The sequence below is a fragment of the Panthera onca genome, chromosome E3, assembly GCF_046562875.1.
Source record: "Panthera onca isolate mPanOnc1 chromosome E3, mPanOnc1 haplotype 2, whole genome shotgun sequence".
NCBI classification, from domain to species: Eukaryota; Metazoa; Chordata; class Mammalia; order Carnivora; family Felidae; genus Panthera; species Panthera onca.
This window is the reverse complement of record NC_138354.1, coordinates 20371977-20511821: the sequence shown is the minus strand read 5'-3', so window position 1 is coordinate 20511821 and position 139845 is coordinate 20371977. Positions and strand designations below refer to the sequence as shown.

The 139845-nt window shown below is 51.5% G+C and overlaps 2 protein-coding genes and 2 long non-coding RNA genes across 7 annotated transcripts; 2 read left to right on the top strand and 2 right to left on the bottom strand.

Annotated features, from left to right (window-relative positions):
- Window positions 1–37204: 37204 nt before the first annotated feature.
- Window positions 37205–39987, bottom strand: LOC132689255 (uncharacterized). Its single transcript, XR_009614936.3, has 3 exons — window positions 39802–39987; window positions 39055–39164; window positions 37205–38652 (listed from the first exon to the last, which is right to left on the bottom strand). It is a non-coding gene; the product is annotated as an uncharacterized LOC132689255 (long non-coding RNA).
- Window positions 39988–40062: 75 nt separating this feature from the next.
- On the top strand, window positions 40063–65172 carry KDM8 (lysine demethylase 8). Of its 3 annotated transcripts, none has more exons than XM_078439801.2 (8): window positions 40063–40177; window positions 49732–50233; window positions 52494–52660; window positions 53742–53874; window positions 56488–56532; window positions 61301–61450; window positions 62381–62473; window positions 62557–65172. In XM_078439801.2, exons 2-8 carry the CDS (start codon window positions 49766–49768, stop codon window positions 62719–62721), a joined length of 1221 nt encoding a protein of 406 aa, XP_078295927.1. In that variant the 5' UTR covers window positions 40063–40177; window positions 49732–49765; the 3' UTR covers window positions 62722–65172. The 3 variants fall into 3 exon arrangements, with proteins under 3 accessions (XP_078295927.1, XP_078295926.1, XP_078295928.1); XM_078439800.2 differs by lacking the exon at window positions 40063–40177 and adding an exon at window positions 40599–40825; XM_078439802.2 differs by lacking the exons at window positions 40063–40177; window positions 56488–56532 and adding an exon at window positions 40599–40825.
- A 440-nt stretch (window positions 65173–65612) lies between these two features.
- NSMCE1 (NSE1 component of SMC5/6 complex) lies at window positions 65613–97467 on the bottom strand. Of its 2 annotated transcripts, none has more exons than XM_078439803.2 (8): window positions 97360–97467; window positions 91733–91879; window positions 72325–72446; window positions 71353–71430; window positions 69976–70122; window positions 67271–67387; window positions 66191–66311; window positions 65613–65800 (listed from the first exon to the last, which is right to left on the bottom strand). In XM_078439803.2, exons 1-8 carry the CDS (start codon window positions 97457–97459, stop codon window positions 65721–65723), a joined length of 912 nt encoding a protein of 303 aa, XP_078295929.1. In that variant the 5' UTR covers window positions 97460–97467; the 3' UTR covers window positions 65613–65720. The 2 variants fall into 2 exon arrangements, with proteins under 2 accessions (XP_078295929.1, XP_078295930.1); XM_078439804.2 differs by having other exon boundaries at window positions 97282–97431.
- A 25890-nt stretch (window positions 97468–123357) lies between these two features.
- LOC144614731 (uncharacterized) lies at window positions 123358–128836 on the top strand. The gene is made up of 4 exons (XR_013552766.1): window positions 123358–124157; window positions 124572–124644; window positions 127772–127862; window positions 128764–128836. It is a non-coding gene; the product is annotated as an uncharacterized LOC144614731 (long non-coding RNA).
- Window positions 128837–139845: the final 11009 nt, after the last annotated feature.

Sequence of the window (139845 nt, the reverse complement as noted above, 5' to 3'; positions counted from 1 at the left end):
AGAATGAACCTGGACCACTTTCTTACACGATACACAAAAATAAACTCAAAATGGATGAAAGACCTCAATGTAAGACAGGAAGCCATCAAAATCCTCGAGGAGAAAGCAGGCAAAAAACCTCTTTGAAATTGCCCACAGCAACTTCTTACTCAACAAGCCTCCAGAGGCAAGGGAAACAAAGGCAAAAATGAACTACTGGGACCTCATCAAAATAAAAAGCTTCTGCACAGCCAAGGAAACAATCAGCAAAACTAAAAGGCAACTGACAGAATGGGAGAAGACATATGCAAACGACATATCAGATACAGGATTAGTATCCAAAATCTATAAAGAGCTCACCAAACTCCACACCCGAAAAACAAATAACCCAGTGAAGAAATGCCCCTCAGAGCTTCTGGTCCCAGCAGCCCCCTCCCTGGCCTTGGCCGCTGTAGCCTGTGTAAGGACTGGCCAGTCTTTGTTTTTATTTTGTATTAAGGTTCCTATTTCGGCCGGAGACTGCTGCCTCCAGGCTGCTTCTCAGGACACTAATCTTTATGGCCCTCATCTGCTGGGGCGAGGTAGGCGGGGTAGCATTTGACCTAGGGACACAGTCGTTGCAGCAATAGTAACTGGGCAGTTAACCCCGCAGGATCTCTGTGGGGCTGCCCCTCCCAGCTGGGACTGGTGGCTTTGGGTTCAGTCCCTTAGATTGGGATTTTGAGCTGGACACACATGAAGAGAAAGACACCTAGAGGGGCAGAGAGAATGGGGACGGAAAATCGGGAGAGGCAGAGAGGCAGAGGGCTGTGTCCTCACCCACGGCTCTACAAAGGTGACTCAAAGAGGAACTGGTTCAAGGGCATTTTCAAACAGATAAGTTAATAAATAAATCACTTAAGGGGCGCCTGGGTGGCTCAGTCGGTTAAGCACCCAACTTCAGCTCAGGTCATGATCTCGCAGTTCGAGAGTTCAAGCCCTGCATCGGGCTCTGTGCCGACAGCTCAGAGCCTGGAGCCTGCCTTGGATTTTGTGTCTCCCTCTCTCTCTGCCCCTCCCCTGCTCATGCTCTGTCTCTCTCTCTCTCTTTCAGAAATAAACTTGAAAATAAATTAAAATAAGTAACGAATGAATCATTTAAGACGGCTAGCAATAAAAAGCGTTACTAGTTTTGAGTGCCTCCCGGATGCCAGCGGTAACATAGACATCATATCTAACCCTCTCCGAAGTCCTACAGAGGGAGGTTTTATTATGAAGAAACCACAGCCCGGAGAATACACTTTGCCCAAGTGTATGAGTCAGTATAAGCTGACTCCACATCGGAGTCTTTGCGGACAGCACAGGGTCTGTTTTGGATCCTCTGTCCCCCTCTCTCTCTGCCCCTCCCCCACTCATGCTCTCTCTCAAAAATAAATCAACATTACCCACAAAATGTTAATTAATAAAAAAATAATTGTTCTCTGAGGGAAAAAAATACATGTGCATATACGTGTCCATACATATACACATATTTATCCACACACACATATATGCATATATACACATTCATTATAAATTTTGCCGATAGAAAGGTTGTGCAGTATAGTTTATCTATAATGATAAAACACACAGTACTCTTTATTGTAAATTCCATATAGCCAAATAATGCTCATAGAATGCTTTTGCTGGTTTCTCCTGATCCCTTACATCTCTAGCCTTCCTAAAGCTGCATTTCAGCTATGACTTGACAATTCTTTTCCTATTCACAATGTAACGGCTACTGATAACGACGCTTTTTGGTTTAACCTGCCTTTTTCCCATCACTTCCTCAACTCAACAATGAATAAGGCCCTGAGTTGTAGCATTTGCCTATGTCTGTGGGACAAATACCTCCACTGTGACCGATTTCAAGTCACCACGGTCCCTGGAAGGCAGGGCTGGAGATGTGTGATAGTATGGCATGTAGGAGTCCCCCCCCTACAGAGACCACGGATGTGAATCAATTCAAGGCTTAGGTAAAAGTAAAATGTAGTAAAGCAATTCAGAAGCAACGTGCTCTGAGTATTCATTACCTTTGTTTTTAACAAAACGTATTTAATTATAGGTTTACACAATTTTTCAACGATGGCTGTATTTAATAACTGGCTCACAGCATTTCTGAACATTTAACGACCAGCCCTTGTTGGCCGAAGGAAGCTAGCTCCAGCTGGTCACTGCTATTCCCCAGTGGCTGGGAGGGCTGCCCTCAGCCCTCGGCCGTCATCCCTCTCCAGGAATCATTCACAGCTGCAGAGATCCATTTCTCGCCAGCTCACATCTCCTTTATGGGGGTAACTCACATCCAATGAGTGGTTGACGTGCAGATACAAGAGCTCAGACCATTGCCCCAGCTTGAGACATCTGTAACGGACCATCCCAGCTCCTTAGCTCTACTGTGGATCCCGACGTCCCAATCTCTGCCGCATCCCGATTCCTTCTGTTCCCCTAGGAGAATGGATCTTGAGATCCCGGTAAACTTTATGCATGTGGCTCTCCCTCTCAGAATCTGCTTCCCAGAGGGCCCAATCTTCACTCTGGGGTCCAGGTGGATGGAGAGGTCCCACCTGGAACATTTCTGCTGGTTTTCATGGAGGAAGGATAGAGCGATCCCTCAAGGGTCTCACTTCTGCTCACAACCCACTGGTCCAAGCTAAACCCACGATCCTACCTGGCCATCCTACCTCACTCCCTAAAAATGAGAGATCCGGAATATTTGGCCACCAGCACACTAGAGATTGCCACTGCACAGTCACAAAGCTGGGAAACAGCCGCTCTGGGATGTGACTCCGGGTACCTTCTACTTTTACTCTATGCTCTTTCCTCCAGGCCATTTGAGGATGGAGACTCCTTGCTAGGTCCTGAGAATATGAAGATGAATAATACGAGCTCCGCTCTGAGGCACCCACAACTCTAAAGGTGATATACAGTCTTGTCAGGTCAGAAATGCACACACAGACTGAATCTTGGTATCCCGAGGAGACTCCTGAGAGATCAGCTGTCTGGGGCGGCAAATACACTCCATCCTTGCCTCTCACATCCACTGCAGACATCACTAATCGATCGTGGCACTCCCTCCGCCCAGCCCGGGTGGGCAAGACCTCCATTCCTGACTCTGGGCAGGCATTACCAATCGATCAGAGAAGTGCATAACTTGAAACTAGTTGCCATTCTGAAACCATCCATTTTCAATCCGAGGAAACTGAAGCCAGAGAAGAAAAGTTCATAAACCGCACACAGGGCAAGTGTGGGTGGTCACAGGGACACTGAAGCAAAAACCTATGTGCAGGAAGGACGGGGACGGTCTGCCTGAAGCCTCCCCCTGAGTGCTCAGCGCAAGGAGGCGGAAGGCCAGCCTCAGCCCAGAGCTTCCCCCAGTAACCCTCCTTGATAACAACACTGATAGCAAAGCCAGTATTTGCTGTGTACGGAGCCCGTTCCACGCATGAGGTCCAGCAGTAAGTCATTTCAACACACTTATCTCTTCTCCTCCTTCTACCATCCCGAGGCGGTTGTCGGCCATTGGCGGCATGATGTCAGTCCATTTCAAAGACAGAGAAACTGAGACTCGGGGGCTGATGATACTAAGTCTCGTACTGAGCGAGTATTTATCATGTGGCAGGCGATCCTCAGAATAGCCCGGCGAATGGGCTGCTATCACCCCCATTTTACAGATAGGAAACTTGGGGCTTAGTGAGGTTGTGTCCATTGGCCTCAGGGGACCGAGGTGGGACCGGAATCCAGACAGTCTCACGATGCTGATGACAGTAAATGGTGAGAAATAGAGAAGTAGGATTTGAAACCCTCCCCCATTTGCCTGTTGCCCTCAACCACTAAGCTGCCCCGGCAGTGCCCACTGCCCATCTCAGGGTGGTGCTAAGGAGGGGCTTCGAGCTAAATCTGGGACCCGGAGGCCACGCGGTCTGCAGAACGGGGCAGGACAATGGACTGGAATGCGGCACCCCAGGCAAGAGGTGACCAGCTGGCCAGAAGCCGTGATCAGGGGCACTCTACCTCCCCACGGCCAAGTGCAATGCCTAGCATAGGTTAGGCACCATGAGATACTTGGATGGTGGTTGTTTCAGTTTCACATTTACTACAGAGCAAACCATCCCAAAAGACGGTGGCTCAAAACAACCATTATTTGATTTCGCTCACGACTCGGTAGATTTGCTGGGCCGGCTCACCGCAGCCGGATGGTCTCAGGCGGTTCCTCGCAGGCTAGCAGGCGGCTTCCGGGCCCATCAGCTGGGCCGGCCCAACCGTGTTCTACAGGGTCTCTCGTCATCCAGCAGCCTGGTCTGGGCTTCTTCACCCAGAGGTCTCAGGACAGCAAGAGGGCACTAATGTCAGCATGCCAGCTCTGGGGGCATCGCGTGACCAAGCTCAGCTCCAAGAGTTAGAGAACTAGACTTCACTTCTTAACAGGAGAAGCACGTTACAAAGCAACCACATGAAGGGATAGGAAGATTCCGTGCCTGCTTTTCTGGCAATGACTTGTGATTAAGGGAATAGATGAATCAGTGCGAAAGCAGAGAGGTGTGCCCAGGTTAAGCCCCCGAACAGTGTCTGGCCTCAGAACTTCGTATATTTCTCTGTCCGTCGCAAGGAGCAGGGGCCAGGGCAAAGCCTCTCAGATGAGATTACGTGGCTGGCAGGAGACAGCAGGTGCCTGGAAGCTGAGCAGATCCACGCGCTCGGCTGGACCTGGGCCCCTGGCAAACTGGTCCCCACACAAGCCCCGGGAGGACAGACAGACTTGTGTGGCAGGCAGGTCTCTGCGTCCCCATCCCCCAGCGCCCGCTCCCCCAGAGCCACAGGCCTGCCTCTTGCCCAAGCCATCCCTCTGCCCACCTGAGCATTCTTCCAAATCCCTACCTCGCCCCTTGTGATGCACCGTGCCGGGGAGCGTAATTGCTATAGTGATTACTTACAGCCATTACATTAAGTTTTAAAATGCTCCCTTCAAATTGAACAATGTTTTTTCAAAGTCAACAGCTGGTTCACAGCTTGAATGCAACCGTTAGGATAAATTAAATAAAAAGGGTAATAAAATCACAGTCTAAATTTAATTTCTGAAGAGTGCATCGCCTCCAAAAAAAAAAAGGCTTTAAAAAAAGTGCCTTTAAAATACGGCCAGAAAAGCGGAAGTTAATTCACTCCCTGATTATGTCAGCTAATGGGCACACTGCAACAGTCAACCACCTAGCTGCCCTGGTGTTGACACAGCCCCGGGCTCACCCCCAAGGGCCGGGCTGTACAGCCTCTGGGGTCTACGTGCAGAGGGGGTTGTCACACAGGGCACTTGCACAGGCAGACGTCCCCACGAAAGTGCTGATAAAGCGTCCCTGTCCCCTGAAGCAAAACAACAATGAAGATGATGTCCCAGACAAGCCTCCATGCGCCCTCTCATTCCCTGCAGCTACCTGGAGACACCTGGCAGGACGCTGGAAACTTCTTTGTCTTCGCTGGTGCACAGAGGGCGAGATTCAGCCACTGAGACCCTTCATCTCTGGAGGGTAGCAAGATAGGCCACCTGAAAATACTCTACTCTGGCATAAGGATCATTTTGAGCCCAAGGCGATGGAGGAAAACAAACAGGTAGCAGAAAAGCTCTCAGTCTCTGCCCCCTCCCCGGTCACTGAAAAGCTAAACACAAATTTGTAAGGGCGCCCCCCTCCCCTCTCTACCAGAAAGGACAGAAGTCAATCGGTGGAGGCAACTCTGGACTCGTATCAGCCCAGCTAATCAACCAACCTCAGTAACTACCCTCCCTGTAGTGACCTTCGCACATTTGTTGCCCTGGAAACTCAAAGTCCTTTCCCTTTTGCCCTGTCACCCGTCTACGAATATCTTGTTCTTTGTTAAGACACCATGGACGCCCAAGTTCTAACCAAGCTTTGAGTGACTCAGCACCGCACACATTAATACACTTTTTCCTCTTCTTAATCCAGCTTTTTTTGGTCTAATTCAAGGGCTCCATCCATGAAACTAAGATGGATAGGGGAGAAGAATAACTTGTTTCCTCCCCTACACCTGAAGGCAACTGACCTAAAAAGACTGGTCCAGGGGCGCCTGGGTGGCTCAGTTCGACTTCGGCTCAGGTCGTGATCTCATAGTTCGTGGGTTTGAGCCCCACATCAGGCTCTGTGCTGACAGCTGGGAGCCTGGAGCCTGCTTCGGATTCTGTGTCTCCCTCTCTCTCTGCCCCTCCCCTGCTCGCGCTCTGTCTCAAAAATAAATAAACATTAAAAAAAAAAAAAAAAAAAGACTGGTCTGGCTCCCCGCCTCGGGATCAAAACCTACCTTCCAAGCTTTGGACTCAGCCTGGACTTGAATCCCACCTCTGCCACTTATTTGCCATATGACCTTGGACAGTGATCTGCTCCTTTCTCAGAGCCGTGGTTTCTTCCTCTGTGAAAAGAGAACGCATTCATTCTTTCATACAATGAGTAAATATCTACTGAGCACCTAGTCTGAGCCAGGCCGGGTCACAGGACCCCAGAGGACAGCAGTGAGCCAGCAGACAGACATCCTGGCCTGAAGGAGCATATATCCTAGTGGGCAAGACAGACAATGAACACAGTCAGCAAGCAGTGCATATAGAATGTGAGTAAGCACCTGGGGGAGATTAAATAGGGGAAGGAGGGAGAGGGTACTGTAATTTTAAGGTGTTTAGGAAAGGCCCCAGAGAGAAGGGGCCATTGGAGTACAGGCCCGAGGGAGAGGTGGGAGCCAGCCACATGATGTTGGGTGAAAAGCATTCAGGCAGAGGGAACAGCACGCAAAGGTCCTGAGGCAGGTGTGCCTAGAGTGCTCAGGGGAAGCAAGGAACACAGTGGGCACAGAGAGTGGCAGGAGATGATGTCAAAGCTAACAGGGCAATAATACCCAATTCAAACGGCTTGTTTGTTCATTCAAGTAGTACCTACTGAGGATTTAGTCCACTCGGACAGAAGGGCTATTGTAAAGATTAAAACCCGATGAAGTGAGGGCAGCTCCTGGCACATAATACATTCTCAATAAGTGTTAGCTGCTCTCAACTGCAGAAGCGTGGACCCCCTGCCTCCTGGCCAGGTGGAGGTGGACGCACTGTTGAGGAGAGCCTGGGTTCGGCTCTGCTTCCCAGCCCCCACTCCCCCGGGGTGGGGGGGGGTGCTCCCACTCTAGAGAACCACCTGGTACAGCCTCAGCTAACGAGATCGGTCACTTATAGCAGGGTGTGCACATGCGTGTGCGTGCATGAGAACAGTCTCCTTCCTCCAAAGCTGCAGCCCACCCGCAACATCATCATCATTTCCTTTCCCCCTTGTTACCACCCGGCCTGGGCACCCGTTCCAGTCACTACCCAGGTCGGCCAGCAGGGGGCGCCCAATGTTTCCCCTTTCTCCTCCCTCCTCCCATCAGTGTTCCCAGGCCACACACGCGAGCTCACGCACACTGGCGCCCTCTCCGTCTTCTCTCGGCTCTCACTCTTGAAAGCCCTGGTCCCAAGACTGGTGCGGTTAAGAGGTAACCTGGGTTTCCTGCTTTTTAAGGACGTTCCTCGCTGGGGGCGGCCTGGCGGGGGGGGCGGGGGGGGGGCGTCACACTGACCATTTCTACAGAAACACTGGGGTAAACGCTTGTTTTCCACCACTGTGCCCTTAAGGGGTCTTTTCTCACCAGAGGGTAAGTCCTTGCACAAAGAGCAGCAAAGGCTTCCCACGCGTAAGATCGAGAAGGAGTGGGTGATACTCCCGGGTGCTCCGGGCCCCGCCTTAGAAACATTGCCAACGGGGGCGCCTGGGTGGCTCAGTCGGTTGAGCGTGGGACTTCAGCTCAGGCCGTTGATCTCACGGTTTGTGGGTTCGAGCCCCGCACCGGGTTCACTGCTGTCATTGCAGAGCCGGCCCCAGATCTTCTGTCCCCACCCCCCGCCCCCCAACTCTCTCTGCTCTTCCCCTGCTCACGCTCCATCTCAAAACTAAATAAACATGAAAAAAGGAAAGAAAGATGATTGAGGGAACCTTGTCAGGTGCCTGGGGGCACCTGGACCACAGGGGCACCTTCAAATGCAGACCCTGCCTGACTCGGTAGTTCTGGGGTGGGGCCTGGGAATGGGCATCTCTAATAAGCCCTTGGATACGCTGGTCCAAGGCCACACTGAGCCTTGGGTAAGGGTAGGGGCTGTGTGCGGTCTCCACCCCTCCGACCCCCTTTCTCTCCCTCTGGAGGCAGGCGACAGGTACTCACTGAAGCACCATTTATGAAAAACAGAATATTTGAAACGTCTCACGGCTCCGTGGATGGGAGGTTGGTCAGCTAAACCTTAGGGCCCCCACACAAGGGGTGCAGGGCTGTAAATGCCCCCCGGGCTGTCTGAGCAGGAAGCCCTGGGCCTTGGAGTCGACCCACTTCTGCCAAGCAAATAATTCCACCCTGGCCACTGCAAGCTACGAGCATGCCACCAACCCGCTCTCGAGATTTCTGACAGCTTGAGGATCGGCTCTTCAGGGGCTCCTGGGCGGCTCAGCGGGTTGAGCAGCCGAATTTGGCTCGGGTCATGATCTCACCGTTCGTGGGTTCGAGGTCCACGTCAGGCTCTGTGCTGACAGCTCGGAGCCTGGAGCCTGCTTCGGATTCTGCCTCTCTCTCTCTCTCTCTCTCTCTCTCTGCCCCTCCCCTGCGTGTGCTCTCCCTGTCTCTCAAAAATACATAAATGTTAAAAATTTTTTTTAAAAAATCAGCTCTCCAGAACCAGAACGGCAGATCCCAGCATACCCTCCTATGCAGCCGTAAAATAATATAAATCACGATTAAGAAGCTCTCTGTGTACGAATGTGGAAGGAGCTCCAGAACGTACTGGCAAGTGGAAAAAACAAGACACAGGACAGTAAGTACAGTTTGCTACCTTTTGTGTAATAAAGGAAGGAGCATACAAACACACGTGCTTGCATTCGCCTAAAGAGCCACTGGTAAAGGACAAAGGAAATAAATGTCATCTAAGAGACCGCAATGGGTAAGAAGAGGATTGATTTTTTTTTTTATAAATCTCTTTTTAGATTATACAGCATGGCGTTTATTCCAAAAATTAAATTAAGAAAGAAAGCATCTCAAAAATGCAAGCAGGGTGCCTGGGTCATTCAGTTGGTTGATTCTGTCAAGCACAGAGCCTGACTCGGGGCTCGAACCCACTAACGGTGAGATCAAGACCTGAGCCGAAGTCGGACGCTCAACCCGCTGAGCCGCCCAGGTGTCCCTGGAGATTCCAAGGCCCAGGTCGCTCTTGCCTTTGGCTCAGGTCATAATCCCAGGGTCGTTGGATCGAGCCCTGCATTGGGCTCCATGCTGAGGCATGAAGCCTGCTTAGGAGTCTCTCTCTTTCCCTCTGTCCCTCTCCCCGGCTCTCATTCTCTCTTTCTCACTCTGAAATAAAAAATAAAATGCAAGTGAGCGACTTTGACATTCTTTTTTTTAATGTTTATTTATTTTGAGAGAGAGAGAGCATGCACGAGCAGGGGAGAGGCAGAGAGAGAGGGAGAGAGAGAGAGAGAGAGAGAGAGAGAGAGAGAGAATCCCAAGCAGGCTCTGTGTTGTTGGCACAGAGCCTGACACGGGGCTCGGGCTCACAATCCCTGAGACCATGACCTGAGCCAAAATCAAGAGCCAGAAGCTCAACTGACTGAGCCACCCCGGCACCCCGACATTCATTCTTACTGGGGCCATGGGTATGAATTGTTCTGTAACTCCTCAAGTGCAAGATATGTCCCGTTTCGTTGCATTTCCAAATCAAATCGTATCTCCATTATCAATATGGGTGGTAGGTCCAAGAGTGCTCAATTTCTGGATACTTCTCCTTCCCGTGGATCTTACAAACCCCACAGGGTTTGGTCCAAAATAAGCAGAAAGGATTCAGTCTCCAGTTTGTGTGGTCACATCCTCACAGTTACTGCTTGTGGCTGAGGAACACAGGGACCAAGAGCAGACTGTAGCCTACCGCTAAAATGTGGACGCCAGCTCTGCCTTTCACTGGCTGTGTGACTTTGGGCAAGTCGCTAAACCTCTCTGTGCCTCAGTGGCCTCATCTGTAAAATGAAGGGTAATAACAAGACCTGTGACTTGGCGGATTTAACAAAGTGAGACCGGTGCCTGGCACCGAGGAACGTTTGCTATTGAAATCGTCACCATCGTGCCCAACACCCCTGTCCTCAGTGTCCATCTGCCCTTGGGGATGGGGGACAGACACCCCGCGAGGCACTGCGGACAACACCCTAGGGCTGCAGAGCTGCGTCCAGCCCTTACAGACCCCACGGAGCCACTCCCACCTAGGAACCGCCACCTGGAGGTCCACTGCAACGTCTCCCCACCTAGTTCCTGAGGCCGAAAGGTCCCCTTCCCCGCCAATACCAGCCTCCTTCACCTCTGCCCCCCCGGGTGAGCCAGCTAAATTCCTCTCCAGGGAGCCTCAAACATCCAGGGTTCTTCCCACCATATTAGAGTCTCTCTGAAGCGCCTGTTAAAAATGCAGAGTTCTGGGCCCACCTTAGACCAGGTGGGCAGAACCCAAGGGTCCGCATCTTTAGCCTTCCTGCACTGGGCAGGGGCGGGGCGGGGCGGGGGTGAAACCCTCTGCACTTGGTGGCAAGGTCCCAGGAAAATGGGAGAAAAGATTCCTTTACGCCCTTCCGGTGAGTCTAAAGCAGTGAGAAAAAAGGACAGCAATTAATTTTTCAATAACTCACCCTGCTCCGTAGGAATAACTTTGAATCAGCTGTGATTTTTGTTAAAGGAAACTATCCCTTGATGTTGGTGTTTCAACTACTTTGAATATCAAATGATTATGACCGAACCTCACCCCTGATTACAGACCCCGGCCACAAATTCAGGAGGCCAGGGCACGAACTTTGTTAACCCTCGGGAAACTTTCTGCCCACCAAATCCTGCCCAGAACCCTGAAACGGCGTGTCACATTTCATGCAAATTTGCATTATGTGACTTGGAAATCAGGCGATTTAAAAATATTAATAAAGACTCGCCGTATGCTCAGATTTTGAAATAATGCAGATCTGGCTTTACATTTATCCCTCTGGGAAATTTAGTCTTGAATAATGCATAGCTTCAGGAATGAATCTCTTGCATAAATCGGATAAAAGCCGATCTGCTCTGATGGGGGGGGGGGGCGCGGGAGACCCACCATTTAACACTTTCCTCCCCTCCCTCGCCCTCCCCATGTCTCCCACAGGAACCTGGCACTGGTCTGGGCCCTACTTGGGTATTCATTGAGCTTGTCAGCTGAGATTTCATGGCCCCGTCACGGTCCTGAGATCTGCACACTCATCCACTCAATGCGAATCTGTCATGCACCCACCGTGCGCCCATAGCATAATGTGGGTATACGGTGGTGACTGAGACAGCAAGGTTCCCACCCTCGTGGGGTTTACACTCGGGTCCAGCCCTGCCCACAGCCTGAGAGGCCAGCATTATTAACATTCCCCTCTCAAGATGAGGAAACTGAGGACCAGGCTGAGGCCACACGATGTGTGCAGAAGCCACATTGGAATGTGGGTCGTTTGATTCCCAAAGGTCTCCACTGTTTGCTTGAAGAGGAGGATGTTTGGGAGTCTCATATCTTGGCCAGACACCAAGTCGTCTCAACCATGAGTCTGCTGGTGAAGTCACCGTGACTTTGGTCGCACTCGGAGGGCACATGCTTACGTCACTGCAAGGGAGGTGGGGAAAGCGTCTGGTGTCTTTGGAGACCCAGAGACAGAAGAGGGGCTGATGGCGGTGGAGAACGGGACAGAGGGCTGTGGGAAGCTGCTGTGAGCTCTCCCATTCCCAGCGGCCAAGGACAAGGGACGTGTGCTCCCATGCACACGCACGTGGACTTTGCATGTGGACGGCCAGCCCCGTGGGGCTGTGTTTTGCTCTCCCAGTGAGTTAAGCCTTTTATTCGTAAAAGCAGGGGATTTTCGCCCTCGGGAGAAGTCTAGATTCTAGGAAACATTCCATTTCACGTTGCTTCTGTAAAACCGACCCAAAGGCTTTCTTCTCAGTTTCAGTTTTGCATATACATAGAGCCCAGGACGCTACAGAAAAGCAGCAAGGTGCACCGGGGTCCTGGCGCTTGGGAGGGTGGGTGCGTCCCTTCAGTGCCAGGCACACGGCAGGTGCAGAGGAGGCCAGCATGTAACCTGCAGCTCCCTGGGTGCACTTGCTTGATTTGCCGCGGTGGCTGGGATTTACCTGTGCCTACGAGATCCTTTGGCCTCAAGAGTCCCATGTTTCCCTCCGCGGATGTCACTGCTGTGTGCTCTGTTGGGGGGGAGGGAGAAGAGGGGGAGGAAAATGCATATTTTTTTAATTCACTGTTGTATCAGAGCCATATCTCCAGCCCTGGACAGAGACAGACACCCACAGGGTGGGGCCTCCATAAAGACCAGAGTGGCCTCTTTGGTTTCAGCCGCAGAAATGTTCTTGATCCTTGGGGACATCTGTCCAGCTCACAACAAATTCTCTTTCCCGGGAACTGCCAAAGGGAGGGGACGCTGCAAGAATGTTTGTGTAACGTAACTCTACTCCGGGCCACGGTAACCGGGCCAATCAGATATATTTCTTGCAAGAATTTGGTGCTGGGGCCAAGGGACATGGGGTCTGTTTCAAGGCTAGAACTCGTAACCATGGCCCCCCATGCAAACAAACAAAAAAAAATCCGAGAGACCATATGCGTGGGCATGGATGGAGAGAAACCAAGATGAGAGTTGGAAGGAAAGAGCATGTTGAGGTTTTCCACGTCCCTGCTCTGGGCCTGTCCTGGCCCGGACTTCCATGAGGCGCCTCCACATCCCCTAGGCCAGTCGGGGTTCTCGGTTCCCGTCAACGGGCTGCACTGCGGCTGGCGTAGGGGACGAAGGCATTCACCAGCCTCCCTTCACCGAGTCTTCAGAGGAGCCAGAGAATCAGGCTGGGAGGCCGCAGAGCCAGGAATGACACAGCAAGGATAGTGCCGTAAAGCCCCCACGGCTACCACGCACGCCTCCAGGGCTGGACCCCGAGCGCTCCTGCCAGAACCTTCCTCCCGCTGCCCTGAGAGTAGGGCCTGCACCCCGGCTGCAAGGGAGGCCGCCAAATGGCCCTCTTGGCTTCTCTCTCGGGGAGGCAAGGCCGCTAAGGAGGACGACTTCCCAAAGGCGTTCAAAAGAAACCACGGGCACGACAGATGTCCACGACATCCCCCTAGTAATGTTTCTTTTTATTGCCGTTGGTGGTGTCGCAAGGGTCTTAGGAGGAAAGCCGCTCAGCGTGCTGGCCCTGCTCTGACCACTGGGAGGCAGCATCATGGGTCTGGCTTCTCACCCGGGTTGGAACACAGGGGAGACTAAGCTCTCGAGGACGCAAAATTTAAGGAGGCACTCACTCTCAGGCTCGTGGGAGCACAGGGCAGGCACCTAAGGGCGGGGGCTTCCTTAAATCCTGGGTCCTAGGGGGCCTCTTTGGCCTCAGCCAGAAACCAGTCCTGCTTCTCTCCAGCTCCAGAGAGGTTGGCTCTCTGGAAGTTTCTCTGTCCTCATGCAAACGTGGATGGATGCCACACCCACCAACACACCAGTGTTCCTGGTATATTTCGACACGTCTGAATCTGCTGGAACCCGATACGATTGTTTGACTGACTGGTTAGTTAATAACCCAACAGGACACATCTATTGCACACTGACCTTGCACCATGCACTTCAGTATTTAATCAGTTCCACAGCTGGATGAGGCTGTCACTATGATTATCCCCACTTTTTAAATTTTTTTTTCATGTTTACTCATTTTTGAGAGAGAGAGAGGGAGCATGAGCAGGGGAGAGGCAGACAGAGAGGGAGACACGGAATCACAAGCAGGCTCCAGGCTCCGGGCTGTCAGCACAGAGCTCAACGTGGGGCTCGAACTCGCCAATGAGTGAGATCGTGACCTGAGCCGAAGTCGGACGCTTAACCGACTGAGCCACCCAGGCACCCCTGATTACCCCCATTTTACAATGTCTAAGGCACAGAGAGGTGAGGGGACTTGCTGAAGGTCACACAGCTCTGAAATAGCAGCACGAGGATCCGAACCCAAATCTCTACACTGAGTCCGGCAAGGCCCTTCTCGGAGAGTGGCTGCCTGACTGAGAACACAGGAACGGTGGGGTGACAATCTCTTAACTCACTCAAGTGCAAGGTGTGTTAGAATGGACCTGGGGCTATCGAACCCTCGGCCCCTGAGTCCGACAGCTATTGTAATCAGTAGCATCTGTGTTAGTGCTGGTCCTCTTACTGTCACCATGACCTTGACTATGGAGCAATGACTCCGCGCTGGCTTTGGTGGGGGGATCTCATGTACGCTCAGTATAAGCAGGAGTACGAGCAGAAGAGGTGTTACTATCCTATCTTACAGTTGGGGAAACCAAGGCACCAAAAGTCAAGGACGTTGCCCGTGAGCACACAGCTAGGGGATAGTAGACTACCTCACACTACAACATGGGTAGAGTCGCAGGGGGTGAGACACGGCGTGACCTCTCCCAGCCCTCGGCCTCTGCAGGGCTCCTTGAGGCCATGTCAGGGCAGGAAGGAGGAAGGTACAGAGAGCCAAGAAGAACCCACCAAGCATATCCAACCCCGCAACCACAGGCTCTTGAGAGAAATTGAAATTAGCTTCCTTCTGACTGGTCATTTGGGGCCAGCCCCATCATTTCAGCGCCTCTTTCCTCTCTGTGACCTGGTTCAAAGGAAAGAGTGTTTTCCTCAGAATCCCCATGCAGTCCCCAAAGCCTTCCAGAGACCTCATAAATCTTGGTAACAGGAAGCAGATTCCTCCCATCTTCTGCTCTCGGCCAAGTGACAATTAATTACGATTTATAAAACCCTCCTAACACGTGATAATAATTATGACACTGTATTGGGGCCAGGAAGCCTTGAAGTCCAGCACCAGGTTGGCCAGATGGGCATGGAGAAGCCCAGGTAAGGATGGGGGGGGCGTGTCCCTCCGGTGATCCCTCCAGTGTCCCTCCAGTGTCCCTCCGGTGACCTCCAGGCAGAGCCAACACGAAGTCTGCATTTAGACCGGGCAGGGGGAGGCGGGGAAGGGGAGGAGCTGGGTTTTGGGGCATGGTTTGCTATTGGATGAACTCACAAGTTTTGCAAGATGCTATTCTGTTCAAAACAATTGTTTGGGCAAGGATAGCAATTCATACGGCATTAATGAGTTTCCACGAACAGCTGATGATGGTAATGATGGTGAACATGAATCACCATCATGAATCACCATGATTAAGCCCTTTTCTTAATCATGTTCGTATCTTGGCATTTAACACAAGCTTAAAATACAGAAGAGACTCACAAAATATCTGTGACTTATACGGAATTATATTGGTGGTGGTGAAAATACTGGTGATGGTGGCGGTGAAGGCGGTGGTGATGGTGGTAATGGTGGTGGTGATGGTTATGGTGGTGATAACAGTGGTTACGGTGTTGGTGATGATGGTGGTGATGGTTATGGTGTTGGTGATGGTGGTGGTGATGGTTATGGTGATGGTGGTGGTGATGGTGATAGTTATGGTGATGGTGATGGTGATGGTGATGGTGATGGTGGTGGTGATGGTGGTGATGGTGGTGGTTATGGTGATGGTGGTGGTTATCGTGGTGGTGATGGTGATGCTGGTGGTGATGGTGATGTTCAAGAATGGTGATGGTGGTGGTGGTGGTGGTGATGGTTATGGTGGTGATAACAGTGGTGATGGTGGTGGTGATGATGGTGGTGATGGTGATGGTGGTGGTGATGGTGATAGTTATGGTGGTGGTGATGGTGATGGTGGTGGTAATGGTTATGGTGATGGTGATGGTTATGGTGTTGGTGATGGTGGTGGTGATGGTGATGCTGGTGGTGATGGTGATGGTCAAGAATGGTGGTGGTGGTGGTGGTGGTGGTGGTGGTGGTGATGGTTATGGTGGTGATAACAGTGGTGATGGTGGCGGTGATGGTGATCGTGGTGATGGTGATGGTTATGGTGGTGGTGATGGTGGTGATAGTTATGGTGATGGTGATGGTGGTGGTTGTGGTGATGGTGATGGTTATGGTGATGGTGATGGTGGTGATACTTATGGTGATGGTGATGGTGGTGGTGGTGGTGGTGATGGTGGTCGTGGCGGTGATGGTGGTGGTGGTGGTGATGGTGATGGTTATGGTGGTGGTGATGGTGGTGATAGTTATAGTGATGGTGATGGTGGTGGTGGTGGTGATGGTGATGGTGGTGGTAACAGTGGTTATGGTGGTGGTGATGGTTATGGTGATGGTGATGGTGATGGTGGTGGTGATGGTGGTGATGGTTATGGTGATGGTTGTGGTTATGGTGGTGGTGATGGTGATGGTGGTAGTGGTGACGGTTATGGTAATGGTGATGGTGGTGATTATGGTGATGGTTATGGTGATGGTGGTGTTGGTGGTGGTGGTAGTGGTAATGGTTATAGTGATAGTGGTGGTGATGGTGGTGGTGGTGGTGGTGGTAGTGATGGTGATGGTGATGGTGGTGGTTGTGGTGATGGTGATGGTTATGGTGATGGTGAGATGGTGGTGATACTTATGGTGATGGTGATGGTGGTGGTGGTGGTGATGGTGGTGGTGATGGTGGTGATAGTTATGGTGATGGTGATGGTGGTGGTGGTGGTGATGGTGATGGTGGTCGTGGCGGTGATGGTGGTGGTGGTGGTGATGGTGATGGTTATGGTGGTGGTGATGGTGGTGATAGTTATAGTGATGGTGATGGTGGTGGTGGTGGTGATGGTGATGGTGGTGGTAACAGTGGTGATGGTGGTGGTGATGGTGATGGTGATGGTGGTGGTGATGGTTATGGTGATGGTTGTGGTTATGGTGCTGGTGATGGTGATGGTGGTAGTGGTGACGGTTATGGTAATGGTGATGGTGGTGATTATGGTGATGGTTATGGTGATGGTGGTGTTGGTGGTGGTGGTGGTGGTAATGGTTATGGTGATAGTGGTGGTGATGGTGGTGGTGGTGGTGGTGGTGGTGGTCAAGAATGGTGATGGTGGTGGTGGCCAGGCAGTGACAGGGACAGTTCGGTAGTAACGACAATGAGGACTGTGGTGAACGATGATGATGAACAGGCTCACAGAATAGGGGCGGCGATGACAGTACTGGTAGGACTGAAAATGGTGACAGTAGTGGTGATAACGATGTCACCGTGATGGCAGAAATGGCAGCACTGAGAGTTCAGTGATGGTGTCAGCACCTTGGTGACAGCCGTGCATGGAGATGATGGTAGGGCCTTGGGTGATGGTCACAATGTGATGATGTAATCAGGCCAGCGAGCTGGTGTTGATAACGGTGGAGTGTAGTGAACAGGGATGGCGATCGGCGGAGGGCATTGGAGAAGGAGGCTGTGACAATGGTAAGTGAAGGAAGATAAAGAGGGATGGAGAAGCGAGGGGAGGAAAGAAGAATCCCAGAGCATTAATGTCATCAGCCTTGGCGACAGGAACTTAGTTCCATTTCTTACCCTTTGGTCACTGGAGCTCATTGTCCCCCACTCCGGGCACCCCTCCACCTACCACCACTTCAGCGGGAATGTGCACCCTTGACATCTGCCCAGTCAAATACCCTTCCCCGGGGGCATATTGGCCCGGACCAGGTTTCATGGATGCACAGATGCCCTCCTCCCCTCCATTGTCCGAACCACCAAGCAGGTTCCCAGCAGAGTAAAGACAGCCGTATGATGTGGTGGCTAAGAATCCGGGCTTTCAGTAAGACATGGAAACAACCCAAGTGCCCATCGATAGACCAATGGATAAAGAAGATGTGAGCACACAGTGGAATATTAGTAAGAGTGGGAGATACAGGCTTCCTGTTCTGGAATGAATAAGTCACCGGGCTGAGAGTCACAGCACAGGGAGTAGAGTCAACGGTATTGTCATAGTTTCCTAGTGACAGGTGGTAGCTATGCTTCTATAATATATTTGTCAAATCACTACACTGTACCCCTGAGATTAGTATAACACTGTGTCAACTATACTTCCATTTAAAAAAAAAAAAAAAAAGCACATAGCAAGATAAAAAAACATATTATCAAAAATATTCCATTGGCCAAAAAAAAAAAAAAAAAAAAGGATGTGGGCCCTGGAGTTCACTTGAATTTGAATCCTCGAGTGTGCTGTGTGGCTTCAGATAAGTCACTTAACCTCTCTGAGCCCTGAGCCGTTCATATGTATGGTGAAGTTCAGAAGAGCACGTACCTCCCAGGATCGTCGTGAGGATGATCGAGTTGATGCTGTAAAACGCACGGCCCGGCGCTCAGTGCCCCTGGGGATTCGGCAACGTTGGTTGGCATCGTTATGACTCACCGTGCTGTTCGACGAGCGGCAGGGCCTGGTCCCCACAATTCTCAGCGGGTAGGGACCGGCAGCTGGAGCCGGTCTCCACGGGACAGGAGAGGCGTCCTGCTTTCAGAACTGGGCTGGGGGTGGCTGGGGAGGTAGGCTCTCTGCCAGAGCGGTCGGGGGTGGGGGGGGGGGGGTGGTAAGGATTTTTTCTTGCATGCACGGCTTCCACGTCTTCTGCTAGTGGCCCGGAAACGTGGTGATCTGTTGAATCGCTTTTTATTCTACTTAAGCTTGGAGTGGCTTCGGTGATTTGCGACAAAAAGCTTTGTCTGATACCGCTGGGCTCCAGGGCTTCCAGCCCAGCTCTTCTGAGCAGACACTGCCCTCGCTCAATACATGGCGTTACCTTAGTCCCTAATATTCTCTAAGGCATGGCCTGGGCAGCTCTGTCTGGAGATCCCCGCCCCCCCCCCCCCCTACAAGCCCCGGAGGACTGAGCCCCAGCCACCACGTCACTCATGTGCCTAACCACATGTATCGAGAGCCTCCTGTGTATGGAGTATCTCACAGCCCACTGGGAAATCACTGGGTTATCACTGGGGAGCGTGGGATCCACGCTAGGGTAGGACCAGCAACAAAGAGGGTGGTCGTGACATCACCTAGCACTCGTTCCGCTCTTCCCAGGCAACAGAGGTTATTTTTTTTTTTCAAAGTAGGCTTCATGCCCGGTGCAGAGCCCAACGCAGGGCCTGAACTCACAACCCTGAGATCAAGACCTGAGCTGAGACCAAAAGTCGGGCACTCAACCAGAGTGAGCCACCCAGGCGCCTCCTGCAGATGTCATTCTAAGCACTTGAGTTCACCCGCTTCCTACAACGACATTACCAGATAGATGATATTCCCATTTTACAGATGGGGAAATGGAAACACGGACAGGTGAAGCCACTTGCCCAAAGTCTTAGGCTTTGTAAGTGGCAGGCCAGGACTTGAAGTCAGGGCGGCCGAGCCTGAGCACGTTACAGAGGTACCTAACCCAGTCCTGCAGCACGGAGGAGGACGGGAAGGTCGCCTGAAAGCAGTGTCCGTGACCTTGAGGCCTGGGAGATCAGCGGGAGACAGATGGGCGAAGAGACGGGGGATGAATGTTCTTGGAAGAATAGTTAGGAGCAACTCGCACAAAGGCTTGAGGGCGAGAGAGAGCCTACCTCAAGCCCAGTTCATTTTTCTGAGCTAATCCAAACACGGTAGTTTATGGAGAGTGTAAAAATATGCAGAATGGGAGGAAGTTATCATCTGTGGTTTGCTTACAGGGTAGCCGGCCTCGTGTTAGTCAGGATAAGCAATGCCAACTGTTACAACAAACGAACCACAAGCTTACGCAATAAGCTTTTATTTCTTGTTCAGGGAGAGTCCCCCATGGAGGTTCCTGGCAACCAGGTGCCTCCTTCTATGTGGTTACTCGGGGCTCCAAGCTCTCCCCATCTCGTGGCTTGGCCATCTTCTAGGGCAGTGGTCGGCAAACGTTCCCGTAAAGGCACGACTGTAAAAGGTTTTGGCTTTGCGCCTCATATAGCCCGTCACAATGACTTAACTCTGCCGTTACAGCACAAGCGTCCAGCAACAGATGATACAGAAATGGATCGATGTGGCTGCGTGCCAGTAAAACTCGACTTGCAAAAACAAGCAGTGGGCAGGATGTGGTTCCCAGGCTGTAGTTTGCCAACCCCCGTCCTAAGGTATCAGAGCCATCGGCTGGAGCCTCCCAGCCAGCCAGCAGACAGGGGCAGGGAAAGAAGGATCTCCCGGGAGAGGTCGTAACAGCCGGGTTTGGAAGTGATGACGTCACATACAGCCACGTCCCACTAGCCCCAACCGAGTCCCGCGGCCACACTCCACGGCCAGCAGGGCTGGGAAAGGCAGGCCATGTGCCCAGGGGGCAAAGCACAGGGGTTTTCGTGAATGCCCAGCTGTCTCTGCCACGCGCACTTCACATGCGTTCATCATTCACTAAGTGGCGGGGAGGTGGGAAGCAGGTTATCGGTGGTCCCAATACACAGCTCCGTATACTGAGCCGGGGTCACAGCATCAGCAGCAAAGACCTATCTGCGTTAAACCTGCAAACCCAGAGTCTTGAGGGAGAAGAGGAAAAGACAAGGAACTCAGTCTTGCGAGGGGGGAAACATTGAAAAAAAAAAAAGTTTCCCAATGGAGGATGGGGTCTGGGCTCAGACGTGCTCCATCCAAAAACCCAGGCGTCAGCCCTGATTTCTCCCTTTCCCGAACCCAGGACAGCTCCTAGATGCAGCCAGGGGGGGCCTCACACCACGGAGGACACTGCCCCAGTCTCTCCTGGCCACCACATTCTGCCGTAGAGCCCCTAATGCGACCTTGGCCTCCCAGGTCCCTACAAAGAAATAGCTCCCAGGACGGGAGGGCAGAATGTATTTCATGTGGTAGAGTAGTGTTGACTTGCCTTCTAAATATCAGACACACGGTATGTAGATCTCTGGGCTGTTGCCCCTGGCCAGCCGACAGTAGGGGGCCTGTCCTCCCCTACCCCCCCACCCCCCACCCCCACCCCTGCACAACACTTCTTAGCCTCAGCAGATTCCATCACTCTCTGCCTGAAATATTTCCCAAACCCACCCGCTTCTCCCGGACTCAACTGCCCCCCACTAGTCCATACCCTCTTCACCTCTGCCTGGTCTGGGGCAAGGAGTGTCCTGCCGACGAGCCTCTGCAGCCCCTCACCCTCCTTTGTCCACACAGCAGCCTGAGCCATTACCGCAAAGTGCAACCCAAACCCAGTTACTCCTCCACTCGACATCCTTGGGGGGTGGCTGCCTTGTTCTTACCGTATCATCCAGGTTCATTGCCACGGCTGCATCCCGGATTCATCTCCTGTTCACCTCCTGCTCATCCCCTACTGTTCCTCAAGCTCTGGCTACTCCTTCACTTAGCCAAACCCGTTCCTACCTCAGGGCCTTTGCACTTGCTATCCCATCTGCCTGGACCCTTCTTCCCCTGATGTCCACATCTTGCTATTTCCAATGCTGCTTACCCAGGAATGCCCTCCCTAACCCCCCATCTGAAGACCCCTGTCACCTCATGCCCTTCAAAGCATGGTCACAATCTGAAGGGATCCAGTATATTCTTTGTCTAATTGCTTACTGTCATTCTCCCCTCAGGGGCATGTCACCTCCAAGAATGCAAGGGCCATCTTTAACCTTTTAATTTTTTTTTTTTTTTTACATTCATTTATTTTTGAGACACAGAGCACAAGTGGGGGAGGGGCAGAGAGACAAGGAGACACAGAATCGGAGGCAGGGTCCAGGCTCCGAGCTGTCAGCACAGAGCCCGACGCGGGGCTCGAACTCACCAACCGCGAGATCACGACCTCAGCTGAAGTTGGATGCTTAACCGACTGAGCCACCCAGGTGCCCCAAACTTTTTAAGGAGAGTAATGGTGCCAACCTTAGAGGGTTGTGGTGGGGATTTAATTAACACTTGTAAAGCGCCATGTGAAGCGATATGTGAAGTAGGTACAGTGTGCCTGCTACGTAGTGAGTGTTCTGATAAATAGACACCCCGTGGGCCCCAACCTCTCCCCTCATCTCCAGGGAAACACCAAGTGAATAAGCAAAGCCACAAGCATGTAGCTATTCTCCTCCTGCTGAGAGTAATAGCCCCAAGGTGGCACTTAACTGTCTCTTGCCCGTCCTGCAAAACGACCTGTTCAAATGCCAACGGCCACATGTCACCTTAGCTGGCAGAAAGTTGTTCCACCTGGTAAAAGCCTAGAAATAATGACACTTTGCTGTTCTACATGGAAGCACAGGCCAGGGCGATTTGTAAGTGTTGGCACCTGCCAGTCTCGGCAGAGCCGATGACGGAGAGAAAATCCTAGGGAAGGGGGAGCAGGACTTCGTTCCACGGGGACTTTTCTGTGCTGCTCCTCAGCGGAAATATGAACGAAATACATCCTGCTCCAGGCCCACCCACCCACTCATTTGACACAAGCGCCCCCCCCAAGAGAGCGTGTCAAGGTCAACCCCAGCCCAACCCTTTAGGCTTTCTCCCAGTTAGAGACCTTGGATCCCTCCACTCCTTAAGTAAGAGATGTTAGTTGGTCCATTCTGGCTGATAGTCAATATCATAGAAGGTAGTTCTCAAGCCTGGCTGTATATGAAAATGACCTGAGGGTATTTTTAGAAAATACCAAGCACTGACCTCACTCCTGTACGCATGATTCAGACGGGTCTTTTAAAATTCTCCCCGGGGTGAGTCAAACGTGCAGTCCTGGGTGAGAACCCCCAACACGGGTTTTGATTACGACCGAATGAACACGCAGGGGGCCCGCCCTGGGTGGCCGTGTTATCTCATTTTACGCACACAAATATCCTGGCAAATAAGTATCGCCCTATTACAATACAGTGAGGCTCGGAGAAAAGCGAGTCGCACAATACCACGCAGGGAAAACTGGCAGCCAAGGCCTTAAAACCTATCTTCAGGCCCCAGACCCCACCTCCACCCACTGTCCCTCCAGCCGCTGTGTGACTTTGTTCATAGCATCTCCTTCTGGGGCCTCAATGGCATTAACGCGGAGCTTGCCTCAAAATCAGCGAGCAAATCCCATCTCTGGTTTCCCCTGAGCGCGTAGAGAGACTACATCTCCCAGCTTCCCTTGCAGGCACGTGTGATCATGTGACTGGGTTCCAGCCAATGACGGTGAGCAGAGGTGATGTCATCGCTTCCAGACCCCGCCCAGTAAAGGCCTCCCAAGTGAGCGCATCCTCTTCCCCGGCCTGCTGACTGGACAGAGTGGATGCAGTTTCATCATCTATAAAATGGGGGTGATGAGGAGGGCTTCTGTGGGGTACCGTGAGGAGTGGAGGGGTGGATACATGCCAAGGGCTTCGGGTAATGCAGAGTGATCACTGCATAATTGTTAAGTATTACAGTAGTTCCCCCCTTATCCATGGGGATATGTTCCGGACCCCCGTGGATGCCTGAAACCCCAGGTAATACCCAACCCTATACACACATACCTATGATAAAGGTTTTCTCCTCTACACACGTACTTATGATAAAGCTTAATTTGTAAGTTAGGCACAGTAAGAGATTAACAATAATATCTAATAATAAAATAGAACAATTATAACAATACACTGTAATAAGAGTTGTGTCAATGTGGTCTCTCTCTCACACACTCTCTCTTTCTCAAAATATCTGATTGTCCTGTACTCACCCTTTGTCTTCTTGTGATGATGTGAGGTGATAAAATGCCCACATGAGGAGATGAAATGAGGTGAATGACATAGGCGTTGTGCCGTAGTAACATTGGGCTACTAACGACCTTCTGATGGTAAGTCAGAAGGAGGGTCATCTGCTTCCGGACCGCGGTTGACCGCGGATAACTGAAACCGCGGAGAGCGAAACCGCGGATAAGGGGGGCGGGGGGACTACTGAACTCTTTACTCTCTCCTCCTAAGAGAGGAGTCAGGTGTGAGCACTCCCCCCTACCCTTCCCATCCCTTCCCCCTCAGATATGTTACCTCTGCAAGGTTAGGGATGCACGTCCCGGTGGCCGGGCTTGACTTGGGCTTGACTTCGTAGGAAAGCAAATGAACCTTTTTTTTTCTTCCTTAAAAAGGAGATGATAGATCCTACCTAATAAGATTGTGAGAACTAATTAATACGATTGTCTAAATGGGTGCTTCTCAAAGAGTGGTCCCCAGACCAGCAGCCTAAGCGTTATCTAGGACCTCATTAGAAAGACAAATTCTTGGGCACCCTCGACCTGCTGAATCAGAAGCAGGGAGGCTGGGCCCGGCAGTCTGTGTTTTAACAGGTTTTAACACCCGATGATTCTGAGGCCCGCACTTTGGAGTTTGAGGGCATAAAGGGCCCCCTATTCTGCCTGACAGGTGAGAAAGCCCTCCTAAGTATGATATTTTTGTTTCTTGGGGGTACAAACTGGACCCTGCCCCAATGTGTGGCATCAGACTTTCATCTCATCCACAAATTGGGTTGCTCAGGATATACATCAGTTTTTTTAAATTTTTCTTAACCCACTGAATCTCTGACTCGTGCCCTCTGTTTGGCTGTGCCGAGCCAACACCAAAGCAGAGTCAAACCTTGACTTGCACAGTCCTTTCTGCGGTCGGGCCTCGGTCCTCGCAGCCACAAGATGTCAGTGTGGGTGGGGTGGGTTACCCCTGAGATGCCCGTTCTTCCCGTTCACGTGACCCCTTCAGAAGCAGAATCTCTGTTGCCTTCAGAACATGCTTGAGACCCTAGAAGCTTCACTGAAGCTGCCTCCAGCACCATCCTCCGGGGCCCCGGCACCCAGATGCCCACAGGGGCTAGGCTAGTCAGGAAAAGGAGCCAAGTGGACTGCCTGAGACCCGGCAGCAAGAAGGGGGTGCGTGGGGGTGGGGTGGGGGGCATCCTCCTGAGAGCACAGGGGACCACGCTGGCCAGATATCTTTTTCGAGACAAACGACAAATGTGGGTCTGAAGTTTCAAGAGAAATTTGAAATATACAATCCCTTAACTGAGAAAAGAAAGAGAGAAAGAAAGAAAGAAAGAAAGAAAGGGCATGAGCCAAACCAGACATAGCCGTGGGCAGGATTCAGCTGGAGGGGGCCTGGGTTGGGATCTCTGGGCTTAGAGGCAACCTCTTCCCCAGGGCCTTGCGGCCTCCCCAGGGAGAAGCCTGGAGGTAACGTCCAGGACTTACTGCTCAGGGCTGGCAGCACTACCCCTCCTGCCCTTCCCCTGCCCCTCCCCTGCTCCAGCCCGATGAAGCGTCTCCAGTCTGCGGAGGGAGCCCCAGGCTCCCCACTCTGGCTGCAAGATGTTTCCGGTGCCTCAAATCCCCCGCAGCTTTTCTAAAAGTTCTCCTGAAAGAGAAGAAAAGCCAAAAAGACTTACGAGCTAGTGCTTGTTCCCCTTCTGCTCTATTTCTCCCCTGAGGCAACAGCTGCCTGCTTTGATGAGAAGGAAAAGGGGGAACTGGAGGAACGAGGAACAACAAAAAAGATAAAAGTCATGTATCAAAATGCGAGGCTGCTTGGGGTGGGAAAGCAGCGGGGAAGAGGTGGGGGAGGGGACGGGGCAGCCGCACCTGGAATTCAGGCCACTCCTCCTGCTGGGGGGGGGGGGGCGGGGGCGGGGGCGGGGGGAGCATGGCCTTGGTTACTGGATTAGATGGGGTGGTCAGGGGAGGCCTCTCCGAGGAGGTGACGTTTGAATTGACACCTGCAAGATACAGGAGCCAGCTTGGAACCAATCGCGGAAGAGGAAAGAGCCAAGTGCAAAGTCTCCCAAGTGATGTTCAAAGGAAGCGAGGAGGAGGCCCGTGTGGCCCAACGTGGCGACGGAGGGCAGAGGGGCCAGACCCGTGCGCAGGAGCCCAGCGGCCGGCCTCGGCGATGGGTAGAAGCCCCTCTCGGAGGGGGGTGAGCGGGAGAACTGCAGGACCGACACTTTTTGATCACGCTGGCTGCTGTGCGGAGAACAAACTGTAGGGGGCGCAAGAGTAGCGGCCAGGACGGGTCTGGAGTTGGCGGTCATCTGGGTGGGAGGTGGGGGCGGCTCAGGCCACCGTGCTCCTGGAGGAACTGGAGACTCGAGTTGGCAAGCGAGGTGCTGCTGGGCGAGTAAAGAAAAGAAGGAAATCTAGATGATGTCTTTTTTTTTTTTTTTTTTTTTTTTGCCTTGAGCGTCGTTGACAGTCACCGGTCATTCAGCCCTCTCTTTATTCAACTACCAGTCCTTGAGCACTATCTGTGTACCCGGCTTCCAGAGCTACAGAGATCAAGAATACAGGGCTGCTGTCCCCAAGGAGTCTCCCTCAGTGACCTGGGCTTTCTGTGAGTCCCCCCACCCCGAATTGCAGACAGGGAGGGTAACAGGGTGCAGTGTCCCCCCCCCGAGTGAAATATCCCCTCATGGAGTCAGTAGATATCTATTGAGCACCTACTGTGTGCCGGCACAGTTCAGCAGTGAACAAGACAGACAAGGTCCTTGCAATCATGAGCACCTAATGTAACCTAACCTACCAAACATCATAACTTAGCCTAGCCTACCTTAAATGTACTCGAAATACTTACATTAGCCTCCCTACACTTGGGCAGAATCACCCAACACAAAGCCCATTTTATAAATAAGCGTTGAATAGCTCCTGTAATTGATCAAATATGGTTCTTTTTTTTTTAACGTTTATTTATTTTTGAGAGAGAGAGAGAGAGTACACACCCACACAAGTGGGGGTGGGGCAGGGAGAGAGAGGGAGAAAGAGAATCTCAAGCAGAATCCCAAGCAGGCTCTAAGCCATCAACACAGAGCCCGATGCGGGGCTCGAACCCACGACTGGTGAGATCACGACCTGAGCCAAAGTCGGACGCTGAACCAACCAAGCCACCCAGGCACCCCATGAATAAAGTTTGAAAGTGACAAACGGAATGGTCGTATGGGTACAGGATGGTCGTGAGTACAGGTGGATGACCCTAGAGATCATGTGACTGACTCTGCCCCTGCCTAGTGTCACACGAGGGTGCGCCCTGCATGTCACCAGCGGGGGGGGGGGGGGGGGGGGGGGGGTAAGATCCACGCTGAAAACTCCAAGTATAGTTTCTACTAAATACATATCGCTTTCGTACCTGAGTAAAGTTGAAAAGTCCTAAGCTGGACCATCGAATGTCGGGGGCATCTGTGGTAGGTGCTGAGCGGTAACACGGGAACATAGGCTGGAAGGACGTGACAGAGGCCAGTGGAGAAAAGCCCAGAGAAGGAGAGCTCCAGGCTGGGGAAGCCGGAGCCTCAGAGGCCCTGGGGGGGGGGGGGGGGGGGCACCTGGCATGTTCTAGGAGCAGCAAGGAGCCACAAGGAGCCAGGGTGGCTGGAGGCAGAAAGAGAGCAGGAGGGAGGGAGGGCAAAGGAGCAATAGGGCTTCACCCTGGGCACAACGGGGACTCATCGGAAGGTCCAGCTCGCCGAGGACCACCCCCTCAGCTATGCTTCTGCCCTTCCGCAAACATCCCTGAGTCCCCAAGAGGACCGGACGCAGCCACCCACTGTCACGGGCTTCTCCGGCTGACCCAGCTCGGCAGCTGTCTCTCTGGGCTGGCGGTGTACGTGATTTACAAGGCCCTCCCCGGGATTGTGTGTTTGAGGACATCTGTTCCATTTTGGCTGCTTCTGGCCAGGGCTTTGGTGCTCCTTCACAGATCAAATCACTGCCTCCCTTCTCAGCTAATGCAAACAGCTGGTTACCGCTCACCGATTTCCCAGCTCTAATTGCCAAGGGGAGAATTATAAATAAATGTGTACAAGCAAACAGATGCTGTCATTTAAAAAATCGATCCATCTAGCAAAAATGCCCCACTTAGGACTGAAGTGGCATACCGCAGAGCATGTGTCTTGGTGGCATTTTTAATGAAATCAGGAAAACAACGGCGGAGCTCGCTAATGGATTCCGAAGGAGCGAACTGCCAAGGACGGAGGGAGGGACTTTGTGGCTTCAACGTCTAGGACCCAGAGCCATAAAAGAGACACAGGGGCCCCACTGCTGTTCCACACGTGCTTCTCTCCTCTGTCCGTCTTCCAACCTTCCCCTGGCTCGTCAACCCGGTATGACATCGAATAGGACTCATGCAGTATTATTTGGAGTCTCAGTTGGTTTGTGGGAACCTCAGGCCAGGGTGCACAGTCATCCCCTTTGCTATCCTGGGTGCACAGTGAGGGCGCCCCCCGGCTTTTCTTGCGGCCAGGTTTGTACTAAGAGGCGACTGGAACCAGAACAGAAGTGACCGTTGTCAGGCCTACGTGAGCTCTGCCACCATCTCTCCCACCCATGGGTCTCCCATTTGAGGCCCCTGCAGAGGGTGGGGCCTCGGCTGGAAGGAGAGCAGGTCCCTGAATGAGTATGTGCAGCAGACATTTGTATCCATTGCGTTGAGGTGAGGTGAGAGAGAGAAATAAACTTACTGTTTCAGGCCGAAACTTGGGGGAAGTTTTTTTTTTTATTAAAATCTTTTTTTTAACATTTATTTATTTTTGAGAGAGACAGAGACAGAGCATGAGCAGGGGAGGGGCAGAGAAAGAGGGAGATACAGAATCTGAAGCAGGCTCCAGGCTCCGAGCTGTCAGCACAGTGCCCGGCGCGGGGCTCGAACTCACAAACTACGAGACCATGACCTGAGCCGAAGTCGGACGCTTAACCGACTGAGCCACCCAGGCACCCCTGGGGGAAGTTTATACTGTAAAAATCCTACCCTGCCTAATACACGATGCATCCCAGAATTCATTCATTCATTTATTCACTCATTCACTGAGCATATAGTAAAAATAATATCTACCGATCACCACACATCACAATAATCTCATGTAAGGAATGGAATGAGCCCATTTTTTCAGATGGAGAAACTGAGGTTCAGAAAGGCTAAGTAACCCACTAAAGACAAACAGCCAATAATAATAATAATAACAGCTGTCATTTACCGAACACTCCCCATGTGCCAAACACTGTGCCAAATGGCTCATAGGTAGTATCTTCTTTATTCCTCAAAAATTCTCATAGGTGTTATTATTAGCCCCATTTTACAGAGGAGCAAAGTGAGGCTTAGAGAAATGAGTCTACTTGAGAGAGAAAGGGAGAAAGGAAGGAGGGAAGAAGGGAGGGAAGGAAGAAAGGTTGGAAGGAGGAAGGAAGGAAGGGAGGAAGAAAAGAGGATTCACACTAGAAAGCTACACTGTCTGTTCTTTCAATCCCAAGGAATCTCTAATAATAGGCTAATCGTAAAATACCAGCTTACCTCCAATCAGTCCAGCCCTGAAGAACTGGAAAGCTACACACACACACACACACACACACACACACACACACACACCCCTTAAAGGTTAAAACCATTACATCAAAAGAAAACATATGGTCACCCAAATCTGCATTTATTATATCTAATTGGAAGAGACACAGTCAAGTACGTGAATATTTTAGCAGTTTCCGACATGCAAATCACCGTGCCAAGGCCCAATTACTCACTAATCGGCACACACATGCCCAGCTTTCGGGCCACTGGGTTGGAATGACACTCCAACCTTCCCTCTTGGCCGCCGTGCTTGCGTGTTCTCTCATTGCCAGGCAGTTATCATTTGCCTGTGCCTTTCAATAGGACCCCATGAGCAGAGAGACTTGAAGAGCCCCCTCTCACCAAGTTTAGACCCTTGATTAATGTCTGGAGAACACTATAGGCAAAGGCAAGCTATTTGGCTCTAAAATCCGATGAAAAATTGCGATCTTTGCACGTAATCTCTGACTGATAAGCTTTAATGAAGAGGTTTTGGTGGTTGTTATTTAAGTCACAGGACGGACAGGGAACAAATGGGAATGAACAAATTTATCTTCTGGCCAATTCCAGTAAAGACCAGAGTTCCCATGCCGACGGCAAGACAAAAACACAGTGGCAGTATTTTCCCAAATGCTACTCATTTGCGTTTTGGCCCCGAGGATTTACACCATGTCTGACTATTCACCTATTTTTCCTTGAAGCACTTTTTTGGGTAAATTTTGCCTCATTATGTAAATGAAAAATCCAGTATCACTCACCCTATTTAAAAGGTGTATTAGTCAAGAAAGATTAGGCAATACAGCAAGAATAGTTGATCCCAAGAGCTCAACGACCTAACATAGCATAACCAATGTGGGGTGACAGAGGGCCCCCCACGCAGTGAGAGTCTCAGCAGAGGGAGTCATGCCATCTCCTAACAGGAAATGACAGAGCTGGACGGCCGCTCACAGGTTTCAAATCTTCCGCGCACAGCCCCATTGGCCACGGATAGTCACGTGGCCCTGCCTGCCGGCAAGGGGACCAGGAAATGTGGGGGTGCACCTGCATACTGGTAATCCGTAAATGTCTCTGCTGCTGTAACAACGCTGTGAGCCAGAACATGACAAAAGAAAAGAAATTAGCAAGCTTCATAAGTATGTGAAAGACGTTAGAGCAGCAAGCTGAGACGTTCTCCTGGATCCCAACAAAAGGACGAGGAGAGCAGTGAGAAGGCAATGATCGGCTCACAAGGGGACCCAGGGTTATGTAGGGTGTGTCCCTATCACAGCAAACCATCTTCGAGCAAAACCAAACCACGGAAAGAGTTTCTTTGAAGCCAAATAGAAACCCAGTGGGGATGAAGGATGTTTTAAGTAAGATGAGAATCCTCGGGCGTGCAACAGTGTCACTGTTGTGACAGATGGTACTTTCCAAAGAAGGTGACACCGGCTCTGACAGTGTGACAATGACAGACCTCTACAGAGAGGTGGAGGAGTTTCTATTCTGTGCCCTTGATTCTGAGTGGGCCCGTGATTACGACAGCACTGAACCCCATGACTTCCGAGGCAAGGTTAAGAAGGGGTGTTAACACCCCAGCAGCAATGAGCCCGCGTGGCCCCTACATCTTGGTTTCTAATACCATTCTCCAAAAAAAGGAACACGGCTCCTTGGAGAAATGGCTGATGCTGGCACCGGGGCAGGGAATACACGCAACGAGCCCGGAACATCTTCTAGTGCGAAAAGGTAAGCCAGTGCGCGCGTGCGCGCGCGTGCACACGCACACACGTACAGTGAATGATGGGGGAAGGAAAGGGTCACGAAGCCCTTCTGAAAGAGCTCCCAGTGGCCAAAGCTGGAGCAATTCAAGCCACAAAATAAATAACACACTGTTGGATGATACCCCAAGGTAGAAAATAAATAACCGTGGGTCAACACTGATATAAACCAACGATGGTATAAATAAATAAATAAATAAATAAATAAATAAATGGGGGGGGGGGGAATAGACACATCTCCCATGTAGAAGAATTCCACATAATTTATGCAGATGCTCTGCCCTCGAGGAGGTGGAGCGTAACTCCCCACTCCCTAAGTGCAGGCTGCACAGAGCTGGTGACTTCCTTCCAAAAAGTACCATGTAGAGAAAGGAAAGGACGAGTAATTTCACAGTGCGGATACCTAGCAAACGCCGCCACAGACAAGTGGTCAAGATCAACGTCGACAGTGACTGGTCGTGCTGATGGTACGTGCTCTTGATATGATGCGTTCAGAAGGGCCCTTCCCCTCTGTAGTCTTTGTCCCCCCAGCCCACACCCCAGCCCCATCATGAGAAAAACGTCAGAAAGAGCCCCACTGAGGGACATTCTGCCAGCGTTCTACTGCCTCGCTAGCACGCCTGGAAATTGTCAAAGCCATCCAAACAGGGAAAGTAAGAGAACCCGTCACAGCCAAGAGGCACTAAGGACGCACGACAGCTAAAGGTAATGCGGTATCCCGGATACCACATTCTATCCTAGGACAGAAAAATGACTTCAGGTGAAAAAACTACGAAAATCTGAATAAAGTATGGGCTTCAGTTATAAAGTTACGTGGATCCACAGTGGTTCATTCATTGCAACAAATGCATCACGCCAGCCTAAGCTAGTGTGGGAAACTGGGCGTGGGAACCGTGTTATCTCAGCGATTTTTTTTGTAAAGCTAAAACTATTCTAAAATCAAGTGTTTGGTTTTTTAAAAAAGCAATACAGCTTCCACCTGGTACTCTCTCTCTCTTAGGGCGCAGACCCCGGCTGCCTTGTGCTGACACAAGTCCAGCTCCCTGGTGCCATCCTGTTGAAAAGACCACACAGACAGACCACACGGATAGACAGAGATGCCCAGCGAGCCACAGCCCTTGCTGCCCGGCTGAGTCTTCCCAGTTGTCAGTCTTCCCGGCCCAGGGGCCAGATGTGTGCGAGGGGGCCTTTCAGATGTCCCAGCTCCTGGCCTTCTAGCAGGTTCAGTGGACACCGAGTGGAACATAGACAAGCCAGCCCCACTGAGCTGTGCTCAAATTGCAGAGTCATGCACAAAATAAGCGTTTTATGAAGTCCCTAAACACCGTGATGGCTCGTCACACGGCATTACTTAAATGGAACAACCGGTCTGCAACATCGACTTTGGTTATTGATCGATTTCCTCTCCACATCTGTCTTTAGCTCCGCTAGGGGCTGGGCAGTGGAAACAGAGATCCACAGAGCTGCTGGTGATCCACAGGTCCCTGCTCTTGAAGAACTCTCAGTTGAGTGGAAGAAGCTAAGCCCCACGGGAGTAAAAACGAATGACAACCACACTGGATCGTAGCGAACGGGTGAAGGCAGGACTTCAGAGGCGCAGAGAACAGGATGCATGACTCTGAGGGATCCCAGAGGGGAGAGACACGGGGAGAGAGAACAGCGTTTATTGAGCACCTAATATGCTTCACTGTTCTAAGTGGGGTACAGTATGTATATGAATTCATCCTCCCAGTTGACACCATGATGTCATTATAACCACGTTAGAGAGGAGGAAACTGAGGCACAGAGATATGAAGGGATTCATCAGGGCCCCACCAAGTGGCAGAGAGAGATGTGAAGGTCCTCTCGGTTTTCCTATCTATGATACGAAGGTATTGGATAAAACGCACACGAAGGGTCTTTGTGCCTCCAAGGCTTAGGTTATGTGTGGGTTTTGCCTGCCCGGCGTCTGTTCCCCTTCTTCCAGTAACAGAACCCCAGCTTCCATGAGCAGAACTGCCCCACCTCTACTCTCAGTCAGGAAGGGAAGCACACCCAGCCTCGGCCAGTCGCAATATCACATCCACCTTACGCGGTGATGGGCTCGGGCAAAAAGCACAGACACTCAAGCCAGACGAAAGAGAGTCTCCTGAGGGCCTTTTGCCAGAATTCTTAGGAAAGAAGCACTCTGTTTTCCCTGGAGTTGCCAAGGATGTAAATTTGGAGCTGTCAGGGGCTGTCATAAGAAGAAAGTCTGCCTGGAAGTAAAACCAATTCAGAGGAAGAGGGAGGCCAAGCACTGATGCAAGATCATCCGAGCACCTAGGTCCAGCCTTGCCTGAAGCCGGAGAGATCAATCCTTGGAATTTTCTGTCGCACGATTCAATAAATGTGATCCTTTGAATGGGATCTCCGTAATTTATAACCAAAAGATGTCGCATACAATTCGATGGCAATGATATGTGCTAGGGTTGGTGGCCTTATTTTTATTCCCCTTATTAGTGCCAAGTTCCCTGAGGATATAAAATGTGCCTTTTTCCTCTTTGTACCCTTACCCCCAGCCCCATTGGTGTCTATCAGTGCCTGGCACATAGGAGGGCTCAGGAAAATATTTGTGGCCTTGCACTGATGGGCAGCACAGATTACTTTCACTCCAAGGTCCTCTGGCTCTTCGGCTAGATGGAAGCCCCCCGGAGGTCCGAGGTACCTGAGCTTTGGTGTGGTTCCTAAGGAACACAATGGTCTGAGCAATTAGCTTCTGGCAGTTTCTCCAATGAGCCACGAGTAGAGGATTGGGACATGAGTACGATAGCACGCCAACCGTGTTTAAGAGCGTGGGCTTTGAGGTCGGACTTACCTGGGACCATATCTTTCCCCACATTTTACCGGCTGTGTGATCTTGGGCAGGTTCCTGCCTGAGCTCCCATCTCCTCCGCTTTAAACTGGAGTTTTAGTATCTTTATCTTCAGGACCACAAGTGAAGATAAAATGATATATAGCGCCCGGCTGAAGGTTAACCCTCAAGAAATGGCAGCTATTGTCCAGAACAATCCTAATCCCGATCCTAATCCTGACGATGATGATGGTGTTACAGTCCCCCCTTCCCAGTCCCCTTGGAAAATCGGCTACGCGTGAGGACAGGACACACTGTTCTCTTCTTCCTCCTCCTTCTTTGGAAGGATTAGCACACGAGGCTGGGAGCGCCTCCCAGAAACCACCCGCAGCTGGGGGCCAGCAGGGCGGAGGATGCCAGGCTGAGGTGTCTTTGCAGCAGGGGCCAGGGTGGCAGGGAACGGAAGGATCTGGAAGGATCGGAGCTCGGGCTGCGGCCCAGCGGGCCAAGCTTTCTCCCTCCCCTGCTTTCATTCTGAACTGAAATTCCCACAGCAAGGAGAGAAGCGGGGCTCCAAGGTCCCCTGTGCGTTCAGGCTTGAGGAGCCTGCTGGGCACCGGAGGTGGAAAAACAGGGGGCCCTGGGCCCGGAGGCAGCAAACCCAGGACGGGAGAGCAGGCCGCCCCAGGTGGCGCACCCACACTTTGGGAACTTTGCCGGAAGCCACCACCGTAGTGTCCCCTGCCCTGCCCGCCCTCCTGCTGATGGGCCGTTTTCCACGCCTGGAATACCCTCTCCCCACGGCAAGGTGTCTGTTCTTCTTCCCAGCATCTGGCTGAGCCACTCTGGAGCTTAGCAGCACACAATAACCATTATACGGTGCTTGTGGGTTCTGGGGGGTGGGGAACGGCATGTCTGTGCTCCACGATGCCCAGGGGTCAGCTGGGAAGGCTCCTATCTCTGGGGCTAGAATCTTCCCGAGGCTTGTTCACCCAGTGCCCAGTGTCTGGGCAGGGAGGACTCCAAGACGAGGCCCCGGGGCGGTCAGATTTCTTACATAACAGCCCCAGGCTCCTGCGAGGTCCCGGTGAACAAAGCAGAAGCCGGATCGCCGTCTGTGACCCAGCCCCAAAGTTCCACAGAGTCCCCCCTGCCTTATTCTGTCAGCCGAGGAGGTCACAAGCCCACAGACTCAAACAGGAGAGAATTTCTGCCTCGAAATGCCCCCCCTACACACACACACACACACACACACACACACACACACACACACGTGCGCGCGCGCGCATGCTCGAGCCTCCTGCGCTAGGACTTAAAGTTCCTCTCACCAAGTGCTGGATTCTCTTTGCTCACCCACCTGAGATCTGTCTCACCGCAGGACATACTTTGGCCAGTACGATGTGACTCGATTGGGGCAATAGAAATGATTTGTGCCGTTTATGAGTCTAAGGCTCAAGAGACTCAAAGTTCCCCTCCCCTCTCTTGGAATCCTGCCACGGTCACGTGAACAAGCCCCAGGCTAGCCTCCTGCATGATGAGTGACCACTGGTACCTTTATCTCCATTGCCCCGGCCAACAGCCAGCTGACCAGCAGACATGTGAGCGAGGCCACCTTCACACGAGCAAGCCCCACGCAGACCAACGGGGTCGGACTCAGACGACCAAACCATCCAGATGCTCAGTAGTCTTACTGTTGTGAGCTACTCAGGTCGGGGATGGCTTGTTACGCAGCATTATTCGTGCTAATGGCTGACTGGTGCAAGCACTTAGCCCAGGGCCCGCTTGGAATATGTGCCCAAATGCATTATTTGCAACACGAACAGAGCAACTAAACAAAACCCTTTGGCTTTCAAGGGTTTAAGAGAAAAGCCTCCTGGGACTCGCGGAGGAAGAGAAGGTAGTGGTGTTTCGTCTGTAAGGGAGCAAAGCTTGAGTCTGTCTTGAGCAGGATCTTTGGGCTGGCTGTGGCCCGGGCAATCCAAAGACGTACTGGCGGAGGAGGGTCTGTGCAACAGCAAGAGAGAGGACCCAGCCTGGCCAGGAGCCTCTGGGCTTCTCCCTCAGGTCAGCTTTATGCAGCTTCTGGAACCCTCCACCACCTGCCTCACCCACCGTTGCAGACATCTGTGAGCCCCGGAGCTGCCTTTCGCAGAATGTAGTCATCATCTGCTTCTGAGTTGTCTGGAAAGCTAGTGAAAATGCAGAATCCTGGGCCTGGCTCCAGAATTGCTACAGGGAAAACTCCAGGGGTGGCGGCCAAGAACCTGTATTTCAAGAAGTTCCACACTGCCCTGGGGACCTGGGGACACAGAACAGGAAGGGGCACCTGTGCCGATAGATTGGCACATACGGATCCTGGAACAGGCTCCGGAATAGAGGCGACGACTGCAACTGGGGTCAAATGTCTCTTCTGTGGCCAAGCTAAATGTTGTTTTCCCGTTTAGAGTTTTGTTTGTATGTGTGTGTTTTCAATAAATCTGATCATTAAGCCACAAATGTTCCCAGCACACTTGGATATATTTAAATTGCAGGCCGCTGATCAAATGGAGAAAATTCACAAACACAGGACATAAATGGTGCCTTTTGTTTGTTCCCTGCCTTTCTGCGGCACTCAGTTGGTTCTGTCAGCTTCACAGCCAATTCCAAGGCTGCCTGGGATGAGGGGAGGTGGGGGAGGGGTGGGGGCTGACAAAGAGACGACAGGAAGTGAAGCCCCCTGGTGAAAGACTGTGGTTCTTTTCTTTTATGAAAACGTCTCATTGGCGCCTGTAATTCATCTCAACAAGCCAGTTTTGAAAACACAAGTTGGCAAAAGGGATGTTTGTCTCTGCCTGATCTGGTGGCATTCCCTACTTGATGTTATGGGCCACAATCGCATTCCTGATCATCATGAAAGAGAATCAGAGGGTCCCGCGTTCCCATCTCTTTTGACCTATGCTGTGGAGACTGTTTGGGCTCCTAGAGGCCCGGGGTCCCGCCTGGGGTCCTGTGGTCTCTGCCCATCCACCGACTAACAAAAAAATAAAAGCGGAAATAGTAAGGGAAGACTTATTTGCAAGGAGATGGCAATGGGGAGGGGTCTACTGTCCTAAAGAGAAAGCTGTGACCATAATGACGGGGTTTGGGGGCGATGGGGGTTCGGAGCTGACAGCCGAGAAAGAATTCTTGAAGACGTCTTTGGTGCAAAAAGGTGATTTTATTAGAGCACGGGGACAGGACCCGTGGGCAGAAAGAGCTGCACTGGGGTTGTGAAAAGTGACTGATTATATATATACCTTCTGGTTGGCAGGGGGTTAGGGACAGTGTAAGTCTCTAAGGAATTTTGGAAGCAAGGTTTCCAGGACCTTGAGGGGCTAGCTAGGAAAACATCTTTTTTTTTTTTTTTTTTTTTTCCCCCAACGCTTTTATTTTTTATTTTTGGGACAGAGAGAGACAGAGCATGAACGGGGGAAGGTCCGAGAGAGAGGGAGACACAGAATCGGAAACAGGCTCCAGGCTCCGAGCCATCAGCCCAGAGCCTGACGCGGGGCTCGAACTCACGGACCGCGAGATCGTGACCTGGCTGAAGTCGGACGCTTAACCGACTGCGCCACCCAGGTGCCCCTATGAAAACATCTTTTATTACTGCTTAGTAAAACCTCAGTCATGAGGCCCTTCAGATGTGTATCAGGGGCCGTTAAGTCTGGAATATGACTGTTAACATATATCTTGGGGGGGGGGGGCAGTGGTACAGATAAAGGAGGTTTGCAAAGGAATTAAAAAAAATTTTTTTTTAATGTTTTATTTACTTTTGAGAGAGAGAAAGACAGAGTATGAGTGGGGGAGGGGCAGAGAGCGAGGGAGACACAGAATCCGAAGCAGGCTCCAGGCACTGAGCTGTCAGCACAGAGCCCGACGTGGGGTTCAAATTCATGAGCTGTGAGATCATGACCTGAACCAAAGTTGGACACTTAATTGACTGAGCCACCCAGGCACCCCGAAATTTTTATGTGTTTAAGGAGACTCACAGGATCCTGGGGGGGGGGGGGTCAGGATAATATTAAGCCAAGATTCTCTTTTGCTCCTACCAAAGTGTCATCATTGTCAAGGCAGCTGAGCTCCTAGAGGAAGGTCACTCTGTTTCAAGGACTTGTTAATGGCTGTAGGCAGTAAGGGAATTTAATTTTTCATTTGCCTTGTTTCCCACACCACCATGGCAAGCACTTAAACCCCCTTACATCTTGATGAGGGTGATATTCGGGCTCCAGGAAATAGAATCTATAGGTTTCTGGAGATTAGGCTATGGAAAAGATTGCCTTTTTCTTGCAGTTTACGAAGTTATCCGTAAACTGAAGGAGATTCCTGTCCTGCAAGATTGTGATCTCTATCAGTTAACTACTTGCTTTCTTTCCTTTCCCCTATTCTTGGGCAGGCAGGAGTGTTGGAGGAATACCACACATATCCCACCTGGTGGAGGGGGTGCTGTTAGCCTGTACTTTGCCCCTGGCTTGGCCCACGCTCCCTCATCAATAAGGTTTGCGAGCATCATCAGGGTTGGGCAAAAAGATTTTTCTTTTATAGGCTGCAGAAAAGAACTAGAAAGTGGGATCAAAGAATAGCATAACGGGACAGGGGATCAGAGAACATTCTGTCCTCTTTGCAAGAAGGACCGTCTGCTGGCTTAGGCTGGGCGTGGACCAAAGTTCAGGGGCTGGAGGAAGGAGAGAATTTAACGAAATTTGGCTGACAAGCATTTTGCTCTGATTGATTACTGGGGACAAGCAGTTCAGCTAATCACTCACGAGGCAAAGAGTGGGAATTTGGAGGGTCTGTGCCCGGCCTTGTCGGAGGTAAACACGGGCAGCATCCACGAGCCTTCTGGAAGTCACATGGAAAAGGGGTTCCTTGCAGCAAGCTGTTTTCTGGAACACAAAAGGGTGAGGGAAATTCCTTCAACCTTCACTGTTTTCCAGAGACACGGGGCTCAGACAAAATTCAATGCCGTCACCACTCGACTGGGGGGTGGAAATTATAATAGTTAATCTAGGATTTTAATATTTTTAAATGCTTTGAAAGCTCAAGGTGTGTAGTCAATGCTCAATAAATATCTGTTAATCTCTCTTCCCTGCAAGACCCTTGAGGGCAGGAGGTGAGTTCATTTGGTATGTTTTCCACAATGTTAGCCAACTACCTAGAACCCACAGATCTGCTGAATTGGCCCTGAGCAACCCTCAGTTTCCTTGTCTATAAGACATTATAATCTCCACCTAACAGGAGTGTTAACATAATTAACATCGAGGAGTTCTCAGAGCCCCAGAGAATACCTGACACATCCCTGGTGACCAGTGACAAGGCTCTTCTCAGTCCTCTTTCTGACTAAGCCTTGACCTTGGGCGCTGTCCTTGGCTTGCTGGGTCCAGTTTTAGCAAGAATCCTGTTGGATTAAGCAGAAATCCCCTACCCTTGGTATCTGACCCGATTTCTTATCCTCTACCCTTGACTATCTTATCACCCTGGCCTGCCGGCAGCAAAAATCCTGGGTGGTTGGTTTAGCAGAATTCCCCTTATCCCTGACGCTTCCTCTTAAAAATTTCCCATCCACTGACCTAGACCCTGCTCCTTGGCTATGAATCTGCACTTGCCTTTGTCATATTTGGAGTCCAGCAGTACCTCTCTCTATCACAGACCCCCACTGCAGCGGCAGGTAGCCTGCCTTACCACCTTTAACGGTTGTCATGAGTAACTTTTTTCTTTGATAGCAGGAAATGATTCCCTTCCCTTTCCTCCTCGGACTCCAGACCCACTATGAGCAGGACTTTCTACCACCTCTGTACAATGCTTCAAAAGTCCTGAATCCCTGGAAGCCACGGGCAGTGTGCTCCAAACCAAAACCCGCAGTGATGCCCACACCACTCAGGGTCGGGGCCGCGGCGGCAGGAGTGAGGATTCTGGCTGCCCTCGAAACCCAGGATTTCCTCACTCCTGCGGGCCGTGGATGCAAAAATTTAGGAGCTGTGACTTTCCCAAAGTACAAGGATTCGGCCCCTTTATTTCGCTGGGCACTGGCTGACCTCCCTGTAAACTAGGTAAACGAATCCTCTTAGTTGTACGGTTTCGATGAAATGGTGGATGCGAAGCTGATTAGCACACTAAGTTATCCTTGCTGAGGAAGTCGCAGGCGTCACCCACGTGGGAATCGAAAACCAGGAAAAGATCCCTCACTTGCGGGTCGCTTCTACCCTACGGCCTTGTAAACACGACGGGGCGGGGCCACGGCATCGATCACTCGGCGCTCGGCTAGGCACTCCGCCCCGATCAGGCGAGCACTGAGTGATCGATACTTCGGCAAGCCTGACTCCTCGGAGGAGAGAGCCAGAGTGTTCCGACCAAACGGAACACGTCGTCGCCAGCCTCTGCGCCACTCCACACGGCCCAAACTCGAGACAGGTGAACTTGAGCAACTCCAGAGGGAGGGAAGCCCTGCCTCCTTAGACGCAGAGGGGAGGACTGCGCAGGCGCTGTGTTAAAGGCGCAGCGGGGCGGGGCGTTGGGGGGGGGTTGGCGGTGGAAAGACTGCCTCGCGCGTGCGCCTTGGAAATCCCCAGGCAGTTCTTCAAAGTAGAGAAATTGGGACGGGAATGGGGAGGGGAGGGGGGGGGGGGGGAAAAAAGAGGCGGCGCATGCGCCCTGAGAACGCAGCGCCAAGTCTGCACGTCGCGGGTAGGAGGTAGGTTCCACGCGTGCGTAGTGTTCGCCTTAAACCAGTAATTTCGCATGCGTGAGGCCAGCGGTGTGCGCCTGCGCGATTCCTGGGGGCGCGTTGGCGGAACTCTAGTGCGCCTGCGCGAGTGTTTATTTCCTCGGTGACAGTACCTACAGGTAGTGGACCAAGGCTGCTTTTGTCATAGGCCTGGAGCTAGGTTGCTGTAAACCAAATGTGGGCCGTGACAAATGAAGCCCCAGGTGGGGAAGGGGTGTGAGCCCTCGGGTGGAGCGTCTGCTTGGGGTACCTGAAGGACAGGGATTTGTAAGTAATAGGAGTTAACTCTGAGCATCGGTGTCGCGTTACGCCCCTCGCGTTAGGATCCAGCAAAGGTAAGTCACCGTGCTCAGCAGGGTTACATATAGCAAGCCCAAGGTCAGGGGGCAGGCAGGTGTTAGGGCCCCACCGACGGCCCGAACCCGAGGCAGCGGGGCCCTTAGAAGGCCAAAGTTACCCATGGCGCCGCTAAACAAAGCTTTCTGGAAATATTTCCAAATCTCTCTGGAAAGTTTTATAAAGCTCCCTAGAAAGCTCTTTTTTTTTTTTTTTTTTTTTTTTTGCACAGCTTATGTGGAATAGTGCCACAATAAAATTGAAGAGATTTGAAAACTAAGTGGGCAGCCTGCTCCCAGAAAGCCAGGTAGAGGCTCCTATTTTGGAAGCCACCCACGGGACACTTCTCATGACCAGCATACTGCTCTCAGGATGGCCATTTCGGGTCAGCCGGAGACGTTTGTGAGACCCTGGGGGGCTCTTAAATAAAGCCAACCCTCTGCGAATCCTGGTGAGATTCTCCAAGAAGCCGCTTCTCCCAGCCAGTTTAAAGTCTGTTGTGGCAATTGCTTTAGGTTCTTAAAGATAATTTAAGAGAATTCTGGGATGAGTATCCTGGCTTCCCAGGAGGCATTGTTTTGTAACCAGCAGAACCCACTTGGGCTGTTGAGTACGAAAGGCCAGCTTACATAACGTGCTCCATCTGGATGGTGAATTTGCGAAGTCAGGACCTGAGGCCACGCAGTCTATTTTATGTAGCCTATACGTGGCTCCTTTGTGTTAAATACAACCAACAAGAAACCATTTATGAAGTTTGCATCAGGTTGGTTTATAAAGCGGAGACAAAAGCCACTTGGAGAGGTTAGTTCAGACCACCTTTATCCGACCCCCGTACCTAGAGTATCGTTTCATCAACAAATAAGCCTTTTGTAAGAGACGCCAAGATAACAGTCCACCGAGAGAAGCTATTTTGTGCAACCTGTACCTGACCTTCCCCTGAAAGCTGTCCCATGTCACGAAGCCAGTACACGTGGCACTTTGAAATGCCAGTTGACGAAGTCAGGACACAAGACCACTGGGGCTGTTTCTGTACCTGACGCCTCCACCCTCACCTCCTTCAAAAAAAGACTTCTGTAACCAACAAGAGGTCTCTCCAGGCCGGTAACCTGACGAGTTTTAGGGAACTGACTTTAAAGTGACAATATAAGGCCACTCCGGCTTTTTCATAGGGCCTATAATTAGGGTGACCATCGGTCTCAGTTGGCCTGAATACCCCCAGTTTATGACTTGACCAGTCCTAAATATTAGATATTTAAATAATATGAAATAAATGCTGAAATTTACGTACGTATGAAAGAAAACTAACAGCACGCCCAGTAGTCAGCTTGTGAAATCTCTGCTTGCAGAAATGAAAGTTCCAAACAATGTAAGAACAAAGAACTTTGGAGAAAACGATGAGAATAAAAAGTTTTAAAAGAGAAAAATGTATCCTTCACCAAGCCAAAACCCAACCAAACAAAAAAGGCCTATATACAGCATCCTGGTTTGTAGGATATATTCTGTAGTTAACCCACCTGTACCTGACTGCAGAAGGCAGTTTATACAACCTCTGCTTATGCCTTTTTATGTGGAATTCTGGGGGGCCAATTAGAAGATGAGTCTACGGTGCCACTCTGAAAGACTCACACAGTTTATTCTTGACTCCTTCCTCTGGAAGGCTGTGTTTTTTTGTTTTGTTTTGTTTTGTTTTAGAAAGAGAGAACCCATGAGTGGAGGAGAGGGACAGAGGGAGAGAGAGAGAGAGAAAATCCCAAGCAGGCTCTATGTTCAGTGTAGAGCCCGACATGGGGCTGGATCCTGTGACGCTGGGATCATGACCTGAGCTGAAATCAAAAGTTGGCCATTCGGTGAACTGACCCACTCCGGCATCCCAGGAAGGCTGTATCGTATAACCTTTTATAAAAGGCAGTTCAGTGGGGAACTCTGGGAAGCCAGTCAATAAAGCCAGGCCAAGGCTGCAAGACTACTCTGACTGACACCTTCCTCTGGAAGACTGTTTTACTATTATCAAGAGGCCTTTTTTGTCAGACCAGTACATGGGGGGTGCTGGAAGTTTGATTTGTAAAGCCAGGACTTGAGGCCATTTGGAAAGGAGTTTCGTGTGGCCTGTACCTGCCTTCAGTGGAGGGCCGTATCAGATGGCCTGTTGTGAGGGCTGCTGACAGCCCACATGGGGCCACCTTCTCTGGACCATAGTTTCATACGGTCATCAAGAAGGGGTTTGACCCAGCCAGTGAAAGCCGTTTTCTGTAAGGCCATTTCACGTGGGAACAGGAGCTAACCGAGAGGGTTGATGGGTAGAACCTAACACTTTCCTGGTGCTCTAAAGAAACCACGGGAGATTGGTTGGTTTGTAAAACTAACACAAAGTGTGAGTTTCATCGGGCCCTCAGACAAGGTCCAGTATGTAAAGAAACCTGTTTATGAAACAGTTCACGGCTCTACTCTGGAAGACTGTTTCCTGTAGTAGGATGTGGCTCCTCCCCCAAAGGCTGTTTGATTCGGCAACTATTTAAAAGGCTAACTAATGAAAGGGTCCGAGAAGCCAGTAGAATCAGGCTGTAGGATTATTCAGAGAAATAATGACCGGTATGCCACGTCACCGTGGAAAGTTGCTTCCACCCGCGAACACAAGGCCTTCTGAGAGACTAGTGGTTTTTTTATTTTTTTAACACTTTTAAGTAATCTCTACAGCCAGCGTGGGGCTCAGACTCACAATCCCAAGATCAAGAGCTGTGTGCTCCACCAACTGAGCCAGCCAGGCGCCCCAGGGAGGCTAGTGTTACAAGATCAGCCATGAGGCCCTTTGGGAGGCCATTCAAGTGGCTATGACAGAGCCAGTCTGAAAAGTCATTTTGAAAACAAACTCGGAGCTATCCCGGAGCGTCCACCTCTGGAAGACTCTGTCATATGGTGTCAACATAAGTATCTCTGAAGACCGTTTGATAAAGCCATTCACCGAGGAGCTCTGGATTCGAAATTAATTACTAAGGTTGTATTATGTGGCCAAGAGGAGACCTGTTTTGTACAGCCAACCTGAGGCCCTCTCTCAGAAGGCTGTTTGACATGGCCATTTACATGAGTCCCTCTCCAAGGCCACTTTGCAAAGTAACACATAGGCTGCCTGAGGAGGCAGGTTTGTGGAGACCAAACAAGATGGCCTTGGGAGACCATGTTGCAAAGCAGTGCAGGGAGGCCACCTTGGGAAGCCGGTCGGCAAAGCAGCACACGAGGCCACCTGTAGAGGCTCACTTTGAAGGGCCTTTGTGAGCTTTCTGAGGGGGTGTTTTGTAAGGTCACCCCGAGAGGCCAGTTTACAAAGTCCATAATCTGCATCCCAGGGAACTGGTTTATAGCCCATTTAAAATCCTCTGGGAAGCCATTTTTTAAGGCCACTAAGAGACCGATTTACAAAGCGGGTACATAAGGACCCCTTCCGAAGCCATTTTTCTAGTCAGGCAAATAAGTGGTCTTCTGGGAGGTTTATTGCCGACCTTTGCGAGAAGCCAGGATATGAGGTCTCTGAGGTCTTCTGGCGCCCCGAGACTTCTCGAGGCTGCTTTATAAGACATGTGAGTCACTCTTGAGGGGATGAGCCATGAAGCCACCCAGGGAGGCCAGTTGACGGGCACACATGCGGTTTTGTGTGTGGGTAGCGGGTAAGGCCACATTGGAAGTTTGGGCTGTGAAGCTCTCCCAAGAAAGCTGTCAATGAGACCAACACAAGACATTTATGAATCTTCTGGGAGGCTAGAGATAGAAATCGTCCTGGTAGGCGAGGGCCGTGCCACTCGAGGCTCTCGGTGCCATCATTCACTGGGCCGGCTGGAAGGCCTTGTGCACTGGGGACCGAGCTAGGATACAAAGATCCAAAAGCTGATGTAATCCTCACCCCTGAAGCTGAAAAGTGTTCTGGGTAGACGCTGCCAGTTACTGTGTAGTTTTGGACAAGTTGCTTACTCTCCCAGATCTTAACTTCATTCGTCTCTGTAAAACCTCACATCACGAGATTGTAAGTGATTACGTTGTAAGATTATAACGTACAGAAACCACGGAGCATCGACAGGGCACATAAGAAAGTCACTTCATTTTTCCCCTGGACTTTAGTTTCTTCATCAGCAAAAGAAGGTAGGGGTGTAGGGAAAATGATCATATACGTCCCTAGCCACTTGACAGTGTTGTGAGGGACAAATAAGATTAGAGGGAGGGGAAGGGTGGGAGAACCATGATATGGGCAGTGGTACGTTATTGCTGTTGCTTTAGGCTCAGGAAGAGGTTCTTCAAAAATAATGACACACAAGGAAGATCATCCGTTTTGCTTCTACGAAGTGATGGGATTTTCTCATCTGTTGAGTGGGAATAATCGTTCCTTCATTACAGGGTTTTGTTGAGGGTTAAACAGCCCAGATTCCCAACTTCATCCTGTGCTGGCCGGAGATGTTGTGGCTCGGTTCCTTCACCCACGGGATCACGGAAGTCTGGGGGCCAGACTGCCTGAGTTTTAAATCTCTCGTGTCCCCTCTTCCTAGCCCAATGCGTGGGGCAAGTCACTTAACCACTTTAGCTTCCTTATCTGCGAAATGGGGACGATGATACTTTCTTTGAGTTTCCGTGAGAATTAAAAAGTGCTTAGGGCATCCTTGGCTTAGAGTAAACACTTTGTATATTTTCGGCTTCATCGGACTGTGAAGTTTAAAGAGGTAACGATGTGTTACTGTCAGTGTTGTGGGTGGTGTTAGTCACGAGTTGGCGAGAAATGAGTTAAAATGGGGCCCGGAGGTAGGGATGGGGCTGTCCAGCCTACCTGCAGGGACCACACCTCTAGCCTTCCTGTGTCTTCCCTTCCCTGTCTACTGCTGACTTCTTCATGCACGTTGGTGCTAAAAGAAACTGCTTTCTTCTCCCGTTCTTTTGTGTCCCAGGGTGTCAGGGAAATGTGAATAGGGGTGTTTATTAGTTATCTAGTGCTGTATGACAGTTTAGGCTTAGTTGCCTAAAGCCACACATATTTATTATCTTAGATTCTTTGGGTCAAGATAATGTGGTGTGACTTAGTGGGGCCCTCTGTGTCAGGATCTCACGAGGCTCGAGGTATGGTGTCCATCAGGACGAAGTTCTTGTCCAGAGGTTCAACTGGACAAGGATCTAAACCCCTGTGGTTGTTGGAACAATTCAGTTCTTGGAGGCTGTTGGACGGAGGGCCTCAGTTCCTAGCTTGCTGTTGGCTCGAAGCCGCCATCATCTGTTCGCCGTGCGGACCTCTCCCAACTGGCCACGTGCTCATCAGTGCACACGAGCCAGGAAGGCAGTAGGGAGAGTCGGCTGGCAGTGGAAGTTAAACCTCATGTAACCCGATCAAGGGGCATCCCATCCATCACCTTTGCCATCTTAGGAAAAAAAAAAAAAAAGCCACATGTGTCAAACTTACACACTTGTTGGCTAGAAGCAAGTCATAATGGTTTTCTGTTGCTGGTGTAACAAATTACTGCAAACTTGGTGGCTTAAAACAGTACAAATTCATTATCTTACATTTTCGTAAGATTAGACCTTCAACGTGGGGCTGACGGCTAAAATCAAAGTCTTGGCAGGGCAGCGTTCCTTTCTGGAAGCTCCAGGGGAGAATCCATTTCCTGGCCTTTTCCTGCTTCTAGAGGCCACCCACATTCCTTGGTTTGTGATCCCCTCTCTCCATCATCAAAGCCAGCAAAACTGCATCTCTCTGGCCCTTCTGTTATCACCTCTGACTCTGACTTTAGCCAGGAAAGATTATTTCAAGGACTCCTCTATAAAGTTGGACCCACCCACACAATGCAGGATAATCTTTCCATCTCAGGGTCCTTATTCTTAATGGCATCTGCAAAGGTCATTCGAATTACAGGTCCTGCCCATGCTCCAGAGGAAGGAGTCAGATAAGGGTGTTAGTCACAGGAGGCAGGGATCACTGGGGAACGGTGGCTTTCTTCCCTTTATAGGAAGTGAGACATCTGATAAGGCTTTATCAGTCTTCCTCCTTGCCTATCACCATCCCCCAGGGGTGGGGGATATCAGTGACTCCTGTGGGTCAAGTAGGGTCCCTGACCAAAGAAGCCAACCCTGGCTGACAGAAGGAAGATGTTTTTTGGAGAGCCACTGGGGCCACAGAAGGAATGGAAAGCTGGAGAATTGCCCTTTGAAAAGAGTAAGAACGAAAGGGGCTCCATAACCCAGAAATCCGGGACGATAACTGTGAGCCCCTAGACCAGGCTGGCCCAGAAATGGCCGGTAGGAGACCGTGAAGCACCAGCCACCTCCAGTCCAGTCGATCTGCTCAAAGTTCACATTCAAGGGAGGCAGCTTAGAACCAGTCGCCTGGCTTTGCGCACACACCCACGGCCCGGCAACATCCCACCTGACCGACCTCAGCGGGGGAGATGAAACTCCTCAGAAGGAAACGGAGGAGTGTTGTTAAGAAAGAGGAAAGGATTCTGAGCCACAAAACTGAATACTCTGCCCTCTCTGTTTCTTCAGCAATAGAAGTTTCTGTGTCAGGGCAGCTACCCGCTGTGACACGCATCATCAGCAGTTTAGCGGCTCGACACAATGCAAGTTCTTTTTGGCTCATGGGGCATTCCAGCATGGGTGTATGGGCCCAGTCCTGTGGCCGCTGTGGCTGTGTCATCCTCTAGGGCCTCAGAGTCCTTCACTTGCAGCCAGCGGGCAGGGAGAGCGTGGAGAATCCTGTAGGAGGTGTATGCGGGCCTGGCCCGGGAGTGGCTGCATCACTTGCGTTCACATGAGCTGGCAGTCGTGGCCACGTCGCATGGCAGGGATGACCTGGAAATGTAGTCTGTGTGCCCAGGGAGAGGGTGAAAAGGATTTTGGTGAGCTTAAGGCAAGGGTTTGTTTTCGTAAAGTTTTATTGGAACGCGGCCATGCCCATTTGTTCACATCCTGCGAAAGGCTGCTTTCACGCTACAGTGGCCGAGTAGCGACAGCAGTGACCGCGTGGCCTGCCAGGCCTAACACGTGTAACACCTGGCCCTTTACAGAAAAAGTCTGCTGACCCCTACCTAGCAGAGCAGTCTCTGCAAAAAGCATGATGGTCCCTATTTCTTGACATCATGAGATAGACAGCGGATGGAACAGCTGTTAGTATACCCAGAGTGCAGTGGCACAGGTGACCAATCAGAGGTGAGCAATTACAAACCTGTGAGAACCTGTTCACCTGTTAGTGCTTACGCGTGAGGACCGGCCTGCCGTCCGTATAGAAGAGCACCAACTATGATGTTTTTCCTTTGTGTGTAGGTTTTCTGTACTCCCAGGGTTCTTCCCGAGAAGTTAAGACCCCATTCCTCCAATAGCCTTAGTTGAGTGCCCACCGGGAGCCGGACTTTAGGGAAATGGAGAGAAATGAGGCACGTTCTTGCCCCGGAGAAGCTCGCCAGCTAGTCCTGGAGAGACAGACATGTGAGCCATCAGAGTGTTGGCAGGCTTCCCAGAGGGGATCATTTAAGGTGGGCCTCGAAGGTTGGATAGGAGTTTGCCAGACAGGAGGGATGTTGGAGGCATTCCAGTTAAGGACAACATACGTTCCTGTCTGAATACACATTTATCCCATGTGCCCACGGTGAGACTGGTATCATACCAGGCCCTGAATGTAGGGGTGACCCCAGACAGACGGGGGCCCTGCCCTCACAAGAGTTTACGCTTGGCAGAGAAGACTGTTGTAGTCATTCACGTGAGACGTGTGTCACAAAGGACACATGTGGAAAGCCGTGGGAACCTGTAAGGGAGATGTCTGCGTGGTCTCTCTCTTTATAGAAAGTGACTTTATGTATATTTTATTTTTATTATTTTTATCGCTTTCTGATTTTTAAAAATCTTTTAATATTTTATTTTCATCATGGTCCCCATCTCCTATTTCCCCCAACCCTCCACACCCTTCCCCTCTGGTAACCATCAGTTTGTTCTATTTGAGAGTCTGTTTCTTGGTTTGTCTCCCTCTGTGTCTCATTTTTCCTTTGCTCATTTGCTTTGTTTCTTAAATTCCACATGAGTGAAATCCTATGGTGTTTGTCTTTCTCTGACTGATTTCGCTTAGCATAATACTCTCTAGTTCCATCCATGTTGTTGCAAACGGCAAGATTTCAATTTCTACGGCTGAGTAACATTCATTAAATATGTATAAAGCGCATCTTCCGTGTCCATTCATCAGTCGATGGACACCTGGAATCTTTCCTTAATTTGGCTACTGTAGATAATGTTGCTATAAACATAGGGGTGCATGCCTCCCTTTGAACTAGTGTTTTTTTGTATTTGGGGGTAAATACCCAGTAGTGCAATTACGGGATCATAGGGTAGTTCTGCTTTTAACTGTTTGGGGAACCTCCATACTGTTTTCCAGAGCACGAGTTTGCATTCCCACCAACAGTTCGCAAGGCTTCCTGTTTCTCCACACCCTCACCAGCATCAGTTGTTTCTTGTGTTTTTGATTTAGCCATTCTGACAGGTGGGAGGCGGAATCTCGTTATGGTTTTGATTGGCATTTCCTAATGATGACTGACATTGAACATCTCTTCACGTGCCTTTGGCCATCTGGATGTCTTCTTTGGAGAAATGTCTGTTGATGTCTCCTGCCCATCTCTTAACTGGGTTTATTTGCTTTTTGAGCGTTGAGCTGCATCGGTTCTTTATATATTTTAGATACTAAGCCTTTATCGGATATGCCATTTGCAAATACCGTCTCCCATTCCTTAGATTGCCTATTAGTATATACATTGAAAATCTCAGTGGGTGACGTTTTCGCTACTGGATGTCATCACAGCTCTAGCTCCCCCTCCCCAGTTTGATTTTATGAAAATCTACAAATGTGTGTGTTTGGGCACGCGACACGCTGTTCTGCTCTAACTGTTCTTTCTTCCCGCAGCACCGTCGTCACGACCCGGCCGGCAGAGGGCCCCATGGCGGGAGCCGGCACCCTCCGGGAGGCACTCAGGGCGCTCCTGCCCCCCACTAAAGAGGAGCTGACGCTGCAGCTCGGGGAGACGGTGGAGCGCAGCGTGGTGCGGCTGCTGCGGGAAGCGGTCGAGCTGTTCTGCGGCGGCCGTGGGGGCGAGTGTCTGCAGGCCAGCGAGGCCATCCTGGACTACTCCTGGGAGAAACTCAACACGGGGCCGTGGCGCGACGTGCACAGAGACTGGCGCCGCGTGTACGCCTTCGGCTGCCTCCTGAAGGCCGTGTGTCTGTGCGAGGAGACCGGGGACGCCGGCGCCGTGGCCGCAGCCCTGAGAGTCTGCGACATGGGCCTGCTGATGGGGGCGGCCATCCTCGGGGACATCCTCACTAAAGTCGCGGCCGTCCTGCAGGCGCACCTCCCCTCGGGAAAGAGGCCCGCCCCGGGCCCGGCCCAAGAGCAGCCCCACGAGAAGGTATCTGGGTGGGATTGCCGCCTGCCACACCTCAGGTGCCCCGACGGTCCTGTTTTTCTAGAAGGAAGGAGTCCGCTCTTCCTGGGGGGTGAGGCCTCGAGGCATGAAAATAGCGTCTCCGTGGATTCGGAAGGGGAGCCGCTTGGCAGGATTTCCGATAACCCCCCCCGCCCCCCGTGTCTGCATAAGCAGTGCCCTTTCAGGAGAGACGGAGGTGGACACGCTGTGGCTCGAGAGAGCAGCAGCCCGGAGGGACGCATGGGCCCACGCCTTCCAGCTTGCTCTTGGTCAGCCCCTGGAAGCGTCACCCCCTTCCTGGCTGCCTTGCTCTCCGCGCCGCCGCGTTTGGGCCACGTGCTACATCCAGCCATCTCCCGTTCCTGTGACTGCTGGGTGCCGCTTCCAGGGTCCCGGCATGTGGCCTTCCCAGTGTTTAGCGCATGAGGACTACCCTGCAGGGCGGAGGCCAGGCTTTGGGTCCCAGCGCTGACAGGCAGACCTCACTTACCATACCTCTAGGCGTGTGGGAAAATGCTCGGCCTCACCTGTGGTTAAAAAAAAAGGCAAGAACAGCGAGGTAACGATGTCTGGCCGTGAAATTGACAAGGAGGGTTTATGTAATACCGGTGCCACGAAGGATGCCAGGGGGCCAAGGGCAGGGTGCGTGGGTTGACCTTTCAGAGGGCAGGGCAGACATGCAGACCACGGGGGGGGGGGGGGGGGGGGGGGCAGATGCCAGTGTCCTTTGACCCGGGAGTTTCACTGTTCACTGCCCTTTCCCACGCCAAGTCTGTCCCAAAGGAACACAGAGGTGGCCCCGTGCCCAGGGTGGGGCTCACGGTGCGGGTGGTGGTGGGCAGTGCGTGTAGCTGGGGGGGGGGGTGGTGAGAGCTCAGGTCTGGAGTCGGCCTGCCGGGCCACGTTCCCACCAGCTGCCCACCGCCTGTGAGTCGGGCAGGTGTCTTGACTCCTCTCTGCCCCCTGCGTTCCCATGCCTGTAAGGGGGAGGGGTTTGCTCGGCAGCTTTATGGCACCAGCGGTGGCCTAGATGTGCCAGGCGCCGAGGGCATGATACGTACGGAAGGGCCTGTTCTCCTGGAGTCTGGGTTACAGAGAGGCTGTTACGGAATGCGTTCTCCGTGCGGGGGGAAAGGGGGGGAGGCAGCTCCGCTCACGGTGCTCAGTGAGGTGCCGCTGACGAGGGCGTGAGAGGAAATGAGAGCAGAGGGTGTAACAAGGATGGTGAGCACGAGGCCGCGTGCACGGCCTGCGGGTGAGACTGGTAGTCGTCACTGCCGCGGGGTCAGAGCTGGCGCACACAGGTGCAGTGGGGTGGGGCGGGGGGGGGGGGTGGGGGGGGCAGGGCTGACGCACGGGCATACAGCAGAGGGGGCAGGGTCAGAGCTGGCGCACACACGTGCAGCAGTGGGGGCAGGGGGGCGGGGGCAGAGCTGATGCACATGCTTGCAGTGGTATGGGGCAGAGGGAGCAGACGCTGCTGCCAGCGATCCTGGGCACTTCACGTGTGACACCTAGTCTCCCGGTCATGTAACAGAGAAGGAACCTGAGGCCCCAAGACAGTAACTTGCTCAGGTCACTCAGTTGGGAGGTGGTTGGGAAATTCCGGCACAGCCCCTCAGAAGACATCGCGGGGACCGAGTGGCAACGTGGAAACGTGGCTCATCCGTCCTGCATATTCCTGCCGGTGGGTCAACGGTCCTCTCCTCACGAGTGACAGGATGGGAGAGGAACGCATAGTAATGACAGAGTACTTTAACATCAGACGGCATTTGGGGTCGTAACGTCTCCTCTGCGGAGTTTCTGTGAAAGCCTCACCTTCCTTTTACAATCAAATAGATGCTTTATCTGCTCTTTCTTTTTTAATATTTATTTATTTTTGTGAGAGAGAGAGCGTGCAAGCAGGAGAGGGGCAGAGAGAGAGGGAGGAAAAAAATCCCGAGTGGAGCCTAACACGGGGCTCGAACTGACAAAACCGTGAGATCATGACTGGAGCCAAAACCAAGAGTCGGACGCTTAACCAACCGAGCCACCCAGGCGCCCTGAACAGACGCTTTAAGTGATCTAGTAGGAAAGGGCCAGGAGTACCAGGAGCAGCAGCAGTGACAGTGACAGTAGATGTTAGCTGTTCCCATTCGTGACAGCAGAGCTAGCCTGCCGGGGACGGACGCACGTTCCCGGCGGATGGCCCCGAATGTTAACTTCGCTGCACGTGCGGCTGTTTTGTTTTGCTTTTAAACAGAAAGCGAGGCACGACCACGTTCGGATTCCAGACGTGAGGTCTGAGAGAACGGTGCCGCGGCTCCGCTGCCCGTCCCTCCAGCACTTCCGGAAGCATTTTCTGGTTCCAGGGAGGCCTGTGATCCTGGAAGGCGTGGCCGACCAGTGGCCGTGCATGAAGAAGTGGAGGTGGGTGTGGCTGTGAGGCCCGGGAGCCTCCTCTGCCCATTGCAGGACCCGGCTTCCACCTCTCTTCCTCCCCCGGGAAATGCAGCCTCGCGCGCGCTTCCCGACCGGTCCCGCGTGGGCTGCTGAGGTTAAACAAGATGGCGCTGCCCCAAGTTCACGCCGCAGGTCGTAAGATCCGTGGCGTCCTCGGCTCACTTGCGCAGAGCAGGTGTCTGAGCGAGTGCTCACGTGGCGGTGCCGCGTTAAGTCTGTTCGTGCCATTTGCAGGATCCGAGCAATCCCGTGGGCCTTCTCGGGGGCCTTGCGGCTTCAGAGCAGAAGCAAGAGCCCAAGACACGTCCCCTTCTCTCTTGGCGGGGCTCTTGGGCTCGTTCCCTCCTCACATCTGCATCTGGTCTCCCACCCCGGATTCACGGTTGTAAGAGCGGCTCAGGCTGCTGGACAGTGGCCGTAATGCCTGTGGGAAGGAGCAGGGGTCTGTGAGGGCGGGTGGCCGGGTCACCCGTGTCTGGGGGTCCGTGGAGGGGGCGGTTCCCGCCGAGGCTGTGGGAAGAGCTCTGCTGCAGGGGTGTTTTACCGGATTGAGCACGTGCCAGGTTTGCTCCCTCTCTGTCCGCCCTGGTTCCCGTGGGACAGGTACTGTCATCGCCCCCGTTTACAAACGGGGGCCAAGGGCTTAGAGAGGTTAAGTAACGTGCCAGAGGTCCTTGGCGTTCAGGACGCAGGCCTGTCTGCGCCCCCGCTGCACTCTCTGCCATTGGCTCCAAGGAGGTTTCCCAGCTTAGAGACGAGGTGAGCAGACAGAGAACTGGGAGTTCCTGGCCAGCAGGGAGATAGAACCGCCCAGCAAGAGCTTTGGCAGGCCAGCCTCACTGGATCTCTCTGCAAAGCTCCGTGGTGCCAGTGGGCACGTAACCCCACGTGTCTGCACCCGAGCGCCCTCGCCAGTGCGGTGGGGGTGACAGCCTCTCCCCCAGAGGTTCCGTGAAGACAGAAGGAGACCCGTGTGAAGCACACTTAGCGGAGGGCCCGGCGAGGCTCAGCGCGCAGGTGATGGTGACCGTACGCGTCTGTCTCCCAGCTTGGAGTACATCCAGGATGTCGCCGGCTGCCGGACTGTCCCGGTGGAGGTTGGTTCCAGGTACACTGACGAGGAGTGGTCCCAGACGCTCATGACGGTCAACGAGTTCATCAGCAAGTACATCAGGGATGAGGTATGTCCCTGCGCCTCCTTTCCCGTGGGGCTCACAGCAGGGAGGACGCGTGACATTCGGGCACTGCAGGGCAGCCCTTTGGAGGCATCCGTCTCTCAGAGCCTGTGGTCAGAAGGCGGGTGGGCCAGAGCGAGGGGGGCAGGCTGCCGGGCGGGCACAACACGACTCATTTCAAGTCTTTTGTTTTATTTAATTTTGGGCGGTACGATTTGGTGGTTTTTTAGTGTATTTGTAAGGTTTTGTAGCCATCACCAGTGTCTCATTCCAGAACATTCTCATCACTCCCAAAGAAACCCGGTAGCCATGAACAGTCATTTCCCCTTCGGCCCTCCCACCCCGTCCTCAGACGGCCACTAGCCTGCTTCCTGTTTCTGTGGGTCTCCCAATTCTGGACATTTCATAGAAATGGAATCATATCAAACGTGGGCGTCTGTGGCCACTTCCCCTCGGCAGAGTGCCGTCTGGGTTCGTCCACGCGTGGCCCGCCGTCAGTCCCTCGTCCCTGGCTGTGCCCAGTACCCTTCCGTTGCATGGAGACCCCACGTTGTGTTCCGGCATCGGCTGACAGCCGTTTGGGTTGCACACACTTTGGCTGGCGTGGAAAACGCCGCCATGAGCGCTCACGTACAAGTGTTCGTCTCTCCCGGGTGTGTACCAGAGGCGGGACCGCTGGGTTCTGTGGTGACTCCGTGTTTAACCGTTCTTGAGGAACTGTCAGGCTGTTCTCCGAAGCAGTGGTGCCGTTTTACCGTCTCAGATAAGGGCAGTGGTGGCTTCCCCTTCCCACACCCAAGGCAGCCCCGGGCCCGGGCCCTGTGAGTTCTGATCTGGTTTCGTCGTGGGTCCGCTGCAGCCACAGGGCCCAGGTGGTGACCGTGCTGGCTGACGGTCTCTCCCGTTGTACACTGTTCTACATCGTAACTGTGAGCTCCCGAGGGCCCCCCAGATCTCCCCCCACCCTGCACCATCACCCTTCCTGCCCCATAGCTTCTCTTCCCAAGTGTCCGGCCTCCTCTGCCGGCGCCTGGTGCGGTTCTCCGGGGCGCGGCCTCGTCCCGCTGCGTTCACAGACCTCTTCCATGCCCGCGTCCCCCGCCTTCCACACCCACCCCCACTGCATCCCTTGTCGCCCAGAGGCCTGGAGAAGGGAACCGGGCACGAGATCACGCGATGCTGCTCTGCCCCTGTGCTCGCAGGAGTGAACCCCCTTTCCGGTCCCCTTTTCCGGGAAGAAGCCCCGAGCCCAGAGCGGAGCGCAGAACCGGAGGTGCGGTTTGCCAGGGGGCAGGCAGGTGCGCTTCGGGTTGAGGCGGGAGAGGGTTAACTCCAGCACCGTCTTGCCGGCTCTGTGGCCCAGGCTGGTTGCCGAACCTCTCGATCCTCAGTGCCCTGACTTTGGGATTCGTTGGAGGTTGCTGATGCCTACTTCGCAGGGTCGTTTGTGAGAGTTAAACGCGGCAAGCTGTAAGCACGGCACGGTCAGTGCCCGGTTAACCGAAGTTAGTGTCTCTGGGCCACAGTATCCATGGCAGGAGAGGCCACATCACATCCGGCCGTGCCCACCTCGTAGCCCTGGTCTGGCATGTTGTAGCTTCCATAGTTGTAAGGAAGACAAGGGAATGAGGGAGAGGGTTGGAAGCACAGAGGTTCTCCAGGGATTCTAGAGAGGAGCCTTCGTGTCCTTCAACACAGTTTGAGCCCCAGAGCCCGTTAGACCCGGGCTGACTTCCGCCCTGGCTATGGAGGGGGGTGGAGGGAGCAGCCTCTCGCAAGCTGTGCCCCCACTGGCCCTTCCAGAGCCCTAGACAGGAAGCCCTTCCTCCCAGGAAGCCCCTGAGCCTTGTGGAGCCCAGTGTGGAAAGCACAGATCTTTTCATCCATCTCCTGGCAGAAATTCTCACAAGATGATCATCCCCAGGGCAGGCCAGCGTGTAGGAAACGGGCACTGACAGTTTTGCCAGGAAGACAACCTGGGATTCACTTTTGGGAAAATAACCTGGCAGAAGCAACTGGAATTTAGAATGCTCATGCCCCTAGACTCGGTTTTTCTGCTTTTGGGAGAACATAAACATAAGGAAGGCCCAGAATGTTAGACTGTTTGTGGAAATGCCGGGAAAACACCCTGAATGTCCACCAGCAGGGGATGGTTGACTTCATAATGATCTGTCCCGTCTGTGAAACATGGACCCGTCAAAAGAATGAGGCATGTATGTCTGTGCTCACCTGAAGAGATATTCGTGATGTTACCATTAAATGAAAAATTTTCCAAAGTAATACATATAGTGTAGTCCATTTTTATTTATGAAAAAGGCTCCTATAAGTGCAGCCTCTTCATTTTCAGGGAGGAAGCTGAGTCCTGGAGCAGCCCCTACAGAGGCAGCCCCGGATCGGAGTCTCCCCCAGGCCCAACCCGGCCCCAGAGGGAGAGCGTCCCATTCGCCCCAGGTCACGGAGGGGACCAAGCAGGATAGAGCCGAGGGTCCTTGCCAGGTGGCTGTCTGGGGCCGGGTGCACCCTGGTGCCGAGAGGCCACTAACGGCAGCACCCTGGAGGGTGTCCCTTACGACTAACCAGGCTTTCTGTGTCACTTCTGGTTTTTCTCTTGCGGCTCAGCCGAGGGACGTCGGGTACCTGGCTCAGCACCAGCTCTTTGACCAGGTAAGTCTGACGCCCTCTCCTCTTGTCTTTTCCGCTCTCCCTCTGTCCCACCTCCCTTCCTGAGCTCTGAGCCCAGAAGGCAGGAAAGGGCCTGACAGCCTCATCACCCACCCCACTGGTGAGCAAGGAGAGCCTTGTGTGGCACCTGTGTCCTCCAGCAGCGGGTGGGGAGCAGACAAAGCTGCCAGGTGGCCAGTGAGAGCCTGGGCCTGCCGACCCCGGGGCCCCAAGACCCCGGAAGGGGGAGGAGGTGGCCCCAGCGGGTGGAGCCGGAAGTCTGAGCCGGTGTGGTCACACCTGAGGAATGGGTCTTGGGGAGCCAAGTGCGGGTGGCAGGCTCTGACCCGACCCACAAAGAGCGGGTCGCTGCCTTCCTTGGTGAGGGTTCTCTGGGCGGTCCCAGCACCGTCCTTACCCAGTGTCAGCGCTCTGCTCACGAGGCCGTCGCCCCGAGCTGGGCCCGTGTGTGCCCAGCGGGCCCGGGTTCGGCTCCTGTGGGTCCCCAGTGCTGGTTGGCCAGATCGAAGACCCTCGGGACAGACTGGCCGAAGACGGAGAATGGAGGGGGTCTCGGGCCGGCGGAGAGGAAGAGCAGGGCCCGGCCAGGCTGGAGGCAGGACATTCCAGTGAGAGGCGCTCCTGCACCGAGACTCGGGCCGTAGCCTGGAGCGGGCCCCAAGTGCCGGCAGCGGCCGCCTGCCTCGGAGGGTTCATTCAGAAGAGCAGAGCAAGAAGGTAGTGAGGGAGGCTGGGGCCCAGCGGGGAGAGCCTTGAAGGCCGGACCAAGAACCCGGACCTATCTGCAAGGCAGCGGGGGCCCCTGGGAGGTTTCTGAGCAGGAGGGGTCCCAGTGAGAGGAGGTATTCCGGGGAGATCTGTCGGGAGAGCCAGGGCAGTCGTGAGGGAGAGTGCCTGGGGGTAGAGGTCCTGCACCAGCTCCTTCTCTCCTTCACCAGTCGGCCCTAAGAAGGGGGCGTCACAGGCTGGCCCCACCAGCCTCCCAGGAGCTGGCAGAAACGCTCTCAGCCCCCACCTGGCGGTGTGCCCCCCACACGCCTGTCACCCAGCGCCCTGGGTGCAGGGCTCGCTCACGAAGCCACCGTGGGAACTTGGGGGCCCGCCGGCTGGGGGGAAGCGAGAAAGGATGTGCCCTGACACGGAGGGACCTTAGCTCTGGTGGGAACAGGAAGAAAGGGCCCAGAAGATTCACAGCGATTCATGGGTGGTAAGACCGTGAGTAGTTTTCCCTTGTTTTCTCCACAGTTTGCAAAGTGTCTATAATGAGGATGTATAGTCATCATCGTGAGAAAAAATAGACTTTATTTTTAAATGTGGGCACAATAAGGGAACAAAGAGAAGTGGAATCCGATGGTGTTCCATACTTTCAAAACTGCCTAGTGAGGCTGGAACCATCTGAAGGCTCATCCTGGGGAGATGATTGAACAGTTTGGGCCGGTGTCAGGTGCCAACGGCCGGGGGCTGGACGCAGGTGGCTGGGCAGGGTTGAGGGAAAAGGCGCAGTCGAGGAGAACTTGAATTGAGACCCCGGCGACTGGTGAGCTTCGGTGGGGCTCGGGCACCACTGTGCCGCTGGGCTGGGGCTGCTCTCACTGCCTGTCCCGCCGGGGGACCCGGACCCTGTGGGGGCTGTGCCAGCCGCCAGGAGCCTGTGCGCCGGAAATGAAAGAGGCCGGAGCAGGTGGGGGCTAGGTGGGCTGGGGTCTCTTGCCCGGGTCTCCCGAATTAGGACTTGTAGACCCTGCCTCCTGTTCTCTGTTGCTTAATGAAGGAAAGGGGAGTCCAACCGTACGGTCCCCAGAGACCTGACCTCAGTCACACCTTCCAGGGGGACCTGAGAAGCCACAGGCAAACTTGGCTCCTTGTCCTGGAGCAGCCATTTTCCATTTTACTGGAACAAGAGGAAGCAGTTTTAGAAGCAGAAGGTGGGGGTGCCAGTGGTTCAGTCCGTTGAGCCTCTGACTCTTTCGTTGTTTAATTCTTTTTTAACATTTATTTTTGAGAGACAGAGTGACAGTGGGGGAGGGGCAGAGAGAGAGGGAGACACGGAATCCGAAGCGGGCTCCAGGCTCCGAGCTGTCGGCACCGAGCCCGACGCGGGGCTCGAATTGACAAACCGCGAGATCATGACCTGAGTCAAGCCTCCGACTCTTGATTTCAACTCACGTTGTGATCCCAGGGTCATGGGATCAAGCCCCGAGTTGTGCTCCACACCGAGCATAGAATCTGCTTGAGATTCTCTCCCTCTCTCTCTCTCTCTCTCTCTCTCTCTCTCTCTCTCTCTCCCCCTCACCCTATCCTCCCCACCCACATACTCTCAAATAAAAAAAAAATAGTTAAAAAAAAAAAAAAAGTAGAAGGCAGAGTGTCCGATTGCTTTTTTTTTTTTTTTTTTTCAACGTTTTTTATTTATTTTTGGGACAGAGAGAGACAGAGCATGAACGGGGGAGGGGCAGAGAGAGAGGGAGACACAGAATCGGAAACAGGCTCCAGGCTCCGAGCCATCAGCCCAGAGCCTGACGCGGGGCTCGAACTCACGGACCGCGAGATCGTGACCTGGCTGAAGTCGGACGCTTAACCGACTGCGCCACCCAGGCGCCCCTCCGATTGCTTTTAACACAAACCTTGAGGATATTTTGCCTTTTGGAGGGCCACCCGGCTCTTTATCTCGGGTCCCCAGAGATGTGTTTTTACAAAACCCTGCCATCCAGAGTGCTGCCTGGCGGGTCCCTGCACTGCTTTCTGGGGCCTTCTCTGCCTTCACGGAGCTCAGTGGCTCCCACCCAAAACCTCTTGCCCAAAAACCTCTTCCTTTTCTCCCAGGGGCCCCATGTTGTAGATTTTGGCCACCATGCCAGGCCTCCCTTTAATTATCAGGTCACATTCTGGGAGCCTTCCTTTCTCTTGGGGGGTCTCTGAGTTCAGTGGCTCTGATTACACCATTCAGTCAACCAGTCATATTTCAGAAATCCTGATCATGTCGTCAGGGACCAGTCAGCTTGTCACCATTCCGCAGGCCCAGGGCCTGGCACGACCCCAGCGGGAAGCGGCTGTGTGGTGTGACGGCCTGGTGGCGGAGGGGCAGGAGGTCCCCAGAGGCCTTGGGGATCTCCTCCCATCCCCCCCACCCCTCTGGCCGACAGGACAGGGGGCCTCAGAACAGTGGACACAGCAGCCTGTCTGTATTTCTTCCTAGGCTGCTGCGGGGAGAGCATTCCAGCCGTTCCGAAGGACGGATGGCTTCTTAGCAGCCCGAACTTGGAGGGGCTGCTACTGAAAGAACGGCCGAAAGCCGGCCCGCAGCTGCCCCTTTGACCCGGGAGGCGTTACTCGGGAAATAGCCGAAGAAAGTAGCAGAGGGGTCCCCCTTGTCCCCCTTTAGGGACCAGACTTGAGTTTCTGTCGAATTGCCCAAAGCCTCGGAGCCGTTTGCCCCCGCGGGAGGTGATCTTCGAGGTGATCTTCCCGACCTCAGCCTCCGTGAGGCCCCCGGCCCGTCCGCACAAAGGAGCACTGCTCAAGCTCACTGCCGGCTGGGTCGGAGCCTAAACACCCTGAAGACCCGCCCGTCCCCAGTCACTGTCGCAATGATTTTATCTTGACCTCACCAGCAGCCCTGCACAGGGCCCCCTTTCCCCACACCCTCACCACCACTGGGCCGCATCCCTGGCCCAGTCTGCTCGTTTGATTAGTGGGAAACCGTGGCATCAGTGATGTTTCATTCAGATTTCTTCCCTAACGGGAGTGAACTCTTCCTTATGTCTAATTCGTTTCTGTGTGATATCTGGGTTTTGCCCTTTGATTATTTGTGGAGTCACGTATTGGGGTCCTTGTTATTTTTCCTTTTTATTTTGTATGAGCTCTCTACACTAACCCTCATTCACCACACTTCAAAAGTTTCCCACGTCAGCGGCCTTCATGTCAATTAACGTATTTAAAATGTATGTCTTGTGATTGCTTTATCATTAGTCAATTTTGGAAAATCTTCCTCTGCGGAGATGTGATAAATCCTCAACCCCATTTTCTTTTTTGTTTTTCTTTAACTTAATTTTCAAAAAGAGTGCATTCTTTAGAAAATTACAAGTTGGTTGGCTTGTTTATGTACTTATTATTTTAATGTTTTTATTATTTTTTGAGAGAGCGTGCATGCACGTGTGAGGGGCGGAGAGAGAGGGAGACAGAATCTGAAGCGGGCTCCAGCCTCCGCACTGTTAAGCGCAGAGCCCCGATGGAAGGTTCAACTCGTGAACCAGGAGATCATGACCTGAGCCAAAGTCGGATGCTTAACCGACTGAGCCATGAGATACCCCTATTTTTTTTTATGTTTGTTTATTTTGAGAGAGAGAGAGAATCCCAAGCAGGCTCCACGCTATCAGCACAGAGCCTGATACGGGGCTTGAACCCACGAACCCGTGAGATCGTGACCTGAGCCAGAATCAAGGGTCGGACGCTCAAACCGACTGAGCCACCCAGGCGCCCCAAGCTGGGTTAAGTGCAGAGCAGTGCTCTCAGGCTTTTCAAACAGAAAACGAAGATGCCTATGACAGGAACAAATCTGAAAATGAAATGGTAACTCTTCCCTAATTAAGCTATTAATTTTTTTAGTTGGTTTCTAAGTCCCCGTCCCGTGAAACGTGGACACAGGCGTGTTAGCGCCGAACCAGGCAGTGTGCGTTTGGCCCGTCGACTCCTGGGCCCGTGTGTCCCCAGGCCTGGACTGGGCCTCCCACATCTGCTCTGACACCCACAGATCCCGGAGCTGAAGCGGGACATCAGCATCCCCGACTACTGTTGCCTGGGCGACGGGGACGAAGAAGAGATCACCATTAACGCCTGGTTTGGTCCCCAAGGAACCGTCTCTCCCCTCCATCAGGACCCTCAGCAGAACTTCCTGGTCCAGGTTAGAGTCGCTCCAGAGCATTGGCTTTCTGCCTCCTCCCGGCCCCGCCCCGCACGGGCTGGCCACGTTATGGGTGGCTAAACGCCCAGAGAGGGATGTGGCAAAAATGAACCGGAGAGATGGCACCAGGCCCCCGTGGGACCCTCCCTCCGGATGGGGCTGTCTCCACATGCGGTTCCCTGACCAGGAAGGACCCTCTGGGGTCCTGGCCGCGTCACCTGGGCAGAGCAGGGCTGGGCGTCATCTCGGGAGGGATCGAGTGCCTTCCCCCTGCCTGCCCTCCGACAGAACCAGGGTGGTCTCCCTGCGAGCACCTCTGTCCACGAGAGGCTTCCCGGCCACTGGATGGTGTGTCCGGAGACCCAGACAGAGGAGCATGTGTGTTTCTTGCCAAAGGAGAGGCATCTGTTGTGGAACCGCCTGATTTTTTCTAGGCGGGTAGGTTTAACAAATGAGAACATTCTCCCGGCCCAGAGGCTCTGCCCGGAGATGCTAGAGAGGCTGGGATCCGGGGCCCAGAAGCCGGGCTGCTTGGCATCCACGCCAGCCCTGTCACCTGTCAGCTGGGCGAACCTGGCCCACTTGGCTTGCCTCTCTGTGCCTCAGTTTCCCTACCTGTGAAAAGGGGTGACGCCGAACCGCCGTGGAGGGTTGTGGGGGATTCAACGAGAGAACACACCTGGAGCAGCTGGAGGGTGGCTGCCACGGGCCGGTGCTCAGTTATCGTCGGCTACGGTCACGGAGTTACTGATTCGTGATCTGTTTGGAGGCTCAACGTATGCCTGGCCTGGAGCGTGCGTGGGAGGGCTGGGGCAGTCTGGGCGCAGGGAGCGGCGCGCGGAAAGGCGTGGAGAGGTTCGGGAGGCTGGGGGGTTCAGGGACCTGTGGTCAGTGGGGGCGGCAGCTGACTGACGAGGCACCGTCTCGCAGGTGACGGGGAGGAAGTACATCCGGCTGTATTCGCCGCAGGAGTCAGGGGCTTTATATCCACACGACACGCATCTTCTTCACAACACGAGCCAGGTGGGTACGCAGGGACCCCGGTGACACTGCAGCTTCCCCCCTCCCCGCCGTGTCTCTGGAGACCTGGCGAGTGTTTTCTTCAGGTTGACGTGGAGAACCCCGACTTGGAGAAGTTCCCCAAGTTTGCCGAGGCCCCGTTCCTGTCCTGCATCCTGTCTCCCGGAGAGATCCTGTTCATCCCGGTTAAATACTGGCATTACGTGCGGGCTCTGGACTTGAGCTTCTCCGTCAGCTTCTGGTGGTCGTAGCCAGGGCGGAAGGGTCTGAGATGCCAACGGCAGTCACGGGTTCGCGCGTTCCCTGCCCCACGCCCGGCCTGGGGCCGGGTCCCGGCGTCTAGAGAGAAGCCAGACCCGCCTGTGCCAAAGCCCTCGCCGGGCGCCGGGCTGCGTGCCAGGCGGACGCAGGGCCCGGCGAGGCGCACTTTCCGGCCAGGGATGCGCGGCAGAGGCCGGCGGGCGGGACCCCAGGACGCTCTGCATGGAGACCGTGGGCCTCCTAAAGCCGGATGCGGTTGGGACGCGGGCAGGCAGTGTGGGCAGAGGTACAGGGTGGCTCTGAGGTCGGCTGCCTGGATTCAAACCCAGCCCCGTGGCTTAACCGCGGCGTCAGATTTGGGGCGGAAACCTCGTGGGTGGGTCTCCATCTGGGAAACGGCAGCCCGAGCCCCCAGCACAGAGAATTCCAGGGACGGTGCTGGCGCAGGGCCCCTGCGGGTCCGTGAACGCTCGCGGCTAATAATCATTAGGATTGCCACCTACTTGTTCGTCGTGACTGCGCCACGGCCCGCGGACTGGAGAGGCGGTGCAGGTCACAGGGGAGGGTCCTCATCGGCTGGCTCAGCTCAGACGGGTTTCGGTTGTCGTCACGGAGGCCTGACCTGCCTGCAGGGAGGTGCCTGCCTCTCCTAGCCTGCCGAATTTTCAACGCGCACCCGCCCGGTAGCCAGTTCCCCAGTCGAGAAACAGCCATCCGCGGCCCCCGGCGGCCCCCCTCCTGCCACTCGGTCTCATTCGTTCCTGTCCCGCAGAGAGCCTTCCGCCCGGGGGGCCAGCTCCGCGTCCCTGCAGCGCCGGGGCCCTCAGGCTCAGAGGCCCCAGGGAAGATTCGGGCGGGCCCGGGACCCACGAGTTCCTGGAGCCGGAGCCTGGCCGCCCGGGTTGGGGCTAACACACACCGCAGGTGACCGAGAGGGACAGGGAAGCGTCGGTGGGCAGCCGGAACGCTAGCCGCTCGCGTCCTCTGCCACCAGGCCAGGGCATCGGAGCTTCATCACGTAGGTCCGGGGGCTCGAGTTGAGCGGGACCCCGTCAGAATATGCATGGTGCAGGGGAGGCGTTGGCAGGGAGGGGGTCGGGCACACGCTGACTCCTGCAGGAGAGGGTGTGCGGTCGGGGTGCAGCACTGGGCACGGAGGGCAGAGGCAAAGACGAGCTATTTAGGAAGTGAAATCGAGGGCTCTGTGGGGACTGCTTGCTCCCTTGTCTGGCGTTATTAACAATTATTTGCCAAATTCTGCAGATGAATTAATACCAAATGGCAAAGGTATCGAGGCATAAACCAGGGCTGCCACCGCGTCTGGCTCACTGGCTGTCCGTGAGGAACGGCAGGGGCTTGACTGCGTCACTGACACCCCTCCCCAGCCGAAGGGCGGCCGTGTGGCTCCAGCGTCTTACCCGTGACTCCTGGCCGGCCGGCCCCCCGCTTCTGCCCCAAGCCGCTGTTGACGAGCAGAGGCCCATCTGTAACGTAGGGATTCTGAAGTTAGGGACGAGGACTTGGGCGTTAAAACACGGTACGGACGCCCGGCCACCTGCAGCGGACGTCCCTTGTCTGGTGGCAAGACGGCAAAAGATAAAACCTTCGCGTGCTCTCCGGGCAAGGCTCCCGGGCTGCCGGCAGCACCAGCTAGGCTAGCAGAGGGCTGCTTCAGCCCCGAGGAACGTGGGCGAAGGTCCACTGGGAATAAGAGTGCTCGCCGGCTGCTGGCACAGCCGAGGAGGGGCAGGCACGAGGCCGCCGTCACCCCACCCGTCCACCTGAGACACAGGGACCTGCTCGGGACCCGGTCCCACACAGGCACGCACGGTCTCCGGTTGGATGGGGCCCCGCCCTGGTGGTCACGAGGGCCCGGGGGGTCCGGAGAGGAGGGCGACGGTGCAGGTAGTGACGAGTGCTACGAAGGAAACGGAACAGGGTGACGGGGACACGATTTACCGTAGACATGTGAATAAGCCAGAATGACCGGGACACTCAAACTGGCAGTGAGGTTTGAGGGGGGCCTCCCCGCAGCAGGTGCAGCAGCCCCGGGGCAGGAAGGCCCAGCCCTTGGGGGAGAGGAAGGAGCCGTGCAGGCAGAGCAGAGGGAACTGGGCGGCCGGAGGGGGCCCGGTGCAGCCAGCACTGGGACGGACAAGGGCACCAGGCCAGGGAGACAGGTCTGCGTGCTGTTGTGTGACAAGGGCCGGAAGGGGAGGCCCCAGGAAGCGGGACAGCCGTGAGTGTCACCGGTCCGGTGACCGAGCGAGCGGTGTCAGCAGGGAACCGAGTGAAGACGGGCTGTGCAGGGAGGCGGGCAATGGCCCGATGTCCAAAACCTGGAGCGCCAGGCAGGGTCTCGAGAATTGCGCATGAGGGTTTTGGTAGGAGTCTTTGGGAAGTTCATGTTGGAATCAATGCAGGGGAGACCAGAAGCTGGGGGGGGGGGGGGGGTGGGGGGGGGGGGGGTGGGAAGTGTCCCCAGGGACCGGGTGCTCAGGGCTTCCTGACAGCTGGGACTTGTCTGCACCTGTGTGCGATGACCCTGCCCTTCCTCTCGGGCCAAAGCACCTGGCCAGGCAGGCAGGCAGCGGGCTGTCCGAACTACCCAGCCCTTCCAGACCCCCGGTTCCAAGGTCGGTCTTTTCTCCGCTGGTTTTCCTGCCTTCCGGTCATCTCCACAAGCTTCCTGGTACGTCCCAAGAAATACCTTCTCTGAGTAAGTCGGTGGGGACGCTCTCCATTACCTGCCTGACGCTCCCGAACCCCCCCCGGCGGGCTCTCAGTTAAGGGGGAGCCCAGGAAGGGAAGAGCCACAATGTGAAGCTTCCTCCGGGGGCTCATGACCCGCACAACCACAGACTGAGGCCGCAGCCACGACTCCTTAGCAACTTTTATTCCAGACCTGCTAAGGAGTGAACACGAAGCAGCAAGGGGACTCGGTGCGACGGGAGACGCTGACGCTTCTCTTCCGAACAGGGCCCGCCAGCTAGTGCTGCCTGGACCGCGAGGGTTTTTTATTCGCCTTGGAGGTCCCGGCCTCCCGCTCCTTGTCGGGGTTGAAGACTTCTGTACACGGAAGGGGCCGGAAGATACCGTGAGCGGCAGGGCAGGTGGCGGGCCTCGGCCCTCCTTGCTGACCCCGCACCGCGGCCGGGGAGGGATGGGCACCGCCTTCACCTCCCACCCGCACGCAGCTGCCGGGGGCGGGGCAGGGGGTGGGGGTGTCTCGTCTAGACCCTCATGAGCCTCATGAGCCAGGGGGTTTCCGCTGCGTTCTGAGGGCCCCTGCAAGCGTGTGCGAACACAGGCGTCTGCTTACTGCGGGAGCGGCTTCCCCTGGAGGGCCGGGGACCCACGGACAGACCCACACGGGCGGAGAGGGCTCCCCGTCCCCGGGTGTTCCCCCCCCCCCCCCCCCCAACCCGGCCCGCCCCCGAGCGCCTGAGGGACGCGAACCTGGTATCTCGTGGGGCCAGTAGTCATTACAGTGGGGGCAGCGCGGCTCCGGGGCGGACCGGAAATACTTGGCCACGCACGGCAGGTGCATCCTGATGCCGCAGGTCTCGCAGCTTTGCCCCTGAAACCAGAAGGGCGAGGGCTGAGCGGCTGCGCGCGCCTCCACAGGCACGGGCCTCCACGGGCACGCGCCTCCGGCGAGCGGCGGGCAGGACGGCCGGCAGGCTCCGGAGGCTCCGCACTCCGCACCACAGACGGGTGACGATGACCCCTAGGCCCTCAGCGCGAGGGCTTCTAGGAACTTTTAGTAGAGAGTCCCACGCACGCACGCAGGCAGAGGGCGCTCGGGATGCCACAGGCCGGAGCGCAGCGGCGCGGCCAGGCGGCCTCAGAAACGCGGGGTCCCGGCGCACGCGGCCCTCACGCCTCCGGCTTTTTGGACGTGGGTCGGAGGCTTTACGAAAACACGTGGGGGGAGGGGGGGCGCCTGGGTGGCTCAGTCGGTTAGGTGACCGCCTCTTGGTTTGGCTTGGGGCTCGATCTCACGGTTCGTGGGTTCAAGCCCCACGTCGGGCTCTGTGCCCACGGCCTGGAGCCTGCTTGGGATTCTCGCTCTCCCTCCCTCTCTGCTCCTCCGCCTTGCATCTGTCTCGCTCTCGAAGAAATAAAACTATAAAACTTAAAAAACAAAAAACAAAACCGTGTACTCTGTTCCAGAAATTCCGGCCCAGGGAAATAATCACCAGGCGGCCCAGGGTACAGGTGCACAGAGGCTCACGGGAGCGGAGCTGACGACGTAGAGAGAGACGGAGGGGGGGGGAGCCCCGAACGTGCCCCACCAGGCGGGCAGCGCGACACAGAACAGTGCCCGACGCGGCGGGACGCCGGCCACGCCACTGCCAGGCCACGCGGGCTACCTGGCTCCTGAGAGCCCTTCCGGGGGAAAACAAAATCAAGCGCGCCCCGGGACTGGAACCGGGGGACCCGGGGCGACAGGAGGCAAGGCGGGCGCTGTCGTGGTGGCCCCAGACCCTTCGGATGCCCCGGGTCTGCGGGGGCGGGGGCGGGGCCCGCGGGTACCTGGATGAGGAGGCCGTGGCAGATGTTGCAGGTCTTCACGGCGTCGGGGTACGTCTCCCGGATGTACTGCTCCATCTCGAGGATGGCCCGGCTGTGCAGCGTGAACTCCCCTTCTTTCTGCAGGCACGACGGGGGGCGGTGAGCTCTCCAGCCCCTTCCCCTCCCGGCGGTCCCGCAGCCCCGCGGGTCCCGCGAGCTCACGGGGCCGGGTGCCCCTCGCACGGCCGGCGTCCGCCTGCCCCGCCGCCGGCCGTCCGCGCCGGCCCCTCGGCAGAGCCTCATGCGTGGAAGGACTTGGGCCAAGACCCAAAAGGGACCGGAGGAGGGTTCCCCGAACCCGTGAGTCAACGGGCGCGGATCCCGAGTCTGCGGGTGGCCCCCTCCCACGGTGAGGACACGGGGCGGAGAGGGGAGGGAGGCAGTCTCCCCACAAGGCGAACTCGGCACCACCCCTGCCCCGGTGCTCGTCCCCCCCCCCCCCCCCCCCGCCCCTTCCCCCCACACAGCCTGTAGCCTCAGCTGGGGCAAAGCCATTCTGCAACCCCCTTTCCCTTCTATCTGTAACTCGCCTGCAGGGAGCTACCTGACCAGCTCCCTCCCCAGACTGTGGGCCTGTGAATGCCACACCAGGCCCGGTTCTGCTCTTGTGGGGACAGGGACGCAGGGACGCGCTCGTGTCCCATGCGCCTTGGGGCTAGGTGCTTGGTGGTCCCGTGATAAGCCTCCGAGGGAAGACGAAGTCGACCCTACGTGGAGACCACGGAGGATGGCTCTGGGCCCCAGTGAAAAGTTCGAGTTCACAGTCGGGCCCAAGACACATTTACTCAACATCTACCCCGCGCCTGAAACCGTGCCCGGTGCTTATTGTTCATGACCCTACTCATCCTCGGGGCCGTCACAGGGAGGGGCAGGGGCAGGTGAGGTGCCCCCCCCCCCCCGCCCCAAAGACCAAGACTCCCAAGATCTCCCAGGCCTCGCCTCACCACTACAATCTGAGCTCAGGCCTCTCATCGGGCCGGTCCCTGCGACATGCGGACGCGTGGCTGTCAGCACACCCACGCTTCGAGGATCCGTGGTTTAGCTGGGCCACTCAGGACCTCCCCCAGACCCCCGACCACCCGCCTCCGGCCCCTGCCATCGCGACACGGTAACTCGCGGGGCCAAAGCAGGTGCACGGGGGCTACCGGAACGGCTCGGGGTGGAACACCAGGTGACTGCAGCGTGTTTCTTCACGAAGGTCAATTACCGTCTCTTCGTCTGAGGAGCGAGCATTTCTTGGTATAGTTTTTGGCAAGTCTTACATAAATTCTGTCCCTCTGGCACGTCCCCTACCTATGTGGCCATCCCCTCAGCAAGAATTTATAGCGCGCCTACAGGTGCAACAAGGCACAGTGAACAAGTCGAGGATGCCAGCCTGTGTCCTTAAACACGCGCGGTCTGACCCAGCTCAGTCAGTTATCACCCGAGCCGCCCGAGAATGTTCCGTACTGCCAGACACCCCCAAGGGGAAGGAAACCCGTGACAAAGCAATCGGTAGGGAGCTGCAGTCGCCCAGACGAGGGCCGGGTGCAGGACGCCAGCCAGACCACGGAGCTGCGGTTTGTTCAGCTAAAACCAAAGCAAAGGGGCTCTCCGTCTCCGCGGGGCAGCGGGGGACCCGTGGCCATGGCACCGGCACCCCCGCCCTGGCGCCCCTGTCCGCAGCTCTGTGGCCCGTCCGGCCTCCCCTCCGGTCAGGAAAGCACCTCAGGAGCCGAGCACTCGTGCACTCAGTAATCGGCGGCACTCAGTACAGGACGGCCGCCCCGTCAGAGGGCAACGGCCCAGAGCGCCGCGGCTCCGGCCACTGGAGGCGGGCCCTCCCTGGAAAGGAACGATCGCGTCGGCCACGAGCAGTGGTCCCCGGCCACGGTCTGGCCCCGAGCGAGGAAGCCGAAGGCTGACCCGAGCGCACCGTGCGCGGGCACAGGCCGCGGCGAGCGAGAGCCGCGCCCGTCTGGCTCGGGTTTCCGGGCGAAGGTCTCGCCTTGTGTGGGAAAGCACGGAGACGTCTGCCCCGCTCCGGTCAGCAGAAGCGGACGTGGGCGGGGGGGGGGGGGGGGGTCTCGAACCGCGAGCGTGCAGGGCGGTCTGGTCCCTTCCCGGGCGCCGCGGCTCCTCTCCGGCAGTTCGCCCACACGTCCTCCCTGCTCCGGGCGGGCCACCGGCTCCCTGAGAGGGCTCGAGGGCGCTGGCCCCGAATAACGGAACGCCGACGATAACAACCACCGGTAACTTTGACGGTGGCAGCAGCTGCCCTGGGACCCCGGCACCAGGCTCTGGCCGTCTGCCGTCCCATCCCCGCCCCGAGGGGACACTCCTCCTCCCCTCCTACAGGAGAGGGGCTCCAGGCCACCTCACCGGGTCCCGGGCCCAACGCCAGAGCGGCGCCCTCACCCACGGTGCACACGCCCCCGCCTCTGCGGACTGGGGGCTCCAGCCCGGGGGGCGCGTGCTCTGCGCTTCCGGCCGGGCCTCCTGGACACGTGACGTGAGTGAGCTGGAGGCCCCGAGCCCTTCTCGTACCGTCACGGCGGGCGTGAAGGCAGACGAGGGGCCCGAGAGGGCCCGGCTCAGCGGACCACCGGATACGATACGGTTTGGGGGAGAATTTGCTCTCCGGCCTGAACGGCGAGCCAGGCTGGGGAAGCCGCTGGACACCGTACCTCGATCAGCCACTTGTTCTGTACAAACTTCTGCAGCACCTGCTCTGCTTCCTTCTTCCTCATCTTCTTGCCTTTAAGTTGGTCGACCAGGTTCAAAATATTTGTGGAGGACGCAAAGCCAGTCTCCGAATCAATAATCAGTTCCAACTGGAAGAAACAACAGGTACCACGTTCATCTATTAGATCGGCAAAAACAACCTTTAAGCAGTAACACCGATCCTGGCAGGGGCGCTGCGAAACCACCGATCACGGGCAGAGCTGAGCCCTGGAACAATCCTTCAGGAAGACAGTTTAGTAGCAAACGTCAACGGCCGTGACCATGGTCAGTCCCTCTGTCTCAATGGTCACCCTGTGACACCATGCCAGAGGGATGATCCTCAGGACCCCGGATCCAGAATCGGCCCCCTTGCCCCCACCTCCCCGAAGGCAGAGAAGCCGAGGGATGAACGAGTGGATGACGAGGCGGCACCCGTCTAGTCGAACGCGGGCAGGACAGGGGGCCCGAGGGGCTGGCTGGAGGCAGGGAGGGCGGGAAAGCAAAGCCCGGGCGAGCCAGGGCGCAGGCACACTCGGGAGCCGCAGAGACGCTGGAGCCCGGGCCAGGAGGGGCTGCCGGGCACGCGTCCCCGAGACTGCTCACGGCGGGGCGGGGCCACCAGGAAGACAGGCTTTCCGCACGCGCAGGGGCGTCTGCCGTCACACAGCCCCGGTCCTCGACCTCGGCTGCCGACTGCCATCAGAGGAGGCTCGAAAGGGAGGATTCTAGGACCCGTCACCGGAGACCCGGATCCGCCAGCTGTGGACGAGACCGGATGTCTCGACGCTCCTACCTCCCGGTTCCCGGAACGCGGCCCGGGCTGAGAAGCACCGCCTTGACCCGGCGCGCAGCCGGGTGAGTGACAAGGGGGCTGAGGGAAGAGCCTGAAGCCGGGGAGGCAGAGCAGTGCCTCTCCGATGCGGACGGGAAGGGTTCCACGGGGTGCCCTTGGTAACACGCACGGCCACGGGCCGTGGGCCGCGGTCCGGGCGGGGACTGGGATCCGGCCTTGCCAGGGAGCTCCCTGGCACCTCGGCCGCCGCCGCGGGGGTCTGGGCGGCGCGGCGAGCACCGGGTGGGAACGCCGGTCCGCCTGCACCACACACCCCGACGCCCGGTGCTCCACCGACCGGGGTTCACATCTGGACAAGCTCCCTCCCAGGCAGCCACGGCGCCCTCCCGAGCCGGCGCCCGGAGGCGACGCGCTGGGCAGGGACCCCGCAGATGGCCGTCTGGGGCCGCGGTGGTGACCCTCTACGACGGCAGTTTCCGTTTCTAACGCCGAAGACGACAAGTTTCCCGTCGCAAGCCCGGCCAATAAACAACCATACTGTACTTACCGCCTTTCTAAACAGATCCAGCTCGTTCTCTGCAAAATCCGAGGCCATTTTGGAAACCGGAGTTGTTGCAAGATTCACCTAAAAGGTCAGTGTGACGGTCAGGCGGCGCCCTTCGCCGGCGGCTTGCCCAGCCCCCTCCTCTCTTCAGTCCCTGAGCGCCGGGGTGTGGGCGCTGTCGGCCACAGGGCCCGGATTGGTGACCAGTCGCATGTTACAGACTTGGGTGTCTAGCTCGGAATCCCCGACTCTCGGAGATTTCCAGAGGTGGTGCGGGAGCTTCCGAAATCAGACACATTTGGGGAACTCGTCTGCACGCTTAACGGAGCTTCAAATGCAAAAGGCGCCGCGAAGCCCGTGGCGTTTCCGCAGTTACTCAGCTCCACGACCCTTCTCCCCTGGAACAGTGTGGAACCCCCGGCTACGGCCCCTCTCTGGGCAGGCCTGGCGGGGGGGGGGGGGGGGGGGGGGGGAGCCGCGTCTCCTCCAATGGCCTAAGGTGCTCAGTTCTGCCCCACCTGTGCTTCCCCTTGCTCTCTGGCGGGGGGCTTCCTGGAACGTGAATGGCTCAGTCCCCAGGGCCCCCCACCCCCAGTTTCTCTTCTCACAGCCTCTGTGTCTTATTCCAAATGAGAAACCGCTTTCCTCCTTTAATCCTAGTATTCTATACATTTGGGATGGCTTCTTACAGCCAACTGTCGACAGACAAAACAAAGCCAAACGCGTGCTGCGGTGTCTCGGGCAGGGGCTCGGGCAGGGGCAGGGAGGTGAGCACTGAGGTGACAGCCCCCGGCCCTGATCACTGCAGAGGATTCGTACGGTGGCACCAGTGAACCGGAACCGGGGTGGAGGGGGAGGCGGGGCCAGGCTGTGTCCGCGTCCCCCCGGCTCCGGCTCCGGGGCTGCCGGGGCAGGGGCACCTCCACTCCCGCAATTCCTCACGGGAGCCACGAGAGGGCGCCGGCGTGCACTCACCAGCGCGTAAACGGGTCTCCCGTCGTCCTCGGTGGCCCCTTTCTTAATCTCAATATACAACGACTCCAAGACGCTGTTGATGTTGTTGATGAAGTCCTCCAGCTCCTCCACGGCGGCAGTGCCTGGAGAGAAACGGGATGGCGTCAAGAAAGTGTGGCCATCTTAACCACTCCGTCGACCCCAGCGCAGGCCAGCCAAGCCAGAGGCAGGCGAGGGCGGCCCGCTTGGGTGAACGCCAGTCTGTGTGGCCCCTTCCTCCCTGAGTGTGCAGACGGGGAGGGCGCTGTGCCGTAGGAAGGGCCGGGAAACGGCGTCCGAGCCTGCCGCGCTCTCCCTGTCCTCGCTGGGAGCCCCCGGCCTGCCGCCCCCGATTCCCTGCTCCGCGCCCCTCCCCACGCGGAGCCTGTGCCCGCACGGCCTCACGTGTGCCGGGTCCGTCTCCATCCCGTCTTCCCTTTATCCGCCATCCGGACGCGTACCGAACGCTCCCATGCCAGGCCCCACGTGCTGGGCCCGGGGACAGCGGGCCGCAGTGAAGACCGATGACAAGCAGGGCGAGAGCAGCAGCTCGCACTGAGCACCACCCCTGGCCCCCAGTGAGAGGCTGTGCTGGGTGCTTGTCACGGTCGTGAGTCCATCCTGCCAGCTGCCCTCCGAGGCGGGTGCTAGCGGCCTCCCCTAACTCGGTGACCAGGCCAAGGGGCAGAGGAGGGCGGGCTCGCTGGCTCCGGCCCCTTCCCGGCTCCGTGTGCTGTCCCGCCTCCACGCTGCCCAGTCCCCCGGCCCGGGGCCACCAGCCCACGGAGGAGGTGTGCGGACAGAGCCCGGGGCTGCAGTGAGTGGAGGGAAGAGGCCTGGGGTCCACCAGGCTGCAGGGGCGGCGGGAGCCCTGGCGCAGGGCCCCGGAGACCAGGGCAACGTGTCACCTTCCCCTGCGGGCCACAGGCAGCCCTTCAGAGTGGGAAGCAGAGAAAGGACGTAGTCGGCTTTGCGTCTTGGAATTACCCTTCTGTGTACTGTGATCCTTTTTCTAAACAAGAAGTATTTATTACTGTTTTCATTTATTAAAGTAACTTCAACAGATTTATGAGAAGGAGCCATCATAAAAACAGACAATATGATACCACTTACCTTAGGAATGACAATGAAACCAATGAAACAACACTGCAGGAGAAAGGCCTGGAAAGACACCCACTAGGCTGATGACCAAAGCCACCGTCAGGAGGGAGACACAGAGGAGGGGATCATCCCAAGGCACTTGAGCTTTACCTGTATCAGGCTTCCTACACAGAGACTTCTAAGCCCATGGTCAAGGCTGACAAAATAGCAGGTCACGCTGGTGGCAGTGAAGGTCACAGCCACGTGGGCCACGTAAAGGAGACAGCTCTGACACAGGTACGGGAGGACACTGGGGGGCCCACGGGAGCTAATGACAAAGACCATGACATAACATTAATATGCAAATCTCAGCAGGCCTCAAAGCTTCCTCTTTAAGTAAACTTGTTTAAATAACAAGTCAGTATTGTTACTGATACTGGGTGCTACAGTATCCACAGGTGGTACAGGGACACGAACTGTGAGGACAGCGGGACAACAGAATTTGGTCGCAGCTGCTGCAAAGCCTGTGATCGGAGCCTGGACAGCGTTTCCTCCCTCCGGGCCTTTGCTCACCCCCTCCTTTCTGGAAGGCCTCTTCCTCCTCACCCCCCCGTTTCTGCCTACTCTTTACGGAAGCCAGCTCAAACAGGACTTTTTTCCACGAAATGTCCTCTGCGGCCCCCGGTGCACAGTGGCCTCGCCTTTCTTCCTCTTCCACACCAAGCGTGAGGGCCTAGAAGCCCTTTCTGCCACAGAGCCTTGCCCCCCGACTGCCCACCCAGGAGCCTGGCTGCGTGGTGACCGGGCACTCGGGAGCCACCCCTCACCAACAGGGCAAGTGACAGGGCTCTTCCCCGGATAGGAGCCACTCGGTCCACCCAATATGACACAATGGCAAGTCCCACCTCCCTCTGAAAGTGACACTGCACATTTTCCACTGGAAAGGCCACTCCTGGGTGTCGTTCAGAAAAAATGTACCCTGTGGGCAGATCACAAACACTCCAATACGTTGGAGTTTCCAGATACCCTGTGTGCGTGGAGGGTATGAACCGCTCGGCCCTTCCCCCTCTCCCACCCTCCTGTGCCGTGCTGTCCAGCCCCGGTTTTCAGAACCATGAACATTTTCACTGGATTTTCATTTAACAACAACACCAACAACAACCACTTCCTACTGCCGTGCTCACTGCAGAAACCAAGCACCTGCTCCACGGCTCACGTTCTCTCCCCTCTTACCCTCCCTGACCGCACGGCTTCCTACGTCGAGGCCACGTCCGTGTCCCTGTCTGCTGCTGACACTGTGCGTGTTTCTCAGGCCCTGTGCCATGCTGTCTCCCTCTTGATCATCCCCTAAGAATAAACTTCTCTTGTGTTCAGTAACACCGCTCCTGGATTTGAGTTTTAGGGGACCAGTCCTGCCTTACCTTTCTGGGGGACCCCAGGCGAGTCCCCCCCTTTCTCTCATCACCCCCTGCACCTCACCTCCAGCTTCGCATGTGTCTAGAACACACCCCCCAAACCCTCTGTATAGCGCCAGCCCTCACTCCCCCCGCCCCCACACACACACCGCCCCGGGGTCCCGGTCATGTCCCCTCCCACCCCCTCCCGTGCAGGCCTCCTCAAGCACTGCCTTCCCTGATCCCTTGGCTCCAGCTACAAATCTGCCCACAATTTTCAGCTGCCGACAGCAATTTCCATCCCTAACCAGACCCTAGCTTTTTTTTTTTTTTTTTAAACTGTCTTTCCCCATATGTGTGATTTTGGAAGGAGGATAATTCCAGGAACCCATATCCAGAGAACCAGGAGGCAGGAAGATGAGGGGGTCAGATCAGAGGTCAGCCAGGTGTGGGCCAGTCTAGGAAGCAACAAGAGGGGGGCCACCGGGGGGCTCCAGCTCAGCCCCGAGAGGGAGGAAGCACAGAGAAGCGGGGAAGGCTTTGGCCGTAAGGTCATCCTGTGTCCTCGTGCCCCTGGGGTCCTGCCCATTCCCCAGCCTGGCCCCTAGCTGTCAACCAGCCCTTGTGTGTCCCTTTCCCACCAGCCTCCCAACACGGTTCTTTTGAAGTTGGCCAGAACCGGGATCGATCACTTGCTGCCAAGATCCCTGACATGCACGTCAAGCGTCAAGGGTGCCCACCAGACGGGAGCTTCTGGATCTCGGGTCTTGTGGTGAGCTGTTCTCACTGCTGTGCCCCCACTCCCCGCCCTGTCCCCAAGGCCCCCGTGGAGCAGCTACGTTCTGTAGACCCGTGCGAACACGCTGGGCCAAAGGACTGTCAGAGGGTCCCTTTGGCCCCGGAGCCTGAGTCCAGGGTCATGATAAAGGGCATGAGATAAAAGACGAAATCACACACTTCTTGGTTCTACGACTGACGGGCTTCAGAAAATTCATAACATCAGTCCTCCCTTCAGGATCCCGAGCCAACTGAGAAAAGAGACAGGCTCGAGCTAAGTTTCCAAGTCACTGTCTTTGCATGTTGAGCTGAGTCAGGACCTGGGTCCGTCAACACCACCGACCCGCCACCAGCACCATGGGACGACCAGCTCCAAGAAGTGACGAGCCCGGCCCTGGCCCCACCCTGCTGTCTCCTCTGGGAGCGGGAGACACCCGAACCAGGACGCTCAGCACCACGTCTGAACCGAGCAAAGGTCTATGGATCTTATGTCACCCCCCCTCCGGGTCCTCTCTACGTGGGAGCAGGCTGTACCCAGGCCTCCCTCGTGGGCTACGGCAAAACTGGGCCGCACACGGCGAGCCTACGCTTGTGTGGCTGGAATTCACCTTAATGCGTGCTGGGCGCCACTCAGGGGCCCGCCTCCCTTCAGCACCGTGAGAACAGACCCGCAATGCGAGCCGTTAGCATCATCTGTCTCTACAAGAGGCTTGGGGAGGGTTCAGTCACTTACCCAGAGTTCCCACGGCTTAGATAGGCACCCGGGCCTGCCCAACACCACTTCCCAAGCTCCTGGGCACGGAGCCACAGGCCCCCTGGAGAGCAGAGCGAGTGTTCTCTGGGAACACACGCTCTGCCATGTTGCGGGGTTGACAGCCCAAGGCCCAGGAAGAGGACAGAACAGCTCCTTCTTTAGCAGGAAATGCCCTTCCGATGGGACAATTTATAAAAGGGGACTCAGGCACGCCTGGGTGTCTCAGTCAATTAAGCATCCGACTCTTAATTTCGACTCAGGTCGCGATCTCGAAGTTTCATGAACCCGAGCCCCGCGTCAGGCTCTGCGCTGACAGCGCGGAACCCGCTTGGGATTCTCTCTCTCTCCCTGCCCCCCCCCCCCCCCCGCTTGCACTGTCTCTGCCTCTCAAAATAGACTAATAAACTTAAAACACAGGTGGGGGTGAGGGGACTCAGGGCAGTCCACAGGCTGGGGCAGCACCAACCAAAGAGGACACCATCCCTCTGACAAGCGAGGCTGCTTCACTCGGAGGCTGTTTTCCTCTGACCGCTTCTATATATGCCATTTCCTTTTCTTTTAAAATTCAGTTTTAGTTTAACCAACAAACCCCTGCCTGCCAAGCTGGGTCCTTGTTTCCCAGCAGGCTACTGGAACCCAGGGCATACCGCACACTTGGGCGGCGGGCGGGCGGGCGGGCGGTCAGGAAGTCTGCTGCCCTAACTTCTCAGCCACAAACAGTTTTGTTCCAAACTAGGCACTATAGATAGAAAACGCTATTTTTAGGCAGAGGAAATAACAGCCTAAAATTAAAGACCCCAAGGGACGGAACCACTTGCAGGCCAACCCGCCCCGTGACGGGCCTCTCATCTGATGGGCCGGCCGGGCGGCCCCCCTGAGCACGGAGCTGAGGACGGGGCGCAGAGCAGCCCCCCGCCCCCGGGGCCGGGAAAGGCTGGCAGGCAGAGACACGGGGCGGCGGCAGTGCGGGAGTGGGGGCGGGGGGCACGTCTCAGCCCGTGACCTTCACGTCCACCGGCCTGGAGAGAAATGGCTCCCCGGAGCCACGTATGTCCCCTGGGATACGTGGGAGAGAGCTGGGAACCGACAACGAGACCGCTCCCCAAGTCTGGCTGGTTAACGGTGCTGAGAAGAGCAGGGGGAAGAAGCTGTCTTTCATGTGGCAGATACATTAGATAAGTCGCTCTCTGTATCTGTGCACCATTTCACTCGGTGCCCCGGTTCCTCTCCCTCGTGATCTCCGCAGAGCCTCACGAACAACGCCCCGGGGGAGCCGGGACGCAGCACGGTCTGCACGTCGGCGGACACCGAGGGTCAGAGCTTAAGGGCTTACTCAAGATCACAGGACCCGTAAGTGACACGGTGCAGACTGGAAATCAGATGTCTGGCCTTTAGTTCGGCACAGCGACAAATGGCCTCGAGCATTCATTAAAACAAAGACAAAATGTTGCTTAGATACACAGCGATGTCTGAGAATTACTTCAAAATAACCAGGGTTAAGGAGGTAGGAGGTAAGCAGATAAAACAGAATCAGTCATGAGTTGCCACCGTGGCTGGGCGATGGACGGGCTCCACTGTATTCTTTGACTTTTCTGTGTGACTTTTCCCATTTAAGGGTAAAAAAATACCTCAGTGCTCAACAGTATCACTCGATGCCTTCACCCTCAGGTTTCTGAATCGAAAAAGAGAAACGGGGCAGTGCCCTCTGACAAGGTAGATTCGCTCAGAGCTCTGATGGTTCGGGGTGAAGAGGCTTTTAGTAACGGACAGTTTTTAAATCTCAGAGATCTGTTTGCAAGTCCACAGAGACTCTGCTTTGTTTTGTTTTTTAAATCAACAGATTATTTTAGTTAGAAAGCCTGCTCTGGGGCCTCGCTTCAAACAACAGCACGTAAAACTTGTTTTACACTGTTTGGCACAGTTCCCGCGTTTTGGCCACAGGCACCAAGTGTTCCAACACCCACGACGACACCGCGGCCGGTGGTGACGGGGACGTGCGCCTACCGTGTCCGTCTGTGCGGTAAACCCACCTATCGGCCAGCCCCCTCACCAGGGGTGTGTTGGTCAGTGCTGCGGTCGGCAACAGAACAGTGCCGCCTCCTCAGGACGGTGCTGAGCCAGGCAGCGTCCTGAATTCCGTGACTCATCACAGAAAACTAAGCCGCCTGCAGCAGAACCTCACTACCGATTCCATTCGTGCGCATGTCACTTCGTCCCCGCCCTTGACAACAGGTGGGCCACCTGCCACTGGGACCGGCGGTGGCCCCCCACTCCCCCCACCAGGGATCCCCAAGGAACTGATGCAGGGGCTCCGCGGGGGGTGGCCGCCCACCCCCTAAAACCAGAGCGGCTGTGCCTCATTCCGGGTGTGCAGGCTTCCTCCTTCCCAGCTTTCATCTGAGCACAGCCTGCTGCTCCTGACAGAATCAGACGCCCGCAGACGCCAGGCAGAAGCACAGACGTGGACAAGCGCGGGCGCAGCGGGTGACGTGGGGAACACGCGTCCCCCGAGAGGAGCGGGACTTCCTCTGTTCCTGCCACAGACCCAGTCTTTGGATTTTTGTGAGAAGTCTCTCTGTCAGTGTTTGGTTTTTTTTTTTTTCAACGTTTTTTTTTTTTTTTTTTATTTTTTATTTTTGGGACAGAGAGAGACAGAGCATGAACGGGGGAGGGGCAGAGAGAGAGGGAGACACAGAATCGGAAGCAGGCTCCAGGCTCTGAGCCGTCAGCCCAGAGCCCGACGCGGGGCTCGAACTCGCGGACCGCGAGATCGTGACCTGGCTGAAGTCGGACGCTTAACCGACTGCGCCACCCAGGCGCCCCTGTCAGTGTTTGTTTTTTAACGTGGGAATTAATTTTTAAAACACTGTAGGGCAAACAATCTGTATCCATCCGCTACATACCACTGACAGTCCCCAGTTTTCGAATTCTGACGTGGGCTGTGACCCTGCCGTAAAGAGACACGATGACTAACGAGGCCACCGTGTTCCCTGAGCCACCAGATAAGAGGCGGTGGAGAACCCGAAGGAACAGACTGTCACGCTCATTCTTCTGAGAGACTGAGCACGGGCAGACCTCAGACCTTTCGTGGGCTTGGTTCCAAACCACCACGATAAAGTGTCGTCGCAATAAAGCAAGTCAAATGCATTTTTCGGTTTCCCGGTGCATAGAAAAGTTACAGTCACGCTACACTGGAATCTATTAAACACATGATGACGTCAGGTCTGCAAAAACAGTGTGTGCCTTAATTTAAAAATACATTACTGCTAAAAATGCTAACCATCATCTGAGCTTTTGAGTGAGTGGTAATCCCTGATCACAGATCACTATAACCAATGTAATAATCACGAAAAGCCTGAAATATTGGCATATAAGCCAAGGGCAGATAACGTGCAAGAACAGGGCTCTGACCCACAGTCCGCAGCACCCAGCCCAGAGGAGGAACCCCTTATCCACAGGAACCAGCCCGGGGCGCCAGCCTGCCGCCTAGAAGCCAGACCCGCAGGAGGCCAGACCGCCATCTCCAGCAACCGGCCCGGGACGCCAGACAACAGCCCCCGTGATAACTGGCTCGGGGTGGCCAGGACTCGCTCTGTAACTGACAGCTTCCCTAAGTGTTCGTTCCTGCGTCCAACTTAGGACGCCAGCCGGAGGTAGCCAAACATGTTCCCCTAGCCAGGGGCGGGGTGTCCCGCTTCTAGGAAGCCCGCCTCCAGCTTCCCGGGCCGCCAGCCTCCGGTCAGGCCACACCGCAGCCCTCCACTCTCCCCACTCCCCTACCTGCCCTGGAGTCTCTACCGAGACGCAGGTGAGGTGAGCGCCTCCCCTGCCCGAGCACGCTCTGTTCTGAATGCGCAGCCTCGGGGTGGTCTTTGCCCAGGTCCACGTGCGAGACGTAGCTCAGGGCCCCGTGCCCAGCAGGGGTCAGCAAGGCGGCCCGGTGTTGTGAGCGGGCCCCCAGCGCGGTCAGGGGGAGACTGGCCACTTTCTCCAATTCCCTACATACGGCCCCCCCACCTTCTCCCCGCGGTGTGGACCAGCCTCCCACGGTCTCCCGGTGCCCACTCTAGCCCTCTACCCCGTCACCACGCCCAGCCAGAGAGGGGCCAGGTCCCAGCGGCCCCTCTCCGCACGGCCCCCGGTGGCTCATCTGTGATCCCGAGGCGCGCCCCCTGGCTCTACACTGCAGTCGCGCGGGCCTGCCGCCCGCCCACAGGGCGCCTTCCCAGCTCAGTACCACACGCGTGACTTCCTTCCGCTAGGAGACCGTGACCACACTTTCTCGATTTTTGGAGAAAACTCGCAGCACCAGAAGTTCAGTCCTATGGTCTCTATCGCACTGTTTAGCAGCCTGACGGGTCTCCTGATTGTCCCCGGGCCCGTGGGGTCAGATGACGACAGAGGAAGGAAGGGGCAGCAAGGGGCACGTGCTGAACACACACCAGGAAGTACTTTGACCAGGCATGTGACAGAAGTCTCCCTGCACACCCTCACAACTGTCCCACGAGGTAGGTGAGACTTCCTTCGTCAAACAGAGAGCTGAGGCTCAGAAACTGAAAGAACTTTCCCAGTCCCCGATTTAAACCTCTGTCCGAAGAAATGGTTCACTGCTCTGGCCAGAGCTTACCCGTGACAATCCAGATTCATCCCCAGCCCTCCACTGCCCACACACGACCTCCCTCGTGTTTGGGATCCAGTACAAAACGCAACCCAAAACCAGTGACGTCTACACTCGGAAGAGCGTGGAACGCGCGGAAATCCGCGCCGGCCGCGGTGGATCCATCCCGCCCTGGGCGCCTGAGCTACACACGGTCAAGAGTGGGCTGGGATCTGGACCCATCGGGTCCTTCAGGAGCCAGGGATGTGAGGGCAACGTCTGTCTCCTCGTGGTCACGGAGCCTGCGGAGACCCGAGATTCCTGTCGAAGCACAGTGAGTTGTGGACTTCTCTGTGTTCAAAAATTCACCCAGTGCCATTTTAGACGTCACCTTTCACGCTCACTACATGCCGAACCCCCTTTAACTGGGAAGCCGAGCGGGTTGTGACGGTGGTAAGTCTACTAACTGTTCTTTACAGTCAAGGGGGAAAACGGTACGACGGGATCATTAAAAGTCGGGGGATGTTTATTGGGAGCCAGCTTCTAACTACCACCGAGTCCTCCCCGGAAAGAGAAGACGCTTACAGATGCCACTGCACACGCGAGATGAACGCCACAAGTGTCAACGCCGCTGTGACCCTCCGCTAACGCGCGCGGAGTCCTGGGAAGGCACCGGCACGGCGAGGCCAACAGCCGTGTCACTCAGCAGGAGAAAAGCAGAGCTACGATGAAGGTAGGCACGAGGTCCGACAAAAGCGGAAAATATCTGTCAAACCCCAATGTTCCTCTCATACCGTGGTCACTCATCTATTTTTGGTACATTCGTTTCGGTTAACTGGTTTTTCGCTCGAACGCCATAGTATTTGTTCTGCTCGCTGAACAAGTAACGATCTTAATTTGTTTCATCTAAAAGTGTAGATATTCTACCTAATTTGTCCTTAGGACCACAGATAATGAAAAGACCCCCTACACTTAACATACAACAACCAGCATACAACTGATGACAAAATGTGAGTGCTGGAATACAGAGGGCACTCACGGCCATCTGACAAGCGCCAGAAAAGAAAGGACGTTGGGGAAGAAACACCAACGGATACTACATCTAGGGCGTAAGGGTAGTACATGTGCTTTGCCTCAAAGAGCTTCCCTGCAAAATGCTTCTGAGTCAGAGTCACAGAATCAGGAGAGAGTGACGTCACAGCGCAGAGACCCGGCAGGCGCGTCTGAGTCAACGCTACGCGCCACCGGGCGGGATGCGGACACGACCACTTCTACACCATTTCTGCCGAACGAGAAAGTACACCCATAACCGAACCAGGAGGAGGCACCAGACGAACCCGAACTGAGGGAACATTCCACAGCTATGCTGCCTGATACAGCAGCCACCGGGCCCGGGGCGGCCCGGCACTTGCACTGTGCCTCGTCCAAATTAGGTATGTCCTGTGTGGCAAATACGTCCTGGATTTCAAAGACGTGCTATGACAGAATGGAAAATATCTCATTAATCATTTTCGTATATTCGTTACATGTTAAAATGCTATTCGGGATATTAATCGCACCTGTTTCTTTCTCCCTCTTTTGATGTGGCCGCCAGAAAACTTTAATTACAGATGTGGCTCACATTGAATTTCTATCAGCTCTGTTCTACTAAATAATTAACCTGGGGCACCTGGTGGCTCAGTCGGTTAAGCACCTGATTTGGGCTCAGGTCATGACCTCCCAGTTCGTGGGTTCAAGCCCCACGTCGGGCTCTGTGCTGACAGCTCGGAGCCCGGAGCCTGCTTCGGAGCCTGTGTCTCCCTCTCTCTCTGTCCCTCCCCCACTCGTGTTCTGTCTCTGTCTCTCTCTCAAAAATAAATCGACATAAATCAATAAATAAGCTGTAATCTTCAACAATGTCAAGGTCATAAAAGTCAAGGAAAGACTGAGGAATGATTCCTGACTGGAGGCGTCTAAAGAGACAACCAAACGCAACACGTGACCCCGCGGTGGGTCCTTTGCTACAGAAGACAATATTGAGACAACCGGAAAACTCCAGTGGGGTCTGCCGATGAGACGGCAGGGAATCCTCAACGTTGATGCCCTGATTTGAATGGTTATCCTATGATGACTTAGGAGAATGTCTTTGCCGGGAGGAGACATTCCCTGAAGAGTTTAGTGGTAATGACGGAGCTTCAAATTGGGCTATTGGACCCTGGACTATTCTTACGGTTTTCTGGTGAGTTTGGAATTATTTCAAAATAAAAAACAAGTTTAAAAAGCAACCCGAGGAGCTGCAGTGAAGAAGGCCCTCCGCAAGCGCACCACTGATGCGGGAGGCAGCGTTTGACCGTGGGGGGGCCGGAGCTGGTGTGAGAAGCAGCTGGGTGTTGGGTGACAGCCCACCCGACTCCCAGGGGTCTCCGCTTCCGCGTTTGTAAGGTGAGCAGGCTGGACCCCGCGATTCCCTAAAAAGCGAACCTGTCCAACCGAAACACAGAAGACCAGACCCAGAACATTTTAACGAGGCCAGGGACTCAGAATCGTCAGACAACTGTGGGCCGCGGCAACCTTCTGCTTCTGTTCAGTAAAGCCACATGATAAATGGAATAAAGGTTCCAACCAAGAGTCAGCCTCCAGGCTGGCACACCCTCAAACCCCACACTGGGCAACACCATTCTGTGACCAAATCATCAGGCTTAAGCACCTCCTCCCCAAGGGCCTTGGGCCACTTGTGAAGGCTTCAGAATTCAGGCTTCCAACATTCGTTGTTTTCTAGGAAACCGAACCAAAGAAACTTTCCATGGCTACGTGACTGTTTCATAACCACTTCCCAATTCTCTTGTGAGTCAGACTTCAAGCAAGGTGCTCCTCCGGTACACCCTGGATACAGGACAGAAAGGATACATTTCCTGGATGGTGCAGTCATTCCCGTAGAGGCCAGCACAGAGGACGCAGAGCCTCACCGGACCGCAGGAATGAGCTCTATTCCGCGCACCTGATTTATCCCCTAAATTTCACCATCTTGGGCACTTACAGGCTTTAAGCACCTGCCACACAGTATCTTCCTAATCTTCACAAATAACCCTGGGTGACAGATATCTCCAGCCCCGCTTCACAGCTAGGACAACTGAAGCCCTGAGGTTTAGTGACTTGACCAAGGTTATACACCCACCAAGTTGTAAAGTGGTTTCAAATTCAGATTTAAAAAAAAAAAATAGCTTTGGAGAGACAGAACTGACATACAGTGAACCGTACCTCTTTCAAGACACAAGTTAGTAAGTTCTGACACATGTATACACCCTAGAAACCATCACTACAATCAAGACAATACATAGATCCATCACCCCCCAAAAGTTCCCTCAAACTCTCCTAATCTCTCTCTCTCACCCCTCACAACCCTCCCCTACACCTTCACCAGGAAGCCAGTGGCCTTCCTGTCACTTCACCCAGGTACACACTGGCTAGGATTGCATGTAAATTGCATGTAAATGCTGCAACACGTAATCTCTTCCCCTGCTTCTTCCACTCAGCATAATCACTCTGAGATTAATTCATACAGCAGCACGTAGCAACAGCTCATTCCTTTTTACTACCAGGTAGTATATTCCAGGAGACAGATCATACCACAGCCCATTTACAGGCTCGCCTGTTGATGGATGGCCAGGTTTCCACTCTGTGGCCATTACGAGCAAAACTCCTCTGAATATTTACACACAAGCCTTTGTAGGGACATGTATCTTCGCTTCTCTTGAGTCTAAAAACAAATACTTGAAACAGAAATGGCTGTGTCATAAAAGTGCCTGCGTTTTTTCAAAATGACTCTACTCATTTTAGATTCCAACAGAGAGAGTTCCGGTTCCTTCATTTTCTCGTCACTACTCAGTACGCAATCTTTTCAATTTTGGCCTAACAGGCGTGTAGTATATCTCACTGTGGCTTCATTTTGCGTTGCCCTAATGAAGCGGAGCGCTTTTCACGTGCCTATGTGCCATCTATAGAACTTGTTCGGCGAAGTGTCTGTTCAAGTCTTTTGCTCATTTTTTTTTTTTTTTTTGGCTGTATGTTTCCTAACTATTGGATTTGGGGAGTTCTCTATATTCCGGATATGAGTACTTTATTGGACTGTGATTTGCAAACATTTTCTCCCAGTATTTTGCTTGTCTTTTTATTCCCTAAACAGTGTATTTTAAAGAGAATTTTTTAATTCTGAAGCCCAATTTATCAACTTGTACTCTTACGGATCATACCTTTGTGTTATACTCAAGAAATCTTTGCCGAACCCAAGGTCACAAAGGTTTTCTTCTACGTTTTCTTCTGTAAGCGTTACGGTTTCAGGTTTTACGTTGTGGTCTATGTTACATTTTGAGTTAATTTTTCTATATGGTGCAAAGCATGGCTCGAGAGTCATTAAAATATGGGGTTATCCAATTATTATGCCAGCATCATTTTTTTTTTAATTTTTTTTTTTAAGTTTATTTATTTTTGAGACAGAGACAGAGCATGAACGGGGGAGGGTCAAAGAGAGAGGGAGACACAGAATCGGAATCAGGCTCCAGGCTCTGAGCCATCAGCCCAGAGCCCGACGCGGGGCTCGAACTCACAGACCGTGAGATCGTGACCTGAGCCGAAGTCGGACGCTCAACCGACTGAGCCACCCAGGCGCCCCACCAGCATCATTTTTTGAAGAATATTTCCACTGAACTGCCTTTACGTTTTTGTCAAAACTTAGCTGTCCATCCACATGTGGGTTTATTTCTAGACTCTCTCTTCTACGAGTTTAAGTCAATACCACACTGTCTTGATAGGGGAGCTATATATTATGTCTCAAGATCAGGTAGTCACTCTTGATTAACTTTAATTCATCAGTGTTAGTCCTCCAAGTTTGATTGTCTTTTTCAAAATTGTTTTGGCTTTTCTAGGTCCTTTACATTTCCACGTGAATTTCAGAATCAGTCTGTGAATTTCTACAAAAAGTGCTGCTGGGATGAGACTGGGGTTGAGTTGAATCTACAGACCAACTCTTGAGGAGAACGGATTATCTTAACAGTATTGGGTTTCACAGCCCACGAGCATGGTGCGTCTCTCCATTTATTTAGATCTTCTTTGACTTCTCTCAGCAATGTTTCGTGCATTTCAGTGCACAGACCTTACAGACTTTTGTCACATTTATTTCTAAGTATTCTGTATTTTTTAATGCTATCTTGAATGGTACTTTCTAAAATGCAATTGCTGATGATTCACTGCAAGCATATAGAAATACCACAAATTTTTGGATGTTGATCCTGTATCCTGCCACTTTACCAAACCTACTTATCAGCTCTAGTAGCTTTTTTGAAGATCCATCAGATTTTCTACATAGAAGATCATGTCTTTCAATCAACAGTTTTACTTCTTCCCTTCCAATCTGAATGCCTTTTCTTTTTTCTTGCCTAAGTGCACTGGCTAGAAGAGAGATTGTTAGAATGGCCATTCTTGTCTTGCTCCTGATATTAGGGTAAAGTATTTAGTCTTCACAGTGAAGTATGTATGACGTGAAGCTGAAGGATGCACACAGAACCCCTTTAGGAGGTTAAAGAACCTTCCTTCTTTTCCTACTTTGCTAAGGGATTTTGGTCAAGAATACATGTGAGGTTTTTAAACTCTGCAGAGTTGTTGAATCCTCTCTCCTGCTCTAAGCCTGTCCTGTAAATCTCCTTCTGCCCTGTAGTTTCCTGTAAGAAACCTTTGGGGCATCGTGCCAAGATAGATATCAGATTTTGTCAAATGCGTCTTCTGCACTACTGACACGATCACATGGTTTTTCTTTTTTATAGTCTGTTAATATGGTAAACTACATGGGTTGGTTTTCAAATATTAAACCAACCCTGCATTCTTGGGCTAAACCCCACCCTGGTCATATTGAATCATCTTTTCTATATATTGCTGGATTAGATTTGCTAAAACTGTGTGTTTAAAATTTTAGCATTTATATTCATGAAGGACCTTGGTCTTTGGATTGCTCTCCTTGCAATGCCATTGTCTAGTTCTGGTATCAGGATAATTCAGGCCTCAGAAATCGAGCTGGGAAGTGTTCCCTTGTCTTCAACCTTCTGGAGGCGCGTGGGTGGGACTGGTAGCACCTCTTCCTTAAACACTTTGCAGAACTCACCAGGGAAGCCGCTGTGCCTGGAGCGGGCATGATTCCCAGCCCTGTGGACATCAGGCACTGCTTCACTCTTAGTCTTTATTTATTTATTTATGTATTTATGTATTTATTTATTTATTTATTCATGTATTTATTTATTTTGAGAGAGAGAGTGAGAGAGAGAGAGGAGCAGAGACAGAGGGAGATAGAGAACCCCAAGCAGGCTCCACAGCACAGAGCCGTCAGCACAGAGCCTGACGCGGGCCTCGGATTCTAGAAAAGTGAGATCACGACCTGAGCCAAAACCGATCCAAGAGTCAGCCGCTCAACTGACTGATTCTGCTCCCCCCGCCCCCCCCCCCCCCCCCCCCCCCGCCGGTGCCCCTCTCTTTATCCTTCCCACCACATCTCTGCCCAGCCTCAGGCTGCTCACCGGGTAGCTCAGCCCTCAGCTGACAGCCCCCACCTCCAGCTCTCTCTGCGCACCCCCTCTGCCGCTCTGACCTGCCGGCGCTTTGGTCTCCCTGAGCCCCCATCCCCATCCCCTCAGCTCAGCCAGTCTGTTTAGTTCTGCTCAGGTTCTCCGCACCCCCCGCCCCCCGCCCCGCCCTGCCCCCTGGCCTGAAAACTCAGGGAAGTGAGCCGAGGCAACTGTAGTGCTCATTCCCTTCTTGCCTGTGGCATAAAAAAGATACTTGGTTGTCATCCCTGGTTCCTGGCACAGAACTCCTAAAACCCTTGGAATTTCCTGAGCGATCAGGGTAACACAAGTGTTTTGTTCTAATGAGGCGACTCTTGGCAGGTCCCTAAAGAACTTCAGGATGGGAGTTGGCTGCCAGAAAGACCTAGCCTTGATTGGAAGCCTGGAACTTTCAGCCTCATCCCCATCTCGGGGAAGGACAGAGGGACTAGATAGGGAGCTAATCACTGATGGCCAGTTCATCATTGACCACGCGTCTGTAACGAAATCTCCATGAAAACCCTCAAATGATGGCATTTGGAGATCCACATCAAGGTGCCGGGAGAGAGCACCCAAAAAGGGCATGGAAATTCCGTGCCCCCCTCCCACCCCCCTTAGGCCACCCTGCCCTAGGCATCTCTCCCATTTGGCTGTTCCTGAGCTATATCCTTTATAATAGGCCAGCAAATGTAAGTCAAGTGTTTTCCTGAGTTCTGTGAGCCATTCTAGCAAATTACTGAACCTGAGGAAGGGGTCATGGGACTCCCCGCTTGCTAGCCGGTCAGTCAGAAGTATAGGTGGCCCAGACTTGAGACTGGCGTCCGAAATGGGGGCAGCCTTGTGGGGCGAAACCCTGTAACCGTGAGATCTGGCCCCAACTCCCGGTAAACAGTGTCAGAACCGAGCTGACCAACATCCAGTTGGTGTCCAGAGAACTGGAGAGGAGGTGCTGGAAAAGACAACACATATTTGGTGTCAGGAGGGGAAAAAAACCTTCACTGCCCGTCTCTTGAGGTATCACTGTGCTTCGCTGGCCAAAGTCTAGGGTTTCAGATATTTTGTCCGTCTCTTAATTGTTTCAGACAGGAAAGTAAATCGGTCCCTGTTACTCTATCTTGGTCAAAAGTGGAAATCCTCAAATGCAAGTCTTCTTAACCATCACTCCCTAGGCTTCCTGTCCCTACTTCCGTCAAGGGAGGCTTATCCTGGAATCACGAGTCTGGTCCGCATGACTCACGAAACCCAAGGCAAAAGCCAAAGCTGTGTGTCTATGTCACCAGTCCCTAGCACAGGAGGCCCCCCACAGGAGGCCACGGCGGGCAGTGCTGCGTGACCTCATGCACGTCCGCAAGCTCTGGCTCGCAACCCAAGGTGCCCTCTTCGCGCACGCGGGTCCCCGGTGCCACTCGCAGAGTCCAGACACAGGCTTTACAAAGCCAGCACGCCAGAACGAAATTGAACTCTCGCTAGCCAAGAGAACTGGGGAAATTATTTCTCCCACTAGTGATGGGAAGAAGACAGCCCAAACCAGAGCCCAGAATAGGAAGTATTTTTGATAAGCTGGATGAAAATCCATGGGAAACTGTAATCACAATAACTCGCAGACTCAAATACCCTTCTGTTTCATAATTATAATTATCTTAGAAGCTAAGTGTTTTTCCAGTTGGTAAAAGGGGACTTTCCTGGGCATCTCTTCAAAAGACAGATAATAATGGTGGGTCTTGTAAGTATTTACTTAATTTGAATAATTTCTTTCTAACGTTCCTTGCTTTAAAATCTCTAAAATAACAACACTCCTTGAGAAAAAGCTTTTCTTTCTTTCTTTTTTTTTTTTTTTTTTAATGAAGGCTAGGGGAAAATGAACCACAGTTCTATCCTGATGGCCCAGCCGTCACTTTATCTTGACGCACAGATAGGGCACATAAAGCATGAAGAATAAATTAATTCCTAGATATATTGTACAGGACTTTCCTAAATTAGGTCATAACAGCTTTAAAGGTCAAACAAAGGCAAAAACACTTTCATTCTTAGTACTAAGGCAGCATGTGGCTCCTTGCAGTGAGCTACGAAACTTCCCCATTAGCATGAAAGCCCACATTTAGGACTTACATGAGAAACTGAAGGCGAACAGAAATGAACTGCCATGTAGTCAGAAAACTAAGAAAAACATTCTTATGCCCTTCACTGGAGCATACCAAGGGGTGGGTGGTTAAAATCCTCTTGTGTTTTCTCAGAGCAAGGACAGCTAGCTTGGCAGATGTAATGTTCCTTTTCCATAAAGGAGGCCCTCACCAAAGCCCCCTATTCACCCCAGCGCCGGCCAAGTAGAGCGGGTATGCTTTCAGCAGAAGGAGACTTTTCCAGCACAGCACTAATGATGTGCTTTCCCTGCTTCAAGTCCTTCCAGACGTCCACCCTGTCCCCGGAACTAAGTACAAAAGAAACCCCATTACCGTGGTGTCTATACGACAGGTTGTTCCTGATGTATAAACCTACATGCCACAAGAACCTATGTTGTTCCCACACATCATGCTTTCCTGCCTGGGGTCTCCCAAAGGATGTCAGGCGCAAGTCAACGAAGTTTGGATACATGGGATCACACAAAGTTACACAAGGTTCCTCACTGTAGGACCCCTGCAAGCATTTCATTTGTCAGCGTGGACCAGCAGGCCCAGAATTTCGCACGGGATGCCTCGAGGGGCCAGTCCCCCCAAAGCTACGCACCCTCTGCTCTCCCTCCCACTCATCACGGAAGAGCGCCTGTCTCTGTACCCTCTGTCTCGCCCTTCCTGCTCCCATCCACCCTTCACCTCTCTCGATCTGGCTTCTTCTGCTATGCCCCGGGCGCCGGTCCCTAAATGCGGCCCCTCTTCTCGTGTGCCTTCACCCGTAACCCTGGCGCCCCACGCATACCTTTCCTCACCCCTCTTGGCTGGCTTCCCTCTATGCAGTTTCTGCTCTTCTCTTGGAAACTAAACACGCAGACAGAAAGACAAAAACAAAGAATATAAACAAACACCTGTACTCCCGTTCACCAGAAGTGATGCTTGTTATTAGGCCACACTACTAATACCCTGTTTGCTTCGACTCCTTTTTTCTTTTTTTTTTTTTTTTTTTTTTTAATTTTTTTTTTTCAACGTTTTTTATTTATTTTTGGGACAGAGAGAGACAGAGCATGAACGGGGGAGGGGCAGAGAGAGAGGGAGACACAGAATGAGAAACAGGCTCCAGGCTCCGAGCCATCAGCCCAGAGCCCGACGCGGGGCTCGAACTCACAGACCGCGAGATCGTGACCTGGCTGAAGTCGGACGCTTAACCGACTGCGCCACCCAGGCGCCCCTCCTTTTTTCTTCTTTAATGAAAGACCAAAAGAAAGGCAAGCACCTCACAAGTGTGTCTGTCACATATCCTTCCGGTGCACCCTTACGTCTTTACGTGCAGATGTGTGTGTTCACAAACAACAAGAATCCTGGTTTTACAAAAAGCTTAACGCAGTGACATCGTGCAGCGAGTGAAATTTATCCACTTCCTCTTTCACACAACAAGATCTCCCCCCACTGACGCTCAACTCCACGAGAGCTACCAATACGGATCTTACTGACACGCTGGCATCCTTTCTGCTGTTTCTACGGCTCCCTCCCGTCACTGAAAACTCAGCCCGGCCCGGCCTGAGTGCTTCGCCTGTATTACCTCCCCTCTGAGCAGCCCACTGAGGACATGCTTCCAGCGCCCACCCCCCCGCACAGGGCAGGGCGGCCCTTGCCCCGGGTCTGGCTGAGTCCAGGGCTGTGCTCTCACCCACTGTGCCGAGCGGCCCTCTCACCCGCCACGGCCAAGGGAGCGCGTTCCCCGGGCCTGGCCAGGAACTCTGGACGCATCTTGTCTCTTAACCCTCCCAAACCCCCTCCCTCCACGGTGTCCGGGATGATTAATTATCTTCATTTGACACATGAAGAAACGCAGGCTGGAGAAGATGCTGGGGCCCTGGTGTGAACCACAGCTAGGCCGCTTCAAGTTCCCATCGACTGGGCTAAATGTCAGATGTGCTTACAAAAAAAAAAAAAGGTCAAAGAGGAGGTGAGAAACGGGCTGGCGCGAGCCCGAGGAGACCTGCACGCCCAGGTGAGGCGTGCTGCCTGACGGGTGGCGAGGCTCACACACGTGTCACCAGCCGCCGATGGCGCGGTCCCGGGCACCCTGGGGACAAGGAGACGGTACTCACGGCCATGGACCCGATAGCAGTGCTTCTGCAGGCGTCTCACGCCCCGCTCCTCCAGCACCCCATGAGTCATCAGCAACTGGAGGAACCGCCGGTGGACGTCGGTCATGATGCCCGCTCTCCGCGCGCCGCCCTGCGTGCACGAAGGCGCTAAGAAAAGAAGCAAAGGACACCCAGTCACCTCTGAGCGCTCCGAAAGCCAAGTTCTGGGGTCTGTGCTTCCTTACGTTCACAGCTACCCCTCTGTGACGGCTTGCAGACCCCAGTTCATCCCGCCCAAGAGCACAGAAGCAGAAAGGAGGCAAGTCAGGGGCAAGCGCACTAGTCCGGGGGGGGGGGGAGGGGGGCGGCAAGGAGTGGGGGTCTGGAGCCAGCCAGCTCGCCTGGACGCAGCCCGCTCCACACCCAAGTGTGTGAAAGGGGGCGTGGCCCGGTTTCTGACCTAGAAGGTGAGCCCACCGCTAGGACGTCTACCAGAGAATTACGCTGTTCAAGGGGTAGGACCTATGAAAGCCTGGCGACAGGCTGAGCGCTACCTACGTGTCGGCTAGTTTTACTACTGGGCGGTTCTGGCTCTGAAGCGTGGTTCGGCCACTCACGAGACTCACTGGGACCAAGTGTGCCGAGGCCCCGTTTTCTCACGATAAAACGAGAACGGTGTGTGCTGCCCGAAGAACCCCCAGCAGACTTGGCTGAACCAGTGCTAGCTTCCTCCTTGTCTCCCAAACCGCTAATGAAACGACTGTCGCTGTGGGGTGTTGTTTCAATCTCTTGCTCTCTACTAAAACATCGTCTTTCCACAAACCACAAAGATCAGAGCCGATAAAAGCATCACACGAGTCCTGATCAAAAAGCCTGCCCTTGCCACGGAGTGGTAGCACCGTGCGGAGGCAAAGGGCGTGGGTTTAGAAATAGACACGTGGTGCCGAGACCAGTGTCTGCCAGACCTGCTCCATCTTAAGAATCATCTCATCTGTGCGTGAAAAATACAGATTCCCAGGCCCCTTCGCCGGAGGTTCAGGCCGCAGAGGGGCTGGAATTCTGAGGTTTTAATACACACTCCAGGCGATGCCATGACCGGACAAGAAACTGGCTGTTACCTTGGGCAAATACGGCACGAAAACATTTCTAGCTAACAAGCTTCATCTCCCCAAGCCTCAGTCTTCTCCTCCGTAAGATGGGGATAATAAAAAGCTCTCTTTAAGGCAGAAGATGAGGTTAAAGGAGACAGGACTAGGAGACACACACCAAGGCGGGCTGTCGCTCGCTCTTCTTTCCAAGCAGCACATCAGCTGGACCTCGGAGGAAGGAAGACCCGCCAGCTCATGGCCGGTTTCTCTGCCTGCCTGCGAAACTTCCTTGAGAACAGTTCACCGGAAATGCAGCCTGGACAGATCCTAAATTGGACCCCTCCTTCCCCCTCCTCAACCCTTTTCTTCCCCTGAGTCCTCTTCATGAATTTCAAGAAACTTAAATAATAAAGAGCAGAATTTAATAAAATTAGCATATACCTGAGATCAACAAAACGAAAATTAGTCTTTGAAAAAAAAAAAAAAAAAACATAATAGGAGCACCTGGGTGGCCCAGTCGGTTAAGCCTCTGACTTCCATTCAGGTCGTGATCTCACAGTTTGTGGGTTCGAGCCCCACATAGGGCTCTGTGCTGACAGCTCAGAGCTTGGAGCCTGCTTCAGATTCTGGGTCCCTCTGTCTCTCTGCCCCTCCCCAGCTCACAATCGATCTCTCTCTCTCTCTCAAAAATAAACAAACATTTTAGGGGCGCCTGGGTGGCTCAGTCGGTTAAGCGTCCGACTTCGGCTCAGGTCATGATCTCGCGGTCTGTGAGTTTGAGCCCCGTTTCGGGCTCTGTGCTGACAGCTCAGAGCCTGGAGCCTGTTTCAGATTCTGTGTCTCCCTCTCTCTCTGACCCTCCCCCGTTCATGCTCTGTCTCTCTCTGTCTCAAAAATAAATAAACGTTAAAAAAAAATTTTTTTTAAATAAATAAACATTTTTAAAAATTTAAGAAAAAAACACACAATAAAAACGACCAACCTCTGACAAGATCTTCTGAGAGAAGACTAACAAATAAACAATATTTGGAATGAAAAAGGAACACTAATTGCAGACACATAAACAACTTACAATAATCATGAGTTTTAAACAAGCAAAGTTATAGGAAATCCATTCAAAACCAACTAAAGAATGATCTGAAAACCTAACAGGTTTTATAACCATTGAAGACACACTGTGGGAAATCTATCCCCCGACAAAGAAGACTTCAGATCCGGAAAGATTTATCAAGAAGTCCTATCAAACATTCTAGAAGTGATTTCAGATGTCACAAAACTATCTCAGAGCCCCAAAAGGAGCAAACCCTCCCCAAATCATCTGATAAGGTTGACATAGGTTGGGCATTAAAATCTAACAGAGACTTCAAAAGAAAGGAAAATGTATCTTTCAGGAACATAGCTGCAATGGTCCTAAGCAAAACGTTAATCTGAACTAGCAACATAAAGAGGATAACACACGGTAACCAAGTTGGGTTTATCCGGGCAGCAGTTTAACATTTAAAAATCAGTCAAGTGTTCTATGTCAATAATGTCTTAATAAAGCTGGAAAAAAAATCAATGAGTGTGAGTCACCACATTAACAGCATACAGGAGAAAAAGCCTACTATCAGCTTAATAGATTCAGAAAATACGATTGATAAAATTCAACAGTCACTGGATTGAAGGAAACTTCCTTTATCTGCTAAAGATATCGACGAAAACCTACAGTGACCATCATCATACTTAAGGATGGAATGTTGAAAGCAACCACTTTCAAATCCAAACGGAGCCAATGCCACGGAATCGGTGTGATTGCAATCAACATCCCAATAGGCTTCTTGTGTCTGTGAGTGATTTGATGAGATCATTCCAAAATTTACATGGAAAACATAAAGGCAAAACAGCAACGCCATTCTGGGAGAAGATAAAGGCAGGAGGACTGGTTCCGCCAGTTAGCAGTTTATTCTGAAGCTCGAGTAAGGAACGACGTAGGACGATGGTACAGACGTGGACCAGAGAAGACCAGTGGGCCAGAACAGACAACTCAGACACAGAAACGCACAGATATGAATACCTGATACGCTGGAGAAATGGAACTCCGGATCAAAGCAAGCTTTTCAATAAAAGGTGCCAGGGCAACAGATTACCCTTATGTGAAAACACAGAGAGCCCAACCCTCACCTCAGACTACGCGTGAAAGTCTTTTGGAGGGTGAAGAGCGTAGGAAAGGAAACACCATACAACTTTTGGACAACAGTACAGGGGAACATCTTTCTTTTTCCGAGATTTTATTTTATTTTGTAATGCTTAATGACTTTGAGAGAGAGAGCAGGGGAGAGGCAGAGAGAGAGAGGGAGGGAATCCCAAGCAGGCCCTGCAGGATCGACATGGGGCTCGACCCCATGAACCTTGAGATCATGACCCGAGCTGAAATCAAGAGTCGCACGCTCAACTGACTGAGCCACCCAGGCACCCCAGAGAACATCTTTTATGAGCCAAAGGCAGGGAAGAATTTCTTAAAAAGATACAGGAAGCAGAAACCATAGAGGAATATACCGATAAATTCTACTTCACTAAAATCAAAAACCTCCGTTCACCAAAAACAGCAGAGGGTGGGAGAGAAAGAGAGAAGAAAAGCTACAAACTGGAAAGTATCTGACACACAGTGAAGCCACAAAGATTCATACTCAGAACAAAGAATCCCTACATATCAGTAAGGGGAAGACAACTGTAAGAAATAAGCAACAGAAATGTTCAAAGAGGATGCACAAATGATGAATAAATACATTAAAATTATGCTCAGTCGCAAGGTCATCAGGCAAATGAGTATTCAAGCCACGGTGATTAATGTCTTATTCATCCCCAGGTGTAGGCAAAAATTCTTCAGAATGGCTGAGGCTGGTAAGAGGGTAAACTCTTCTTATAAACCACTTCAGACGATTCGATATTAATAGCAAACCCGGGTAGCCCCAGAAATCCACTGTTAGGTATACAACTTACAGAAACGTTTCCACATCTGCCTCAGGAAATGTGTGATAGCAAAAATATCACCATGTGATAGCAAAAATCTGGCAACCGTCTAAATGACAATCAGTTGAAGAACGCCTCCGTTTACAATCAGGCCACGGAATTCAAAATAGCAACAAAGCAATGAAAGTAAGTGAAGTGGGGCTACTCACGTCAACATGGACATATCTCATATATGTAATGTTACATGCAAAAATAAAGTCACACAAATATAGATTAGGCTCCTCTATAAAATATAAAACCTAGCAAAACATACGTGGTAGTCATTACAGATGCATAGTAACAACCACAAAGAAAAACAAGGGATTAGGTAACACAATACAGGGAGGCGGTGGTCTTTAGTGATGGGAAGAAAGGATTCAACTTGGGCATTACGGACATGGAATTGTTCGATTTCCTAACCTGATGGTGGATAGATGGGTGTTTATTTTATTTTTATTCTTTAAATTTACAGTTGCAAACATTTTTACAGATATGTTATATGTCTTAAAAAATTTTTTTTAACATTTATTTTTGAGAGAGAGAAACAGAGAGCGAGCAGAGGAGGGGCAGACAGAGAGAGGGAGACACAGAATCAGAAACAGGCTCCAGGCTCTGAGCTGTCAGCACAGAGCCCGATGCGGGGCTTGAACCCACGAACCATGAGAACATGACCTGAGCCGAAGTCCCAGATATGTTATATATCTTGATTAAAAAAGGATGTAAATATGTTACATACCAGCCAAAATAAATGTTAAAAAGATGAGTTAAGAGAGATGGAGGGCCCAGGTGATGGACATAAGGGTGGCAAAACAAACAGTTCAGGAACTGTCCAGGTAAGCGAGAAACAGGCGCCTACAATTAAATCAGGACCGCTCTACCTACAATTCTCAAATCAAAAGACGTCCTAAAACCAAAATCTTTTAAGTTTGAAAACCTGACCTAAGGTGAGACTCTGTATGGCGGTTCTTTACCTCCTTTGATGTAAATACGCACATATTTAGCTGTGAAAATATTAGTGTATTTGATTACAAGAGGCTGCCCCAGACCCTAATTGAAGGTATGACCTAACATCGAATATATGCATCATATTCCTCCCGAATATCCGAGAAATTCGGGATTCTGACCACGTCTGGCCTCCGGGCTTTAAAATACGAGGCTGTGGACTTGCACAAAGTAAGGATTTCTAGGACAAGGGCAGAGGGCGGCGAGATAACTGAGGTGGTCCACAAAGGCGACACTTTACGTATTCAGTTCGGACAGAATTCTGTATTTTGCTTTTTTTCACCTAATATTAGGAGCAAAACGCTTTGTCCACCTGGTACTACGATTTAACAATGTCTGTGTGCCGGGGGTCCTAGGGTCCAGCCTACTTTGCCTTCCTGCCCTTCTCTGGGCCTCAGTTTCCTCATCAGGAAATGAGGAGCCCCAAGCCCCCGGGCCCCCAGCGCCACACTCCGGTACAGACACGGGCCGACCCCGGGGCCTGACCCCCACCTTCCGTCCTCCGTCGCCTCTCTGCACGGCCCTCTTCCATCCCTGGCAGCCTCGCGGCCCCGCGCCCCGATTACCCACCGCGGTACCCCGGCGTAGCCCCCGACGCCGGCGGCCCAGGCAGAAAGGCGGCCTCGGCTCCTCCTGCGGGGCGGGGCGAACGCGGGCGCGGCGCTCCCATTGGTGGATGTCACCTATTAGTCCCTCCCCTGGTGACGCACTTCCTGCTTTTCCGCCGCGCCGTTGCCATGGTGCCGCGGAGGCCCTCCCCTAGATGCAGCGTTCGGCTCTTCTCGCGCCTCTCTACGCGCTTTACCCGGCTGGGCCCCTGGTTGCCTCCCTCCGCCTGCAGCCCCACAGTGGCACCCCGCGACCTAGGAGTCGGAAGGGGAAGCATGCAGCGGGATCCTCCCCCTAAAAGTCATGGCTCCGCGGACACAAGCCAGTACGCTGCCCCGGGGCCTCAGTTTCCCCATCTGTACAACCGACACTGTGGCCTCAGGGTCAGCCTGTTGTCACATAGCTTGAACTGAAATCCTGGCTCTGCCACCTACTAGTTGCCAGATCTTGGGCAAGTCACTGAGCTGCAGTGAGCCTCAGCTTCTTCTTCTGTTAAATGGGGATGATAATAGTCCCCATGAAATAGTGTGTTCATGAGGTTTTGAAAGAAATCACGCACATTGGAAGAGCTGATTAAATGTGCTACTGTCTTAACTAGGGATCGTTGGGAGAAGCAAATGAAGTTATTAAGAGAAGTGAGTGGACTCTGCCAGGCGAGGGCACTCATTTTACAAACGCTTGCCTCCCAGTTCCCGGGGACGCAGTCTAGCAGGGAAACAGGTAACTAATCACAGAACAGCAGAGTGCAAGCATCTATCTCTGTGATGGTAACTTCAAATCCCTACTTGCGCGGTTACCGCTCCTGTGATCTTGGACAATATCTCAACCTCTCTGGACCTCAGTTTCCCTGTCTGCTGCGTGAGGAAAGCCGTAGACTGTGCTAGTTAAGAGCTTGAGCTTGGGGGGCGGCTGGGTGGCTCAGTCCGTTAAGCATCGGACTCTTGATTGCCACTCAGGTCATGACCTCACGGTTGTGAGATCAAGCCCCATCCATATCCGGCTCTGCCATGACAGCACGGAGGAGCCTGTTTGGATTCTCTCTCCCTCTCTCTCTGCCCCTCCCCCCCCCCCCAAATAAATAAATAAACTTAAAAAAAAAAAAAAAAAACTTGAGCTGGAGAGCTGGACTTTCTGGATTTGAATTCTGGTTCTTAAACTCAGTATCTCTAAGACCCAGGACAAAATACTGAAGCTGTCCATCCAAGTTTGCTCCTCTATAAAGCAGGGATAATAATAGCACATTGTTGATACAGGATCGTTGAGAAGAGAGGAGTCCATACGTGCAAACCACTTAGAGTATCTGATGCATAGTAAGGCCTCGATGTGAGTTATCTTTACTAATAAAATACTTTATAAAATGCCTCCAGGGCACTCAAAGAAGAGAACAGCTCTAGGGAGACCATCTATGTTTTGTTTACCCTGCATAGTTTTATAAAATTTTGAATTCATTACCAATATTTAAAGCTGAAACATTTCACATAAAACCCTAGGGTATCTGACAGCTCTTGAAAAATGGGGGCAATCCGTGGGCATTGCCCTATGGCAGCCCTTGTTTGAAGTTTGGTGAAGACTACGCCCCTTTGTGATGACACGTGTGCTTTCCTGGGAAGGGGGGTGGGTGGGTAGAGGAATAAAAACAGAGACCCATGGATAGAAAACACTGGGAACACCGACATTTCAGGATCAAAGAGCCAAGAAAGGAGGTAGAAAGAGAAGAAAGGAATTCAAGGCCAAGTGGTATCAGAGGAAAACAGGTGGGAGGGAGTATCGAGTAGCAGGGTGTGGTCTGAATTGTCAGTGCTCTGGAGAGATCAAGAAAGATGTGCCACATAGGGGCACCTGGGTGGCTCTGTTGGTTAAGCATCTGACTTTGACTCAGGTCATGGTCTCACGGATTGTGAGTTCAAGCCCCCATTGGGCTCTCTGATTCAGTGGAGAGCCCACTTCAGATCCCCTCTGCCCCTCCCTTGCTCATTCTCTCGCCTTCTCACACACACAAAATAAATAAACACTAAAAAAAGAAGAAGAAGGATGTGCCACCCATTTAGAATGTGATGGCCAACAAAAGCCCACAGAAACAGGAGGAAGCTGGATTGGCCTCCAAGACAAGTGAGTGCATGGAAGCTGAAGAAGGGGAGAAGGGGGTGCTGACTACTTCTAGAAAGCGTGGTTTGGGAAGGGGAGACATGAAGAGGAGTAGAGGGAATAACCAATAGAATAAAAAACAGGGGAGACAGGAGAGGATGGGGTCAAGGGCATATGGAGACAGGTTTTTCTTTGACCCCAGAAAGGAAGAAGAGACATTTCTGAAACTGGAGGAAAGGAGGTAAAACTGGTTAGATAAAGAAAGGTTCACCCCTGATGTTTCCTGTTTTCTCCACAAAGCAGCAAAGCTATCATTCTGCTAAACAAAGGAGCTGGGAGACGCTCAGGGATTTGAGGGGAATCAAAGGTTTGGAACACATGCCAAAGGGAATGCAAAAGTGAGGTCCCAGCTAAGGTTGAAACCATCATAAATGCGTAGGGAGGAGTCACTCCCGATCCCCCTCAATCTCCCGTCGCCCTACCAGGGGCCCCAGAGCAGAAGCTCTGTGTAGACTCCTCATGGGGTGGGCTTGGGTTGAACCAATACAGCTGACCCTAGAAGTCAAAGCAACTGGAGAGTGTCGGTGGGAGGGTCTTTGAAGTCGCCCACCATGGTATGGGCAGGCAGACATAGGAGGGAGAGAAAGTGCTGAGACATTAGCACGGAGGGATACAGCAACCAGAGGTCCCAGTGAGGTGAACTGGCTTCACCAGAAGCAAGTAGTAAGGACTGGCGTTCCAGATGAGTGAGTGACCCACCAGCAGGTGACTGTCCTGCCTCAATGTGACTCCACCCTCAGAAGCTAGCTCAGTCTCTGTTAGAACCCTCGATGCGCCAGACATTGGACTGTTTGCTACAGAACATTCTGCCAGTTCAAATCTTCTTCTGAAAGTTGGCCCTGAAAGGTCCAGGAGCTACATGGACATAAATTCCTTGTACATAAGGCAGGTGGCCAAGCAACCTGGCTAGAGAGGAAGCCCAGGGCCAAATCATAGGCTAAGAGGGTCGTCTTTTAGCTGAAGACCACAAAAGCTATCGGGGAGGAAGTGATGAGATCAGGTTTGTATTTTAGAAAAAAAAAAAAACATCAGCACATCTGTTCTTTTCAAACATACTTGGAACATTTACAGAAATTGACTGTATACTGGCCGCAAAGGAAGCCTCAATAAATTCCAAAGAATCTATAGACCACATTCACAAACCACAATGAAGTAAAATGAAGAATCAACAGAAAGACAGCCAGAAAGAAACCCATACCACTTACAGACCTTAAATTACTTACTGAAATTGCCTCTGAGGAGAAGGTCCCGAAGACAAGATTTTTGTTTATCATGTGCATCTGTTGCTTATGAAAAATAAAATTAAACCTGATAAGCATTAAGCTAAGTGATCATTATATTAGTTTTCATACCTTGGTGTGTGTTGAAAGATTTTAAAACATTCTTAAGAGAAAAAGAACATACATTTGGAAACTGAAAAATACATATGTATTAAAAAGAAAACCAATATGGAAATTACAAAATATTTAGAAATGAATGACAAAAAGAAGCCTCACAGAATGAAACTTGTGAGATCCAACTAAAACAACAGTTACAGGGGGGATTTAGAGCTTTAAATACTTACTATAGGGGCGCCTGGGTGGCTCCGTCGGTTAAGCGTCCGACTTCGCTCAGGTCATGATCTCATGGTCCGTGAGTTCGAGCCCCACGTCGGGCTCTGTGCTGACAGCTCAGAGCCTGGAGCCTGCTTCACATTCTGTGTCTCCCTCTCTGTCTGACCCTCCCCCGTTCATGCTCTGTCTCTCTCTGTCTCAAAAATAAATAAACGTTAAAAAAAAATACTATAAAACAAGAAAAAATTTAAGTGTTGAATTTAAAAGGTAAATAACAACTAAATAACCCAGAGAAAACAGGGAGGGGGGGAGGAAATTATAATAAAGCAAAGGGCAGAGATGAATGAAACAAAAAAGAAAAGAAAATTGATTATAGAAATCAAACACTGGTGTCCTATTAAAGACTAATAAAATAGACAAACTTCTGGTGGGATTTATCCCAAAAAAGGGGTATCTGGTTGGCTCAGTCGGTTAAGCATCTGACTTTGGCTCAGGTCATGCATGATCTTATGGTTCATGGGTTCGAGCCCTGTGTAGGGCTCTGTGCTGACAGCTTAGAGCCTGGAACCTGCTTCGGACTCTGTGTCTCCCTCTCTCTCTGCCCCTCCCCTGCTCAAATTCTCTCTCTCTCTCTCTCTCTCTCTCTCTCTCTCTCTCTCAAATAAATAAACATTAAAAATTTTTAAAGATTTATATAAAAAATAACACATGTAATACTATAAATGGCAAAAGAGACATACCAGATAGAGTATAAAAATTTTAGAAAGCATAAGAGTATACTATGGGCAAATTTATGCCAATACATTTGGAAATCTAGATAAAAGGGGGGAATTTTTGACAAAAATACAAATTACAAAACTTGGCCCTAGAAGAGAACAGACCAATAATCACCCATGAAATTGAAAAGCGACGGCTCTGCTCCAACTTTGAAAATGCCCAGGCTGAGATAGTTCAACTAGAGTGATACACACACATACAAATGCAAAATATAAAACAAGCTATATTATGCAAATGGCACCAGAATATGAACAAGACAGAGAAGTCTACCCAAGCATTCTATGGGCTAATCTAATCTAGGTACCAAAACAAGAACAGCAGAATTAAGGAAAACGTCAGGTCCATGCATATTATAAGCAAGGATGCAAAAATTGGGTCTCTCAGTGTCTCACAAGGCTGTCTCTTATGATGAGAGATGTTGAGCATCTTTTCATGTGTCTGTTGGCTGCCTGTCTGTCTTCTTTGGAAAAATGTCTATTCAGGTCCTTTGCCCATATTTAATTGGATTTTGAATTATTATTATTATTTTTTTTTTTTTGGTGTTGAATTGTATAAGTTCTTCATGTATTTTGGATACCAACCAGGTAAATGCAAACCAAAACCACCAGATATCATCTTACACCTGTGAGAATGGCGAAAATTAAAAAGATAAGAAATGACAAGTGTTGGTGAGGATGTAGAGAAAAAGGAACCTCCGTGCACCATTGGTGGGAACGTAAATTGGTGCAGCCACGGTGGAAAACAGCATGGAGATTCCTCAAAAACCTAAAAACAGAAAATACCATATGATCCGATAATTCCACCACTGGGTTTTTACCCAAAGGAAACAAAAGCACTAATTCAAAAAGATGCATGCACCCCTATGTTTCTTGCAGCATTATTTGCGATAGCCAAGATATGGAAGCAATCTACGTGTCCATCGATAGACAAGTGGATAAAGAAGATACGGTGTATTTGTATAGATGAATATGAATATTAGTGCAGCCATAAGAAAAGGATGAGATCTTGCCATTTACAACAACATGGGTAGACCTAGAGGCTATTTATGCCAAATGATATAAATCTAAGACAAATACCATACGATTCCACCCATATCTGCAATCTAAAAAACAAAATCAGTAAACAAGCAAACAAAAAGCAGAACCAGGCCTATAAACAGAGAGAACAAACTGATGGCTGCTGGAGGGAAGGGGGTGGGGGATACAGGCTGCCAGTTACAGGATGAATAAGTCATGGGAATGAAAGGCACAGCATAAGGAATACGGTCAATGATATTCTAGTAAGACCACATAGGGACAGATGGAGCCCACGCTTACGAGCACAACGTAATGTGCAGAGATTGCTGAATCACAAGGTTGTACACCTACAACTAACGTAACATTGTGTGTCAACAACACTCCAATTAAAAAAAAAAAAAATGTTTTTAAACAGACCATCTCTTCCAGAAGAGGAGATTCAAATGGCTAAAAAGGAAGCATGGAAGGATGCTGGTCTTACTATCAGTTGGAAATACAAACAACAAAAAGATACCAACTTTCCCCCATAAGAATGACAAAATGTTGCCTGGGGAGAGGGAAGGGAGACCAGCATCCCTACACACATCTGGAAGAGTTGTAAATATCAGAGTTGCTCTGGAGAGCAATCCGGTCTGGAAACTCTACTTCCAGGAATTTAACTGGAGAAAATCTCCCTTGTGATCTTGAGAGGTTTGCTCCAACAGTGTTGCCGATAGAAGAAACAATGCAAACGTCCTAACTATCCATGAACAAGGAAACAAAACAGCAAGATATTCATGTAGGATGGAAAATCCTATGACATTAAGAGGGATGAATTCACTCACAAGTACCTATATGGATGAGTTTTGTTTTGTTTATTTGTTTATTTTTATTTTGAGAGAGGCCGAGAGCGTGTCAGCAGGGGAGGGGCAGAGAGAGAGAGGGAGAGAGAGAGAATCCTAAGCAGGCTCCACATTATCGGCGTAGAACCCGACGTGGGGCTCGATCTCACGAACTGTGAGATCATGACCTGAGCCGAGGTCAAGAGCCGGACACTCAACCAACTGAGCCACCCAGGTGCCCCTGTCATGTTCAAATGTTAAATTAAAATAACAAAATGTATATAAATGTACACATTGAATGAATGAATGTATATTCATATAGTGGTTGTCTATTTTTCTGATCGGGGCAAATATGCCTAAATGCTAACAGAGGTTAATGTGGGGTGGTGGGAAAGTGAATGACTGTTATTTTGTTCACTTTCACTCTTCTGTATTTAAAAACAATTTCTAGGGGCACCTGGGTGGCTCAGTCTGTTTAGCCTCCGACTTTGGCTCAGGTCATGATCTCCAGGTTCGTGAGTTCAAGCCCGGCATCAGGCTATCTGCTGTCAGCACAAAGCCCACTTCAGATCCTTTGTTTCCTTCTCTCTCTGCCCCTCCCCGGCTTGCTCTCTCTCTCTCTCTCTCTCTCTCTGTCTCTGTCAAAAGTAAATAAATCTTTTAAAAATAAATAAATAAATAAAATTTAAAAACAATTACTAGGGGCTCAGTCATTTAAGCGTCTGACTCTTGATTTCGGCTCAGGTCATGATCTCACAGTTTGTGAGTTCGAGCCCCGTGCCAGGCGGAGCCTGTTTGGGATTCCCTCTCTCTCCTTCTCTCTCTCTGTCTCTTCCCTGCTCATTCTCTCTCTCTCTCTCTCTCTCTCTCTCTAAATAAATAAATAAATAAATAAACATTAAAAAAAATAAAAATAAAGACAATTTCTGATAGGAAGTGTGAACACAAGAACAAAAATCGTATTTTTGGTTTTTCTAGAAGTACACGGCCATCAGTGGAAAGGGTGAGGGGCAAGATGAGGTTTCACCGGAGTCCTGGTCAGACCCTTTCCACTTTCCTGTGGTGGTCCTCTTTCACACCCACATACTCACGTGTTTTTTGGATTCATCACATTTTAGGTTGGACCCGGGGGAGGTGACGGGTCCGAGCCAGTGGGGCAGAAAGGGAAAGTGATCTCCCTCTACTCATCCTTCATCTTGGAGGGATGGTGGCAGGCCCCAAGTGTCAATTGTAAAATCAATTCCTGTTTAAAGTCCAGGAAGACTCAGACACAGGGTTGAGAAACATCCCCGCTCCCCAAGGCAGTGTAGACCGCTCAGTCTTTCTAAAGGGCAATTTGGCCACGCTCCTCAACAGCACGCACACATCATGTTCGTTGACCTTGTAATTCCACTTCTGGGAATCCATCTGAGGGAATAATCAGACATGCACCCAAAGGTTAATGGACAAAACCAAAAAAATGCATCAGAGCCTTAATTTTATCAGGAAGAATGGCAACCATTTGAATGACTCCAAATAGCTTTATAAAGAGAGGAATGGTTGGAATAAATAAAAACTCTGCAGAATATTACATAACTGAAAAGTCATGTTTTCAAAGCATACTTGAGGTCAGAAAAAAGAAAGCCATAATGCAGAATATTGTAAGAGAGAGAGAAAACTGGAAGCATATATACCGAAATTTTATCAGTGACTATCCCGGACTGGGAGGATTATAGGTAATTTTTTTTTTTCTTGTTGCTTCCTTATATTTTTCAACTTCTTTCCAAAAGCATTTTTTTATTTTCCAATCATAAGAAGTACTATATTTCGGGGCGCCTGGGTGGCTCAGTCGGTTGAGCGTCCGACCTCGGCTCAGGTTATGATCTCACAGTTTGTGAGTTCAAGCCCCACATCGGGCTCTGTGCTGACAGCTCAGAGCCTAAAGCCTGCTTCGGATTCTGTGTCTCCCTCTCTCTCTGCCCCTCCCCCACTCATGCTCGCTCGCTCTCTATCAAAAATAAATAAACATAAAGAAATAAAAAAAGAAACACTGTTTTCAAAATAAATGGAGTCTGTGATCATAAAGATTTGGAGGGGGGTCTAATAAGACTGATCCTATGTACAATTAGGAGATAGTTAAAGCCATGTATATACAGCGTTCTGAGAATTGTTTCATGCGAGCGAATTTTCCCTAGAACTAGATTATCCCTTCAAGCACAGGCATGCTAAAACCTTTTTCTCTTTTCCGTATTAGTGGTTCTAAAATATAGGCTTATCTGCTCCTGTAAGCAATGACTTTTCTTGATGAGTACAGGACGTCTCTGAGGACAATTACTACATCTCGGGCTTTTTTGCTTTTCCGTGAAATATCCCAAGACTGATGTTGCTTGTTAATTATTAGAAATGAAAAGCCAGGGGCGCCTGGGCGGCTCAGACAGTTAAGCGTCCGACTTCGGCTCAGGTCACGATCTCGCGGTCCGTGAGTTCGAGCCCCGCGTCGGGCTCTGGGCTGATGGCTCAGAGCCTGGAGCCTGCTTCCGATTCTGTGTCTCCCTCTCTCTCTGACCCTCTCCCGTTCATGCTCTGTCTCTCTCTGTCTCAAAAATAAATAAAAAACATTTTAAAAAAATTAAAAGAAAAAAGCCAGAGCTTTTCATTATTTCCACTTCCTTCCCCATGTCAAACCACCAGCAGTGCTAATCTCTTCTTATAATGGCCTTCTCTAAACGCCCTTCAGCCTGAGCAAACAGACGTCCAGTCCTGTTGGAAAAGTGGCCGTAAACAAATAGATAAATAAAGCTAAATATGCGTAAAGTGAGCGTGTTTTAGTATGTAGAATTTCTTACACTTATTTTGGGACTCTGCTCTACCTGTTTCCTCCTTCTTAACTCTTTTCTTTCTTTTTGTTTTCTTTTAATATTTATTTATTTTTGGGAGAGCGCACAGAGGGGGACAGAGGATGTGAGATGGGCTCTGGGCTGACCGGCTGACAGCAGTGAGCCCGATGGCGGGGCTCGAACTCACGAACCCGCGCCATCATGACCTGAGCTGAAGTCGGATGCCCAACCGAGGGAGCCACCCAGGCGCCCAATTCTCCAGTACTTTCTAAAGAGATGGCGAGGCTATGGGAGAAGGGGTTTCCACATGAGGTGCAAGGTCTTAGTGATCTCACCGACTCACAAAGAAAGCAGAGCAAAGGGTAAGTTCAGGGCAAGCTGATCAAAACCCCAGATCCAGGGTGGTTCCAAATGGGCCTTTTAAGGGCTCTCGGACTGTAGGGACCATCTGCCTCGCACAGGGGCATCCTCGCACAGGGGCATCCCCGCACCGGCTCCTCCGAGGGTGGTCCCTGAGCCAACAGCATGGGCACCACAGGGGAACTTGACAGACCAAGATGAGTCTGAGGGGCTGCCCCAACCTACTGGAGCAGAACTGGTGTTTCAGCAAGGTCCACAGCTTGTGTAAGTTTGAGGAGTGCTGAGTTCAAACACACTTGCATTTATTCATCCATCCCAGGTCCCACGCTCTTAAAGCTTACTCCAACAAAAATATTCTCTCTCTCTCTCTCTCTCTCTCTCATTGGCAGCAGGTTGCAAATTGTCTTCGCATCACACACATTTCTTTTAAAAGAAATAAGCAAAAGCAGGGTCCCCTGGGTGGCTCAGTCCCTTAAGCCCCCGACTCTTGATTTCAGCTCAGGTCATGATCTCACGGGTTTGTGAGTTCGAGGCCCGCATCAGACTCTGAGCCGGCAGTGTGGAACCTGCCTGGGATTCTCTCTCTCCGCCCCTACACTGCTCACGCTCGCGGGTGCGCTCTCTCTCAAAATAAGTACATTTTTTAAAAACTTAAAAAATACTAAAACGGACAAAACGCAGACAATTTCCTCTTCTCTGTGGTTCTTCATTGGTTCAACAGCTTCCTGGGGGAACTTTTATCTTTTGTTTTTTTCTGATTTGAAAATTATGAATTCCTTTGGGAACAACCGGAAAACAGTTGCAGATCTTTGCATCTCCCTTGTGCCTACAATATGATGTTAAACATCAGGATTGGGGATGGGCGGGGGGGGGACATAAAAACTAAAAGCCGTACATAAAGTGTCTATCATGAAGTGAGCTCAGTGAATAGTGTTGTCGTTCCACTGTTTCAAAAGTATTTTACTCTTTGGCATTTCATAAAGGTTTTTTTTTTTTTTTTTAATTTTTTTTTAACGTTTATTTATTTTTTGAGACAGAGAGAGACAGAGCATGAACGGGGGAGGGGCAGAGAGAGAGGGAGACACAGAATCGGAAGCAGGCTCCAGGCTCTGAGCCATCAGCCCAGAGCCCGACGTGGGGCTCAAACCCACGGACCGCGAGATCGTGACCTGAGCTGAAGTCGGCCGCTCAACTGACTGAGCCACCCAGGCGCCCCTCATAAAGGTTTTTTTGAAGTTATGACAAACAGTTATGAGATTATATATGTAATATGATATATATTTATATGACATATATGATATGACATGAAATGATATAATATATATGATATATAGAGATATCATATGAAATATATGTATAGTACTATCATCATAAAATAGAGAGGTAATCGTATTTTCAAATCTCTTAATCAAAATTCACTTGCAAAAACTGGGGTGCCTGGGTGGCTCCGTCGGTTAAGTGTCCCACTTCAGCTCAGGTCATGATCTCACGGTGCGTGAGTTCGAGCCCCGCGTCAGGCTCCGTGCTGACAGCTCGGAGCCTGGAGCCTGCTTCGGATTCTGTGTCTCCCTCTCTCTCTCTCTCTGCCCCTCCCCTGCTCATGCTCTCTCTCTCTCTCTCTCTCTCTCTCAAAAATAAATAAATGTTAAGAAAAAATTTAAAATTCGCCTGCAAAAATATAAATAAATAAAATAAAATGCACTTAGACCCTCCCTAACTAAAAAGCATATAATCAGTTACTCCCCACAAAGCCAGCACAGCTCTTTCTGCCCATGGGTCCTGTCCCTGTGTTATAATAAAAGTACCTTTTGTCACCAAAAGAAGAAAACAAAACACAAAAAAACCTCACTGGCAAATGGTTTTGAAAACCAAGGTTGAAAAGAAAGCACCTAGCTGACTCACCAAAATTTTCATTTTCATTTAATTTTTATGTTCGTCCTAATGAGTGATCAAGAGGCTTGGAAAGTATCCAGCAGTGTGGTAAGATGCAAAGGTTAGTGTTAGTCCTTAGAGTCAGGTTTGATTAAAAAAATAGCTGATAAAAAAAAAAAAAAGATAGATACATGTTAGTAACACAGTTAAAGAAGAAACTGCTAAATGCTCTTAGAATTTACCAGTTGAGCTATTTTAGGTGCCAAAAACTAATACATTTTTTAAAAACTTAAAAAATAATAAAGTGGACAAAACGCAGAGGATTTCCTCTTCTCTGTGGTTCTTCATTGGTTCAACAGCTTCCTGGGGCACTTTTATTTTATTTTCTTCTGATTTGAAAATTATGAATTCCTTTGGGAACAACAGAAAAATAGTTGCAGATCTGGATAACTCTGGATAACTTAAGCAAAAATACATGTGTATAAATAAAAAAGTTTCTTGGAAGGATATCGGGCATATGTTTATTATTCAAGAGAGTCAAGGTTATGGTGCTATAACGAACATCCCCCACTTGTTGTTTCTAGGGCGTGCCATATACCCCGTGAGCGACAGGACAGCTCTCCTCGGCACTCGCCCGGGGACTCAGACGCACAGAGGCTCCCCGATCTTGTAGCCACATGCCCTGAACGTGAAGCCTCCTCGGTGACCACGCGGGGGTCTCTGGAGACTGGAGTTTGGCCCAGGGGCTTTTTACTGCCTCAGCCTGAAAGTGACATGTGTCATTTCTACTCTATTGTCATCAGTCAGAACTAGTCACATGGTCTGCCCTCACTGCAGGCAGCCGGGACACCTAAGGGGACAAATGGAATAACTGGTAAGCTCCTGGTCTCGAGAATCAGCTCTTGCACTGACCAGGGATCAGAGCAGCCTGGGAGGCCTGGCCAGCAAGAGATGGGGTCAGGCCGTCACCCACTTACAGTTTTTCCCGTCACCCATCTCAGGATTTGCCCTGGAGGGAGAGCGCGGCCGATTGGCCTAGGCAGGTTCATGTTCCACCCAGGAGACAGGTAAGTGGACAAGTTGATGGACGGCTCCCACCAAAAAGGAGGCATCAGGCATCCCAATAAAACTGGTGAGCCGTTGCAACAGAAAGGGAGGTGAACGCTGGCGGGCCAAAATGCCCAACGATTCTAGGGCTTGGCGTAATGGAGGTTTTCTAGAAGAGGTGGCATTCAAGATGAAGCTTGAAGGAAGGGACACGTTGGATGGGGGGGAAAGACAGTCCAGGCCGAGGGCAACGCAAACAAAGCGCGGATGCAGGAGAGGGGCAGTCCTCCGCCAGAAAGAGAAAATGAGTTGAGTGTGACCAGAAGAAGTGATTTTCAGTTGCTTTTCCACCCCAACTGACCCGGCTTGTCTGTGCTCCACGTGGACACAAGGGGGTGGGGGCTGGTGGGGACCGTTCAAGCTCTATCACGAATGTGAGGCCGTGGTCTTCTGTGTTGACTGAGATTCTCGGCAGCTGTCCTCCACGTGGCCTCCCCCGTGGTTAACTGGCACCTCGAAGCCTGGGGTCTCGGCCAGGTTGGATTGCTTACTAGGGCAGCCGGGAGCACAAAGCCGGAATCTGGTAGGTCGTCTTGGTGCAGGCTGGCTGGGCATCAGGTCCTTTGCTAGGATCTGGGACTTAAGCTTTTTCCCAGCACCAGTGCAGATTCAGAGCAAGAGAGGGCGGCACAAGACCATGACTGCTAGGGGACAGGCTTGACTTGCACCCCATCTCTGGAGACCAGCCTCCACAAAGGATGTCCCCGGGCCTAAGCATTCTACTGCCAAGCTCCAGCACGAGGAGCTTTTTTTTTTCCTCTAGCGCTCTCCTTCTTGTTCAGCTCATTAGGTTTTTTTTTAGATATTTTTTTCAAGCTTATTGATGTTGAGAGAGAGAGAGGGCAAGAGAGTGGGGGGAGTGGGGAAGTGGGCAATGTTGGAGGAGAGAGACGTTGGGGGCTGCGTTGTAGCATCTAAAGGGTTTCTGCCCGCCTACAGAGCTTAAGCTTCTAGAACACAAAAGAAAATGATGGTAGTGGGGGAGGGGCACGGAGGTCTTTCTCTTCGTGGGTCTCTTTCCAGATTTGCCCCGTATGTCTTACTGGCCGGGGTGGAATCACGTTGCCGCCCCTCGCTGCAAGCGAGCTGGGGAAGGTGAGAATCTGTTCAGGGGTAATGGGATTGCTCATGATTCCTTCTCTAGGTGTGGGGGCCATTACAGGCTGGATGAAGTCGGGGGGAGGAAGGGGTACAATGGTACTGGGGAGGCGATATACGGAGACTGCCACCAGCAACACAAAGCAGGGAAGGACGTCACTTTAGGTCATACGAGAGGGAGTTAGGGCCTGGACCAGGGCGGAGGCAATGGGGAAAGGGAAACAGGTCAGGTGTGAATGTGGAGACCCAAGTAGAGTAGACAGATCGTGGTGGCTCATGTTTGTCTTTCATGAGAGACAAGGGGAGAGAGAAAGAGAGACAGAGACAGAGACAGAGAGAGGGAAGTCAAAGGTGAAGACACCGTTTCCAGCTTGCTTAATTGAATGGTGACGGCATTAACCGAGTCTGAGAACACAGAGAAGTGAGGTTCCAGAAAGATAATGACTTTGGTCTTGGGCTTTTGGGGTCAGAGAGATCTTAGAGATAGCTAGGGGGAAAGGCCCAGAAGGCGTGGGAGGGTGGATAGGGCCAGATGAAGAGAGTGCTGGTTATGAGCCTGGAGCTGGAGAGCGGTGCCCCCTTATCTGCGGCTTCGGTTCCCCACGGTCAAATGCAGTCCAGAAGCAGGCAATCCTCCCAGTATCATGAGGAGGTCAATAGTAACCTCGCGCTATGTCACAGTGCCTAATCACGCCCCTCACTTCATCTCATCACGGACACATTTACCATCTCCCATTCTCACAAAGAGAGGATAATAAGACACTTTAAGAGAGAGAGACCCATTCATGTAACTTGTGTTATACTGCATTGTTATAACTGTTCTATTTTACTAGCAATTGTGTTGTTAACCTTTTACGGTTAACTAATTTATAAGTTAAGCTTCTTGGTTTCAGCTCGGGTCATGATCTCGCGGTTTGTGGGTTCCAGCCCCACGTCGGGCTCTGGGCTCACGGGGTGGAGCCTGCTTGGGACTCTCTCTCTCCCTCTTTCTGTTCCTCCCCCCCCCCCTTGCCCTCTCTCTCTCTCAGCATCAATAAGCTTTAAAAAAATATCTAAAAAAAAACTAATGAGCTGAACCAGAAGGAGAGCGCTAGAGGAAAAAGAGGAGGGTATGATGTGTGATTCCACATAGAGGAGGTTAGAAGGTAATTAGAGAATCAGGACAGAACTGCGGGAAAAAAGAATGAGTGGCTGCAGAGGTGGAGGAAACCTTAAGGAGAGTCTAAAAAAGACAGGCTTTGGGGCGCCTGGGTGGCTCAGTCGGTTAAGCGGCCGACTTCGGCTCAGGTCACGATCTCGCGGTCCGTGAGTTCGAGCCCCGCGTCCGGCTCTGTGCGGACAGTTCAGAGCCTGGAGCCTGTTTCCGATTCTGTGTCTCCCTCTCTCTGACCCTCCCCATTCATGCTCTGTCTCTCTCTGTCTCAAAAATAAATAAATGTTAAAAAAAAAAAAAATTAAAAAAAAAAATAAAAAAGACAGGCTTCGTGTTTAGTGAAACCTCATTGCTGACCCTGGAAAGTGCGGGTCGTGTGCAGACAAAACATAGTCCTATATCCGCGATGGGGTTCAGTGCAGGCCCCGTCCTGAAACATGACACTTGGGCAAATCGACTAGTTTGAATTCAAGCTACTTAAGAAACCGCCAGTCTCAGAAGGACACTCGGACTCTCCTCTGTCCCTCTAAAAGCAGGACTAACTTGCCCCGTGTGGAGAGTGGCCTCCCTGTATGTGGAAGGCAGAAGGTATCCTTATCGGCAGAGATGTGGCAACTCAGGGCCGAGAAGGCCGTGGAAACCACCGTTGTTATCTCACTCCTTTTCTGCCCCGAGCCCAAACTGCTTTGTGTCATTAATTCTTCCCAAACGTATTGTTGTCGTCGCCTGAAAATTACAAAAAGCTGCCTGCTCTGGCCGCTTCTTTGAGTCTTAGATTTTTACGAGCCCCCATTGCGTATGAAATTAAACTCGTTTCTCTCCTGTCTCATGTCAATGTAATTATTGGGCCCGGCCAAAGAATCTGGAAGCGAAGAAGGGAAAAGATTTTCCTCCCCTACGCACAGCAGTGTGAGGACATGAGCGAACCCAGGAGCTCAAGGGAGCAGAAAAGTGCTATTTCTTGGTCACGGGAGACCAGCCACGTCCTGAAGATGTATTATCCCACCAGCCCTCTCTTTTGAGCTTGGCTTTGACCGCCAAACTGAGAAGGGTTAACTAGAATGTGAACTTGTACAAGGTGCACACTGGTGATTCCTACAACATCCTGCATCACCATGGGACCGGTAGTTGTTGTGGTAAAACTGTGTTGTGCCTTTGTCTTTCCCACGAAATTTTCTCTAGCCACAAAATTAACCAGAAACAAGAGAAGCATAACCCCCGCCCCTCCTTTTCTCAGCAACAGAGAGACAGAGCCTCCGAGGCAAGGGAACGAACAACATACCACGAGTGAGTTAGAAACGCAGCAGCTAAGTGTTTCTCTGCTGGCCAACGGCAGACTGACCCAGTGTTCCAACTCAGATTAGGGGACCAGATGCCCCAGGTTAAACGAACAAGGCCGTGTGCCAAGACTGAGCGAACACAAAGCCCGAGGAATTTGGATTATTCACTGGCGAGCGATTCCTCTCTCCCTCCCTTTGGTATTTTTATTTGCTGTGTGTTTACTGGCTTTCCTATGAACACACTGTAGAACTGCCCATAAGGCCAACACATATACTAGTGGGCCAAGAAGCATTACCCAGCTATGACCTCAGTGGCAGCCAGCTCTTGTGCTAATGTGATCCGGGATGGGCAGTGGGGGCTGGACAGTAGAAGACGTTCAGCAAAAACCCACTTACCCGGACCTCCGAAGTCCAGGACTTCCATCCCGGCACCGTCACTTCAACAGTCACTGAGCATACGTTTCTGTAATTATGTGTGAATACCCGTCTAAAAGTGGCCTTTATAATGAGGACCTTTCAGATCTACCTTGCCAGAGTGTTCTAAGGTAGGAGGTTCCAGGGCTGGGGCAGCAATAATGTCCTAAAGACCCCTAACTCTTCTATTTTTCTGCTCTGACATCTTCAACATGTCGACTTTTCTGTTTAGCTCTGCCCTCGCGGTCACAAGATGGCTGCCACAGCTCCAAACATCACCTCTGTCCGTGTTTCCCTGTCTTTATGAGAGAGGAAACTCTTTCCCAGAAGCCTTCCATTCCAGTCCTGTTGCCCAAGACTGGGTCACATGCCCCTGCCCAGTTGGCAAGTTTTTACTCTCCGTAGTGGCAGAAAGGAGCTGGGGATGACTGTTGGGTAGGCAACCACACAGCCACTGCAAGGAACCAGAATGAGAATGAAAAGTACTCATGGCAGCTAATTTTAATTGAGCTACAACTACGTGTCAGGCACTGTCGTAAGGGACCAACACGCATTACTTTGGTTCGTGCCAACCACACTAGTATGAGATTGATATTATTGTTGCCCCTATTATATAGGCAAGGACATGAAGCCTCAGAGACGTTTGCAAAGCTTGCCATCATCACACTTAGAAAGCCCACCGTTGGCCTTTTAGAGGCCAAAGCCAATGAGATAGTACTTGACTTCCAAAGGCTCACAGTTCAGGGGAAGGTCCAGGCTGGCAAATGTATCACTGTAATGTGGTGAGGTCAGTGTTAATTCACGTACAACAGGGTGTGAGTTAGTAAGAAATTGTCTGGCATCAGTGTTCCTTTCCCCCCTTCCTCGGGCAAGCCAGGCCACACTGTGTTGCCAATGAAACCTCCCAGGGAGGAATGGAACAGAAGTATGGAAGGGTGTGGTGGGGAGACGAGCAGAAGCAGGGAGCCTCGGGAGGGGGAGAGTTCCCCAAACCCGGGGTGGGGAGTGGGTGGGAGCGTTTTGGGGTGGCGTGACAACGCCGTGCTGCCTTGCGGCTCACAGAGAGGTGACAGGACCCCATTGGGACTGCGTGAGGTGAGGAGGGGGGGGCCCAAGCTGGGAAGGAGCAGTGAGGACACCCAGGGGCAGGCAGAATCAGACAATGGCCCCTCCGTGGTGCCTCTTGCAGATTACAGCCCAGAGGGCTCTCCGTAATCATTTGCTCTACGTATGACACCTCCACCCTTTGTGTCACCCTGGAAGCGGGGAGAGGCTCCAGCAGCCACTGAGAATCGTTCGTTATACTCTGGAGCATGAGGGCTTGGCATCAGGCTTACTTTTGTCCGGAACAACAAATTCCCATGGCGTTTCCTGCATCCAGAGAGAAAGCCAGTCTGACCTTACAGCTGCATGCAGACAGGTGGAAGTGCAGAAAAAGGGATCACTGCTGCTGTCCTAAGGACAAAGAATCCAGGTAAGTCTCCCCAGACGAGGTGCGGCTGAAGCAGGGTCCTGAGGGATGGATAGGAGTTCACCAGGGGGACAAGAGAGAGACAGGCTCTACGCAAAGGCAAAGAAATATAAAGACCTTGTCCTCCCTCAGAACTGAGCATTTGGGGCAAATGGCACAGAGGTCAGGAGATGGGGCTCGGGAAAGACCTCAGGGAATTATCTTAAGCTTCAAGACCATCGGTAGATAAAGCTCTTCAAATGAGTCTGATTAAGAGGTTTCCAAACTTGCGCGTTCAAGTAGCAAGACTATTTTCATATTCGTGAACCCCTTTACGAAAGTTGAAATTGAATGTAACTCCAATATATATATCCAATACAAAAGGGATAATTTTTTTTTTCCCTGACTGCAATGGTCTTGAATGCAGGAAATGGGGTTTTGCTAATAAATTAAACTAAGCCTGCCCCTGTGTGCCCGGTGACGAGGCCGGTGAGAAAGCTATTCTCTTGGTCATAAGGGGAGAGCCCTCTTCTATCCACAGTCGTGAGAAAATCCAATTTGGATCCAGTCCAGATGGTTGAGGAGAGCTTCCGTTTGTATCCACACAGGTGACCACTTTTGGAATGCTGACTGCCCTCGGCGGTCACCCCGAGCTGACCCCGTGATGCAAGACACTGAATCCTTTTCCTGGTCTAGCTTCCCCGGGGACACCAGGCAGTGATTTCTGTCTGAGCTGGACACCTTCCCCAGCTATTCCTCAGGACCCCCAACTACTCCTGGTCCAAGAGTGGGGAGTCTGCCCAGCTCAACGCACGTCTGGGGACCTCAATCTCCCCAGCCTCTCTCAGGTTCAAGTTCAAGCCCCTTAACCAGGTCTAAAGCAGTGTCTTCCAAACTGAAGGTCATGGCCCATCAACGGCTTACAAAATCAATGTAGTGGGCCGTGACCTATAATGCTTTACTGATTGTATTTATTATTTATTATTATTTAAGATTGGAAGGGTGAGATGACTGACTGATTTCATTTATTTAACTAATTGCTTGTTAGGTTGTTTTGGTCATGGCATACATTTCTTTATTTTCATCAACCGCCTCACATCTTTTTGATGTTTTTTGCCAAATAGCTGGTTAGGAGCAGGGTCAAACGTGCCAAAGAGTTGTAAGAATTGCACAGTGCACAATCACTGTACAATTCCCATCATCCAGAGTCTACCATTAATCCATATTTCTAGGTTTTTTTTTGAGATGAAGGTATAATTTACATACAGCGAGATTCACCTGTTTTCGAGTACAGTTCTATGAGTTTTGGCAAATATAGTGGAACAGCCACCGCCCCAGGCATGATACAGGATTGTTCCTTTTTTTTAAATTTATTTATTTATTTATGTATTTATGTATTTATTCTTTTTTTCTTTATTTTTTAATTTGCATCCAAGTGAGTTAGCATGTAGTGCAATAATGATTTCAGGAGTAGATTCCAGAGATTCATCCCCAAAGTATAGCACCCAGTGCTCATCCCAACAAGTGTTTTCCTTAATGCCCTGTCCCCATTTAGCCCATCCCCCCTCCCACATCCCCTCCAGCAACCCTCAGTTTGTTTTCTGTATTTAAAAGTCTCTTATGTTTTGTCCTCTCCTTATTTTTATATTATTTTTGCTTCCCTTCCCTTATGTTCATCTGCTTGGTATCTAAAATTCCTCATATGAGTGAAATCATATGATATTTATATTTCTCTGACTGAATAATTTCACTTAGCATAACACCCTCCAGTTCCATCCATGTAGTTGCAAATGGCAAGATTTCATTCTTTTTGATTGCTGAGTAATACTCCATTGTATAGATCATTGTATCACATCTTCTTTATCCATTCATCCACCGATGGACATTTGGGCTCTTTCCATACTTTGGCTATTGTTGATAGTGCTGCTATAAACATTGGGGTGCATGTGTCCCTTCGAAACAGCACACCTGTATCCCGTGGAGAAATGCGTCATAGCGCCATTGCTGGGTGGTAGGGTAGTTCTATTTTTAGTTTTTTGAGGAACCCCCATACTGTTTTCCAGAGTGGCTGCACCCGCTTGCGTTCCCCCCAACAATGCAAAAGAGATCCTCTTTCTCTGCATCCTCGCCAACATCTGTTGTTGCCCGAGTTGTTAATGTGAGCCATTCTGACAGGTGTGAGGTGGTATCTCATTGTGGTTTTGATTTGTATTTACCTGATGACGAGTGACGAGCATTTTTTCATGTGTCGGTTGACCATCCAGATGTCTTCTTTGGAGAAGTGTCTAGTCATGTCTTTTGCCCATTTCTTCACTGGATTATTTGTCTTTTGGTTTGGTAAGAGTTTGAGAAGTTCTTTATAGGTGTTGGATACTAACCCTTTATCTGATATGTCGTTTGCAAACATCTTTCTCCCATTCTGTCGGTTGCCTTTTATTTTTGCTGATTGTTTCCTTTGCTGTGCAGAAGATTTTTATCTTGATGAGATCCCAATAGTTCATTTTTGCTTTTGTTTCCCTCGCCTCCGGAGACGTATTGAGTAAGAAGTTGCTGCATCTGAGGTCAAAGGGGTTTTTGCCTGCTTTCTCCTCGAGGAGTTTGATGGCGTCCCGTCGTGCATTGAGGTCTTTCATCCATGTTGAGTTTACTTTTGTGTCTGGTGTGAGAAAGTTGTCCAGGTTCACTCTTCTGCATGTCGCCGTCCAGTTTTCCCAGCACCGCTTGCTGAAGAAACTGTTTTTATTCCATTGGGTATTCTTTCCTGCTTGGTCAAAGATTAGTTGGCCATAGGTTTGTGGGTCCATTTCTGGGTTCTCTACTCTGTTCCATTGAACCGTGTGTCTGTTCTTGTGCCAGTACCATACTGTCTTGATGATTACAGCTTTGTAGTATAGCTTGAAGTCTGGGATTGTGATGCCTCCTGCTTTGGTTTTCTTTTTCGAGATTGCTTTGGCTATTCGGGGTCTTTTCTGGTTCCATACAAATTTTAGGATTGTTTGTGGGTCCATTTCTGGGTTCTCTATTCTGTTCCATTGATCTGAGTGTCTGTTTTTGTGCCTGTTTATTTTTTTAAATATAATTTATTGTCAAGTTAGCTAACATGCAGTGTATACAGTGTGCTCTTGGCTTCGGGGGTAGATTCCCATGACTCATCGCTTACATACAACACCCAGTGCTCATCCCAACAAGCGCCCTCTTCAGTGCCCATCACCTACTTCCCCTTCTCCCCTGCCTCCCACCATCAACGCTCAGTTTGTTCTCTGTATTTAAGAGTCTCTTAGAGGTTCCCTCCCTCTCTGTTTGAAACTATTTTTTCCAGAATTGTTCCTTTAATCCACAAAATTCTCACCTGCCCCTTTGCAGTGACCCTTCTTTCCACCCCCGGCTCCTGGCAACCCCTGATCTATTCTCTCCCTATAGCTTGTCACGGAAAGAGAGTCATACAGTATGCAGCATTTTGAGTATGGCTTCTTTCATAACACACAACCCATTGGAGATTTTTCTGTAGTGTTGTGTGTATCAGAGGATTGTTCCTTTTGGCTGCTCAGCAGTGTTCCATCGTATGGATGTACCCAAGTTTATTTATCCATTCACCACCAGCTGAGGCACATTTGGGTTGTTTCTATTTTTTGGTGATTACAAATAAGGTCACTGTAAACATCTGCAGACAGATTTTTCTACGTATGTATGTACGTATGTATGTATGTATGTATGTATGTATTTAGAGAATAAGCAAGCGAACAGCAGAGGGGCAGGGAGAGAGGGAGAGAGAATCCCAAGCAGGCTCTGCTCTGTCAATGCAGAGCCCAACACGGGGCTCGAACCCGTGAACCACGAGATCGTGACCTGAGCCAAAGTCAAGAGCCAGACGCTTAACCACCTGAGCCACCCAGGCACCCCTGCAGACAGAAATGAAGACATTTCATTTCTCTAGAGTAAATACCTAGGAGTAGGACAGTAGGTCATATGGTAAAACATGTTTTACCTTATAAGAAACTGCCGAACTATTTTCTAAATGACTGTCATTTTGCCTCCCCACCAGCAATGTATGAGAATTCCAGTTGTTTCCGCTCTCGCAATCACTCGGTAGTGTCAGTACACTGAAAAAATGTGAGCCATTCTAATGTGTATTGTGCTGTCTCATTGTGGTTTTAATTTCTAATTCCCAAATGACTGCTGACATTGAACATCCTTTCATGTGCTTATTTGCCATATGTTTATATTTATTGGTGAAATGCCTGTTCAAGCCTTTTGCCCATTTAAAAATGTTTAGTTGTTTTCTTATCGAGTTTGGAGCGTTCTTTATATACTATGGATGCGAGTCCTTTCTTAGGTATATAATTTGCATGTATTTTCTACCATTCTGTGGCAGATCTTTTTTATTTTCTTGGTAGTGTCTTTTGAAGAGCAAAAGTGTTTCATTTGGGTTAAGGGCAACTTATCAAATGTTTCATTTATATCTATGTTAACATTTTTTAAGTTTATTTTTTTTATTTATTTTTATTTATTTTTGAGAGAGAGAGCATGAGCGGGGAGGAGCAGAGAGGGAGACACAGAATTTGAAGCAGGCTCCAGGCTCTAAGCTGTCAACACAGAGCCCAATGTGGGGCTCAAACTCACGAACCGTGAGCTCATGACCTGAGCTGAAGTCGGACGCTTAACCGACCGAGCCACCCAGGAGCCTGTAAGTTTATTTTTATTTATTTTGAGAAAGATAGAGAGAGAGAGCAGGGAAGGGGCAGAGAGAGAGAGGGAGACAGAATCCCAAGCAGGCTCCATGATGTCAGCCCAGAGCCCGATGTGAGGCTCTAACTCACAAACCGTGAGATCACGGCCTGAGCCGAAATCAAGAGTCAGATGCTTAACTGACTGAGCCACCCAGGGGGCCCTATGTTGACATTTTTGAACAGCTTTATTGAGATGCGGTACGCAAATCCTACAATTCATTCATTGAAGGCGTGCAACTCGATTGCTTTGGTATGCTCACAGACTTGTGCAACCTTCACCACAATCAATTTTAGAACACTTTCATCCTCCCAGAGAAATCCTGCACCCCTCAACCCTTAGCCTCCTACTCCACCCTTCCCACCTCCAGCCCTAGCAACGCTAATCTGCTTTCTATCACTCTGAATTTGCTTACTGTGGGCATTTCCTACTCATAGAACACACAACACGGGATCCTTTGCAACTGACTTCTTTAACTTAGCATCATGTTTTTAAGGTTCATCCATGCTGTGGAAGGTACCAGTGCTCGATCCCTTTTTATTCCCAAATAACACTCTCTCGTATGGATATGCCACGTTTTATTTATCCGCCATCAGTTGATGAACATCTGGACCGTTTCTGCCCCTTCGGCTATTACACATAAAGCTGCTATGAACATTTGCGTACAAGTTTTCATATGGACACAAGTTTTAGCTCCTCTTGCTTATATGCCTAGGAGTGGAATTTCTGGGTCATAAACTGCCAGCCTGTTTTCCAAAGTAGCTGTGCTCCCTGACACCTCTACCAGCTGGATACAGAACTGCAATTTCTCTGCATCCTCACCAACGCTCACTGTTGTCTGTCTTTTTGATAATAGCCCTCCTGGTGGGTTCCAAGCGGTACCTCATGGTGGTTTTGATTTGCATCTCCCTGATGAAGTTGAGTATTTTTTTTCCTGTGCATGTTGGCCACTTGTGTATCTTTTTTGGACACCTGTCTGTTCAGATCTTTTACCATTTTAAAATTGAGTCATCCGTATTGTTATTACTGAGGTGCAATTGTTGCTGACACATTCTAGAGACAAGCCTTTTATCAGATACAGGGTTGGCAAAAGTGTTCTTTGATTCTGTGGATTGTCTTTCCACTTTCTTGGTGGCATCCTCCAAACCACAGAAGCTTTGCAATTTGACGATATCAAGTTTCCTTGTTTTTTTGTTTTTTTTTTTGTTCTCTTGTTGATTGTACTTTTTTGTGTCATAGCTAAGAAACCGTTGCCTAACCCAAGGTCTGGAAGATGCACACCCTATGTCTTCGCTTAAGAGTTTTATAGTTTATCTCTTGTGTTTAGGTCCTTGATCCATTTTGAATTAATGTTTGGATATGACGTGAGGTAGGGATCCAGCTTCATCCTTTTGCAGGTGGATGTCCAGTTATTCCAGCATGAGGAACGAAAAAGGCTAGTCTTTTTTCACTGAGTGACATGCATTAGCATTTTACTGTACGTTCATCACCTATCCGTCCATCTGCACATGGCTCTCCCCATTTCAAAATGGTTTGCTGCCGACACCACAATACTTCCTCCTAATCCTTCAGCGTGCACCTACCTCACCAACTACAGGTCAGTGTTTGTCCACAGTTTTCTTTTTTTTTTTATGTAAAATTTACATACAATGAAGGGCACAGATCTGACGTGTGCCGTTTGGTGAGTTTTGACAAATGCGTTCACCTGTGCAATGCAAATCCTTTATCAAGATATAGCACAGCAACACCACCCAAGAAAGTTCTCTCGCATGCGTTTATTTTTATGTATTTGTTTTTGACAAATGCATGTGCCCATGTAACCACCACCCCAGTCGAGATATAGAAATTTTCCATCTCTTGAGAAAGTTCTCTTTCACTTCTTTGCAGTTAACCTTGCTCCCACCCAGACCGCACCCCCATGCAACGACTGATCTCATTAGTTTTGCCTGTTAACAGAATTTTATAGGAATGAAATCATACGATGTGGGTTATTTTGTGGTCAGCTTATTTCACCCCTGGCCAACATTTTAAAACAAAATAGAACAAAATAGAAAATATCAGAATGAATAGCATGCTGCAGGGTGAAATATTGCTTTTCTGACCTTTGCTTCAGATACACACACATGCATGCACACACACACACACACACACACACACACACACACGCATGATTATACAGGGCCAAAATAGAATATGCATATCTTACCATGGGGCAATCAAAAAGATTTAAAAGCTACTGTTCTCCTGGATTAGAACTGTTTCTTTTCTACCTGTCTTGTCACTCTCCCTACCCCCTTGCTTCCCGGATCTCATATCAATTATCCCAGTGACTGGTCTCACTTTCAAACTTCTGCAAATTTTGTTCCCCTTGGGTCACTCTCCCCATCTCGTCCCACTCATCTTCAAACTGGAGAACTCCCATTCATCCATCAGATGCCAGCTTGGTTGGCCCTTCTCTAGAAAATTTTCTCCATTTGCATGCTTTCCCCTCTCAGAACTGGCATCATGCTGAACCCTAATTATCAGGTCACTCTTTTCTTCAGCTGACCACAAGCTCCCTGGGGACTGGGGGCATGGCTCATTCACCTTTGCATTCCTTAGCAACTAGGATGTGATGACACATAATAGGCATCAATAAATGTTCATTGAATTAATGAATGAATAAACCACAGAGTTTGGGGCAACAGAGGTTTTTGGGTTTGTTTTTTTTTAACATTTATTTATTTTTGAGAGACAGAGAGACAGAGCACAAGCAGGGAAGGGGCAGAGAGAGAGGGAGACACAGAATCTGAAGCAGGCTCCGGGCTCTGAGCTGTCAGCACAGAGCCGTGTGCAGGGCTCGAACCCATGAACCATGAGATCATGACTTGAGCCAAAGTTGGATACTTAACTGACTAAGCCGCCTAGGCGCCCCTGGGGCAACAGAGTTTTAAATAAACCAGCCTGATTCTTTCCCAACAATCTTCCCATTCCTGCTTTTTTTTTTTTTTTTTACCCTGTGTATCTCTGATTTCTTAACCATCAGGTTTTTAAAACCTCCTTCAATCGCCCTGAGACCTCAGCCTTTCAATTTTCCTCTCTGCATGCCCAATGCTAACCCTTTCATCATCATTATTGCCTCCCAGATGTCCTGAGGCAACAACCTTCCTTAGAAGATGACGTCATAGCCTTCTCTTTGCGGCCTTTTGCCCCAGGACCCTCCCCCATCTTGCCAAAGTTATATTAATTCTGTGGCCGTGGTTGTGCATGGAGGTGTGCATGGTGCGCGTCACGTGCACCGGAGAGATGGTCACCAAAATGTCACCAGGGGCCACCTCTGAGATTTGAGGTGATTTTCACTCAGTTTTTTAAGCTTTTCTGTATGGTTTCAACTTGCTAATTTAACTGAGAATTGCATCAATTATATAGTGCTATAGGAATGCTGCCCACGGGACAATGGTTGGCCAGGTGACTCTGCTGGCCTTGGCTGGGCTCTTTCATGTCTGGGCATGGCTGGCTGATGGCCGATCTAGACTGGTCACGGCTTGACAGATGAAGCAACTCTACTCCACATTATCTCTTATCCTGTGCGTGGGCCCAGCCTTGAGGCATCCTCGTGGCAAGGGCAGAAATGCAAATAAATCCAATCTTGGAAGCAAACCACGCTTCCGCACCCCGCCTCCCCCATCACATCTGCTAACATCCTACTGGCCAGAACGAGTCACATGGTGGAGCTTGGAGTCCAAGTCAGAGGCACCCGTAAGTTACACGTCAGGGAGGGTGTCTAGGGAGGGTTAAGAGAGACCATCATTGCAACTGCCTACAACACATGTTCTGTCTTCGTATATTCAGATGCAGTAAGCTGGTTTCATGCAAGATGGCTGCCAGGGCTCCAGCCCCACATCCTCCAGGTGGCACGGGTGAGACACCTGTGGACAGCACAGGTGAACTCTCTATTTTAGCAGCTCCAGAAGAATCTCAGAGTCTCTCTGGCTCCAATGAGTCACATGCCCAGTCTCTTACCAAATCACTAAGGCTAAGGGACCACAGAGTTCTGATTGGCCCCTCCTGAGTCACCTGCCCACTTTTGAGCTGGGGTGGAGTCAATCCTACCTAATTTATATGGACTGAGGTTCAGGGAGGGTGGCTCACCGGAGGACTATCAAGGATGCTACAGAAGGTGGCTGACTTAGGTTAGGTAGCCCCAGAAGTCTCTGAGACAGGGTTTGGAACACAATGTATCTGTGAAGGGATCCCCGAGACAAGGATTGGAACACAATGTATCTGTGAAGGGACCCCCGAGACAAGGATTGGAACACAATGTATCTGTGAAGGGATCCCCGAAAAGACTGTGAGAGGGCGGGGAAGTGATGGGGGAGGGAAGGGAGCCCATGCAGGAGCGTTAGTGAGCAGGTTAATGCTGGGGGACCAAGCTCCGTCCCTCTGGAGCCTCTGGGACACCACAGAGCATGCCTTCAAGTTGTCCCTGACAAATGACCTGGGGTGCAAGAAACTGGGCGATTTACCTGCCAATTCCAATCACCATTGGCTGCGACTTGCCTCTGTGGGCCCTAAGTCTCTGACACTTCTCCTCGCCCTCTGCACAGGCTAAGCTGTCTCCCGTGGCCAGAGAATGTCCTTGGGTCGAGTCACTGGTGCTTGCATCCAGAAGCTGGACTGGTACGTGCTAGGGGTTAGGGGCGGGGCGTTGACAGCATCTACTATGGTGGGAAAAACAGGTCTCAGGTTAGGACAGGAGTTCATTTTGGTCTGGGTCCTGCCCTCGAGGCAAGGAAGCCCATAGGTACAGAGCCTCTGGATAGAATCCCAGAGCGGTTAAAGGCACGGGCTGTGGAGTAGGGGAGGTACAGGGTATAGTTTGCTTTCCCCACTCACTAGCTGTGAGACCTGGGGCAAGTCACCCAACCTCTCTGGGCCTCAGTTGATTACACGGCACTGGGCACATGGTGAATTTCCAAGAAATGAGAGCTACAGGGCTGAGTCCAGTCTGGAGGAGTGACATTTCCAGAGGCATCTCTGAGTGTCCTGAGACAAGGAGGAGGTAGGAGAATCAGCCAGAAGTAAGTTGAGCTAAAGACAGGGACAGCACTCAAGGAGGAGTGAAGGACGTCACCAAGGACAGGAAGCACTGATTGTGCCAGAGTCTGCGAGAAGACCCAAAAAGAAAGTCTGGAACCAGGAGGCCACCCCGTTTAGGAAATAGACTCTGGGAATGCAGCACATACATTGGCTTGTCCCTTGTTCAAAGGGTCTGGTGTTCTACTGCCTTCTTCTTGCAAAACAGCCACAATGTTGGAGGGGGGGAGGTCACCCTGTCGACAGCTTTTCCATGCTGCGTTCCTTCTTCCTCCCACCGGAGACTAACCAGTACCAAGATTTCCCTGCTACAGGCTGAGCAGCCAGTAAAGCACCACAAGAGTTAAGACTGTAAATCCAATAGACTGGCTTGAGAAAATAACCAAAATGTAGGTAGGGGGAGATCTTGCTGGCTTCCGACCTGGCTGAATCTGGGAGCTCAGACAGAAACATCGAACATCGGGATGTAATTTCACTCTCTCTTTCTCCGTCTCTTGACTTCCTTCTGTGGGTTTCCATTGATAGAAAGGACCTCACCTGGTGGTTATTTGATGGCACCCAAAGGCAACGAAGTTAAAATCTGCACCTTCCGCACTCGCGTCCAGTTGCCAAAGGGTGTACGTGCTCTTGTCCCAGAGGCCCACCATAGCCTTGAAGCTCAGCCCGATTGGGACACGCGTGGAGGGCACTCGGGTCACATGCTTGCCCCCTGACCAAGCTCTGTGGCCTTGAGGCCCGTGGCACCAGGTCCACTGAATGACAGAGGTGTGGACCACACGTTCCCATCCTAGGCTGGGCATCGAGTCCCGTGCATGCATGTGCATGGAGAGTTGAGGGTGGGCAGATCCCCGGAGGGAAAGCAGGCCGTTACTTTGCAGCATGGGGACAAGTGTGTGTGGGAGACAAGCCACTCACATCCCCCACAAACATGCGCATAGTTCCTACGTCTTTGATCAACCAGCTGAAGAGGCAAAGCCATGCCTGGTCCTGCTGAAGGTGGGGGCAGCTCTGGGAAAACAGAGAACCTCACAGGAGAGCACCCGGAATGGAGCCCCACTGTGTGCCAAGCCCTGGTTTCCATGTTCTTTCATTGTCTGGGGCTTCAGCTCCTCCTCGGCCACTTCCTGCCCGACAGTCACGGGTAACTCACGGAACCTCTCCAGGCCTCAGCCTTCCTCTCCTGCCCCACTCTCCATTCATTCTCACTTATTCACTCACTCAGTCACCGGGCCCTCTGTGGGTGCTCGGGATACAAGACAGGTGTTCACAGCTGTATCCCAGTGCCTGGCACGTAGCAGGTGCCCATTCAATACTGGTTCCAGGAATCAATGGGCAAGACAAAAGTCATAGCCTCAAAATGCTCACTGTCTAACAGAGAAAACAAACGAATTGTAACATGCCCTCAGCCCTGTTGAGGAGGGAGCCTCTGTCTCGGGCTCAAGAATTCTCCAGTGAGGAGGCTTCAGGTCCTTACGGAAGAAGATGCTTTCCCAGCCTGAGGAAAGGAGGAAACGCACAGCTAGCCCACGAACTGCGTAAACCGCGGTGCAGAGCTGACGGGGAAGAAAGTTCTATTACTAACCTCTTATTAGGGGCTGGAAATTTTCCATCTGCCTTTACACGCTTGGAAAGGCTCAGAATTTACGCACAAGGAAATGGGAGGACCCTGGCTTCTGCTCTCCCCTCCACTGGGCCCCAGCTCTCACTTGGATTATTGTCCCAGCTGGTCCCCAGCTGTGTCTCCATCCACACAGCTGCCACAGACAGAGGTTATTCTAAAAGCCAAGGCTGGGCCTCTCATGCCTTGGTTTGGAATTCTTCGAGGCTCCACGTCACCCAATCCTAGTGTTCAAGATCTTTTTGTAACAGCGCCTGAGCCGCACGGCTCACCCCACCGCGGCACTCCCCGGGGTGGACTTGAACGCCCCACGCTGCCTTTTGTGCCTCAGTTGCCCATCTTCCCTTCTGCCTCTGCCAGAAGGCTCCTCTGCTTCCAACTGCAGGCCTCTCCTCTTCAGAGATGTCCTTAGGACCTCTTCCGGAGGCCCCCCCCCCCCCCGCCCTCCTCAGTACTCCCCATGCTCTCTGTTTGCACAGTTTCATCCCCGACCACAGTCTGGTTACGCCTGAACTGAGCACTATTTCTTGAGTCGTCATTGCTACGAGCTACAGATCAACCTCAAGGGACTAGAAACAAGGAGAAAGGCTGGGACCCCACCCTTTGGGGAGCCCACTGTCTGCTGGGAGGGTCTTCTAAGACCTGTGGTCAAATCGCTTTCTATAGGTGGGAAGCCTGTTTCCTTTAACCCTGGGGTTCTAAAGTGGGGGCCACGTGATTCCCCCTCCCCCAACAAGGGGGCATTTGGCAACATATGGAGACATGATGATGGTCACAGCTGGGAGGATGTTTCTGGAATCTAGTGAGAAGAGGCCAAACGTGCCACTAAATATTCTACAATGCACTGGACAGCCGCCCACGGCAGGGGGCTATCCGGTTCAAAATGTCAACAGAGCTGAGATTGAGAAACTCTGGTTTAACCCTTCAGCAACGGGGAGCTACAGAGGGATTCTTGATTGGGGGGGGCGGGGGGAGAGAGATTGATTCAACTTTGTGAACTCCGACAGCTGGGTTGGTGGTGGCCTGGATGAAGACACCCCAAGACCAGGGTAATTCAGGACTTTTCCCTCCCCCTCCCCCCCCCCCCCCCAGGAAATCAGCCAAGTAAGGAGTCTATTGTTCTTCAGCCCCGTGTACATTCCTCCCAGATGACAGATCATAACCATTGCAACCAGCAAAGTGGGTACGTAATGTCTGTTGGGCTCCTGGGAGATGGTTCCCTCTTCCGAGAAAGGGCATGCACGCTCAGCACTGACGAGTTACGAGATCTTGAGCAAGTTACAGACCTTCTCTGCGCCTGTTTTAAAAAAGGGACGAATAGCACCTAAGTCCTAGAGCTTCCGGAATTAGTATGTAGGTATATTGGGCTACAACAGGGTCTGGCATAAAGTGCCACACTACTATCTAAGATCTTTTGTAATAGGTAATTCCATATGTAATCCCTAATGTCTTTTTTTTTTTTTTAAGAGAGAGAGTGTGTGCGGGGGCGGGGGGGGGGGAGGGGCAGAGGGAGAGGGAAAGAGAGAATCCAAAGCAGGCTCCACACATGGAGCCTCACGTGGGGCTCGATCCCACACCCCTGGGACCGTGACCTGAGCCGAAATCAAGAGTCACATGCTCGGGGCGCCTGGGTGGCTCAGTCGGTTGGGCGGCCGACTTCGGCTCAGGTCACGATCTCGCGGTCCGTGAGTTCGAGCCCCGCGTCGGGCTCTGTGCTGACGGCTCGGAGCCTGGAGCCTGTTTCGGATTCTTTGTCTCCCTCTCTGTCTGCCCCTCCCCCGTTCATGCTCTGTCTCTCTCTGTCTCAAAAATAAATAAACGTTAAAAAAAAAAAAAAATTAAAAAAAAAAAAAAAGAGTCACATGCTCAACCGACTGAGCCACCCTGTACGTATCGGCTCTTAATACCATCCCGTCATTATCCCCACCACCATCACCAACATCATCATTGACGTTACCGTCGCCCCCACTTACCATCACCTTTTTAACCACCATCATCATCTCCACCAACATCGTCATCAACATCCCTGCCCCCCCACACCTGTCATCCCCACCATCACCATCACCATCATTGTTTTCTTCTAGAGAAAGCTTGTTTATGGAGACCACCCGACTGGGGCACGACTGGATGTCACCCTGCCCCAAAGGCGACGGCCAAAAGGACCAACGCTCAGCCCCTTTGACACAGTCTCCTGGCTATGTCCACAGAACTTGGCTCAGGGTCGTGGGCTCTCCCTCCGTCCTTACCCGCCAAAACCAAAGAGCCACGCCAGCTCAGAGGTTCCAGATGGCTCTCACTCTCGAAACGATCCCACAGGGGCCGTCCTGTAGAACTAAAACAAAACCAGACAGAAAACCAACCCCCTCCTCCCCCCAAACCAGGCAACGAAAGCATAAACAGAGGTTTCAAGTTTCTCCTAGTAAAGGCAGGCTGGAGCTTGGCCACAGCTGGTGTAGTTCAACTGCTCGAAGATGTCAGTGAATTCCCTCTCACCTTCCAAGAATTCCAGATACTGGCTGTTGCCAGTTCGTTCACAGATGTCAGGGCTCCCACAAATGTGGTTGTCTTGACCCCCCTCTCGTGGGGGCAAGACGTTCTGTGGTTGCAGCTGGAAGACCACTGCCATCAGGAATGCTAACGTTTTCCCAGAGGCTTCCTCCCCACAGACTCCCGCTTGTGTTTCACTGGCAGAACTGCGTTACTCAGCCTACCCCCTGCCCCCCGCCCTGCCCCCGCAGGACAAAGGAGGCTGACGAAGCTAGAACCGGATTGCCATGACTGGCGGAATCAGGCAGGGTACATCGCTGCCCCCAGATAAAGTCTGGGTTCCATCAGCAAGGAAGAACGTGGGGGGTTGAGTGTCACGGTTATATGTCAAGGTACTATGGCTGCGTGCCAAGCCATCCCCGAATTTTGTGGCATTTACTTTGCCCCATGAGTCTGCAATCTGGCAGGGCTCAGTGGGGACAGCGGGTCTCTGCTCCACTTGGCGACAGGTTACAACAACAGCGACATTTATTTTGCACATGATTTTTGCGATTTTGTCGGAGTTTGGTGAGTTAAGCTCATCTCCGTTCCCCTTGCTGTCAGCTGGGATGGCTCTAGAATCAGCTGATGACCCGCTCGCTCACATCTGGACCTGGGCTTGGAAAGTTCCAAACAGCTGGGGCTCCCTGGGCTTCTCACTGTATCTCTATGTGGACGGCCCATATGCTCCCTCCAGTGTAACCGGACTTCCCGCGTGTCAGCTCAGGGATCCCAAGGTGTGAGTTAAGAGAAAGAGAGGGAGGGAGGGAGATAGAGGGATGGAGGGAGGGAGAGAGAGTGAGCGAGCATTCCTAGTAGAAGCAGGACCTTAGAAGTCACTGCATCCTATTTCCACCACATCCTATTTATTAGAAGAGGCCCACTGAGGGGCGCCTGGGTGGTTTGGCTGGTTAAGCGTCTGACCTTGGCGCGGGTCATGATCTCACGGTTCGCGGGTTCGTGCCCCGCATCGGGCTCAGGGCCTGGAGCCTGCTCCAAATTCTGTATCTCCCTGTCTCTCTGCTCCTCCCCCGCTCTGACTCGGTTTCTCCCTGTCTCTCAAAAATAAATAAACGTTAAAAAAAAAGAAAGAAAGAAAAAAGAAGAGGCCCACTGAGGCCAGGTCACGAGTAGGAGAGGGGAACTAGAGTCCATCTTTTGGGAGGGAGATAAATGATTGGACGTGTTTTAATGTCACATCTACGTACCAATGACAGAGACCTAGAAAAAAAAAACAGACGGTAAAGCACTGTGTTGGGTGGAGAATTAAGAGGACAGCTGACCAATGCTTTGAAACGCTTTTCTCTCTTCAGATCCTAAAACTTACAGCGGTTTGCTCTCCGAAGAATCAGAGTGGGGTCTGCTCAGCAAAGGAAGTAATTCCTCATTTAATTTTAACTTTTTTAGTGTTTATTTTTGGGAGAGAGAGACAGAGCACGAGAGCGCGAGCGGGGAAGGAGCAGAGAGAGAGGGAGACACAGAATCCAAAGCAGGCTCCAGGCTCTGAGCCGTCAGCACAGAGCCCGACGCGGGGCTTGGGTCCATGAAGCACAAGACCATGACCTGAGCTGAGGTCGGCTGCGTAACTGACCGAGCCGCCCACATACCCCAGTATTCCTCATTCTAGAGGCAGAGCAACCCTGTGGCAGTTACTCTCCTCCTGCCTTGGCCTTGGTCCAGTCAGCCTTGCCACCTCCTGACCTCTGACCTCCAGCACATGCAGCTCTTTGCCTGGGGGCTTGTCTCCTGGCTTTTGGAGCCTGCTCAGCACCCCCTCTGGTCCTTCTCCTACTTCCACCCTCTGGGGCTCTGGGCGAATGACTGGGAGGAGGAGGCGTGTAAATACCCCAGCTCCCTCCCCCTTGGTGAGATGACTTTACCGTGCTCGGTCCCCTCTTCCAAGAGTTCTGCGGCACAGCTAAGCCTCAGTTGGCCACAGGGACTACCCACTTAGTGATGCAGACTGTGTTCACTCTTTCCCTTCCCAATCGTGCTTCCCATACCTCTCTCGGGTTTTCCTGGGATCGCCGTGGAGATAAGTTGCTGGCATGAGAATCCTAGTCTCAGAGTCTGCTTCCAGGGAAAACAAAGGAAGACAACGAGGTTTAGAACTTGGAGGACAGGACTCGGAGTCTCAGCTCTGCCACGGAAAGCGCTTGGACATCATAGCTGCCACCCTCACAGGAGAGAAGCTGAACAAAGTGAAGACCGAGGACGTTCCGTAGACCCTTCAGGGAATGGAGGTCATGGGGTGTGCCGCCACCCCGAAATCTGGAGGGACAAGGTGAACACAGAGATTCACAGCTAAGAAGACCAGCTTACCAGGTGCAGAAACCACCTTAGCTAATAATCGGTAGGCACACTTACATGATAATTCTGATAAACTGCAGGAAGTCGACTGAACTAGCTCGGGAGATAAATCCTGGGGGCCCAGTCTTAGAAGGACCCCGTACTTTCATAGATTTTACTTCGAGGAGCCTAGCACATTCTCAGTTAACACCAGACAGAAATCCCCTCCTGTCTGGGGGTAGGGAGAGGGGGAAGTAACCCTTCTAAAATATGCAGAAAGCATTCTCCATAACAAAGGCCCGCCCTCTCAGGGAGGCTTCCAGGGCCACATCTGAGCTGAGAAAAGGGAAATTAAGACAACTCCAGCCTCATCTAGCCTTCCCATCTCTAGTAAGGCAAGAAAAAAAAAAAAAAGTCTAAGAAATGCTTCTGAAGGTCAGACTGGGAACTCAGGTCCTACAAGTTATAGATGGCTTCTCCTCTGACACCCTGACACCCTATCCATGGGCTCCAGTGTACCGGTGGAGTACGACTGAGAATAGAAAGACTGATTTTATTTACTAAGGAGTTCTTAGGGAAACCCAAAGACCACAGAGGGTTAAAAAAAAAAAAAAAAAAAAAGGAAACAGGAGAAAACAAAAGCCTTCAGTACCTACAGCTACAGCAAATATCAAACACAGCCAGCTTCTCGCCAGATTAACCTCACATTAGCAACCTAATTATCTTGTTTCCTATTATGCACTGTATCGGGTCCGGCTTTCCACAGAAATTTCCAAGATACGCTGTAAAGGCAAGAAAAAAAACACAGCCTGAGAAGACAAAGCAACTCTCAGAGGCAGAGAGGATCCAGGTTCGAGACTTAATCCGACAGTAACTACAAATGGATAGATAGTAAAGCACCTCACAGAGAAAGTAGACGATGTGGAAGCACAGAAAAGGACACTCTATGGAGGACTCAGAAAAGACCGTCAGGGAAAAAAAAAAATACGCCACACAGAGATGAGTAACGGTCTTAGTGGGCACGTGAGTTGGCTGGACACAGCCCAGGGAGCTTGAAGTTTTGTCAACAGACACTTCCCAAACTGAAATGCAGACAGAAAAAGACTGAAAAAAGAAAAAAAAGGGAGAAAATATTCAAGGACTGTGGTGTCACTGAAAAGGCGCTGCATACGCATAAGGGGAAAACCAGAAGGGGAAGAAAATGAGAAAGGAACAGAAGGAATGTTTGACGTGCTTAGCTCCCCCGCTATGGTGGAGAATCTTCTACGCTAACGACAAACACTACAGAACAGATCCAGGAAGCTTAAAGAATACCAGGTGCAAGATAAATATCAAAGGATCTGTACCTGGGCATGCCATATTCAAACTGCAGAAAGCCAAAGACAAAGAAGAAATCTTGAAAGGAGCAAGTGGGGGGGAAACCCCTTATCTATAAAGAAACAGACTTTTTGTCAAAACCAGGCTAGCAAGAAGAGAGTGGGATGAAGTATTCAAAGTATTGAAAGAGAAAACCACCAGGGCACCTGGGTGGCTCAGTTGGTTAAGCCTCCGACTCTTGATTTCCGCTCAGGTCGTGATCTCACGGTTCGTGAGACTGAGCCCGGAGTCAGGCTCAGGGCTGACAGTGTGGAGCCTGCTTGGGATTCTCTCTCCGCCCCCCCCGCCCCTCCCCCCGCTCGAGTGCATGCTATCACTCTCTCACCCTCTCTCTCAAAATAAATAAATAAACATTAAAAAAAAAAAAAAAGATAAAAGCCACCAACCTAGAATTTAGCATCCAGTGAAATTACCCCTCAAAAGTGAAGGAGATGTTCTCAAACAAACCAAAACCAAGGAAATTTGTGGCCAATAGACCTGCCTCCCAAGAATTATTAAAAGAAGTTCTTTGGAGAGAAAGAAAATAATGTTAGAAACTCAGATCTACATAAAGAAGAGTGTCAGAGGAGAAATAAATTAAGGAAAATAAAAATGAAATTGTACGAAAAACCCTGAACTGATGTGATACATAGCTATTCAAAGTAATAATCATGTTGGGTGATTATAACATACGAATAAGTGAAATGAATGGCAACAAAGTTACAGGGAATGGGAGGGAGGAATTGGGAAAACTTTGTAGTACCTGTAACACAACACAGTGTTGCTCGAAAATAAATTTAGATTACGTTGTAAATACATATTGCAATATGTATGACAAATGTGTATGCAAAACTCTATGACAATCAGTAAACTTTAAAAAAAAAAGAAGTATAATTTATATGTTAAGAGAGGAGAGAAAACTTAATTCTATAAAATGCTCAGTGAAGACCAGAAAAATCAGAAAAAGAGCATGTTTTTTAAGAAACAAAGAAAAAGTGCAATGAATACAAACCAGTTACCAACATGCTAGATATTAGCCCAATTATACTGATAAACGTTTTAAAGTTGAATAGTTTGAATACACCAACTAAAATATAGAGACTGTCAGAGTGGATTAAAAAGTAAGACCCAACTGCATTTTGTCTACAAGAAACCCATTAAAAAAATTTTTTTACGTTTATTTTTTAGAGACAGAGGGAGTGTGTAAGGGGGGGAGGGGAAGAGAAAGAGGAAGTCACAGAATCTGAAGGAGGCTCCAGACTCCAGCCTCTGAGCTGTCCGCAGAGCCTGACACAGGGCTTGAACTTGTGAACTGTGAGATCATGACCTGAGCCAAAGTTGAATGCTTAACTGACTGAGCCATCCACGTGCCCCTACAAGAAACCCATCTTAATTGTATACATGCGCTTAAATGAAAACTAATGGGATAAAGAAAGGTATACCATGCTAACATTAATCAAAAGAAAGCTGGAGTAGCCGTATTAACTTCAGACAAAGCAGACTTCAGCACAAGGAATAGTAGCAGGGATTAAAGAGGAAATTATAAAATGATAAAAGGGTCCATTCTCCAAGAAGACATAACAGCCCTTAATGTATATGCACCTAACAACAGAGTGTCAAAATACATAAGGCAAAAACTGATAGAACGGCAAGGAGAAATAGACAAATCCACTATTATTTGGGTAATAATATCATTGGATCTTAATAATATTGGAAGTTGGAGACTTCAACACCTTTTTTTTTTAGTGATTGACAGATCCATTAAGCAAAACTCAGTAAGCATATAGCTAAATCGAACAGCACTATCAATCAACTGAATCTAATGGACATTCACATAACTTAACAACAGAAGATTATATTTTCTTCTAAGCTCACATGGAACATTCACCAAGACAGACCACAGTTTAGACTGTAAAGTAACTGTAACAAATTTAAAAGATTAAAAATCATATAAAATACATACTTTGTCTACAACGGAATTAAACTAGAAATCAATAATAGAAAGCAACCTGGAAAATCCCAAAATAATTGGAGAAGAAAAAGCACACATAGATCAAAGAATACATCAGAGAAGAAATTTTTTAAGTATTTTATTTTTATTGTTTAAAGTTTATTTATTTTGAGAGAGAGAGAGAGAACAATCATGAGTGGTAAAGGGCAGAGAGAGAAAGAGAGAGAGAGAGAGGGAATCCCAAGCATGCTCCACACTGTCAGCACAGAGCCCGATGCAGGGCTCAATCTCACGACTGAGATCATGACCTGAGCTGAAATCAAGAGTCGGACACTTAACCAACTGAGAGCCACCCAGGTGCCCCTGAAATATTTTTAAATAAATGAAAATAAAAACATAACTTACCGAAATTTGTGAGGTGTGGTGAAAGAGGTGCTTAGAGGGAAATCTACAGCATTGAACACAGATACTAGAACTTAAGAAATCTTGGGGCGCCTGGGTGGCTCAGTCGGTTGAGCATCCGACTGTTGATTTCAGATCAGATCATGGTCCCAGGATTGTGGGATCGAGCCCACGCTTAGCGTGGAGCCTGCTTAAGATTCTCTCTCTCTCCCTCTCTCTCTCTCTCTCTCTCTCTCCCCTTCTGCCCTTCTCCCCAGCACCCCCCTCACATTCTAAATTAAAAAAAAAAAAGAAATAAAACTAGATTTTTAAAAATGTTTATTTATTTTTGATAGAACACAAGAGAGGGAGACACAGAATCCAAAGCAGGCTCCAGGCTCTGAGCAGTCAGCACAGAGCCCAACATGGGGCTCAGACTCACGGAACATGAGATCATGACCTGAGCCGAAGTCTGTCCCCCAACCTACTGAGCCACCCAGGTGCCCCGAAATAAAGAAAACTCTAAAATCAGTAACCTAAAAGATGAAAAATAAGCATATTAAAATATGCTCCACACAGTATGTCCTTAGGGGAATTGCAAATTAAAATGACAATGATAGGGGGCGCTCAGTGGCTCAGTTGGTTAGGCGTCTGGCTATGGCTCAGGTCACGAAGTCGCCGTTTGTGGGTTCGAGCCCTGCTCGGGTTCTGTGCTGACAGCTCAGAGCCTGGAGCCTGCTTCAGATTCTGTGTCTCCCTCTCTCTCTGCCTCTCCCCTGCTTGGCTCTGTCTCTCTCTCTCTCTCTCTCTCTCTCAAAAATAAATAAACATTAATTTTTTTTTTTTAAATAACAATAATATGCCAGTACACACCTACCAGACTAGCTAAAATGCAAAAACACTGACCACACCAAATGCTGGCAAGAATGCAAAGCAGCAGAAGCCTCGTTCATTGCTGCTGGAAATGCACACCGGTAGGGACACTCTGGAAAAGCGTTTGAAAGTTTCGTGCAAAAAGAAACATTCTCTAACCATGTGATCCAGCAATCGCACTCCTCTGTATTTGCCCAAAGGAGTTGAAAACATGTCCACACAAAACTTGCGCACAAGGGCTTGAAGCAGCTTTATTCCTAACCGCCCAAGACTGATTTGGATAAAATGTGATACATCCAGACGACGGAATAGTATTCAGTGCTGAAAGAAAAAGAAAAAGAGAACGAAGAAGAAAAAGAAAAAGAAAAAGAGAATGAAGAAGAAAAAGAAAAAGAAAAAGAGAACGAAGAAGAAAAAAAAAGAAAAAGAAAAAGAGAATGAAGAAGAAAAAGAAAAAGAAAAAGAGAACGAAGAAGAAAAAGAAAAAGAAAAAGAGAATGAGGAAGAAAAAGAAAAAGAAAAAGAGAACGAAGAAGAAAAAAAAGAAAAAGAAAAAGAGAATGAAGAAGAAAAAGAAAAAGAAAAAGAGAATGAGGAAGAAAAAGAGAATGAAGAAAAAGAAAAAGAAAAAGAGAACGAAGAAGAAAAAGAAAAAGAGAATGAGGAAGAAAAAGAAAAAGAAAAAGAAAAAGAAAAAGAAAAAGAAAAAGAAAAAGAAAAAGAAAGAAAGAAAAAAAGAAAAAGAAAAAGAAAACCATCAAGCCCCCAAAAGACAAGGAGGAATCCTGAAAGCGTATTCTAAGTGCGGAAAACTAAACAGGAACAGTAAATAGATCAGTGGCTTCCAAGGTTCACGCTGCTCTATCCTGGCAGACACAAGTCATCGCGCATTTGTCCAAACCCGATTTTGTCAAAAGTGTCACGGAGTGAGTGAACCGGGACGTAAACTGCAGACTTTAGTTAATAGCAACTGCGTAAATATCGGTCACTAACCGGAACAAATACACCACATTAAGGCAAGACGCTAGTAACAGGGGAAGTCATGCTCATGGAAGGGAGGTGTGTGGGACCGGTCTGCACTACCCGTTTTTCTGTAAATCTACACCTCTTATTGAACAATTTTATTCATCTTTACCACTCCTTTAAAACCTGAGAGATGGGCTTAAAATGAGTGAGTTACGATGTGATGTGAGCTGAATTTGTATTGAAGCCACACTTGGGAACCCCCTGGGTGAAGGGACTGGGTTTTTATTATTTGGGGGTCTCCAGGCTCCTCCCTAGGCCCGACACAGAGCCGATAAAGGCTGCATAGCGCGGGGCAGGTGAATTTGAATAATGAAACCGTATGCAAAGTGACAAGCTTCCCATTTATTGCCTCTGGGGCCTCACGACAATTCCCTGTTCTCTTGAACTCCTATGTTGACATCATTTCAGACTTACAGGCAGGTGGCGAGAGTCGTCCAAAGAATTCCCGTGTTCCCTTCCCCCGATTTCCCCCCCACCCCAAGCCTTCACAGAGGACCCCATGTGGTGTGACCTTCCCTGTCTTTCCAGTGTTTTCAGCCCCATTTCCCAAGGAAGAAACAGGCTGAGGGAAAGGCCCCATTTTCATCTTCGTTCTGTTAGGAACAATGATGAACATTCACTGAGCGCCTACGACGTGCGGGGCATCGTTGCAAGCACTTCACCGGCCGTTTGGCATTTCCCCTCACCTGGCCCCAGGAAGCAGCCCGTCGGGGTCCCACTTGGCAGATGTGGAAGTTGAGGCAGAGGGATGGTGACCCTGCGGCCCAGAGTTCCACAGTCAGTAAGTGGTGGACTTGGTCTGCGGAGGCAGATGTTTTGGCGGCAATTGAAGAGTGAGGTTGACTTAAAACCGCAGAAAACAGGGTGGGAGCCAAGCTGGGAGTGTGGGAGGGCAGACGGCACAGGCCCCGAGATCAAGAGTCAGGCGCTCAACTGACTGAGCCACCCAGGCTGTCCCTTCCTTATGACTTTCTTAATAACATTCTTTACTCTAGCTTACTTTATTATTATTATTATTATTTTTATTAAAAGCTTTTGTGGGCGCCTGGGTGGCTCAGTCGGTTGAGCATCTGACTTCAGCGCAGGTCATGATCTTGTGGTTCGTGGGTTCAAGCCCCGCGTCGGGCTCTGTGCTGACGGCTCGGAGCCTGGAGCCTGCTTCGGATTCTGTGTGCCTCTCTCTGCCCCCTTCCCCGCTTGTGCTCTCTCCCTCTCTCTCAAAAAATATATAAACTTATGGGGCGCCTGGGTGGCTCAGTCGGTTAAGCGTCCGACTTCGGCTCGGGTCTTGATCTCACAGCTCGTGGGTTCGAGCCCCGCGTCAGGCTCTGTGCTGATGGCTCGGAGTCTGGAGCCTGCTTGTGATTCTGTGTCTCCCTCTCTCTCTGCCCCTCCCCCGCTCACGCTCTGTCTCTATCTCTCAAAAATAAATATTCAAAAAAAATTTTTTTGAAAGCTTTTAAAACATGTCTATTTATTTATTTTGAGAGACAGAGCACGGAGGAAGGGCAGAGAGAGGGAGAGAGAGAGAGAATCCCAAGAAGGCTCCACCCTGTCAAGCCCAGAGCCTGACACAGGGCTCGAACCCACGAACCATAAGATCATGACCTGAACCGAAACCAGGAACCAGACACTTAACCAGCTGAGCCCCCCAGGCGCCCCTCTAGCTTCCTGTATTCTAAAAATACAGTATATAATACTGTACAACATGGAAAATATGGTTTAATCAACTGTGTTATCTGTAAGGCTTTGGTCAACAGTAGGCTATTAGGACTTACGTTTTTGGGGAGTCGAAGTTACATGTGGATTTTCTACTGCCCCGGGGTCTGCACCCCTAGCCCCCCATGTCATTCAAGGGTCAGCTGTATATGAGTTTGAGTCCCCGGGTGTGGGTGTGAATGTGTGCGGGTGTGCGAGTGGATGTGTGAGTACGTGAGTGTGAATGTATGCACGTGAACGTGTTTGGAGAATGTGAGTGAGTGGGTGTGAGGGTGGGTGTGAACGTGCGTGCAAGCTTTTCTAGGCAGGAACAAACCTTTGTCAGTGAAGCAATGCCTATACCTGCCCCCAACCCCCCCCACCCCCCCCCCCGGCCATTGCTCTTGGCGGATTTCACGTGAAATGCAGAATTCCCGGGCGCCTGGGTGATTAAGTCGGGTAAGCGTCCGACTCTTGATTTCGGCTCAGGTCGTGATCTTATGGTTCACGAGATCGAGTCCCGTGTCGGGCTCTGTGCAGAGCCTGCTTGGGATTCTCTCTCTCTGCCCCTCCCCTGCTCATGCTCGGTCTCTCTCTCTCTCTCTCTCTCAAAATAAATAAATAAAAACATTAAAAAAAAAAATGCAGAATTCCCATCTGACCTGAATTCCTGTTGGAATTCACAGCTTGTCTGGCCAAGCATCCTGGCTCTTGCTGAGGCCTCTCTCCCTGGCTGCCCTGGCTGTCCCCAACCAGCGTTCATTACACACAACTGCTTGCGTTTGTGACTTGTCAGGGCTCCCGCCTGACCCCCCAGGGCTAAGAAAGCAGGGGATGGGTATTTCTCACTCTCTCCCGCCCCCAGCTCAGGCCCTGGCACATGGAGGCATTAATACATACATGCTAAATTATTGTAGCTTTTCTCACCTCTAGGTATTTGCTCGCCCCATCCCCTCTGCCTGAATGCCTTTCCCTTTTCCCTCCCTTTTCTGCACTGATCTTTGGAGAGACCGTCAGAGGCCATGTCCTCCAGGAAGCCACCCTTGACTCCCCCCCAAACTGTCTA

Excerpts from the sequence above, each read along its gene's own strand:
- KDM8 (XM_078439801.2), top strand. The coding sequence starts at position 49,766 with ATGGCGGGAGCCGGCACCCTCCGGGAGGCACTCAGGGCGCTCCTGCCC. Across the intron at positions 52,661-53,741 it reads CCGTGCATGAAGAAGTGGAG|CTTGGAGTACATCCAGGATG; the intron begins GTGGGTGTGGCT and ends TCTGTCTCCCAG. Across the intron at positions 61,451-62,380 it reads AGCAGAACTTCCTGGTCCAG|GTGACGGGGAGGAAGTACAT; the intron begins GTTAGAGTCGCT and ends ACCGTCTCGCAG.
- NSMCE1 (XM_078439803.2), bottom strand. The coding sequence starts at position 97,459 with ATGGGAGCGCCGCGCCCGCGTTCGCCCCGCCCCGCAGGAGGAGCCGAG. Across the intron at positions 66,312-67,270 it reads GCCACGGCCTCCTCATCCAG|GGGCAAAGCTGCGAGACCTG; the intron begins GTACCCGCGGGC and ends TTCTGGTTTCAG. Across the intron at positions 65,801-66,190 it reads CTGGCCCCACGAGATACCAG|AAGTCTTCAACCCCGACAAG; the intron begins GTTCGCGTCCCT and ends TTCCGTGTACAG.